The sequence below is a fragment of the Hibiscus syriacus genome, unplaced genomic scaffold (genome assembly GCF_006381635.1).
Source record: "Hibiscus syriacus cultivar Baekdansim isolate YM2019G1 unplaced genomic scaffold, ASM638163v2 tig00112127_pilon, whole genome shotgun sequence".
Lineage (NCBI taxonomy): Eukaryota > Viridiplantae > Streptophyta > Magnoliopsida > Malvales > Malvaceae > Hibiscus > Hibiscus syriacus.
The window spans coordinates 849-132393 of record NW_024063259.1 but is presented as its reverse complement, the minus strand read 5'-3'; the positions used below and the strand labels follow the sequence as shown (position 1 = coordinate 132393).

Below are 131545 nucleotides of genomic sequence, written 5' to 3'. Positions count from 1 at the left end.
AAAATAGGTGTTTAAAAATCTGAATATAACATGTCATATATTATAGTTAAAAATAAGTGATTAATATTTTTTTCGTTGTACTTATTTTTAAAATAGAAAGATGTGTATAGTTAAAAAATGGTTAAGTGTCATGTTTATTTTTAATAAAATATTAAACACTTATTTTTAATGAATTTTTTTATTTGGGTATAATTTATGTATTTATTTTTATATTAAGCCGATCAAATATAATAACAGTTGTAAGACTTGGGCCATCCTCTCCAATCGTAAGCCTGATCCGTATGGGTCAAGATTTGAATTTAGATCGGCCCAACCAAAATTTATATTAATAGTAATATTTTTTTAGGGTAAACTACTTTCTAGGTTATTAAATTATGGGTATGATTTTATTTTGAACCTTGAATCTAAAATTCTATCAATTAAACCACCCAAAGTTAATTATCAATGATATAACTCATTTTTAATCAAAAATAAATTACACAAATGGTCCCTCAATTGTAGGGTGATACTTAGTTAAATCTCTCGATTATTAAAAGTAATAAAATAATCATTTGATTATAGGCGATTGTTTTGTTGAATTCGTTGACTGTTAAAAATTATAAAATAGTTATTCGACAATTTTTATGTTTCAAACTAATCTTTTTATTAAAAATTTGACAAAAAGTTTAAGTTAGACGTTAATATAATGAGTAATATATAATAATCGTTTGAAATTTTGTGATCAAATAATATTATATCTCAACCAGCAAGTTAACGTCCAACTCAAATTGTCATCAATTTTTTAACGAAAAAGACATGTTTGAAACATATGAATAGTCATATGATCATTTTGTAACTTTTAATAGTCGAGTACTAAACAAAAAAAAATCTTATAATCGAAAACCATTTTATAAATTTTAATAGTCGAAAGACTCAACAAAATAATACAAATAGTCAGGAGACCATTTATGTACTTTACATTTAATTCTCATTATATATACATTTTATATTCTAATTAAATTTAGATAATTTTAAAATCAATGCAGATTAGACAAATTCAAACTGCTTATTGTTACATGTACATAATCAATCAAGTGCATTGGCTAAGTTTTTGGATTTGAATCCGAATTATGAGGCCAATCAGAATGCAGGCCACAATAATCACTTACACAAACAAAATAAATACACAATCCTTGAGGCATTCTATTAATAAATCAAGAAGAAATTGAACTTCCAACATGGGAAAAAGAATTAAAGACAATAGCGAAGAAGATGCCAACTTTGTGATATGAATAAAACAATGCATAACATAGCCTCTATTTCTCTTTCCCTATTTTACATAAATTGCAATCTACTGGGCACACATAAAACTCCCTAATAACATCAAACCAAAAAAGGCCCCCGAGCCTGGCCTATTTTACTCAGACGGATCCCATATGGGATATGTTTTTAATGTATTGGGAAGGTCCTTGGAAGTTCATATTCCGTATTCATGTCCGAATATGTGTTGGACTAAGATGTCAAATTCGGGTACTAAAAGAGAAATAAAAAAAATCGGGAACAACGTAGAAACCGAAGAGCTATACAACGAGTTAAAATGACAACAAGAAGACAATCACCTACCCCATCCTAAATCATCACACTATCGTCTCTTGTATGCGTCGTTGCCATAGAAATAAACAAAGAATAAATGTTTAACGATGTTACCTTAGAAAGTTCACGAGGCGTATACTACTAAACCGGAATAACATCGGTCTTTGATGTATCCTCGCATCTCACTATAATCCCCTCGAGACCGGCCGGGAAAAAGCACTTTGCACACTGGCATCCTGTTGTTATTGGCTCGGATGGGGGGACAATCATGAGCACACTGTCGTTTCTTTGAACAACTCCCATTACACTAACTGTGCTTCCTTCTTTGATGTACCTACAAATACAAGAATATGTCAATTTTGAAGTCAAAATACTTTATCAGAATTTTCCCGGAACCAGCTTACTCCAAAATCAGAACTGGAAAGATAATCCGGATGCTGGCCATAGTTTGCCTGATTTGGTCAAATAAAGATTAGATCCAACAAACGACACTCAGAGAGAACATTTACCCTTCTTTAATCCGCATTACACGGTCATCACTTGAAAGGTTCCTTTCTCCAAGCCACCTAATGAAATCCGGAGGTAATGTTTCTTGGGCAGGGTTAACATCAATGACGATAGAGTCATCCACATAAGGAGTCACCCTTGTTCCATAGCCCGTTTTTACCAAAGCTCTCAAACCCGACTGGAAATCGGAGATGTAGAAGTCAACCGCACGCCTCTATCAAAAAGATAGACACAAAACCTTTGAATGTGCATCATATCAAAATAGACTTCAACTGCTTCGACATGAGGGCAGGCCTTCTTTATTATAGATCTAAAGCCATTCAGTAAACAGAAATGTATTTATCTAATTGATAAATGAATACTCCAATAACTTACTTCTGATAATCGAAGCCCCCACGTAAACCGGCGATGTTTAGGATTGGCAGCTTTGGAATCCCATCCACGATACTCGTATAAACTAGTAGATGTATAAACACATCTAGGAACTTTCTGGAAGGATGATTCAAGAGGCACGTTTCCACATGTTACAGCCTTCAAGAAAAACAACCGAACATTCGAGGCACATAAATCTGGATTTTGATCAAATAAATTCCATTTCATGGTAATTAATTAGTTGAAATATTTGAACCAACGACATAGCAGGACTAACATTAACATTATACTTCACCTAAAAATCAACAAAACTAAAGTGCTAACTGCAGAAAGCAGCCTGCAACCTTGGAATCAGTATCCTTAATATTCTCAGAAAGATATGAGCCCAAAAGTTGGAGACTTGAGATTTGGATATTAAGAATAAAAGCTGGATGATTAACACTTGAAGGAAACAGTATCGAAGCACCAGATGTTATGTAAGTTATGCTGCCAAATTAAAACATTATCACATACCCCAGATATCTTCACGAATTGCCCATTCTTTGCATTTCGGAGCTCAGCATCAGGATAATGAGCAATGAAACCCATAATTGCTCTTCTTCCCCAACATGAGTTCCAAGCAAATAATGCAGCAACAGTACCGAAAAGGATCACCACAACTATGAGGATAATGGCATTGTGAACAGCTCCAAGAATAAAGCCACCAGCAATGAAACCCATCACAAAAAGCAGTAGCAACGACCATAAGATTGGTTTCGGGAAGTTCCTCTTAAAAGAAAACTCATCATCGTCGTGGTTAAGAATGTTCACAGCAGAGCCATGCACTTTCATTGATCCCATTGAATCCAAAGGACCAGATACTTTTCTAGGAGCCCCGGATGAATTTAATGGGCCTGATGAGATAGGGCCAGACGTGATGAGACCAGTTGCAGGAAGAACAGGGATAGGACCAGAGTTTTGGCGTCCACTAGATGTTAGTCCACCAGATTGGGGGCCAGATGTTTTCACTGGATCCCCATGTCTATTCAATGGTCCGGAATTTGACTTCTTTAACGAAGCTGAACCAGACATGACTCCTGTAGGTCCAGGACCAGAGGTGGAATAGCCTGCCCGAGGAGCTGCATTAAGCATGATGGGTCCAGAGTGTGAAGCAGCGCCTCCGAAAGATCCAGTCCTTGAAGGGGCACCACATATAGGTCCAGACTTCCGGGACTTAGAGCCATCCACAGGTATATCAAACATTTTCCCCAACTCTCCCGACTTTTTAATATCACCACCAGTATAAGGCATTGCTACTGAGCTCATGGTGGGAGTTCTTTCCTTAGGTTGCTCTGGCCTGCCTGATACGTAAAGGCCATTGCTGAGCTGATGAGATGGGAATCTCGAACCCATCAAGCTTCCTGCGTACAATGCAGAAGTTATTTCGCGAGAAACACTTCCAGTAGCCCGTTGATAAGTAAATCAAAGTCCTCCTGACAAAAAGGAAAAAAGGCACCTTGGATATAAGATGAATAGTTTAATTCTAATTATTACAGAGAGATATTCCAATGTGATCGAGAACCAAGAAGCAAAGGATACGGACCTAATTGATCAGGTACTTATAGAACACACATATAGCAGCTGTAAAGGCACGTATTTGGATTGCTCTTCTATATGATTAATACCATTCTAATGAAATTCACATACATACACTACAGCAATACCAAAAAACCAGTAACAGATAAATCAAATTTATGTCAGATCTGTGAAATAGATGCAGCATAAACTGATTACAACAATGAATCATGAATCCTAATGAAGCAAAATTCATTGACAAGAAAAACAATGAAAAAGTACAGTAAGATTGAGACCAACTTGATCATCCAGTGTACTGAAGTCGGCATATAAAAATCAAATTCCTCGGTAATAGTTTTGCAAACAAAAATCATATAATACAACCCAGAGTTCTCTGATTAAGAATGCAAATTTGCAGTAATTGTAACCCAGAGCACCCCATGCTAATAGTCGCTCTTAATTTTCCCATAACAATCTCTGGAAACGAACTAACGTACTTAAACCATATCTTCTGCTGCCTAAACTTTATCAACAATGATTTGAATGACTGGGCTACGTTGTTCACATATTCTCTTAAGAAAACTATTTAAGCATAATTGCTTTCATAAACAAGATATCCCATATCTACGCTACCCGGTCTCCAGTTTTAGCATCAGATATGGGTATGTGTCCGGCACTCGAATGGTCAAGTTTTCGTAGTTTTTCCATGTATTCGGAGAACTCTTAGAGGTCATATCTCATACCTATGTGTCAATCACGTACTTAAAGAAAGAAATGGAGAACCAGAGCATCGTAGTTCTGTACTACTATCTAGAATTCATCCACACAAGCATTTAGAACAAAAGTGAGGATCTAAAACCAAGAGAATAGAATCAGAAATTGTCAATCCATTTTCCCTAAGATACCATTGACAAATTTATTCTCCTCTTGAATTGTTAGCTAAGTCAAACAGCTCACGTGTTGCACAAGACATCGTTAAAAGCATCAAAAAGATAAATTTCCAATTACTCGCCCAAGTGGAAGAACTACACAAACTCAGATCACAAATTGAAAAAAAAATCAATGTAAACCAAATAAATTGAGAACCCAGAAGGGGGGGGGGGAACAATTAAATTTACTAAGAATAGATAAAAGGAAAAGATCCACATAAACAAGTAGATATTTTCAAGCTTAGACAGTCCAGCTAAATATTAAAAATGGCTTCTTGTCACAAAAGAACCAAATTGAGAGCCCAAATCAGAAAGCAAAACAAGTAAATTCCCACTTTTTTGGTACTGAAACTAGATTGAAAACAAAAGATCTATAACAGCAAGTAGATATTTTCAAGCTTAAACAGTCCAACTAAATGTAGGATAGAACACTCTTAACTACATTTTTCCTTCAGCCAATTCAAATACAAGGAAGTGGGGAGAGAACAGTACCCCAGAAGCAAAACAAGGAGAAAATGAAACCCTAAATCACAAAACGAAAAGAAACCAGATCTTCATTTTGAGAGGGAAGTCTAAGAAAATGGAAAAGATCGAAGATCTGATTGGAAAATAACAAGTTTTAAAGACTGTATGAGGGGCAAATGGAAGGTAGAAAGGAAAAAATACCTGAAAATGAAGGAGAGGAAAATATAATTGAAATAGTTGAGCAAATCAAGAGATTTACATACATTATACGAGGAAAACAAAGATCAAACATGAACAAATCAAAATATATTACAAAAACCTGTCTCAGTCTCTGTTTTAGTTCTAGCTGCTCACTGTTTTTATTTTTATTTTTATTTTTCGAAGTTCGTTCGTTTTTCCCCTTGTATTTTTTAAGCTAAAATTATAATCTCTCATTTTGTTGGTTATATATCCAAATCTAATACATATTATATATATATATATATAAATTATACAAATAAAGTAAATTATTTTTATATTATGAAGAAAATGAGATATTATTTAATCTCAAATTAGAATTCACTAATATTTAATAAAATATTTTATTAGTTTAATCATAATCTAATTAAATAAGGGAAATATTTATATTAATAATAAAATTCTGATTGAATTGATATTCGAATTGATTCAGTCATAAATTATTAGAAATTTATATTTTAAACATAATAAATAATTTTAAAAATGTTTTTACCTTTTCATATTTCTATAAATATTTTTAAAAAAATATTAGAACTTGTTACTTAGATTTGAAGACACCACTAAAAACTTATATACACAATTATTTTACATAAAATGTTTATTTCAAATATATATATTTAAAATATTTGTTACAATTTTGAAAAATAGTACTAAATGTCTATTGTTGAAAATTTTTATATTTTAAATACTTATATTATTTTAAAAACTAATTATTTTTAAAAAATTAATTAATTTTAATTATCTTATAAATTTAAAAAATAAAATTATAATTATTTTACAAAAAAAAATATTATTCACGTCTATCTCAAAAACTGTATATTAATATATTGCTGTATGGAGTCGGAGCATAAAAAGAGTATGAGCATAAAAACGGGGGTCAAACGTGAAAATGATGAAACCTACCCATTACCTTAGCAATTTATTATCCAACTCGAACCACAGGTTTCTTGATTTCATTTGTTACTTTCTCCCTTTTTCTTCCTTCATTTTCCCAATAACTTGGAAATATGACATCAATTAATTTACCCCACAATAAGTTTTCTGTCATCTTTATATTTTTATACATACATATATGTAATATATAATATCTAATCTATCCAAACTCTACCTTACTTATAAATTGAAATATAATATATTTTTAATAGTTTAAGAAGATTGCAAGATATTATATATTTAAATTTATCTTAATCAATTGACAATATGCACACATCATACAGACACAATTACTCGAACTTAAAACTTTAGGGAGAATAACATTTTCTTTTAATACAAAAATTACTTGATGAGTTCAAATATAATACGTAATTAAAGACATTTAAATTTATATCTTCATATGTATTACAATCGTAAGATGTCAATTAAGGTAAAACTCGGTCATTTTTTTTATTGGGAATAGTTGGTTTTATATAAAATAAAATAAAAAATAATGGCACAACTTAAATAATAACAAAAACACTACTTAAAAGCTACCCAAACCCCGAAAAACAAAAGAGAAAAACAACTAACCAACATTAAATGCAAAGATAAATCTAATCCAAAAGCTAGAATGAAAAACAGTATTGAAAAGCTACTCATTCAAACTCTAGTGCAGAAACTCAGAAATGAGACGATGAAGCGATCGGAGCAGCCAAAGAAGAAATAAAATAATGGAGCATGAGAGAACATAAAAGATCAATGAACCAGAGAGGACTAAGGTGGATAGAGAAAACGAGACTGCAACACCCTAATTTAGTCCGACCCAAAGATCATACGGTTAAAGCATTACACTAACCACCAAAGTGGCTAACTCGAAATTTCTTTCAAATCATTTGCAAAACAACGATAAATCATTTTTCATAGCATGAATAGAAGATCGTATATCAAGGTCTACAGAATATAGGAGTCTCCCAATAAGTACAAAATATAACCACCGAGTTTAAAATCGAAATAGAGTTATGACTCGAATTAATACAAGGTCCACATAAATACACGCCCTCTAACAGACTTAAGACATGCTCTGATAACGGTTGATTTGGAATGTATCTGTGCAATAGGCTCATCGTCAATCATCTACTGACTAGCACACAGAAACAAATTCCAAACGTTGGGCTTACAAGCTCAGTGCCACGGTAATAATTATGCAATACTACATCATTCATTACATGAACATGTCAGTGCGTAAAGTCGTGAGTATGCAAAATGTTGAAACATTTGATATTTCGATATAACAAATTAAGATAAATGAATTTTAAGATTTTCCAAAAATATTTTCTAAGTATATTCGATATAATTATTCGAATATCAAAATATTACTCCAAATCTTTCAAAAGTAATTTTTAATCCATACTCAAGTGTAAAAAGTTTTAATCTTAAAATTATTTCAAAATAATTTTATAAAGTGTTTCGAACCGTTTCAAAGCCAAAAATTCTAGAATGTCCAGAGGGAACCGATTCCCCCTGAATGGTTTTGCTCCGAGAAATTCCAGTATGCTCGGAGGGAATCGATTCCCCAGTGGGTACCGATTCCCCCCTGTGTAACGGTCGAAATATTTGAATTTTACACTTAAGGACCGATTCCCCCTACGCTCCAAGCTGTTTTATTAAGGCTTCACACTTAAACGGCTCCATTGACTCCACTACTCATCCCCAACGTTCAGAATCAATTGAGGAAGTATTTAAACAAGTTTGAAGTCTTTGATCAACAAGAAATTTGTGCTCATTTGTAATTATTTTTTAGTGTTCTTTTCTTGTTCTAGAATTGTGCAAACATCTTACCGTGTGAGGTTTTCCTTGTAAGTTTGCAAATTTGTGTATTTCTCTTTGAAAAAGAGTATGCTCAATAATTTAGGGTATAATTCTTGAGGGAGTTGTAAGGTTACTCTTTGTCCTCAAAAGAAAGAACAAATTAGTGAATTTGTTGGAAAATCCTTAGTGTGGATAGCTAAGGTAGTGGACGTAGACTTTGGTTGAGAAAGTCGAACCACTCTAAATCATTGTGCAAATATTTTCAATTTTCTGCAAAAGCTTCCACCAAAATTTTAATTGTCAATTCACCACCTCTTGGTCATTTCCATCAATCGATTAACTCAACAATTGGTATCAGAGCCTCACTTATTTGAAGGTTAATCACCTCTTGAGTCGATCCGGGAAGAGTTAAATATAAAGATGGCGTACTTCCTGTTCATTCTCCATGGAAGAATCCAGACCTATTGCGTGCCTCCACATTTCTATGGAACAAATTATTGTCATTGGAAGAGGTGTATGATCTTTGAAGGTTTAATCACCTCTTGAGTCGATACGGGAAGATTAAATAGATAAAGATGGCGTCTACTTCCTGTTCTCCATGGAAGAATCCAGACCTATTACGTGCTCCACATTCATGGAACAAATTATTGTCATTGGAAGAGGTGTATGATGATATTCATCAATGCATTTGATATGGAAGCTTGGATGATAATCAAGAAAGGATATTCCTCTCCTACTAAGAAGGCAAAGAAGTGGAGTTCAAGAACAAGGAAGCTCAACAAAACTCAAAGGCTATGCACATGTTGTGTTGTGCAATTGATCCTAATGTATATAAAGGAGTTTTTCTTGTTCAAGTACCAAGGAAATGTGGGATAAACTTGAGGAGATCTATAGAGACAAGGAAGAAGAAGAACCAATAAAAGTGAGTCTCTATTAGCTCTCACAGAGCCAAAGGTATCTTCTAACTCAATATATCAAAATCAAAATCTTTAATGAGTTACAAGATCTTATGAAATATTTTTGGGAGTTTGAGACCATGAACTCCAAATACATAAATTGATTTCTAAATTTATTGCTAAAAATGATTTTCTTTTGAAAGCTAAAACAGACTTGGAAATCAAAATGAATATTGAGAAAGGAGTTAGAGCTTTCAAAAATAAAATCAGAAAACTTTAAAAAATTCAAATTAAACAAACTTCTTCTAGAAATGAAAATGGATTTGAAAATCAAAATGAAATCTTGAAGAAGGATTTAGAACTCTCAAAAATGAATTTGAAAGTATTGAAAAGAAAATTTCAATTTGAAAGATAAGCTTGAATGTTTAACAAGAGAAAAAGAGATCATTCTAAATAATTCATCTAGTTCAATAATGACAATATATTCACATTGTCATTATCATGGTCATAAGGAACATACTTGTCCTTTAAAGAAAGGAAACGATTTAAAATTAGACAAGTATGGGTCCAAAAGGAACAAGAGGCATTGAAACTAAGTTCAAGGATCCAAAGCAATTTGGATACCAAAATCTACTTAAATGTCTCTTGTAGGTGTATGAGAGCAATGGTGACAAAGATGAGATATTCAAGATGCTCTAGCCACACATAAAAGAGAATGGGTAATCTCTAAACTTAATGTTTTTTTTATTTGGTTGCTCATTTAGTTTATGCATGCATGAGGTTTTAAAATGTTGAATTATGTTTTATCTCGTGTATGTTAAAAAAAATATATATTGTATGATGAACATGGTAATTTTTTGTAATGTTTATAAACTCTAGTTCATCATATTATTTTTTGGTCAAAATTGTTTTTAAATGTAATTGATATCTCTTTAACAATTGATATCGATTTTTCAAGAATTTGGTTTGCAAATTTTGACCTGAAATTTTTCTTAATGTTATGCATATTTTTGTTTAAATATAAAGTTTTAATGCATAACATTTTCAAAAACTTATGCATGTGGTCTTAATCTATAATCAACATTGCATAATGTTTTATATGTGAATGGGTTAAAAGCATAATCTTTGAAAAATAATTTTGATAAAAGATACAATGTTTTATTTTAAATGATTGCAAAGTGATTGACATTGCATCTATTTTTCGATTATGCTTGTTGGTCAAAATATAGATATATACATGATGCATTTATGACTAATTTATGCCTAGTTGCTAAGGATGAGCATGATAGTTGGTTTGGCATAGGAGACTAGGACATGCTAGCATGAGTGTTTTGTAACGGTTAGTTCAAGGAAAAATTGGTTCGAGGCCTGCCTAAACTAAAATTTGATAATGATAAAATCTTTGATGCTTGTGCTAAAGGAAAAACAAAAGCGAGTTTCTTTTAAATCCATTAATGATGTGTCAACTAGTAGAGTATTACAATTATCCATATAGATCTTTTGGGCCAACTAGGACTACTAGCTTGGGTGGAAAACAATATGCATTTGTCTTGGTAGATGACTATTCTAGATATACTTGGGTTCTATTCTTAAGTACTAAAGATGAAACATTAGAAAATTCATCACATTTTCAAAAGTATCCAAAACGAAAAAGGTTACTCTATCACTAGTGTTAGAAGTGATCATGGTACTGAATTTGAAAATCTTGGATTCAATGAGTTTTGTAATTCTATGGTATTAGCCATAATTTTTCAGCACCTAGACCCCTCAACAAAATGGAGTTGTTGAGAGAAAAAATCGAACTTTAGAAGAAATGGCTAGAACCATGCTTTGTGAAAATAATTTGCCAAATATTTTTGGGCGGAAGCCACAAATACCGCTTGTTATGTTGTAATCGAGTAATGATTAGGCCAATTTTAAAGAAAACTCCATATGAAATTTTCAAAAAAAAACCTAACATTAGCATTTTCATCCTTTGGATGTAAATGTTTTGTTTAAACAACGGTAAAGAAAACCCTGGCAAATTTGATGCTAAAAGTGATGAAGGAATTTTTTGGGTTATTACTTAAATTCTAAAGCTTATCGAGTATTTAATAAAAACTTTGGTCGTAAGAGTCTATAGATGTTGTTTCGATGATAATCTCCTTCCGAGGAAGGATTCTTGTTTGAATGATGATGTAGGTATTTATAAATACAAATGACGTTAGACATGACGTGGAGATCATCATCAAAAGAAGAAAGAAAGATGAGGAAACTCATGATCCCCTCGAGAATCCAACCATTGAAAAGGGAAGTATCTTATCCAAGAGAGTACAACTATGTCAAGGATGGTGGGATTATAGGTGATCCATCCAAAGGGGTAACAACTCGATCTTCTCTTAGAAATACTTGTAATTATGTTGCATTTATTTCATGCATAGAGCCTAAAACTATTAAAGAAGCATTAAATGATGAACATTGGATTATGGCTATGCAAGAAGAATTAAATCAATTTGAGAGAAGTAAAGTATGGACATAGTTGAAAGGCCTAGTAAAATCTACTGTAGGTACTAGATGGGTATTTAGGATAAGCTTGATGAGAGTGGTAATATGTGAAAACAAGCTAGACTTATTGCTCAAGGGTATACTCAAGAAGAGGGCATAGACTATGATGAAACATACGCTCCGTAGCTAGGATGGAAGCAATTAGAATGTTATTAGCATTTGCATGTTTTCGTGAATTTAAATTATATCAAATGGATGTTAAAAGTGCATTTTTAAATGGTTTTATAAAGGAAGAAGTGTATGTGGAACAACCTCCAGGTTTTGAAGATTCAAAATTTTCGGATCATGTTCTTAAATTGACAAAAGCGCTTTATGGTTTAAAACAAGCTCCTAGAGCTTGGTATGAAAGATTGTCAAATTTTTTAATTGAAAAAGGTTTTTTAAAATGGAAGGTTGACACTACATTGTTTTTAAAGCACAAAGGCAAGATTTATTAGTAGTTCAAATTTATGTGATGATATAATTTGGTTTACTAATAATGTTCTTTGCCAGAATTTTCTAAGCTAATGCAAAGTGAATTCGAAATGAGCATGATGGGGGAGCTCTCATTTTTCTTGGGACTCCGAATCAAGCAAAGAAAAGATGGCATCTTCATCAATCAAGCTAAATACGTCAAAGACATGCTTAAGAAGTTTGGACTGGAAAATGGCAAACCTCATAACACTCCAATGAGCTCTTCAACAAAGCTTGACTTAGATGAAGGAGGTAAATGTGTAAATGTTAAATTATATAGGTCATGATTGGATCTCTACTTTATATAACTGCAAGTAGACCGGATATTATGTTAGTGTTTACTTATGTGCTAGATTTCATCATGCCCTAAGGAATCACATTACTAGCTTTTAAGAGAATCTTTAGATACCTAAGGACACTCCTAGTTTAGAACTTTGGTATCCTAGAGACTCTAGCTTTAGCTTGCATGCCTTTTCTGATGCGATTATGGAGGATGCAAATTAGATAGGAAAAACAACCTCCGGTACTTGCCAATTCCTTGGAAATATGCTGATTTCTTAGTTTCAAAGAAACAAAATTGTGTTGCATTATCTACCACTGAAATCGAATACATTTCAGTTGGTAGTTGTTGTGCACAAGTTTTATGGATGAAACAACAACTTTTGATTATGGAATTGAAGTAGGTACCATTCCTATCAGTGTGACAGTATGCTATTTTTCTCACTAAAAATCCCATCCAACACTCTAGAACTAAGCACATTGAAATTAGACATCACTTCATTAGAGACCATGTCGCTAAGGAAGAATTTGTTGTATTTTTTGCACCAATTAGCGTATATTTTTACAAAACCCTTAGATAAGAAAGATTTTGGACACTTAGGAGAGAATTAGGTTTAACTGACCTATCTTCACTTAGTGTTAAAATAATTTTTAGCACTTTACGAATAAATGAAAAAGCTTAAAATAAATTTTGATTGCATTCTTGTTATTAGTTAGGGGGAGTTTTGATTATTAGTGAAATAATTGTTTGTTCAAATGATGTTTAATGACAAATTTGATTGTTTGAACATAGTTAATTTTCAAAATATGAGTTGCCAATACCACTAGGATTAATTAATTTAGCACTATTAGATGTTTAAAATACAGATTTTTTAAATATTTGGCAGAGGGAATCGATACCCCCATAAGGGAACCGATTCCCCCTTTGAATGGGAAACCGATTCCCTCCTTGAGGGAATCGATACCCCCCCACTGGTTCTGGATATATCACGACCAGAAAACCCACCTCTCTTCTTTCTTAACGTCGTTCATCCTCTCTTTCTCTCTAAATCTCCATTTTTGCCAAAATCATCAAATACAAGTCGGAATTAGATCGTTCTTCAACTTCTAATCCTTGCAAACAACATCACATTCTCATAAAATCCAAATTTTCAAGGTAATATTTCAAAATCCTCTATTTCATTGATTTTTGAACTTAGGACTAGTTTTGATTAGTTCTAAGATTAACATTACATCGGCCATTGGTTATATGATGATTTTACAACCAATTTCGTCAAAAACACTCAATTTTTCAAAACTTTTTTTTTCGAAATAAAAAAATCGAAAATTGTTGTTTTAATTGATGTTTTTGATTCAATTATGTTTTCATAAAAACTATACGTATTATGATTTTCAAACATTATTTTCCAAATAGTTTTTCAAAACATTGCCCTTTAGGATTCGGTTTAGAGAACCTTGAAATATTGAGAACTCATTTGAGTTTTGGGTTTGATTATATTGCATACATGTGTTTAAATTTGCAGGTTCCATATTCTATTCTGATTCTTAAACCATGTCAAATCCTAAATGACCTAGGACATTGTCTAGTAGCTCAAGTCAAAATCGACCTCTTATTCCTCCACCCAATCCAAATAACCCAAATATTACCATTATGAACTCTTGTTTCAACGTACCTGGTTGTGGACAAGATCTATACCATATGCACCATACTTGTTTTGAGTCATACAAAATCTGGGAAGAGCGTATCCCTTCGATCCAAACTATAGAAGATATTAACTTCCAATATCTTCCTACTCTTAAATCCTAGAAGTTTGATAAACTCTTTAAACTCAAACCTTTGGTTTATCATCAATTAGTCCGCATTTTTCTATTCCAATGTGGTATGTGTCCAAAACGAGCGCCGATCTAAAACTATAGGAATTCGATCTATCTTTTAGGACAATTCATTTTTATTGACTCCGGCACAATCGCTACCCATTTTGGACTAGATAACTCAGGTTTAATGAAAAAGAGACTGTGGATTCACCCTATAAGTCTAAGGATAGTGAGAGTACCCTAAGAACTCATCGTGATAGATTCCTTTCTTATTTGATCTCTTGGTGGTTTAGACCATCCGGAGATAGGTACTCCTCCCTTAGGAACATAGATATATGGTGGATATATTGTATCCAACATAAAAAGAAGATTAATCTGCCACAGATCATCTTTAGTGAGTTTCCATAAACATTGTTCCTTCCAAGAATATAAAAACCTTGGTTTATGGTTGTCTCCTTAGTAATTTGTTTATCAAACTCGGTCTTTGGGTCAATGGTCCCGAACTCAGAACTTTTAATTGTGAAACATTTTGATGTTCATGGATTGCTTTATTTTGGGTGTTTGAATTTGTTAGATAATTGGATATTTGAACTTACATGCTTATATATTTGATTTGATTTTCACTTTCATTTTGAGCTTAATTTTATTTTTGCATCATTTACATATTAGTTGCATGATGACCATTTTTTGCCATTTCACATTGTTTATGAATATTGAATTATGGAACTAATGGCTAATCTTTCTCTTGATTATGATCTTAGCAGCTTACGCTATATTTAGTTATCAATTGGCTAATTGTTTTTCAAAAACTTGTTTAAAATCTTTTAAAGGTCTTTTTGATTTAACAAAAAGGGGGAGAAATATTAAAGTGTTTTTAAAGGGGAGAAGTGTTAGAGTAAGGGGGAGTAATTTCAAAATCTTAAAATTACTAAAATGTTTTGTTATATCAAAAAGAGGGAGATTGTTGAAAACATTTGATATTTCGATATAACAAATTAAGATAAATGAATTTAAGATTTTCCAAAGATTTTCTAAGTATATTCGATATAATTATTCAAATATCAAAATATTACTCCAAATCTTTCAAAAGTCATTTTTAATCCCTACTCAAGTGTAAAATTAAGTTTTAATCTTAAATTATTTCAAAATAATTTATAAAGTATTTCGAACCGTTTCAAAGCCAAAAAGTTCAGAATGTCCATAGGGAACCGATTCCCCCCAAGGGGTACCGATTCCCCCTGAATGGTTTTGCTCCGAGAAATTCCAGTATGCTCGGAGGGAACCGATTCCCCCCTGTGTAACGGTCGAAATATTTGAATTTTACACTTAGGGAACCGATTCCCCCTACGCTCCAAGCTGTTTTATTAAGGTTTTCACACTTAAACAACTCCATTGACTCCACTAATCATCCCCAACGTTCAAAATCAATTGAGGGAGTATTTAAATAAGTTTTGAAGCCTTTGATCAACAAGAAATCATAGAGAAACAAGAAAGAAAGCATCAAACACCAAGTTTATGCAAATCAAGCCAATTTTTCTTTCAATATTCATTTTGCTTTCAAGAACACCATTTGTCCTCATTTGTAATTATTTTTTAGTGTTCTTTTCTTGTTCTAGAATTGTCCAAACATCTTACCTTGTGAGGTTTTCCTTGTAAGTTTGCAAATTTGTGTATTTCTCTTTGAAAAATAGTATGCTCAAGAATTTGGGGTATAATTCTTGAGGGAGTTGTAAGGTTACTCTTTGTCCTCAAAAGAAATAACAAATTAGTGAATTTGTTGGAAAATCCTTAGTGTGGATAGCTAAGGTAGTGGACGTAGACTTTGGTTGAGACAGTCAAACCACTCTAAATCATTGTGCAAATATTTTCAATTTTCTGCAAAAGCTTCCACCAAAATTTTAATTGCCAATTCACCCCCCTCTTGGCCATTTCCATCAATCGATTAACTCAATGCAAAAGTATAACAATAAACATGAGATAGGTCTAATGGTGTGGTCGAAGGAATTTTCTTGCATCTCGAACATTAAACTAGCCTAGTTAGGTTACTCGAGGGTCTCGGGGTAAGAACTGGAATTTTTACGTGTATCGGAAGCTACATCCCTAGCCCACATATAGGTTATCGAGTATTGGGCACGCTCTAGAATTTTTCATGCATTGGATTCGTACTCGACCAACAATATCTGGATATATAACATCAAGGAGGACGATCGTCATACTACTAAAGTAACTCGGGTGTCCTGACTGTTTCTTGAGCGTCACACAATGCTAGTCTTATATCATCTTAACTTGCTTGGTTTCTAGTTGTACTTATATCGTGTACTTAAGACTTGTAACCGTGTACTTAATACTTCTATGGTCTGACTATTTCCCGGGTGTCTTGACTGTTTTCACTTATAACTGTGTACTTAAGACTTCTATGGCCTCAACACCCCCAAATCCGAACACTTGAATCAATTGGATTAATTACCCAATTCATGAAGATCATATCGGTATTGTGCCAACAGTATTGATACTGACCATTGGGTATCAATACTCACAGTGACTATCGATATTGAAAATAACTTCGATGTTTTGAAAAATACTTCCGTATTGATAGCCCTATAGGAAGTATCAATACTCTACCCTTGGTATCAATACTCCTATGGGTATCAATACAAAAAAATAGCTATTGGAATCCTTTAATCATATTCGGTATCGATACCACACTATAAGTATCGAAACCAGACCCACAATATCAATACTCCTTGATCGAGTATCGATACTCTCTTCCCAAAATATCCTCAATTTACACTGATCGATGAATAGTATCGATATTGTTCTTCCAGTACTGATACTCATACTTAGAAATGACCTATTTTAGGTACGAAAATGTGGCCTCACTTTACCTATTCATCCTACTAAGGCTAATAAACATTATTAAAGTCTTATTTATGGTTTTAGGGGTTAAAATGAGTCACATTTCATGTTGAAAATCATCAAACATGGAATTTATCATGAACTACTCAGGCATGCTTCATGAACTTACTAACCATTTATGCATATCTAATGATCTACATGTGGTATGGACAAGTTAGAAATATGTTACCTTAGTGCTAGGTTGCTAGAAACCTCCCTAAATCACCCAAGGACTAGCTTCTCCATGCCTCTTGCCTTAGAGCTTTCTCCTTTCTTTTTCCCTAATCAAGACAAGAAAAATGAGTTGTTAACTCATTTTGGAACTTTGGGAAATGCTAGAAACAATCTATACAACTCAAATCTCTCCAAAAAATGGACTGAAGTCCTAAGGTTTCGTAAACCCCACTAAACCCCACTTTGCTAACACAACCAAAACTTGCAAAGGAGGGCTTGAATTGAAGCTTGGAGGGAGTAGATTATAGTTCTTACCTTGAGAGTTTCAGAGGATGCTTGAAATTCTTAAAGCCCTAAACTTTGCTTGTGCTTGGAGAAGATTAAAAAATGGAGAGGATGAGACAAAGATGGGGTGAAAAAAGAAGAAAGATATTCAGACGTGATATCATCCAAATTAATGGGATTTCAACCTTTGCTTTGAAAAATGATTTATTTACTGTAAATGTTTTGGATGTTCTCTCTGGTTGTAACAGTCTGGATTATATGATTGATGTACTGTAAATGTTGCAATAAAATTGAGGCACTCTTTTCCTACTTCCAATATCCGGTGAGCTATTTTGTAGCTTGCTGGTTATTAAGAGGGTTTTTTAATGAGGCCTTCATTTCTTATAAAAAAATGGATTTCTAAAATAATTAGATTTAGTAGATGTGTAATGTTTGAATCAACAAGAAGAAGAAAATGCAAAAAGAAAATAGGGTTAACAAGACAACATGATCAAGATGAGAAAATTTAAAGGAAAAAAACGCTCAATATGGATTTGGGCATTTGTTCATAAAATCTCCCTACAGACTACAAAGGGAGCCATTTTCATTGTTCCCGTTCCAGAAATTAGGTCAGCCTGTCTAAGACTCATCTATGTACATAAAGAAGCGGACCTAACTTGGATCAAAGCTATAGCTAGAACCTATGGCTGAATAATAATGAACCAGAAACACGAACCCTGAGGTGGAATTAGTAAATTAAAATATGCTAGTTATTGTTCTAAGGAATTCATCTTGAAGAAACAAAAGGAAATGGCAGCACATTATCTCTTTTTCATTTCGTACTCAAAATTCAAATAGACAAGTTCAAACATGACAGAACCGAAAGCAAAGAAAAATGGAACTCAAAACATTGGAAAGAAGACCTAAATTAAACACAGAATGTACACAATCACAGTTTATAGGGGCCAAGAACTTTTTCTCTCCAAGAGCACTACCATACATCAGTAAGATTCAAGATATTCACATACCTAGGGACGGGCAAAGGGGGCATGTCACTCCATTTCTTTGTTTCAGTATCAAGAATAAATGTGTGAGCTGTAGGCCCTCTGCATTGAGGACCATATTGTCCAGTGACTATGTAAATGTGTCTCCCATCAGTTACCATACCTAAATGTGAGCGAGCCATTTCTTTTGGCATATCAAATCTTCCTCCCCATGTATTATCCGTAAAATTGTAAATGTCAACGTGTGAATGCACCTATAGTACAAATGTTGGAAGTAAAATAGAAACAAGTTAGAACCATAACTCTATTTTAACATAAAGATATGCTTAAAAATCGCCTATAATAACTTGAAAATGCAATTTAGTTACTCAAAGGAAACGCTACCTCAATAAGATAGCAAATGTTTAAAATTCAATATGAGAATGCACCTATGGTACAAACATTGGAAGTGAAATAGAAACAAGTTAGAACTGTAACTCTATTTCAACATAAAGATATGCTTAAAAATCACCCTATAGGAACTTGAAAATGCAGATAAGTTGCTCCAAGGAAATATCATTGCAATAGTATCATGTGAACGAAATCAAAGAATTTAGTAAAATTGTCACTGTTATGATACTTGGACTCGGATGTGTGACTCAAATGGGTATGTTCAATTTTTCTAAGCTTGACATATATTTGGAGGGTCTTTGGAGGATCATAACGAGAACGGATAATTCAAGCAAAATGAAGAGTTGCAGCAACAAAGATCACAATCTACTTTCAAAAACTTAATGAAAATACTAAAATTCAAGAAATAAATAAAGTCTTGTTTTAATAGTTGCATTTGCTACTTGTGACCTCTTAAGAATGACATCACCAACAGAGCCTAAGCTCCAAATTCAGTAAATCATAAATTTTGTCACTTTGTCGTTAAATATTAACAACGTTATGATATGACAATCAAAACCAAAACGATGTAATTTTAAATCCTACATAAAATTAAATTTAAACCAAAACGAAGTCATTTTTCTATAAAAAAATATATTTTATTTTCTTTCATTTCCTTTTCCACTCTTTCCTTATTTCTTCTTCTTCCTCCTAATTTCTCTCTATGTCTCTCCTCAACATGAACAAACACATACTTCGGTCATTTTTTTTATTGTCGTTTTGACTACCGCTGGTCACCGTTTCCAGAGGTCAATGACTCTTAAATTTTCTCATCAAACACATTTCATTATTTTAAACATGAATTTAATATTCGTTTAATTGAGAAGTACTCAAAACTCTTTAAATCTAACGTTGATACCACTATCGCTGTATATCACCATACTCCTCCGATCATCATTCATATTGACATAGATACTGAATAAAGTTTTTTTTCTCTCTGTTCAGTTCTTAGTTTAGATCTTCATAAAACTAAATCAAAAGTCACAATAACAGAAATGAAAACCTTGACCAAATAAAAATGAAAACAGGAAAAGAAGAAGAAGGATATTTCTCTAATTTCAATTGTTTCTTCATCGCGGCGAATCATTTGCATTGAATTTACATAAAACTACTCTGAACATTATCGACCTTTTCTTTTTTCTAACGAGTTTCTTTTCCTTTTTATTAATTTTTAAGTATTTAATTGTATAAATTGATATTGTAAATTAGAAGGTGATGGGCTAGATGTTAATTTGGGTGTTGGATTGAGTGCACAATGGACATGGAGTGAATTTTAGGCATCATAAATACTCCTTAAATAATGTGCTTAAGAGGAAATGGAACAAGGAAGACAGGCAGCGTCAGTGGGCGCTGAAGAGTGCAAAAATATAAAAATAATATTAATAAAATATTAATTATTGCCTATATGATAGTTTAATCAGTAATTAAAATACCATTTCACCATAAAATTAGAGAGCAAGTAGTAAACTAAATAGATGAAAAAATTTAATGTTTAAAATTGAGTGATTAAATTGAATATTATGTTGGAATAATAATTTATAATAAAAAATATTTTATTAAAATTCGTCCTTTAAATACAACGAATTACAAATCATTTTAATAAATATTGTAATTCTCAAAATAATATATTAGGGGTAGTATTGGGCTAAATAATTTGCCCGCCCAACTTTCCCTTTTATTCGACCCCGTTTACGGCACTTTACATTTTTTTCCCTCGAAAGCCAAAATGGCAACAGAAATTTCAAGATCCCCATCGGAACCTCTCAATACATCCAAAGTGCTGAAAGCTGCAATTTTCTCAAGGCTTCTTCTTTTGGTCCTTACTATCCTATGGCGTTCCCTGCTCACCCCTTACGACACCTCCGCGCCCCTCAACCCAACCTGCCTACACAATCCTTCTTCCTTCCCTCCGCCTCTCCTCCTCTCCCTCGCTTCCGCCATCGAGAACGGCGTCGTTTGGGACAGCGTTTACTTCGTCCGGATCGCTCAGTGCGGATATGAATACGAGCAGTTCTACGCGTTTCTACCCTTATTGCCGGTCTGCATTTTCGCCTTTTCGCGCACAGGTTCGATTCGACTCTAGGATTAGGGTTCCATTTGTCTGCCCTTTTTTGAGTTTTTCTTCTCATGCAAAATTGCAGTTTTTGCGCCGTTGGTTCCGCTGATTGGCTATAGGGCAGTATTGGCGCTGTCCGGTTATGTTGTTTGCAATGTTGCGTTTATTTTCGCGGCGATTTACTTTTATAAGTAAGCTTTCATTTCCAGCTACTTGACATCCGAAATGTTCCGTTTCCTGTCACATTGTTGCTTTGCATTCTACACATTATATATATATATATATATTGGAACTTATGATTGTTCTTCTCGTGCTTCGTGCTCTAATAGGCTTTCAGTTATTATTTTGAAGGACCCCAATGCAGCACTACAGGCTTCCGTATTGTTTTGCTTCAATCCAGCATCCGTATTCTACTCATCAATGTAATGTTCTTCATTTATTTCTTCTGTTGTTGATTTTTCTAAAGGTGAAGGTTATTGTGGATTAGATTTTTGTGTCTTCTTGTGATTGCAGATATTCTGAGAGCTTGTATGCCTTGTTGTCATTTGGCGGATGCTACTATTTATTATCTGGTTCAAATAACATAGCTGTGCTTTGGCTTGCTCTTTCCAGTCTTGCAAGATCTAACGGAGTGCTCAATGCTGGTTATTTTGGATTTCAGACAATGCATCAGGCTTATGATGCTTTTTCCCTGAAAAAGCGTGCTTTTGTAAGTCTAGTGTTTTCTTAGATACAATGCCCCATTTGCAGGCTGTTTTTATTTTCCCACAAGGCTTCTTCATTAAGGCGAATAGGAAAGGGCTATAGTTGAGTGCTTATTGATGATTATCTTCCATTGATGTTTGTTTAATGGGATTTGCATGTGAGCCCAAGTTTGGAAGAAAAGTGCATGCTGCAGAAACATTGCACACAAAGCACCTTTCTAGGTGAAGAAATTAATGAAAATGGGGTTGACAGTTAAAAGGAATCAAACTCAAAACCTTTGTCTAATACCATGTTAGTGTGATAGTTAAGTAATCTATCATCTCCAAGGCTTAAGCTATTAGAATGAACCCAAATTTAATATTCAACGTGTATCTGTTTATTTTTTATGCTTATCTCTTCCTTTCATGCATTTGCCTTCTTCTTCATTTTAAATTGTAACTTCTAACACTGCTGGCTGATTTCTTGGTAATTAATGAATTTTCTTAATCTTAAATTCAACGTTCATGTTGACTTTTATGCAGATTAAGAAATGAATTTTGCTTTAGTGTTAAGGTTTTACTTGAGAAAAGAACAAATCAGTCTGGAAAATAGGATATAGAGAAGTAACAGCTTTTTTATGTTTAAAGAAAGTAAACATTTTTGGGACATCCTCAAAAGGAAACACGGACATTTAATTTGGTATTAGGGGTTTAGTTCTTCAATTTTATCAATGCCTAGTTGCCAATTTTATTTTTTCACCATTCAGTCTTTAAAGAAATGAAATGGTAAAACAAGATCAACCTTTTTTTCAATAAGTATCATTGGCTTCATGCTTTATTTGCGGTGCATTTTTTTTATATTGTTTAGTAAGTGAGTTCAGTGAAACTGAGGATATTTTTGTGTTTCGAATAAATTTTTTTTGGTCTTCATATATTTTTCCCACAAGGGCATTTGCAGGTATCCTTTGTGCATATCTAACATGCTTCCCTAATTGTCTTCAATGGGTGGGATAATTTTGCTTATGTCAAAGTTGTTATATTAGATAATTCATCATTTGTTAATATTGAGAAAATGAATACCATTATTATCTTTCTATATATGTTGTGTGATTTTGCATCAAATTTATCATTGATTTTTGGGAAGGAAAATTGTATTATGCACTGCAGTTGGAGTTTTTAGATTCCACCAGGGCAGTTGAGAGTTGTCATATACCCTTTTTAAGGTGTATTAAAAAAAACTAAAGAATATACATATCATTTTTTAATTTATGTTGTAGAGTTTAAATTTTTCACTTGAAGTGTATAGAGAATGAACTTTCTATGCAAATGGACGGTTTCATAAACAGCTTTCTATTTCCGTGCTAGTTGGCATTGTGGATCCTTATAAGGGGAGCACTGCGTTGTGTCTTCATTTTTGTTCCCTTTATTGCTTTTCAAGCATATGGCTACTACAATATGTGTCTATGGCGTTCTTCTGATGAAACGAGGCCTTGGTGTAAAGCAAGAATGCCTTTCCTATACAATTACATTCAAAGTCATTATTGGTATGCTCTTTTGCAGCTGGTCATGGTATAGCATTCATTTCATTTTCTTCATGCAGGAGATGTTAATAATTTCTCAAGTTTTCTAGATGCTAGTTTAAGTAATCCTATTAATGGAAAATCGTTAATGTATCTTTGGAATCTACATTTTGGCTTTCAAAATTGTGACAGATTAGATTTTGCTGGGATTTGTTACTCTGATGCATGCTTTTATACTTTCTTTTATCCTAGGGGAGTGGGATTCTTGAGATACTTCCAATTTAAACAACTGCCAAACTTTCTTCTGGCATCTCCGATACTGTCTTTGGCTGTTTGCTCAATCATCTATTATGTGAACACAAGACCTGAAATAGTTCGATCATTGGGTTTTCAAGCTTCAGTTGAGGAGAGAAGTGCCATGGCCATAATTTATTCTTTTCAGAAATCACTCGGATCAAACGACACCCAATTTTCAGAGAAACTTTCTTGTAGGAATCATGGTATTACTTCCCAAAACAAAATGACTTGTGAATTGTGAATGCTGACACTTATTTTTCTGTTGGGTTGTTGGTTGTTGGTTTTATTACTATATCGTGCCCCTGTTTCTTTCTGTTTGTTAAAGTAATTATTATCATTGTGACAGAAAATCATAATCTTAAATTGAGGAAGAAAGTTAGCCGAGGGGATCATACAAAGGGCAGAATAGTTCATGGATCATCAGAGAAGCTAGGATATACATCTGCTTTTATTCTTCCCTTTATCCTACATGTGGGCTTCATGGTAGCTACATCATTTTTTGTGATGCATGTCCAGGTTAGTTTCATCTCTTTCTCTGTACATCCTTGAAATTTGTCAAGACCACACTATATCAATATGGTTTAGAAAACTTAATGAATTATTGTTCTGCCTTTTGATTTCTTTAGGGACTAAGATTGTTGTTGACACTTCCCATATTATGTCTACTGGCCTGGTGGGGCTTATGTCTGAATTTTCATAGTGAATCAACTTGGAACAAATCACTTATTGTCTGTCATATCCATTTATGAACCATAATGTGTTCAAACAGGTCATGAGTTTACCATGTCTATGTTTTGGTTGTACCGTATAAGGTTGCTCCATTGAGACAGTTAATAGTTCACACAATGTTCGGTCATTATTAAATGGTTTCCCTTGCTTCTTGCATCATATTTTTAGCGATTGGTATTTAGTAAGTATATTGTAACGTAGCTTTGTATTTAACATTTAGCAATTGACAGGTTGCAACACGGTTCTTGTCGGCCAGCCCTTCACTATATTGGTTTGCTTCATTAGTAATGACTTCGCCCAATACGAGTAAGAAATGGGGATATATGATTTGGACATACTGTGTTGCCTATATCCTTCTCGGTAGCTTACTCTTCTCAAATTTCTACCCTTTCACTTAATTATAGCAATCCAATCCTTGTGATGAGTTATCGTTGACTTGTGTTTGGATCTAGTCGGAAGTTCCAACTTTGGATGAACTCCGAATACAGGCATGGTTAACTGTATGGACAATGAAAAGTGTTTGATAGTTGGATGTTGGCTGAGTTGGATAATTATGATCATTTGAGTTGTATTTGTATTTTTCTTTGGGGTTCAAGTTCCTATTAACTCCATTGAATTAAATTCTTGTAGTTTTATATATTTTTAATGAAATTTAACTTGTCTATTTCAATCAAAAGTTTTGCAGCACATTTTTCTCAATATTGCATGATAAAGGTTTAAATATTATACATTTTAATCCACAGTCCGATTTTAGATATTTTATGTCCAAGTTTAAAATGAGATCGGCGCCCTTTCAACCAAAAAAAAAAATGGGCGCAACTTATTGACGCTTTTTAATTGAAATGATAATAAATCGTTAAAAAAGTTATTAATGGTTGTAATTTATATATATTAGTAAAAGAAACTAATTTATGTATAGTATAAGTTCTGTTCTCATAATCAATTTATTATTATTATTTTTTGAAATAACTATGATATTCATTTATTGAAGTCGTATCAATAAACATTTTTGTCAAATACTGATTAAACAAATACAATGATGATTATCGAAGATAACATATAACAATGACCGCTAAAAGATAGTCTAAAAACAAAATCATTAACAATTGAAGCAACAACGTATAAAAATTGAACACACCAACAGCTCCGAGCATTAAATATGGAAGAGAGAAATTTGAAAAAACGCTAAAATGACCAATGGAAAAAACAATCTTCCCTTAATAACAATCTCATCCGACACTTTTATGCAATAATTAACAAATCGTCTTGAACAAACGAACAGAGAACCATGCATCAAAAAAGCAACCATGTATCTAGGTAAAATAAAAAATCGAGAAGAAAATCAAATAAAAAACTTGTTTTAATAGTCTAAAAACACCGATAGTCATGATATTTTTTACTAGAGAAAAAATTAAGAGTATTATTACAGTAAATACGAGAAAATATAACTAAAATTGACAAGACGATGGTCGGAGAAACCACCACCGCTGTCAAATTTTTTTTTTGAAAAATGTCCAATAGTTTTAGTAACTGCCGCATAGAGTTTCTGAGTGACTGATTGGAGTTTGTTTAGAATCAATATATTTTATATATTATTTCACGATTTTCTTTCCCTCCCTAAACACGAGCAGGAGGTGTGGTGGTTTGGTGGAGAAATGAGGAGTCTTATCAGGTTCATCGTGAGAAGAAATTTAGCAACAACCAGTAACCCTGTTTCACCTTCATCCTTGCGATCCTATTGCTCACACTCACCGCCTTCAACTTCCACTCCCAACTCCAAACTCTTTGTTGCAGGTCCCGTATTTTCCCTCTTTCTGACTCTCTTTCTGTTCCTCTTTCTGATTGGATGTTTCGTTTTGAAGGATTATCATGGTTGGTTGATGAGAAATCCTTGAAAGACGCCTTCTCTTTGTTTGGACACGTTTCTGAAGGTTAGCCCAGTCTTTTAGGTGTTCGATAAAATGTCTCAACGATCACAGTGCCGAGAGTCAATGTGTTTCGTTTATGCTGATGAAATGACTGAAATTTTCTTAGATCATTATCTAATACGTCTACTTTCATTTGCGTTGTTTGAATTCGCAGGATTATTCGATCAATAAGTGTCATTACCCCCGTCTTTGGACACTGTATTTACCAAACATTCTTGTTGATTCGCTTAATGCGTTGTTAATGGTTATTACCGATTCCATTTTAAAAGATAACTTATTTTCTACTCCACGCCATTTGAGGAGACAATAGTACCATTCGAAGCTTGCTCTGCCGAGTGGCTTGAACAAGTGATTGCTATCTCATCCTTTTGATGTTTCTTTTTTTCTAGTGAGGATAATGTATGATAAAGACAGTGGTAGGTCAAGAGGTTTTGGGTTTGTTCATTTTTCTAATGCAGATGAAGCCATGTCTGCGAAAGATGCAATGGATGGAAAGGTATGCAAACTGTACAGTTTAAGGTATGCTCTCATGGGAGATGGATGATTTATTGGATATTTGTTTTGGTGCAGGCATTGTTAGGTGGACCATTAAGGATAAGTTTTGCTCTTGAAAAGGTTCGCGGTGCTCCTGTTGTAGTCCCTCGTCTGCCTAACACCTGACGCCAATGCTTCAGCTCTGCAAGTGGGAATGTCTCAGGAAAGGCGGGTTAATATACGGCTAATATACAGCATTACCGGATATATTAAAATGTATTTAATAAATTCGGTTTAGCGGTACCTATTATGTTGACAACTAATAATGTTTTAGGTAGAAAATATGAAAAACTATTAAAAAATTTGGTAACCGGTAAACTTTGGTTATCGGTAAGTATCTATCCTTTTTATAAAAGTGTCCATACTTTTAACATATTAAGTAAATTTTACCGGTTTTGTCATAATGAATCTGGTTTTGTCATATTTTTATCTGTTATATTGTAAATTATCTATCCTTTTTATAAAAGTGTCCATACTTATTTCACTGTGAAAATATATTTATTATTATCTTTAGTTAATATTGTTAAATTTAAAATATAAATAATATTTTATAAAATATCAAAACAATCAAATAATTTTTTATGTAAATGAAATTATTAAATTAATATTGTAGGTGGAAAACATGAAACACTATTAAATAAATTGAAACATAAATTACATAACTTTCAAAGAAGTATATCATTTTTATAAAAGTGTCCATACTTATAAAAGTAGGTCTAAGTCATGAAGAAATATTAAAAAATTGTGCTACCGGTTCGTGTCGATCCAAATTAAAAATGTGTCGATCCAAAACGATATAACAGGTAAAACTATGACAAAACCGGTATAGAAATGATAAAACCGGTCAAGCGCTACCGGATACATTTAAAGTGTCGGTACTTTAATATAAGGATCGACACTTCGTGAATTTAAAAGAGAAGCAGTTTTAAATCCTATAAAGTGTCGATACTTTTAAAAAATGTATCGATCCAAAACGATATACCAGGTAAAAATATGATAAAACCGGTAACAAAATGATAAAACCGGTAAAACGTTACCGGATATATTAAAAGTGTCGATACTTTATATAAGGATCGACACTTTGTGAATTTAAAAGAGAAGCAGTTATAGCGCCTATAATGTGTCGATACTTTAAAAAAATATATCGATCCACAACGATATAACAGGTAAAAATATGATAAAACCGATAAAATGATACCGGATATATTGAAATTGTCGATACTTTCGTAAGTACGTGTAATAAATTATCGACACTTTCAAAGAAATAGGTAATTATCCTTTCGAAAGTATCGACACCTGACATAAAAGTATCGACACTTTTGTATTTGTATCGATTAAATATAAATAACATATCCGATGAAAATATAAAGGCCATAGCTAAATATCCTCTGAAAAAAGATAGAACGGACGAGTTTTTGAAATCGAAGCGTAATTGTTGCTGCATTTCAGAAGGCGTTTCTAAAGCGAAGTTTGTTTGTTTGTTGCTGCAGTCGAATCGAAAAGTATGTTGTCGAAACCCTAATTTTTTATTATTACAGTAATCGCGATAGGGTTTTTATGTGTTGTTTGGGGTTTTGGAGTAAGGAAGCATTTGGGACCGATTGCAGGTAGAAATAGATATTCAAGGAAAAATATAAATGTCGATACTTTTTATTAAATATTATAGGTTGTATAAATGTGCCGACACATTTTGGTGTGGCCATTCAAATTCTTTTGAAGAAAACCGTTTTACCACAAGAGTAGTTATCTATATTTGTATATTGAATAAAGTGTATGTAACAAAATAATTTGATTTGCGTAAACTGATATATGAAGGAAAAATGGAGTCAATGGGTTGGAAAATTGTTGGTGGAGCAGATGACTTTGAAATTGAGGCCGAGACTCGAAAGCAACCAAAGGGTGGATATATGTACTTCTAGTAAGTATCAATGTCCTTTTGTTATTATTGTTGAAATGGTAATTGGATTAAAGTATCGATAAACTTTAAATTGATTACAAATTTTAAATGTTAACAGTATGGCCGAATGCAAAAGGATGAAGGGAGATGGCACACAGAGCGGTTCGGTATGTAAAATGAAATTGACATTGAGTAGTATTAGTATTTAGTGTTAATGTATTGATTAAGAAACGTTTATGTTTAATATTAGGTGAAAAAAGATGTGAGGTCCAAATGGAATTCAATGAGTGATGCTGAAAATGAACCTTACATCACACAGTCAAGGAATGATAGTAAAGAATACAAAAGAACGGAGGAAAGCACATGAAAATAAGGTATTCATTAAACTTGTAAATACGTTGATACAAAATATATAAGAACTATAACATTATATATTGTTAAAAAATGTAGGAAGTGTCGACAAGATGCAGCATTAAAAGGGTGAATTTATTAATTAAACACCTTAAGGAGAAGGGTCAGTTGAATGTGCTGGGAGAAATAGGTTTTGGATCGTTGATCGGAGTAAGGGATCTACCTATTCGGAGGGAATTGTGTCGATCCTTGATGGCACAATTTGACGTCAGTCAATGTATGGCTAAGTATGGTGATTATTCATTCCCTCTGGGGGTATCGACTGCTGCAGCCGTCTTGGGGGTACAAAACAAAGGCAAAAGTGTTATAGAAGTCTGTAGGAGTAAGAACTGGAAAGCACTTGCCTCCAAATATGGTTTGAATCATAAGGTGACATATGCTGAAGTTGAAGAGGATATCAAAAGTGGATCTTACTGGGGGGATGAGCTGAAGGCCCGAGTTCTATTGTACCTTGTCGGGATATTTCTTTGTCCAACGGGTGATACGTCAACGAACAAGGAATATATGAAGCTCATTTGCGATGAAGGCTTGAAGGGTGAATTCAATTGGGCTGAATATATCCATTCGAGATTGATTGAATCAATAATCACCTTTAAAAAGGGCAGCCAGAGATACCTCAAAGGGTGCATAGCAATCTTATAGGTAAATGAGTTGAATCATTTTTTTGTGTTTTTATATAAAAATATAAATTTTATTATAAATGCAGGTTGCACTGTTCGATTTTTGGTCGGGCTGTGAGGCAGTGCCGGCTTATGAAAGAACCGGAGTGGCACGCATCCGTGCATGGGGGAAGGAAGAGGTGGTTAGAGTGATGGTGAAGTTGAAGTTGGATAGAGGGAAGAAGCAAGAAATGGTAATAAATGTAATTAAATAATATTAAGAATATAATCAATGTCTTAATATTGTAATTTAATTTTGAAGGTTATTGGCAAGGATGTAGAGGAGGCAGTGGAGGCAGAGGAGAAGAAAGGAGGGATGGTTGTATTGGGGGATGACGGTGAGTGGGACGACGGTGAGGGAAAACATAGTAACTTCGACATTTTGATGTCTGAATTGGCTGATATCAAAAAAATCCAATTTGAAATCATGCAAAGACAATCAAGAGTCGAAGAGAAACTTGATCGAGTCGTAGAGAAACTCGAGAGAGTCGAAGATACACTTGAGAGGCATAAGGGGGTAGTGGAAGGGAAAATAGATGGAGTGGTGAAAGAAGTAGAGGTGTTGAGGGTTGAAGTGGTGAAAGAAGTTGGGGTGTTAAGGGGTGATATTAAGATGGTGACGGGAGAAAAATTTGAGGGAGTGGTGAAGGAGGTTGTGGATTTGAGGAGTGAACTTACGGGGGTGAAGGGGGTGGTTGATAAATACTCGGATGAATGAGCTCAATTGAAGGGTGAAATAAAAGAGATGAAGAGCTATGTAGAAAAAAAGTACGATGAACTGAAAAAATATGAAGAAGAAAAGAGGGAGGAGGAAGAAGAAGAGATGGAAGAAATGAGGAGGAAGGAAGTCGATGTCATTTATACACCGGAGAGTGTTATAGCAGCAGTTTTGGATTCGGAATGTCCTGCACCCCAGAAGAAGAAGCAGAAGGTAAGTTTAATAAAAGAATACTTAATTTGATTTTTATTATGTTGGTGTGAAAAAAATTTGTATGCAAAATTGTAGGTTGAAAAAGCGGATATTCCAAGCGGAATTGATGACATCGAAGCTGCAATTTGTGATTATTTATGGAATAGCGAGTTAGAATTGGGGTAAGTGAAATATATTGTTTTGTGAGTGATATTTAAATATTTCATGACAACATATTAATCCTAATGATTCATATAGATATTCTGTAATCTCAATGGGAAATCAATTCGCTACTGTATACGACGTTGCAACGTTGAAGCCTACGGAATGGGTTGGCGGTGTGGTAAGTAGAAAGTAGAAAATGTTAAAACTTATTGAATATGTTCTGATTGTGTAATTAATTTTGTTAGGTTATCGATTTGCTCGCCTGGACCATATGCTACGATTCTCAAAAGTCACTCCGGAGGATTGGCTACCTTCCATACCTCTTAGTGGTGAGTTAAATTAATAAATATTGAAAAGTAGTGTTATAGACGGTAAATTAATAATGTTTGTTGCGTAATTACAGCAACAGGCATTGGATGCCAACAACAAAGAAAGTGTTGAGGGTATTTCTACCTTCTGGGGTGTCATATTGGATAACTATGTGAAATTCACCGACTGTGAGAAGGTAAGACACCATACCAATTGCAAATGATGTTTTCGGATATAGAATGTTGAATTTTGTCAAATTGGGTGTGAAATTTGTTGCAGATCATGATCACAATAACTACCATAATTCACATTGGTATCTGTTGGTGTTGGATATGGTAGATCGTGTTGTAACAATATATGATAGTATGTTTACAACTGAAGCAGCTAAACAGAGAGTGAAGGATGCTAAGAGATTGGTATGTATGTATGTATGAAAGGACATTATGTAAATTATAATGCATAATTTTTTTGGTGCATAACTTCTTCTATTTTAATGCAGATTAAAATATTATATTCTTATAATAAGAAACGCATTTGGGTTGAGTCCTGTGGATCTCTAGGAAAGTATCCCTTGAAAAATTTCAAATTTGTGGAGCATAAGAAGAATAAGCAATTGAATGGGTATGAGATGTTATCACAAATAGAAAGCTTAATTTATGCAGTATCCATCATAATTGACATGTGTGGTTTTCAAATTTTGTAACAGATATGATTGCGGCATGTATGTGATGATGTGGATGGAATCGATCGGTTCTACAGGGGCAACTGGTGATTTTGTAAGTGGATAGAAAAAATCGTTTGTGGTAAAATTGTTAAAAGTCGTAGATTGAATGCTGTAGTTGACAATACTTAACGTTCTGACAATTTGAATATAGGTTGTTGGAGACTGGGATCGATCGCGAATATTAAACGATCTCGTAAGCCACAATCAAAATGAACGAAGACAGAAGATAACAAAAGCTGCAATATTACATAAGAATAACAAAAGGATGCAATGATGTAAATGTAGGGTTAATTTTGTATAAGATTTATAATTTTGTATACGATTTATATTTTTGTATGTGAATATAATTATGAATGAGATGAGAAAAGTTAGCAGTATGTTGTTGTACATGTTTCTTATACACATTAAGGGTCATGTTGATACTTTGAAGTAAAAGGCAAATTTACCATAAAGTGTCGATCCATATATAAAAAGTGTCAATCCCAAAAACATCGAAAACCAAAAGTATAATGTAATATGTAATTTTTCAATCTAACCGGTACAAGTCTACCGGTTTTATGAGAGAATATGTCTAAATAATGTGTCGACACTAATATAGTTTGTGTCGATATTTTTTTTTCCAGAATGAATGGAAAACAGGGTGCACCCATAAAGTGTCGATCCATATATAAAAAGTGTCGATCCGAAAATCATCGAACCCAAAAGTATAATGTATATGTAATTTTTCAATCTAACCGGTACAATTATACCGGTTTTATGAGATAATATGTCTAAATAATGTGTCGACACTAATATAGTTTGTGTTGATATTTTTTTTCCAGAATGAATGGAAAACAGGGTGCACCCATAAAGTGTCGATCCATATATAAAAAGTGTCGATCCCAAAATCATCGAACCCAAAAGTATAATGTAATATGTAATTTTTCAATCTAACCGGTATAATTATACCGGTTTTATGAGATAATATGTATAAATAATGTGTCGACACTAATATAGTTTGTGTCGATATTTTTTTTCCAGAATGAATGGAAAACAGGGTGCACCCATAAAGTGTTGATCCATATATAAAAAGTGTCGATCCCAAAATCATCGAACCCAAAAGTATAATGTAATATGTAATTTTTCAATCTAACCGGTACAATTATACCGGTTTTATGAGATAATATGTATAAAAAATGTGTCGACACTAATAGTTTGTGTCGATATTTTTTTCCAGAATGAATGGAAAACAGGGTGCACCATAAAGTGTCGATCCATATATAAAAAGTGTCGATCCCAAAATCATCGAACCCAAAAGTATAATGTAATATGTAATTTTTCAATCTAACCGGTACAATTATACCGGTTTTATGAGAGAATATGTCTAAATAATGTGTCGACACTAATATAGTTTGTGTCGATATTTTTTTTCCAGAATGAATGGAAAACAGGGTGCACCCATAAAGTGTCGATCCCAAAATCATCGAACCCAAAAGTATAATGTAATATGTAATTTTTCAATCTAACCGGTACAAGTATACCGGTTTTATGAGAGAATATGTCTAAATAATGTGTCGACACTAATATAGTTTGTGTCGATACTAATTTAAATATCAAGTGTTTTTCCACCGTTTACGATATATAGTACTCTTAATCGAGAAACCCTAAACATAAAGGCAAGCAGGCAGATCTTCCTCTTTCATCTACCGTTATCATAAGTGACGATCAGATATCCAGGTAAATTTATCGATATTTTATGGGTTTGATTGATTTCTATATTGGAGTTTTTATCCTGAATGTGTTTGTGTTCCATTGTAATAGGGGTAGCATCCAACCAAAATGGCTCCAAAACGTTAGCGTCAGAAGCGAGGTCTTTCTCAAAGCTCTTCTCAACCCAGTTCTTCTCAACCACCTCCTTCTGTAACAAACAATTCTTCTGAGGAAATCAGGTCCTTCGAAACTCTGAACTTTAGATCCGACATGGAGAAACAAAGATGGCAGACGAGTTTTAAAGTAAGGAAGATCGTCCGAACGTGTCATTGACCTGGGTTTCTTGTTTGATGATAAATATGCATTTAGTTTTAAATCCACATTTACATCTTGGGGTTGGCTTGAATTCCTTGGTGTAGAACCAAGATATTATCCCAACCTAGTTAGAGTCTTCTACAACAATGCTTCCTTACAGCACGAGCCTAATAAGACTAATATAATAGGAATTAATACACATGTCATGGGGAAGGATATATATATATCTCCAGAAACTATTGCGGAGGGTTTAGGTGTAGCGAATACAGGGGATTCAGATGAAAATGGTGTAGATTGGTCTACAATTAAACGGGTTACTAGAAATAGCCCAATTCACCTCGATGTAGAGTCGAGAGTGTTTCACAAAATGCTCACATGGTATATCCGGCCTAGTGGGAGAAAACATTCAACGCTTCGAGACAGCGATTATTGGTGGATAGCAAAGTATAAATCCAAAACGGCTCCAAACATTGCAAAACTCATTTAATACAATTGTATATATGGTCACAAAGGGAGCAACAATTTCAACTACACTACCATATGGATGTGTCATCACCCATCTGTTGAAGAAGAAGGAAGTTGATTTTTCGCATGACGCCCCTGTTCGATTAACCCGCAAGATTGACATGGTATTTATTAAAAAAGTGGGATATGATTTTGTTGAAAAACTCGGTTGGAAGCGTGTCAAGGAGGTCGGATTAGATCAAGAGAGGGAGAAAATGGACCCCGTTGGCCATGAAGAAGAGCAACCAAGTGGAGACGCAATGATGGAAGAAGCTCCAGTTGCACAGGATGTCACAATTAAGACCGTGATGGAATACATGGTCAATTTTCGGGAGCATATTGATTCCCTTGGAGTGGAATGCGATCCGATATTTCATCATTGCAACGTGAAGTCTCCATGTTGCGTAACGAATTACGTCAACGACATCAAACGAGTTAGGTAATTCATTATCTATGTTTCTTAACATTTACACGTTCTGAACTTTATTTTATTTTCTTTTAACAGATGTGGACAACCAAGCGGTCGCAGAAGATGAAGCTGACGATGACGATGATGATGACGATGAAGCTGGCGATGAAGATGATGACGATGATGATGATGAAGATGATGATCCAAACAAGTATATCGTGTCTGCAACGCCGCCTTCAAGAAAACTTTAATTTTTGATCTCAATGGTGTCCTTGCCTACATCCCAAGACTGCCGGCAGGTTTTAATTCTATTCTTTTGTATCCATTATTTAACATATAAGCATAGAACTTTATGCAATTTTTCTTCATGTGTAGATGTTGTCCTCAGAAGAGGATTATTTGAATTTATGCAATTTTGTGTCGACAATTTGTTGTTGCCCTTTGGTCTTCAAAGATGAGGTTAGAACATGTTTGAGGCAATTGAATTACTGTAGTCAAAATCGTTAATATACATTTGAATGTTAACATTCAAACTTGATTACAATCTCAGGCATAACGTCGACCGTGTACTTGAGAAACTACCTGTATTTTCCGAGCATTTTCTATTCGTGTGGGTAAGATGAATGTCATTACAGTTTGCTGACTTTTCGTTGTCTATGATTCCTACATATTTATGTTCGACTGTTGTGAACAGGATCAAAAAAAATGCAAAACATACGATTCTGTTACCTACTGTAAAGATCTCAATGATGTTTGGAACGCGTGTCCAGATTTTAACGAGCTAAATACACTTTTGGTCGATGATTCAGCGGAAAAAATGATTTATAATCCGGTAAGTTGCATTTATGCAATATGTTTTTCCAGTTGAACAGGTGTTCAGACATTGATTATTTTAACAACTTATTGTTTATATAGAAATACAATTACATATGTCCACATACCTTTGACGCTGCTTCTCATTCGAACGACAAAGCTCTAGGTATGACACAAATTTATTCATGCTTATGCGAATTTAATTTATTGTTAGTAAAATTGCACCTCATTAGTTTGATAATTGAAATTATTTATGTATGTCCTCAGAAAAAGGCGGAAACATACGAGAGTATTTGAAAAATTTGTTGAAGGCCTCTAATGTTCCGGACTTCGTTAGAAACAACCCTTTTCATCGGATTAATTTTGTTTGTCGGTACATTATTTGAACATTCTTGGTATTTATATTTTGGTCTAAATATTGTGTATATTTTCATTAATTATTCCATATTTGCTTCTATGTGTACATATACATTTGAGTGTCTATACTTTTTTAATATATTGTAAAGTATCTATCCTTTTTATAAAAGTGTCTATACTTTTTCCACTGTGGAAAACATTAATTTAAGGTTATCTTTTGAGTGAGTTTTAAGATATTAATTTAGTATTATAGGCGTCTAATGATTTATTTTTTACGTTACGGTATATATTATTAAATTAAAAATTCTTAATATTATTTTATAAAATATCAAAACAATCAACTAATTTTTTGTGCAAATGAAATTATTAAATTAATATTGTAGGTGGAAAACATGAAACATACTTAAAAAAAATTGAAACATAAATTACATATCTTTAAAAAAAGTATCGATCCTTTTTATAAAAAGTATGGACACTTTCAACATATTATAAATATACCGGTTTTTTGCGCGAATAGGTCTACAACCTATATCGACACTTTTTAATCTTGTGTCGGTACTTTATGTCCAGATTGGAAGAAAAATGTGTCGATACATTGTTAAAAAGTGTCGACATTTACACATCGGAACCCATAATTATAATGTAATAGATAATTTTGTAATATAACCGGTATAAATATACCGATTTTATGCGCGAATAGGTCTACAACCTATATCGACACTTTTTAATATTGTGTCGGTACTTTATGTCCATATTGGAAGAAAAATGTGTAGATACGATTTAAAAAAGTATCGACATTTACACATCGGAACCCATATTTATAATGTAATAGATAATTTTGTAATATAACCGGTATAAATATATCGGTTTTATGAGCGAATAGGTCTACAACCTATATCGACACTTTATAATATTGTGTCGGTACTTTATGTCCAGATTGGAAGAAAAATGTGTCGATACCATTTAAAAAAGTGTCGGTAATTTTACATCGAAACCCAGATTTATAATGTAATAGATAATTTTGTAATATAACCGGTATAAATATACCGGTTTTATGAGCGAATAGGTCTACAACCTATATCGACACTTTATAATATTGTGTCGGTACTTTATGTCCAAATTGGAAGAAAAATGTGTCGATACCATTTAAAAAAGTGTCGGTAATTTTAAGTAACGCGGTTTTTCTTCCTTCATTCAAAATATTTATATGTACATACAATAGGAGTCATGTTGATACTTACGATATATTATATGGAGATCATTGTCATTCCATTCCGTCTTCGAAAAAATCAGTTGATGTAGGCTGTGTGCTTGTACTCAAACTGAGCTTGACTTGAGGACATGTTAGTTTGTTATGCCCCTCACCGTTGCAGTACCCACATCGCCTAATTTTCTTCTCGACCTTGTTCTTCGGCACTTCTTTTCGCTTGCGTTATTTTCGTTGAGGGTCACGAACATTGTTTACTATAATGCTCTGGTTGACTGAATGATTCAAACCAAACGAGTTTTCTAATTCTTCTATTAGTTTTTTCATCTCATCTCTTGCGGTTTTGAAAGACTCGTCTGTCTTTGATGCAATGTAGCAAACCTACTTGACGTTGAACGTAGAGCAGCGAACCTTGCCAGCATCACTTCTGGAGACACATTCAAATCAACATAGTGGGTGCAGAAGCCTTCGCATCATTAGTCCACCTACTTTGAATCAAAGTCCCGGGCAAATATGTGTAGTCCAATTGCTTCAAAATGTGAAGTTGATGGCGACACGAAAGTCCAACGGTCTCGAATTTTTTGCAGGAGCAAATTAGAGTTTTCGTACGAGAATCAAAACTAATTTCAAATTTCCTATTTTTTTCTGCGTACTTTGACAAAATATAATGTTGACATTCATCTGATAAGGACTTAATCTCTGCCTCAATCCGGTACAATGTCTCCCGTATAAGTTCATCTTGGAACACACGAAAAGATTCGCGGGTAAAAATCGCAGCGGTATGGCTTTCAAGGTCGACCAGTTTTGTGATCTGGAAGGGCTTCGTATGGGAACTTAAGTAATCCGCTTTCAACTCGTTCATACGCATTCTACTAATTCCATCTTCAATTGCACGAACAACATCTAAATATGTCTTCTTGTGTTTCAGTGCAATATCTAGTGAAGCATTCATAGACTCGCACCTTTGTGTTGAGCGAATATTGGCAAAGAAATGACCGGTTAGATATGCTTGTTCCCATAAGTTTCGTGTATTTCCCTTCTCAATCACCCATGGATGCTTTTGGATGTTGAATTCTAAAACAATCGAACGCTATTGAATATCAAATTCCTTGGTTGTCCACCAAGAAGCCATGCATTTTGAGAATGCTGCTGTAAACTTTGGGTCACCAATGTTAGCTTGTGCATTGCGAGAAAGATGCCAAGAACATAATATGTGCTTAGCATAAGGGATAACAGATTTGATAGCCCTCTGCATTGCCCTATCCCCATCGGTTACAACGGAAATAGGTGATTTATTCATCATGGCTTCTAAAAAATTCTGTAGCACCCACTCGAAAGATTGAGACGTCTCGTCAGCGATTATGGCAGTGGCAAACACAATTGTGTTATGGTGATGATTGACACCAACAATAGGCATAATTGGTCGACCATACAAATTATCTTTGTACGTTGTGTCGAACGCAATTACATCACCGAAACATGTGTAATCCGATCTCGATGTAGAATCCGACCAAATAATATTATACAATGCCCCCGATTCGTCTACCGAGTATGTCATAAAAAACCCGGGATTATCATGTTTCTTATAATCAAAGTAGGCAATAAGCGCATTCACATCCCCATCGACGATTTCCTTTGCTTTACCTCTTTGAAGTGCATTGCAGAGGTCTTTATGTGTAAATCCAACATTATGATAGCCCCCTGCCTGCTGCGTTAAATAGTTCATTACTTGTGACATGCCAACACCGACCTCTTTCAATGTTGTTGCCTCATCGATATCAGCCTTACTTACAGCTCTATTAGAACGCATAAATGGTGTCATAGCAGATGTGCACAATGCATGATTATGTTTCTGATCAGACTTACTTATAACCCACTGATCGTTTGTATTTGTTGCTGTAACTACGACTCTAGCCTTACATCATGTTCTTGTGACTGGCGTATGAGCACGTTGACGATCAACGGTATTGACTTTTGATACTCGAAACCCTTCTTTGGAACAACAAAATTCTTGTGTCTTCAAATTCCCTTCCACGTCAAGCCGTGTTGTTCCCTTACGTGCACTAAACCCATGTTCCCGTGCGAATCCCTTGTAAAAGTGCCAAGCTTGATCACGTGAACAGAAGAGCTGACCAACCAATCTGTCAGATTCATCAACATTATGTACTTCATGGCATTCCTCGGTTGGCTTAACATTGTCTACATCAGTATTATCCATGGAAAAAATTTTGTTGTGCAAGTTCAGTGCTCCAGGAGTTGATGGAGATGTAAGCAAAGGTTCATTTTGAACATGTTCAGTCGTGCTGCTTTCAATAGGATGTGGCATTGGTAGTGGTAGTTAAAGGGTGGGTACACCATTAAATTCGCAGTACATATTTAGGTATGTACAATAACTACAAGTATATATTATCATTAAATTTAGGTATGTACAATAACTACATATTTAGATATGTTTGTTAACTACATATTTAGGTATATACATCTTTTGAGTGAGTTTTAAGATATTAATTTAGTAATTATAGGCGTCTAATGATTTATTTTTTATGTTACGGTATATATTATTAAATTAAAACAATAAACATATATATATATATTATTATCTTGGTTAATGTTGTTAAATTTAAATTATAAATATTATTTTATAAAATATCAAAACAATCAAATAATTTTTGTGTAAATGAAATTATTAAATTAATATTGTAGGTGGAAAACATGAAACACTGTTAAAAAAATTGAAACATAAATTACATAACTTTTAAAAAAAGTATCGATCATTTTATAAAAAGTATGGACACTTTCAATATAATAGGTAAACATATGATGTAATAGGTAGCGCTTATATAATGTAATAGGTATCGTTTATATAATGTAATAGGTAGTGGTTATATTGTAAAGTATCTATCCTTTTTATAAAAGTGTCCATACTTTTTCACTGTGGAAAACATTAATTAAGGTTATCTTTTGAGTGAGTTTTAAGATATTAATTTAGTAATTATAGGTGTCTAATGATTTATTTTTTACGTTACGATATATTATTATTAAATTACAAATTCTAATATTATTTATAAAATATCAAAACAATCAAATAATTTTTTGTGCAAATAAAATTATTAAATCAAATTACTTTATTCCAACCATGTGACAAGTGTGACAACTCCATCAACTCACAACTCAGCTTTGAACTCAATCAATATTGTCTTTTAGCTTGATGGTTCATAAAGCATGTTACTTGAACAGTATGAATCAATTATGCAATTTTCATGTTCAATTTAACACTGCATTTCAAATTCATTTCATATGTAATTGGAGTTTGAATTTAAATTTCAATTTGAGTTTGAATTTCAATATATATTTCGGCTCCACTATAAATATTAGCCCAAGCCAATATGCATGTTATCATTGATTATTCCTAATTTCCATTGTTTTTTTCCAACGTTTAAACGCGAGGGAAATCCCGACCATTGTATTTTTTGGTCAACTTTAAGCGTCAGAAACGTTTCGGGCGTATGATCTGGGTGGTAAACAAATAGCAACTAAAATCATAAGTCCGAAATGCTTCTGAGTACCACCCAAATCATAAGTCTGAAATACTTCCGATGCTCATCAAAATCCAAAGCTCATATGGTGCCAAGCAAAAGGAAATCAAAATTCAAATCTCATATGATGCCAAGCAAAAGGAAATCAAAATCTACAACTTGAGTTTGAACATTGATATGATATGTTCAGTTGTTATCATGTTGGGATTTTCTCGTTTTTGATTGCTTGGATAGTTGTTCTCTTGCTTCTTCAAGTGTCCTTAGCTTGTAATTTATAGCTTGGAATGTGTTTGATGTTGTATATATTATTATTAAATTAAAAACAATAAACATATATTACATATTTATTATTATCTTTGGTTAATGTTGTTAAATTTAAATTATAAATATTATTTTATAAAATATCAAAATAATCAAATAATTTTTTGTGTAAATGAAATTATTAAATTAATATTGTAGGTGGAAAATATGAAACACTGTTAAAAAAATTGAAACATAAATTACATAACTTTTAAAAAAAGTATCGATCCTTTTATAAAAGTATGGACACTTTCAATATAATAGGTAAACATATGATGTAATAGGTAGCGCTTATATAATGTAATAGGTATCGTTTATATAATGTAATAGGTAGTGGTTATATTGTAAAGTGTCTATCCTTTTTATAAAAGTGTCCATACTTTTTTCACTGTGGAAAACATTAATTTAAGGTTATCTTTTGAGTGAGTTTTAAGATATTAATTTAGTAATTATAGGCGTCTAATGATTTATTTTTTACGTTACGATATATATTATTATTAAATTAAAAATTCTAAATAATATTTTATAAAATATCAAATAATCAAATAATTTTTTGTGCAAATGAAATTATTAAATTAATATTGTAGGTGGAAAACATGAAACACTATTAAAAAAAATTGAAACATAAATTACATAACTTTAAAAGAAGTATCGATCCTTTTTATAAAAAGTATGAACACTTTCAATATAATATAATGTAATAGGTAAATTTGTAATACTATCGGTATAAATATACCGGATTACTTATAAAATATGTAAATATAAGCGCTACCTATTACATTATATAAGCACTACCTAGTATGTTATTGTACTTTATAATATTTCCGGTTAAATAATATAACATAACCGGTATAAATTTTAACCGGTCAATTGTTTAACCGGTCACGTCGTATATTAACCGTTTTTTAGGCGCCGCACCGCAGAACTACCATCTGCAAGTTCTTTTCTACGTTCTAACGTTAAAGTGATTAGAGTCTTTGATGAACTGAACTTGATAGCAACATATGGTAGAATTCAAAGTGAACTAAATTAGGCAATCCAATAGCCTTGATGGAGTTTATTCATTTCCAATTGCATTTTATTTCGTTTGATTCTTTTAAAAGACTTAATACAAAAATAAGTATTCAAATTATGTCTCGAAAAACGTTTTAGTATCTAAAGAATTTTCGTTAAAAATATATGTTTAATGTTTCAAACGTTATACTTTTAGGTGTCCGGACCGTCGTTAAATATATTTGTTAAGTAACACGAACGTGTTACGTGTCACGCTATAGTAATTTTGAGAATTTATTTTAAAAAATAAAAATATTTTTTTGTAAAAAAAAATCAGCAGTCGATTCCTGATCAAACCCATGTTGACATTTAGTCGTAATATGCCACCATTTGTAGTGGAGAAGCATTCAAAGGTTTGTCAGATATCGTCGTCGTTCTTCGTTGATTCAAGTTGATTTCGACATCCATAAGTCACATTGCCACCACTAGGGATGACAATGGATCCTGGACTCGACCATAATCTGTAGATACGTATCCGTTTTATAGAGTATGGATCCTAAAATTTTGGACCCAACGGAACCGGACTGGATCTGGATCATCTAATTAAAGTATGGATGCGAGTCTGAATCTAACACTAAGATACCGGGGTTGGACTCGTTTACCCGTTTATAGAAAATCCCCACCTTTAATTTTAATATTAATATATATATATATATATACGACATAGTAGTTTTTAAAAAATATATATAGATATTTTATAAAGGGAGACGCTTGAGTTCTTATAGGTTTTAAACTCGGCTTACGACAATAGAATGTTTCATGATCTACTTTTTTTAATGTTTGTGTTATTCAAAAGACATTTGTGTAATTGTGTGGAGTTTTTTATGAGACTTTAGTTTATCATTTTTTATTATGTTACTAGTTGTATTGAAATTAATTTTTCCTCCATTGGAGATGTAATGTGAAATTAGTCAATGACAGTTTTATTACTTTAAAAAATAGGTCGAATGATCATTTTTTAATAAACCCGTTTTGGACCCGGATACGTGAGATCCGTTAGTTATGGATCTGGATCTTGATTTTCTAGACCCGCAGATCTAGGGCGGGTCTAGATCCAAAATGTGAAAATGGATCTGGATCTAGGTCTAGCATGATCCAGTCCAAATTCGACCTGTTGTCATCCCTTGCCACCACCATTCGAACCATCGTGTAATTCCGATCAAAACCCAACCATTCGGCGACGACAATGATGGTCGGAGATGGTCAACGATCGTTTGGGTTAGGAAGTTAAAATTAGGAATTAGGGATTTGGATATTGGAGATTTTAGATTTAAGGATTTTGAGTGACGATAAGGACGACGATCAATAAATAGGTGGGTGGCAACGGGTGGGTGATCGTTCGACGATGACGATGGTAGCTGGAGATGGACGACGACGGTTGATAATTGGGTTGAAATGATATATTTTAGTTTTTAGGATTTTTTAAAATTTCAGTAAAAATTTGTTTTTTTAATAAATAAATACATTTTTTTATTTTTTTATTAAAAATAATATTTTTTTTAAATTTTTTTAAAAATAAACGATAGACATCTTAAAGTATAACCGATAAAAATTTAGAAACCTACTTTTAGCGAAAAAAAATTAAGCATTAAAACGTTTTTCGATGTATATTTTGAACACTTATTTTTGTATTAAGCCTTTTAGATAGGGAAGAAATGCAAGCTGCCTTTTAATACATTAAATGAAGAAATCTAACATGGGTATTGAAATTATGCACAAATCAAATGATTTTAGTGACTGAGGTATTGTTGTTATTTATTGAGATCTTAGGTTTGAGCACGACATATATAGGGATATATTATTATCAAATGGCTGAGAGAATTTTGTATATTATTGTATTCATGCTAGACTGATAAAAAATGTAATTTTAAAAATATATAACTAATTACATAAAATCCATTTCATAGTTTGCATATTACTAAAATGATAAACAATTTTATTATCCAACTAAAACTATCTAAGATGCGAATAATAAAAATGGTTGTAATGTAGCTCTACTTGAATCACATTTTCTTTATTTTCACTTTCAATATTAAGATGAAATGATTTATACAAGAAACATTAAGTTTTGGTTTTAATTTATAAATAGTGACAAAAGATAAATTAATTTGTAAAAAATAACTTATAATATATTATTGGATAAAGTACATCAAAGGTCGCTAAACTATACTCAAACAATTATTTTGACTACTAAACTTTCAAAATTTATAAAATAATCATTAAATATTCAAATGATTGCAAAATGGTTATTAAACTTTTATCATATAGTCACAATGTAACCATGGTTTCGTTTGAACAAAAAAAAAAGAAGATACTATCACAAAATATTCATTAAATTTATCAAACTTTATTATTATTAGGGCAAAGTACACTAGAGGTCATTGAACTATGCTCAAATAATCATTTTGGTCACTAAACTTTTAAAAAATTTAAAATAATTAATAATTTATTGAGCTATTACAAAATGATCACTATAACTTATAATAAATGTAATGATTTGATAAATTTAATGACCATTTTGTAACTCTTAAGCTTAATTGACCAAAATAATCATTTGAGAATAGTTTAATGACCTCTAATGTACTTTACCCGTATTATTATAAAGTTCCAGTGACCATTTTATAATTGTTCAAAAGGTTTAGTGACTATGTTATATCGTTTTAAAGTTCAATGAGCAAAAAGATCATTAGAGTATAATTCAGTGACCTATAACATAATTTATGCTATCTTATTTTACACTATCCAACAGTGAATCCAAAAGTCATTAAAACCAATCTGTATATATTCACATGGTAGAGAGGTGTTTTTATTGTATAAATTGTGGTCACGCCTAGACTAAGTAAAGAGATTTATTATCAGTATGGAAGACCAACAAGACCAAAAACCAAGAGCAGAAAGCGATCAATCTAAGAGATCAAAGAGAGACGCAAAAACAAAAATGGGAGTAACAGAAGCAAAGACAGTTCATTCACCTGCACTGACGTATTTCTCGATGTTATCGCTTCTTTCACTTTGTCCTCCTTTTGTTATCTTACTGTAAGCAAACTCGAAACTTCATTTTACATTTTTTAAAAAAAAATTTCATCATTAATGCAAAGTTTTAGATTTTAATTGTCCTTATGATTGTTGGTACTATGGTTGTTGTTCTTGTAAAATCGGTGAAATTAATAGATTTAATAGATGTTTATGTTTGTATTGAAAAATTCGTGAAATTAATAGATTTAATAGATTCCTATATATATTGGGGATATTTCCTTATCCATTGAAGTTTTGAATGATTGTTGTGGATGGAATTTTTATTTTTTGATCTGTTTGGTTATCGAGAAAATGAAGGGAAAAATGCTCAAAGCCTGAATCTTTGTTTGGTTGCAAAAATAAAATTGAATACTAATCAAGTAAAGTTTCAATTTTTATTTTCATATGTTTCAATTTGCTTCCTGATTTATGCAAGTATAATTGAACATTCAGCTTTGAGTATTTGACCATAGTTATTGGCATGTAAAATCTACGTTATTATAGCTCTTAATTTATTTTGAAGTATCCATGTCTGATGCATATCCAAATATAGATACGATGATATGTTTCTCCAAATCATGGAAGTAAAAACTTGTTGATACCCATGTCTGAGTAATACAGAGTAAAATCCTTTTGTAGCTGCTTAACCGAGTTCTTGTTTACCAAACTGACAATAATTTTATTCTCGACTTCATATTAAAATTGTGCCTTTCCTACACTCAGATGGTATACAATGGTACATGCTGATGGATCCATTGTTCAAACTTGGAATTTTCTCAAGCAGCATGGTTTGCAGGGTTTTCTAGAAATATGGCCAAGACCCAGTGCCATTGCTTGGAAAATAATTTTTGTTTACGGAGCTTTTGAAGCAGCACTTCAATTGATTCTCCCTGGAAAGAGGGTTGAGGGCCCAATATCACCCACTGGGAACCGACCTGTTTACAAGGTTTGAATCTATGCTACTCTTACTCTTTGTTTTTGTACAAATATCAGTGTCCGACACTAATACAGGTATATGAGTACGAGTCCCCTCCAATATTAGCACTAGTAGTATAGGGTTGATTTACTTAATGTTACTGTGTTTATAGCTTCTAATCATAATATGTATAACTATTTTATCGTATAACTCATCAGTTTTGTTTTATCGATTTTGCAGGCGAATGGTATGGCAGCGTATTTTGTGACATTGGTTACCTATATTAGTCTTTGGTGGTAAGGACTTTACTTTTTAGCATATCAGATGCAATTGCAGAATTTCTTTTCTTTATTGAAAAAATAAATGAAAGCTCCATATACTGGTCACCTGAAGTGTGAGAGGAAAACGTGGAATGTAAATAAGGGCCTTGTATCAGTTTGGAAAAAATGTTTCCAGTTGTTGATTCAGTGTTCCGGCTTCTTTTTCGATTTAGTAAGAGTGGTTTTGAACTGAGCTCTTTTAGCAGTGGGATTCATGCACCTACTCTTTGAGCCAAATATCATGCTCCAACTTGTACTGTTACTTGGAAGTATGCTTATGATTGTCATTGTACTGAACTGTTTACACGTGCAGTGTTCTGGTCCTGAGTTCTTATTCATACCTCTGAGATATAATCAATAATATTAGCTTCATTCCTTTGATCCTTTTCCTCCTTGATTTAACTTTCAAGCAACATTAATCCCTCTGCCTATTCTTGTTTCCAGGTTCAAAATTTCAACCAACTGTTGTTTATGATCATTTGGGAGAATATATTCTGCACTCATCTTTGGAAGCTTGATCTTTTGTGTTTTCTTGTACATTAAAGTGAGGAAATAAGTTTAAGTTGATATAAGTTTTTCTATTCTTTTTTTCACCAGTTAATGGTTTGATTATAACTCCCGAAACTATGCTTTATTTTTGTAGGGTCATGTGGCTCCTTCTTCTACTGATTCCGGGTCATCTGGGAACTTAATAATTGATTTCTACTGGGTAAGAATCTGTGAACTTTTGATATTTACATTAGCTGTTTTTAATTTTTAAACTTCCTTTCTGAGCTTGAAGGGTAAGGATCAAGTAGAATATGAAATACTGCCATGGATAACACAGATTAATATTTTTAGTTGAAGTGTGTGTTGGCGTTGATTGAAGATGTCTCTATGAAATTCAAACCTTTGATCCTTTCTGTTTTAGAAGTCTATGATTTGTGCGATGAACACACATACATAGACATGCATAAGATATGCCAGTATATATGTTTCGGAGAAATATAAGATTGTGAAAAGAAGCAAGAACTTTACAAAAACAAAGCTGAAAAGTAGAATCAGCTATTAGTTTTGTCCTAAAATGAAGAAAGAGACCTAGGAAGTAATAAATAAGCTGCTGCAAATTCTTGAAAAACGCGTTCATAGGAGAATTATGCAGTGTAACTTTGAGAATGCATTCCTTTGATGCATGTGGTGAGCCTAAAAGTGTTAATGCAGTGGTCATTTTTGAACGGTCTTTTTGTTGCAGGGTATGGAGTTGTATCCGCGAATTGGCAAAAGTTTCGACATCAAAGTCTTTACGAATTGCAGATTCGGGATGATGTCTTGGGCTGTTCTCGCCGTCACTTATTGCATAAAGCAGGTAAGTCTCGCTGTTTAATTATTGCAGTGCGGGTTGCACTAACAAATTCTCTCTTAGATCTCATATTGCTAGACCTCGTTAGCCTTAGATAATCATTTTGATGCCATCTTTGACATCATTCTTTTTTTCTTTTTGGTATATCAGTACGAAGCCAATGGTAAAGTTTCGGATTCGATGCTTGTGAATACAACATTGATGCTTGTGTATGTTACAAAGTTCTTTTGGTGGGAAGCTGGTTATTGGAACACAATGGACATTGCACATGATCGAGGTATACACTTGTTCTACTATTCTTTCTAGAAGTGTTGTTTATTTTTTGTTTGTTGGTTATATTTCTAGAGAAAAGAAGCTATGATCTTCTATTTAAACCAAATATGGGCCTCTTTACAATATTTACCCTAAGCTCTTCTATTGGCAAAAGATGTCACCAGGATGATGTGGATTTTGGAATGTGGAAAAATTGGTTGATGGGGCCTTAATTTTCCATTCAATCAATTTAGTCATGTCTCGGCATCAATGTTCATGGAAGATGGGAAAACATATAAAAGTTGAACACTTCCGCTTTGGAAACAAATATATATCCGGTCCGAGTCTGAGTATAGAATATAAAAACATATATAAAAAGCTACCTGTGTATATGCATATGAATCATTTATATGTTCCACATTAGCTGATTGAAGGCTATGGTATTGATTTTTTACCCAATTAAGCATCATCTATAATCAGTAATAGATATGCCTGGTTTGATTTCTTTTGGTTTCAGCTGAACCTGACACTGAACTATAAATTCTTAGCCATTGGAGTTTCTTGTGTTCTTCAAATGTTTAGTGTTTTGAATACTGAAATATTTTTTCAATATCTATCACATCTTAATTCATTTATTGGTTTTGGCAGCTGGATTCTATATCTGTTGGGGATGCTTGGTTTGGGTTCCATCCATATATACATCACCAGGGATGTACCTTGTCAACCATCCGGTGAACCTCGGAACACAGGTATGTTACTGTTTTGCTCCAAAAATTAGGGAGAATATGTAGTTAGCCATCTCTTTCCGTTATCTGTATGTCAACAGTGTTATGTGCTCTGTTTGAAGATCAATGATCCTTATGATTTTTGGTTGCAATTGTTTGAAATAACAGAGAACTGAACTAAACTGAGAGAAGAAAAGATTCTAATTCACTCTATTAATCCAAGAACCAATGTTAACTCCTAGAAATTAGGGATTAGATTATACAAATAATTTGTTTTAGTGACAAGATTCTATTACTAAATATACACGGCATTCCAACAAGAACATTATTTGCTTTGTTACTATGACTGTTTCTTTTTCTATCCTGTGTCAAAACTTGAATACAGGGACATAATTCTCTGAAGACCCTCTATATGCATGAAAAGTTTGGAAGAAGATAATGAACATACCCTCATCCGCACAATAACATAGATCTTTTGTCTATTCAAATTTTTATAAAAATTATCTACCAGATTTAGATTTCAGTCTTCAGCTTCCAAACAGTTGAATGAAAAACGAACTCTCTAAGACTCTTGTTCATCGGAATTGAGACTTGTGCTAATTTTAACACGCTGTTGAAGTTAAAAGGGTTACACTGTCGGCTGTCGGTGTCTAAAAAAGAGCTTCTAAAAGTTTGCTTTCTATTTGCAGCTCGCACTTTATATTCTTGTCGCCGGCATTCTTTGCATATACATCAACTATGATTGTGATAGGCAAAGACAAGAATTTCGCAAAACAAATGGAAAATGCAAAATCTGGGGGAAAGCTCCATCAAAGGTGCTTGTCTCATGGCATTTTTCATCTCAATATCCTTGTTTGTAAATCCGGATCTTGGTGTTCGAAATCACTGTCTAAACTTGTCTGCTCTTTTCTACAGATTGAGGCCACCTACACGACAACATCCGGGGAAACCAAAACCAGTCTTCTTTTAACATCAGGATGGTGAGTTTTTCTGGTGTGAATTTGAAATTTTCTGTGCAAACCAGCATGTATATGACAGGCGAGGAGGTTGCATGGTTCATTTCAGCTGATTGATATCATTCCTCATAAACCTCAATTTATCAATATGAGGTTTAAAATCTAGAAAGATAATAGAATTTTATGAATTTTCAGTATCCTTCTGTCTTGAAGATATTTATAAGCCAAATCAGCATGTACAAGCTTAACTGGAATTGAGTGGCTTTTCGTAAGCAATGATGTTCTTCACCTAGTTATCAATACCGGACAATATATTTGAGCTGTGGCTTGGACCTTGTTGTAACGAATGTAATATTGATGGCTTTTGCAGGTGGGGTTTGGCTCGTCATTTCCATTATGTGCCGGAAATATTAGCTGCATTTTTCTGGACTGTTCCGGCTCTGTTCAACCATGTACTCTTGTTCATAATTGTTACTTTTATACCACTTGGTCCTACTTGTAACCATATCTGAAAATTTTATTGCTTTTGGTTTCTTATCAGTTTCTGCCGTACTTCTATGTCGTGTTTCTTACCATTCTCTTATTCGACCGAGCCAAAAGGGATGATGACCGGTGCCGATCCAAGTAAGCAACTTTAACTTGTGTGTTTTACCTAGACTTATCTGCTCTGTGGTTTTATTACTTTTTCCTCTTACTTCTACTCTTTTCTATTTTGTCATCTTGCATGAGTTCAATCTGGAAAGTGTTGCCTGTCAATTGGTTTTAGGTTGAGGATCCTAATATCAATCACGGACCATTTTTATTGAGAGAACATTTACTTTTACTGAAGAGAACTTATGTATTTTTTTTGGTCAGATATGGGAAGTACTGGAAACTATATTGCAACAAGGTTCCGTACAAGATCATCCCTGGAATCTACTGAGAGATGGATGTTTCGAATGAATTCCCTCTCTAAGTTTGGGTACAATGTGCTTGATCTTGAAAACCGTATTGTAACATCATCTCCTTTGCTTTTTGCTTTTCGGGAGGTTTATGAAATGTAGGACGCTTTGGTGCTCTATTGAATCCCTAGTTGGGTTTGGTTTGTGGACAATTGCGGAGTACAAGTGATAAAGATTTGGTAATTGGAATATCGCTCTGCCTACGAGCTCAGGCTCTTTGTCAGACTGATCCCAAAATTTAAAAATAAATTTGCTTCATAAATCCCAAAATTTTCCACCGGCAAGGAAATAGATATCATCTTTGCCATCTCCCAAAGAATCAAATCGGAGGTCTTTGATTATAAAATCTTCAAATTCACATTCAAATTAATCATCGGAAAAAAAAAATTAACTGATGCATTCGACAAGGTGAGGGATGATTTGATTTCAGGTAACTTCAGGTTTTCACACATAAATTGGGGGAGGAAAGAAACGGGAATGTCTGGTGGGAAGCTGAAGTTAAAGGGAAAACGCTAATCTTTCATTCATATTGTTTCTATGTGGACCTGGTAGTTTTAGGTGGCATTTGATGCAGATGGGAAGGCACAAGTCTCCGATGATCCAAATGAAGATGTCAACAAATCAAATGCGGCTGTGTACTCATTACGATGACCATCGAGTAGAGGGAGCAACTCGATGCCCATCGCTTGCCTAATAAATCTCACCGCTATAGAATTCAGTACTTCAATCAACATCTGGCCACCACTTTCTTAATTCAGGTCGGATCGTAGCTTATGTTTTACGTACTTAGCAAAGCTACGGCAGTGAGTTTGCATTTTTTGACAAACCATTAGTTTGTGTAATATGTACTTCGATATTTTCATATATTCATTTGTTGTTCAAGTTAGTTTGTTACATGTGCACGAATGGTTCATTGACCGTTGTTGGTATAGTGGATTATGTAATTTAATTTGTAGTTGCCACTTGCCAGACAAACCAAGTCAGATTTCATCAAAAACCCTCAAAATAAAATTTTAATTAAAAACTGACCCATCTATTTTCAGATGAAAGAAATCAGCCTCATCGGATCTGGTCGATATTACGGGCTATTTTACCACCCATAAACTACTTTTGAAGGTGATTCCCGGTAATATGCAATTTGCCAACGTTTAGGATATAAAATGAAATGAAATTAACAAGGCAACGAACTCATAATATATGGATCGTTGATATTGAATACGGAGGCAGCTTATAATGATGAAAATGTCATTTTTCCCAGCCAAATCCAATGCGAAATACACATCTTATTGCAAACATACATGACAGAAAAACGGATTCAGTTTCATGCTGCCAAAAAGCAAAGGCCATAAAATAAGGAATTTGCAGCTAATAGGGCTGTAGAATTCATGCCAACAAAAGCTACAACGCCGGCACAACATGCATCTAGCAAGATATATGTTCCGAAAGATGGAGAGAGAGAAGAGAGAAGCGATAAACCTGAACTAGGATAGAGGAAAAAGTCTACTCTTGTTCACCTAGTCTCATCCTCCAAAGTGCGGAAACCAGCTGTAAGATCCTCGTTAAGCTTTTTGAATTTTGCCACAAGAACTTCTTCTCCTTCCGCTGGGTCTTCGAATTTTTGTGACCTGTTATGTAACAAAAATGGACAAGTTGAGCAACGCCATTATCCCTTCTATTGGGCCAAAAACACGACATCCTAGAAAAACAACTTTTTTTGCATCTCATTCAGATTTGATTCATTTTTGTATTCTTCGGCAAATTTCAAGCAGAAAGCTCAAACTTACACTAATCGATAAAAGAGATCTCCCAGACGATGCTTAATAAGACTATATGTTATCTTCTGACCATCCATCCCTGCTGCTTTCTCCACTGCCTGCACATCACACCAAACTCAATCACAAACTTTGATTATAATGTATATTTTTATAACACGAAGGTACTTTTCTCAGCATACGTTTTGCATCTATAGTGAAATAGATATTTTAGAATTTAGAATACTAATTTCCATATGCAATCTCTTCCCCATGAAGAAGTTGCCATTTTCTTTCCCCTAGCATTTTCCAATATAGCTAAAACCAGGGCTAATATGCCGAAGCAGTCCCATATGATTAAAAAATACAATTTCGTCCATGTACTATGCAGAATCGAATAACTATTTCTAATCTTGGCACAAATAAATAGAATTAATAGACATCATTGAAGGAAAACTGCCAAAATACTAACACCGACTTCTAAATCTGTTCAGTTTTACTTATTGTGCATCAGAAAAAAAGTTGACACTTCCCAACACATTGTCAGATTATAAAAGTCCATGTCAGCACCAAAAACAGCTGTAATAGAAATATTGGAAAACATAATATTATCAATAAGCAGTTGTACTGGTGGAGAGCATGGTTTAATTACCTGGTTGGCCAAAGTATTGAAATGAACAATGTTGCGCATCATCCAAACAGACTTGTAAAATGGGCAGAACTTGTCATATCTGGCACAGGAAAATTAAGAAACACGTGCATAGAAGGATTACAATATGAAAACGAGAACATTTAAATAATGATAGCTACTAAGATAATTTTCTGGTATCAAATGGTAGAGGATGAATCTTACGGAGTAAAGCATTCTGAGCAAGATAACTTCCCTTAAAAGTTTAGCAGTTTCAAGTGTGATCTTATCTGTTTCAGCTAGAGCATCCTTTCCTACAAGCTGTAACAATAAAAATACCAGTGAGTGCTGAAGTGAGATGAGACAAAAAGATGGTCCTAAAAAGTTACACTAGCATACTACATGATAAAATGTGTCCAAGGCTCAGCCGCAGACTGATTTTTAACCAAGATCCTCAACCAAGCCTGGGCTAGCAATGTTTTTATTATTAAGTAGTAAACTAGTAATTTGGGTGGGAGACTAGCCAGAATTTGTCCTGTACGGGCTGGGCCTAACAGGTCAAACAATGACCCCTGCCCTTAAACAGGTCTAACATAAACAAGACCAACAATAACATTACAACCTAAACATGTAAATGAAAGCAAAATAAAGGGAAAGGAGGACAAAAACAGCATTATGTTATGTATAATGACTCAGCCTCTATTCTAATTCATCAATAAACATAGCAATAAGGAAACATACCTGGACAATTTCATTCAGATCATCTTCCCTCTGAAGCACCTCTCGGGCCTTTGTCCTAATGCTAATAAAATCAGGGTCAAATTTCTCATAGAAAGATTCCAATGCCTAGGAACACAAGAAACAATCAATCCATATGGAAAAGTTGTACCACTTGGGAAAAGGGCAGCTCAAGGAAAGAACAAAGAAACACTGTTTTTTGGGATAATTACAAACTAAGATGGATCAGATTATGAACATACCCCCGAGTACTTTGAGTACGAAATAAGCCAGTTGACAGAAGGGAAATGCTTCCTCTGAGCAAGTTTCTTGTCGAGACCCCAGAAAACCTAAAATCCAGACCAACAAGGAACATGGAGATAGTTTTCTTTTCTTGCATGGATAAATATAACAATCATACACAGCACTAACATAACCGGGGGAGTGTATAAAATCTTGATTCATACCTGCACAATACTGAGGGTTGCAGATGTCACAGGGTCAGAGAAATCTCCTCCAGGAGGAGAAACTGCACCAACAATTGTGACACTACCTGTACGTTCTGGCCCACCAAGGCATTTAACTTTACCGGCACGTTCGTAAAAAGAGGCTAATCTTGCAGCCAGATAAGCAGGATATCCACTATCAGCAGGCATTTCAGCCTGCAAGAAAAATTAACATGGTTGCCAATATGAGCTTAATAGAAAGAAAGATGTGAAGACAAAAGAGTGAATATCTGAAGTATAACAGACAGAAAGAAGAAATAACAATTTCGTTAATGAGCAAAACAAAACAAGGCTACTTTTCCACCAAATCTTATTTTTGACAGTACTTATAAGCTAAAGGACCAGACAACTGAAAAAAAAAGAAATAGCAGTTCTACCCAAATTGACTTAAACATTATTAATTTATTGTCTACCTTATGAATTGTTATTGAACAGAGACTAAACTGAAGCATTCTCCATGCACTGGGCCAACATGCCTAAACTATACGAAGCATTAGGAAAAATTATAAGAAAAGGGAAGACAGGTTTCATTATCAATGTTTGGCAGAGTTTTACCAGCCGTCCAGAAATTTCACGCAAGGCTTCTGCCCAACGAGATGTGGAGTCTGCCATCATACTAACATTGTAGCCCATATCTCTGAAGTATTCAGCTATTGTGATCCCTGCATACCCATTAAATTAAGCGTTACGGCAGCCCATGTCCTTTTCATAATACAGGAGGAAACAACAATAACAAAATAGATCCCACAAATTGTCATGTAACTAAAGAAATTAGCCAAAAACAACAATTGTACACTCTTAGTCCCAAAGGTCTTCAAGCAATAGTTCACTATCCAATTACTGAAATTAGTAGTTCAAAGTTGTACCCGTATAAATTGAGGCTTCACGAGCTGCCACAGGCATGTTAGAAGTATTTGCCACAAGTGTTGTACGCTTCATGACCGATTCTTCACGGCCATCAGGCAATGTCATTGTCAATTGAGGAAAATCCATAAGAACCTGAAATAAATAAAACATGATCAGGGCACTAAAATCTAACAGATGGATAAATTTTCAAATTGAACGATAAAAACACACACCTCAGCCATTTCATTTCCTCGCTCCCCACAACCAACATAGACAACAGCATCAGAATTTGAGTACTGCACACGGTCAGAAAAAAAATACAATGAATCTACAACTGAATCACTAAAAGAAGTTAAAGTTCAATAGAAATATGTAAAAAACTTAACCTTAGAAAGAGCTTGACTAATCACAGTTTTACCACAGCCAAATGCACCAGGAATAGCACAAGTTCCACCAAGAACTGAGGGGAATAGAGCATCAAGAACACGCTGACCACAGACAAAGTCAATACTAGATTCCTTCAAAGGAGAAGTTGATTAAAACAATCCATAACAAGAGTTACCTGCCCAGTAAGCAGTGGAGTATCTGCAGCAAGTTTCGAAGCAACAGGCCTAGGTGTACGTACAGGCCATGTCTGTAAACAGATGTAGCGTAGTTGAAATACAATAATTGCAATTGTTAAAAAGAAAAAAGAAAATTAATACAGATAGCAAAATATTGACCCAACACAAATGACCTGCCCACCATTAAATGTAAGTAACAAATAAAAGACAATGGTCCAAAGCTAATTAACAAAAATTATCTTGACCAACACCAACACCAACTTCTAGTACATGGATGTCCAGTGTCCATACAATACCTATCCCCACCTCAATAGTTTGACTAAAACTCAAAATAGTTGACTAAAAAAAAAAAGTTTGATAACTCAAGTTCCAAAACAGTATCCTGCAATGAAGTAAAAAGGTCAGATACAAAAAAAGGAAATTTTGTATCACATTAAAGCATATAGATGCCATGATAAAAGAGTTAAACAGCCAAACCTTCAATGAATATTGACCAGGGGGAGCAATGTAAGTGATCTTTCCCATTGAATCAGGAGGCAAGGCAACATGATGTTGCATCAAAGTGTTTTCGAAGACAGTCTGCATTAAACCTAAAGTATTAATTTAAAGACCTTAGAAGATTTAAAAAGAAACAAAATTAAGTGATCCAAACACCATCCAATTGCGCTATAGGAACTCATTTAGACATTTTGCCGCAAGTGATTTTTTATTACTTCTTTTAATTATTCAGGGTCTTGGTTATCTAGTCCTCAAAAAATATTGTTACATGCCGACTTTTGTAGACAAAAATCAAAGCAATTGCAATATGCAATCTCCCTCCCTTCCAGTCATTTTCTGCTTCGGCTTGCTGTAACAAATATTATAAATGAGAGCACAAGCCAAACTTACAGCATACAGATCTCCACCAGTTAGCAGGTCTCCCTCACCTGCGTAAGAATTTATGATCACCAACATCAGAAGCCAAGTAGCTAACATCTCATTAAGTTGCATTTTAATACTACATACCGATTTTTTGGGCTGAAACTCCCACAGAGTATCTTTGTCAAGAGCCGGGACAGAAACTCTCTAGGGATGTACACATCACCCGATCTTTTAGCAATAGTTTCAAGGCTCTTGTTGATATAAAATCAAAACAAAAAGGAAGATCGATATCAAGTAACAGAGACTCATAATACTATTTAACAGCACAGTAGTAAAAGATGCTGTGATTTTCATAACAAATTTACTAGAAAGATCTATGGAAGTTGAGGAATTTAAACCCCAAGTGAAATGTGGTTGAACCTGAATGCCATCAAAAATGTTTCCCATATTCCGGGTCCCAACTCAACAGACAGTGGCTGCAATAATAGCATATATAAGCTCAAAATCCTAATCGACTTGCTGTCAGAAAACTGAAGTGTAACTGATACAGTTTTAAAATCAAAGAGAAAAAAATAATACCCTTGTGTGTCCGCAGAACTGGATCATTAACCATCAGGCCAGCTGTTTCCTCATAAACTAAAATAAGAACAGAATGAAAGTTTCTTATCAATTTTGGAACTCATTTCCGCTAGGGATCCACACTTAGCCACAGGTAATTCTTCTTTTCTTTACAAACTTTCTTTCCAAGAAAGCAAATAGCATTAGCAAAAGGAAACCTTTAACTGAAAAGCCTAATGTAGTAATGATGGTATTAAGAAGACACCTTGGATTGTAGCAGTCTCCTTCTAACCGAAGATTTCACCTATCAGATATCATGTCCAACACGGACTAATTCATACATAGCAGCCCAGCCATTCCATCAGCAACAACGACTGGTCCAGACACCTTTGTGCCAGTTTAAGTGGAGAAACCAGAAAAAAAAAGTAAGAATAAAATGCATTAATCCTAGCTAATTTTGAAGGGTGTAGCCATCAGAAGGAAAAAAAAAAGCATTTCAAGTTGAGGCATGAACTTCAAAAGAAAGTCAAAATATGATATCTTGCACTTTCTTCAAATAAAAAAGTATTAGTATATCCACATGACAAGTAGAAAGGGGAAAAGAAAGTAGCCTTCTCATTACTTCTCATTATCTATCCTCATGAAATCGTAATTAACAAGTTCTTCAATCAAACCCATAATGATAAATTGTGACAGGAAAATTAATCCAGAACCAGGCTTAGCATATACATATTTTTCAGCGGACATTGAACTATGAAAGCAATTCAATGGAAAAATAAGAAAACTACAACAAGTATAATAAAATCGATAAACAAGAATGCATAAAATTAAACCTGTGAATACTCTTGTAAATTGACATCCAGGTCAATCCAAAAGTCGGTGATCATGCATTTTTTTAAAAAAGAGACAAAATCCTCAGTGATCATATCAAACATTTCAAATCACTAAACTTATACTAACCAAAGACAACGCAGATCAATAATCAAAAATAAAAATAAAACTGAGTCAAAACAATTACAGTAAGAAAATGATCAACCAATAAAAATCACCAAGCATATCAGGATAATTTCAATCCAACGTTAGAAAAACAAATCAAATTGAGGTTCGAGTTGGTACAAAATGATATAAAGAAAGAGGGCTCACCTTACGAACATAACCGAATTCGCTTTCCTTCTCAGAATCCTCGAATGTTGTCAATCTAGCTCCGTAAACTGCCGGCATTTTCTCCTCTTCTTTCTTATAAATGAAATTAAACAAAATTAAAAGGAAAATCCAATCAAATTTTTATAAAATGAAAGAATAGCTTTGCTTTTAAAGATCTGATCTATCGAAAACGATTCTAATTATGTGAAGAAAAATAAATTAATTTATCGGTCACACCCTAGTGTTTGAATTGTTAGAACAATTCAGTGAAGCAAAGGAGCTACTCAGAGAGAAGAAAGGCTAGAAATAGAGACAGAGGGGAGCTGAACGGGATAATGAGATTCATTTATTGGAATAATTTCTTGAATAGTCCGTAAAACTTATTAAATTATCAATATGAAGTTGATATCTTAAAAATAGGTGTAAGTATAAAAACCCTAAAAAATAATCGAAAATCAATTGAGCCCTTCTCAAAAAGTTGGATTAATTGGATACTTGTTCCCCGAGTTATAATCAATCAAGGCTAATTTACTTAAATAACACTCTAAAAAGTTAAATAATATAATATTTAAAAAGAAATAATTATTTAAATGACATTTTTTATTGACTAACTACAAAGACATTTCTAAAAAAGCATACAATTTAAAAATATTTGTTGTAAAAATATGTTTTTTATACTCAACAAAATAGCACTTTAACATGAACCAAACGATTTCGATAGTAAACAAATTGTTGTTAATTTTTTAGGTCTCGAATTTGAGCACAATGAATGTCAGGGGTTTGAGCCTTCAATGTCAAATGATTGAGAATTATCTTGGAACATATATTGTCTTATACTTATCCTATATTAATAAAAAAACAACACCCTATAATTAAATAATTATTTTATAACTTTTAATAATTAGAGTATTTAATAAAATAATATCCTATAGTTAAGGGACTATTTATGTACTTTACCCTTAAAAAAAAGAGTGTTTGGATCGTGGGTTACGGTGTCTTATATGCGCTTATTCCAATCCCAATCCCAATCCCAATCCCAATCCCACTACGATTCCCATGTGCGTTTTAAAATTTCCAATTCTCGTCGTCGTCGTCGTCGTCCTCTTCGTGGTTTCAAAGCCAACCAAACTATCAAAGAAATAAGAAGAGAATAAATAAATTCGAAATAAAGGTAATATAAACTGAATCCATAGGTTTGCCGGAGCTGAGTTCGCATCAGGTTCTCACATCTCACTTCTCTATTTTTTTCGATTTATAGTTTTATCTCTTCATTAAAGTTACACACAATTCCTCAAGATTGAATGCTTTCTTTGTTTAGGAATTATTGCTCGATCAAATCTTAGTATCTCATAAGTTTTTTTATTATAAATTTTAAGTTGATTAGCAGATCAATTTCTTTGAAACTTCAAAAAATTCCTTTATATTTTTTTCTTAAGTATGTCAGCATTTAAAATATAAGTTTAAGTGTATTATTTTTTAATCCTCCCATATTTGTATCATTTTTCTGTTTCTGTTTTTTCTGATTAATGGTGCTAATTCTGAGCTATTCCGCTTTTTACTTCATTTTGTTTAGCTTAAACACTGCTTGTTTGTTCCTTCTACGAGTATTTTTAGTTGAGATGTGCATTTGAATATTAAGTTGACAATGACTTTGAATACTCTAACATTGGAAAAGGTGCCCTTTACTTTATGTTGGAGTTATTGTTGTATTTTAGTTATTTAGTCATTTCAAATAAATTAATTAATGTTGAATTTTCCGATTGCTTCAGCAGAGAACAAGTTCATTACCAAATCCTTTCTATTTGCGGAGTGGCCATAGCAGCAACAATGGAATTAGCTGCATTAAACATAGTTAATGCCACTTTAAATTGGGTTACTTCTGCTTTGGATGCTCCTTCTGCAAGAGCTGTGGTATTTGGAGTCCACATAGGAGGTACACTCTTTTAACTTCTATTTACTTCATGCCATCTTTTTCCATGTTACTCAGACTCGAGTGTATCAGAATGGGTGTGTGCACACGAGTATGTTTATTTTCAGAGGATCCTTGAAAGCATATCTCAATACCCATGTCTGGGGATATGTTTCAGATATGAATACTTCAAGAAAAATAAAGAGTCGTAGCAACGTAGATCATTTCTCTCATTCATGCTTGACATGTATATTAACTTTTAATTATTTTTGAACTTTGATTATAGGACATTTATTTGTGGAAGTTCTTCTTTTGGTGGTCATTCTTTTTCTGCTTTCCCAGAAAAGTTACAAGCCTCCAAAGCGGCCTTTAACAAAGAAGGTTCTTGTTGTGATTCTACTTTTCATTAATGTTTCCTTCCCTGGATAGATATTGCTTCAGCCTTCATGTTTATGTAGGCTTGGGTTATAAATCTCAGAATTTATGAATGTACTGTATTTCCATTAAAATTTGTACCTAGATTTTGCCTCATATTGGGATCAAACTAAATTTGTAAAGGAATATTCATGACTCTAGTATGAATTCTGCTGCCATATGAGAAGAATCTCACTGCCCTTGAGAACTACAAGGCACCTTTTTCTAGTCAAATCTTTTTTTGATTCGATTTGATTAAAGACTATATTAGCCCTAATCAAATCGTTTATTGTTTCAAGTTTGACTAGGTCTTTGTTGAGTTAACTCAAGCTTGAGTTATCGAGCAAATCGAATTTGATATCCTAATGCTTGACTTATCTCACTGCCCTTGAGAACTACAAGGCACCTTTTTCTAGTCAAATCTTTTTTTGATTCGATTTGTTAAAGACTATATTAGCCCTAATCAATCGTTTATTGTTTCAAGTTTGACTAGGTCTTTGTTGAGTTTAACTCAAGCTTGAGTTATCGAGCAAATCGAATTTGATATCCTAATGCTTGACTTGAGTTACTCATGAGTCTAATCAAGCTTTTTTTTTTAATTCGCTTTGAAAAATATCAATTGAACTAGAGCTTGAGCATATATAGCGAGTTTGAAGTTTATGATGGAAATCATGCTATTTTTTACTTGGGAACAAACTTAATAAAGCCTACTTGAGGGGGTTTGAGAAGTTTGACTTTTATCTCAAAACAAGCTTGAGCTTTAAAAGTAAAACTTGATTAAGTTAACTTTAAGCCAAACTCTGTGCCTTGAATCTCATGTGAGCTTGCCTTGATGAAACCTCTACTTTGGCATGTTTAATCTGCAATTTTTTTTTCATTTTTTTACTTGATTAAATTGTTCTTACGTTGTCCAGGAAATGTAATTATTACATAAATAGTTCCAATTTTGAATACACACAACATCAAGGGATTGTCACAATGGTCAGAACTATATGTTTGAGCTTAAAACTTTATGCTAAAGTTAATGATTTATGTTGGATCAAGTCCTTTCCGTGTTTAAGTTTTAAGAATTGGTAACTTTTACTTTTATTAACTTAGATATTGTGCATTTTTGTCATATGTTAACCTTGCTTGTTGTACGATTGGTATGCTTTCTTCATACTTGTACATCACAACCTAGAATTCTGAAAATTTCCGCATTTTCTGTAGGAAATAGATGAGCTCTGTGATGAATGGGTCCCGAATCTCTTATTCCTCCTATTACGCAAGAGATGCTAAGTGAACCCCCAGTTGGAAAGGTGGGTATAACTGTTATTTTTACATGATTTTATTTGACTCTTGGTTCAACTCAATATGCTTGTCGCAGCTTTGAAGATTTCGAAGAACAAACTTTTACCAGATATATATTTTTTCACCCAAAATGGTTTTTTTCCTTCCCAAACAAATGTGTGAAATTCCCTTTTTCTGCCTTTTTACATTTCCCCAAGTTCCTTTCATTTTATTTTATTTAGAAGTTCCTTTTCATTTATAATCACAGTTATTAATTATTCCTTATGTTTTCTTTGTCGATATTAGTTGAAATACTTAAGGCAGATTCTTTTCCAATAGTGGTGTAGCTTATTAATTCATCTCAATGCAGTGCTGCAGGGCCCCATACTGTAATCAATGGAAAAGAAGTTGTGAATTTTGCTTCTGCAAATTATCTTGGATTTGTAGGGCATGAGAAGTTACTCGTAAGATTTCATTTCTATTATTAAATTATGCTACTTTTTAGCTGACAGGAAAGATAGCAAACAAAAAACTATATACCGGAATATCATGATTATAATCCTCTGAAACATGCACTTTCCTTGACATTTCCTAAGAATATGCATTTACCTTATCAACAATGTGTTTATGATGTCTGTTAAGTATTATAAAAATATGGCTTCACAAAGGAGAAACATACATTGTCTAATATTTCAGAAAGTTCGGAAGACCAGGGGATTTTTTTTTGTAATTAAGCAATGAACTAACATATTGTGTTAGTTTTTCAGGAATCATGTACTTCTGCATTGGAGAAATATGGTGTTGGTTCTTGTGGTCCTCGTGGATTCTATGGCACAATTGGTATGCATCAGTGATGACCAGCTTTGAATGATGTAGTTTTGGAAATCTCTTTCTAAATCTTCTATAAGAACGATATTCAGATTGTGACAAGTTCTGTTGATCAGATGTCCACCTTGATTGTGAGGCCAGAATAGCAAAGTTTTTGGGAACACATGATTCCATCCTCTATTCTTATGGGCTTTCGACCATGTTCAGTGCAATCCCATGTTTTTGTAAAAAGGGCGACATAATTGTTGTGTAAGTGAAAAATGACAGTGCTTTAATTGGATGCATATGGCCATTAGCCTGAATTTTACGTGGTCAACTGTGGAATGAATAGCTTGTGAATTTGTTGGTTTTTACTCTGTCTTCCTTTCTCCATATTTCTTTTATGCTTTCTTTCTCTCTCTATGATTGCATGATGAGTTGAATGATTGCATGACACACTTAGAATTCCCAAGCATGGCATGGCAATTGGATTCCCCCCCCTTGCATTCTGTTGGGGCTTCTTCTATTCAATGAAGATCTAGATCAACTTTTTAAGTTTTTAGTAGATGTTTTTCACAAGCCAGATTCTAATATATTTTGCAATGGGCCTGCTGATGTGAGGCTCCAGCTTTATAATATTTAAAATTAAACTAATCAATTTGATGCATGGTTTAGAGCTGTAAAGCAAATTCTTAAAATTATTTACTGTTTGTAGAATGCATTATTGTATGCTTGGAAAGGATGTTCGAGGAAACCATGTAAAAATGGGTTTAATGTCCTTTATAGATTTGTGCATTTTGTCACAAACAGCTAAAATTTTGAAGGTTATTTGGAAGGCCAAATTGCTTTGTTGAATTGTCTTGTTTTATAGTGCCTTCCTTAGCAAAAATTTGTGGCACTGCTTTTAGAAATTACATTTTTAGAAAATTTAAGTTCTAGATCTGTATCTTAATATTATGTTTATTACATTGTGTTTGTTTTTGGTTTCCCAGGGATGAGGGAGTTCATTGGGGAATACAAAATGGCCTCTACCTTTCTAGAAGCACCATTGTTTATTTCAAGCACAATGACATGGAATCTCTAGAAAAAACTTTAGAGAAAATTACTTCAGAGAATCGGCGGGCTAAAAAATTACGTCGCTACATTGTGGTTGAAGCTGTATATCAGGTATGTTATGTCAAGTTTACTCTTAAACTTTAACAATTTGTATCCTTAGTGTGCTCATGTTGAACATAAATAGCCGTGTATGTAGGATTTGTCTAATAGCTAGAATTGTTGCCTTGAATTATATCACGGGTCATTGGTATGAATAAGTCTATGGTAGTGCATAGCCTTCTAAAATGGTCTTTCCATGGTTTCAGCAGTGGACTATTTATAAAATTTTGTCTGACAGGAAAATGTATAGTGCAAGTTTGTAACGTTGACGTGCATGTGTTGTGGCATTGCATTTAAATGCAGTGGTCTTTGTACATTCCCATCTTTTGTTAGTGTCTCATAATTGGAACAAAATAGGATGTGTGAGTTCTATAGTAAATTAGTATTCATGTGAAGAAAATATGTTTTTTTCTTAACAAAATTGGTTTGAATTACATCCCTTGCAAAAGATGCAAATGTCATTCTTTGGGATCTTAGGGAATCATTCTTAACAAAAAAAAATATTAACTGTTTCCTGTTTGTTATACTTTCATGATATACATTCGTAAAAAAATGGTACATACTAGGAGACATGGATACAAATTTGCGGGACTCCTTTTTAGTTAGAAACTGCATCTCAAAGGGTCAATGGAAGGATACCTGGTTTTGGCTGGTTGAGGTCGTTAGATGATTATTTTCCCTAATTCTAGTCTCATCATATCTGAAATTTTTTGGTTAAATATGTAGAATTCGGGCCAAATTACTCCTTTGGACAAGATCGTCAAGTTGAAAGAGAAGTATCGCTTCCGTGTCTTATTGGATGAGACTAACTCATTTGGTGTACTTGGCCGTACTGGAAGGGGTCTCACTGAATACTGCGGTGTTCCGGTGTGTTTATAAGGTTTTTTTAAGTTACTTTATTATAGTTGCTTTTTTGGTGATTAACAGTTGAACATACTGCAGATAGAGAAGATAGACATTGTTACTGCTGCCATGGGACATGCATTGGCAACAGAAGGAGGATTCTGCACAGGAAGTGCTCGAGTCATTGATCATCAAGTATGTAGTCTGTGACCTTTTTGTATTGTTGAATAGTGGAAGTTCTAGTTAGTTTTAATCTTCATAACCATTATTTTTAATCGATAGACTCAAAGTAATCAATACCGTACTAGTGGCTGGTACGAATCAATACCAAAACAAGTTGTGGTAGTGTTTCATTTTTACCTTGAAAATACTGTATACTGGCTGGTGTGGTACCAACCGGCAAAATGTTAATGTTAGTTCTATGATCTGTGGCAGCGGTTGAGCAGTTCTGGCTATGTCTTTTCTGCATCATTACCTCCATATTTAGCTAGTGCTGCAATTACTGCTATTGATGTCCTAGAGGAAAATCCTGATCTGAAATTAAAGCTGAAGGAAAACATTGCCATTTTATGGAAAGGTTGGTTTTGAGCTTATTATTATTATTATTAAATATGACCATAAGAATATCCTTTGTTTTTGTGATGATGCTTATTTTCTCTAGTTTCAACTTATCAGTGACATTGGTGTATTTAATAGTGCAAACCTGCTTTCGATGTCTGTGGTAGAAAATAAAATAATGCAGACAAGCATCGTATCACGAAGCACACCATAAAATATATTTCTCATTAACCTTTTTTAGTTTATAATAGTTGCAAACAAAGTTTCGGTATTTTTTATGTTATTGATTGATCATTTCCGGTTCTGAACTTGCGCGGAAACACAGGACTCTCAGATATCCAGGGGATTTCAATAGCAAGTAATCCAGAGTCACCCATTGTCTTCCTTGTACTTGAAAAATCAACAGGTTCAGTGAAAAGTGACCTCCAGCTCCTCGAAGACATTGCTGGTCAAGTAAGTATTCGTTTCCGACATTTCTATTTTAATATATATTCATACATGATTATCTAAATACTTATATAAAACTTAGAAAAATATGTGGCTAACATGCGGAGCCAAGGTAGCATAGAAAACTGAGACGTAGTTGATATGGATGCCTGATTCAAAACATTTGTAAACTACAGGCGTTGAAACAAGAGTCCATATTTGTAGTGGCTTCCAAAAGATCAACTCTTGATAAATGCCCTCTGCCTGTGGGAATTAGACTGTTTGTTTCAGCTGCTCATTCAGAGTCCGACCTGCTCAAGGCCTGCGAATCACTCAAGCGAGTCGCAGCGGCTATGCTTAGGTGAGCAATCCAATCATACATACATATATTTATGTGTATGTGGATTAGTGTTATATCTACTATTGGTAGAGTTTTTAAACATCACAGACGGAGTTAAAAATTCGACATGTTCTTGTATGGCAGTATTTTTCTTGCGTCATATTTAAAATTATCAAGTCTAGAGGTGTCATGGTGATCAAAATTCCTATGAATACTTCATATTATTGTGAATTCACTCAAGAATTGTGTAATCCATATGTTTATGTTTTCACCACCCACGGACATAGGATTCATTCAAGAATTTTGTAATTTATAAATAGTGGTTAAAATTATGAATAAAAAATAATAATGGAAAGGAATTGAACCGTATTACTACATCCTCATATAGAACAACATAATATAATATTATAGAGAACTTTATGCTCCAAATAATATGTCAATCTCATATATGTATGGCGATTGGGATTTGCACTGCCACAGTTGCTTTCAGCCTCCTCCAACTGGGATCCATACCCATACCGATACCTATCATAAAGATGGTAAGGATTTGCATTTGATTTGGTTTAGGATGATTGTATTCACTTCACTGCCATAGTGCCATTTGCCTCTTCATTCATTAAAGATGATTGATGGGATACGGTTATGAATTCTTTCATATATGTTTTTTTAAGGTAATTATTATTTCACGTACGTTATGCCACTTGTCTTATATATTTTGAATATATGAACATTAAAAATAAAATAAAATCGAATATTATAATTAGCAATCATTTGGTTGGCCAACCAATCACCTCCATTTATCAGAGTATCACATGTCTCAACCGCTCACGCTGGACAATGATATGGATATTAATATTTGTTACAATATATATATATATTTTTTTATTTACATTCAGATATTATAATTTTTATTTATAACAAATTTGTATTTTTTTATTATTTAAGTCCGTTTACTTTTGACGAGTGATGAATTCAGCAACTCTAATATGTGCATAGTATTCATTTTATTTATTTAAATTAAATATGCAATATATAATGTTATTCATTTCAAATTTGCAAGACAAATATTAATATTTAAAGTGAATGGTAAACATATTTGTTTTTTTATAATACGAACCAAGCTATCTTAGTCGTTAAGTGTTAATTGTTATCTTTAGAGGTCTCAGGTTTGAGTATCAGGGTGATAAACTTTAATTGTCAAACGATTAAGAATCTTTAGAATATATATTATTTTGTAGTCATTCTATATTAATCAAAAGAACTATTTTTAACATATTCTAATTTTAATTTTATCCTGTCTAGAGGGAAGGAAAAGTTACACTTTAGAAGAAGGGAGTGTTCCGAGTTGGTTTAGAACCCCTTAACTCTAAGAAAATAAAAGAATAAATATGAGTAATATTTATCACTAATATTTATAAACTTTATTAATATTTTCCTCGGTTATCAAAATTTATTACCAAAGTGGCATCACAACAATTTTGTCAGTAATATTTATGAAATCTAAAGTGATAAATTATTTTATATTTATTTTATAATATCTTTAATTTAGTCAAATTATTGCTTTGTCAAACGAAAATAACGTATAAATGTATATACTGAAGTTCACATGGATGATCATGTGACCTTCCCAAATTAACCCCAAAAAATAATTAAAATATCACATGGGCTATACACAATTTTCAGCTACATTAGTGTTTATGTAATTGCAATTGTCAATATACGGATCTCTTCTAGAAATTAACAGAGAGTGCAATAATTTCATAATAATTTTAAATTTTAGCTGCATGATGTGTATAATTATATTATTAAATATAATAATCGAGTTTTTAAAATATAGATCATATAAAAAATATATATACAAGTGTAAAAATTAAAAAAAAAACTTAAATTTACATTAATACAATTTGATAATTGAATATATATCAATTTCATGATTAAACAAAAAATACTGTCATTATTGAGCTTATCAGTTCATGATTAACTTAAAAAATAAACTGATCAAAGTTTCTTTAATTAGAAAAAAGTACTTTGATATTGTACATAGTACATATATAAAAAAAATATTAATAATTGTTGTCAAGTTGCTTTATTAGTTAACGATGGAAGCAAAAATGGAGTGGGATTCTCACATGGAACTTCTTGAGTTTGCCTACCTCCCTTGCATCTTCCAATGCATTAATTTTAAATCACCTTAATATCAGATTTCACTTCTAATAAATAAACACTCCTTTGCATGTGAATGTCATATTGGATTAGGGATGAGCATGAGACCCCAAATCCGACCTGATCGGGTCGGATATTTTTTTTAATTCGGGTTTGGTTCGGATTCGGGTTTAGGGTGAAAATATCCAACCTTAAAAATATACTTTTACCTTATACATTTAGGAATAATTACAATAATACCTCTCTATATATTATTTTTTCAATTAAATTATTATTTTTATTGAATTAAAATAATATTTTTATTATTATTTCGGGTCGGATTCGAATTTTATCACAAAAAATTGGGTCGGGTGGAATGTATAGATTTTTCGGGTCGGATGAAGGATGTAAATTTTTGGATCGGGTGGGATTTATCAGTAAATCCAATATTTTCTAACTTAGTGATTTAGGGTAGTAAAATTTAAATCATTATATAATAGTTAAAGTTCTCATTTAAATTTAAATATAAAATCATTTAACATTGTACTAGATAATATTTTAAGCTTTCAAATCTATCATAATAAATGAAATTATTTCATATTAAGTACAAATATCATTTAGTATGATGTAATTACTACAAATAATAGAGTAGCTAATTTGAAAGAGTGTTCCAAAGTTTATCATATAAAAAACTTTAGTTTGATTAAAATAGTATTCTGTTTTAACAAAAAAACAAAAATTAAGTCTAAAGGCTTAAAAAATCATAAAATATTGAACCGTCCAAAACTAAGAGATGGGTTGACACATGCACGTCTGAGTCTAAAATTATAAAATTTCGTGCTTCTAAGTTGTTGAATTAGAGAAACCATTTTATTAAGTCCAACATTAAATGATTTACTAATAAATATAAGAGAAAATAACCTCAGTGATCAAAAATGCCTTATAATATATGATTTTAACCAACTTTTTTGGATTTGCCAAAATGACCAACTAAATCGCAATGCGATCGATAATTCGCAATGCGATATCCGGTATCACAAATCAGTTTCCAGATTCGCAACGCGATTCTGACTATCGCATTGCGATTTTCCAAATTCGCGTTGCGATTTTCCTAATTTGCAATGCGAATACGTAAATCGCAACGCGAATTTGGAAAATCGCAATGCGAATACGTAAATCGCAATGCGAATACGTAAATCGCAACGCGAATCTGACTATCGCAATGAGATTCTGACTATCGCAATACTGAATTTCAAATTCGCAACTCGATTTCTGAATTCGCAACATGTTTTAGTTTTGCAACACAAATGTTTTGGGTATATAACTACGCAGCAGCATCAACTCATAACCTAAATCCCTAAATCACAACTCATTCCATCTCCATCTATCACTCTCTCCGGTGACATCCGTTCCTATATCCAACGACATCTTTCCCCATCCGGCAACAAGTTTTAGTTTCGCACTCGTTTGTTTAGTAAATTAATTTACAATAGTAAAATCATCTAATGTTGATCATGTTTGGATAGATTTGTGTTTTGGAGGGTCATGAGAGAATGTTCATGGTGTTTTACAATATATGCCTTTACCCATGAATCTTCAACTAAAACTGTCATTAAAAAAGTTAACTTATGAAACTCTAATGTTACGTGTTACAAATAAATTGAATTTAGAGCCCCTAAGTGGATTTAGGCTATCTTATCAGAGAAATTGTAAAGTTTATTTGTTAACCGACAATGAAGATGTTGAACGATTCATTGCTTACATTAGTGTTTCAAGTGATGATGTTACATTGTATGTTGTTGAACATAGAAGTAGTGAAGTTGGGTCAGTAGCGGGTAGTAATCAACTAAGTTTTTCAACCACAGTTTATGGTGCTCAAAATTTAATGGTTCCACCACAATTTCATCACCAAACAAATATTGTTTCACCACATTTCCAATACCAAACACAATCTCAAAACCCACAACCTTTCCCTAATCCAAATCCCAATCAACTTTCAGCACCAAATTCCGGTTTTCGTATTGACCAGTTAGACGATGATGAGCCAACAGAAAAAAATTGTAAGTACTAGTCAGTATTCGAAATTTGATCTTGGTCAATACCCGGACTTTGCATCTTGGTCTATACTCGGATTTTGATGATTTTTCAAAAGAAGAAACAGACCCTGCGTGTAATGATTTTGATATTGGTCAATACCCGAATTTTGATGATGAAACAGCCGTTGCCGAGGAAGATGTTATTGATGATAATGAGGAGGAATTTACGACTGTATCTGAACATGTTGAACATCCATTTTGTAATTCATATAACACTGAAGAAGAAAAAGAAGAAGAAGAAATCCCCAAAGAAAATGCCACGGGAGTATAACTGGAATATGCCAAAATTACTTCAGATACCGGAAGAAGAGTTGGTAAAGATAGCAGTTGATTGTTACACAAAAATTATTCGTATCAAGAAAGATGATTGTTTTGATACAAAGAAAGACTTGAAGATAGCTTTGTATACGAAATGTGTGGACGATGGCTATCAACTAAAAGTTAACAAATCAAATAAAGATCGTTTCGAAACAAGGTGTATGATTGACAAAAACTGTACGTGGCGTATGATTGCAAAGAGGATAAAAGATTGCGAAATGTTTCAAGTTAGGACTTTTATTGATAAACATATATGTTCAAGAACCCAAGTTTTTCCTCACCATAGACAGGCAAACAAAAAGGTGTTGGGTGATTTTCTAGCTGAGTTAATGTTTTTGAATGGCAGGGGTATATCGGGGACATGAAATTATGACTAACATGAATGCTCGGTTCAAGATTAGTATCTCATATTCTCAAGCTTGGAGAGCCAATGTTATGCCTTGGAATTGTTGAGGGGGTCGCCAGAAGCACCGTTTGCCCAACTGCCGGCTTATTGTCACAATTTAAAGCTGAAAAATCCTGGGTCGGTAACTCATATCAAAACAGATAGAGATGGACGCTTTGAGTTGCTGTTTATCACCATTGGTGCTGCGGTTAGTAAATCAATATAATTTTGTTGACTCATTTTTGTTAGTTACATGCATTTCACATTTAAATGATTATATTTCTTGTGTATATGATTTTGTAGATTCGTTCGTTTATTAATTGCATGCGCCCAGTTATTATAGTTGAAGGAGCACATTTAAAAGGTCGATACCTTGGAGTAAACTTATTAGCAGTAGCCATGGATGCTAACAATGGGATACTGCCAATAACTTACGGGGTTGGCAAATCTAAAACCTTTGATTCATGGACATAGTTTATGGGGCATCTTAGGGATTGCATAGGTCCTATTAGCAATCTGAAAATCATATCCGATAGGGCAAACTCAATTGACAACGCTGTTAGAAGGTGTTTCCCAGATGCTTTTCATGGACTTTGTGGTGTTCATTTGTATAGAAATCTAAAATCAAGGTCTGCTGGTATAAAAAATCACAAATGGACATACTGGAAGGCTGTAAAAGCTTATCGGGAAGTGGATTTTAATAAGCATATAAACTGTTTAAGATGTGTTTTGCCTCAGTGTGCTCAAACACTAGAAGATGTCGGGTTTGAAAGATGGTCAAGAGTACATCAACTTGGAGCAAGATATGGTTTCATGACGTCTAATAGTGCAGAATCAATCAACACTCTAAGTCGTCATTCCTGGAAATTACCCATTACTATGTTAATGGAGTTTTTTCGAGCCTCTATTCAACAGTGGTACTACAAGAAAAGAAACCATGCATGTATTATTTCTTTAAATTCGTAACTTATCATATATATTTTACTAAGTATTATTTATTTAAATTTACAGGAACATTAGAACATCGTGTTACACCATGGACTGAAAAAAAGATAACGAAACGTGTTGTGAAGTCAACGTCATGGAGAGTTGAACCATGTTCAAACACTTTGTTTGAAGTACTGGATAATAACTTAAATGGGCTTGTCGATCTAAATGCAAAGACGTGTAGTTGTATGAAATGGCAAACATCTGGTTATCCGTGTGGCCATGTTATATAAGTTGCTCTTCATCTAAACCAAGATGATTCAAGCACATACGCTATGGATTGCTACACTACAGAAGTATATCGACAGACTTATGTCGAGATTGTCTACCCTATTTCACATCCTTCTGAGTGAGACATACCAGATGACTTACAAACAGTTTTGCCACCAGCCATGGACAGAAGGCTACCTGGCCGACCAAAAAGTCACGATCGTATACCGTCTAAGGGTGAAGAGAAGAAGAGATCGACATGTAGTCGGTGCAAGGACAGTGGTCATACAAGGTTGACATGTGGATCACCAGTGCCATCACAATCATATTTTCATCTACCAAAATATGAATCCTCATCAAAATCCCAATCACAACCGGCTTCACCTTTTGGGACTGTTAACTTAGGTGATTTTTAAATGCAAACGTTGTATTATGTGTATATTATGTGTGAACTTTTAACATTTTCAATTAGGCATGTATTAGTAACTTGAGTTTGAACATTGCTATGATATGTTCAGTTGTTATCACTTATTAGACATTCATTTGACTATCGCAACGCGGAAATCGCAACGCAAATATGACTATCGCAACACGGAAATGACTATCGCAACGCGGAATTGACTATCGCAACGCGAAAATGACTATCGCAACGAGTGAATCACAATGCGAAAATGAAAATCGCAACGCGAAATTAGTTTCGCATTGTGATTTTCATTTTCGCATTGCGATTCACTCGTTGCGATTTTCATTTCGCATTGCGATTCTCTCGTTGCGATAGTCATTTCCGCGTTGCGATAGTCTGTTTTGCATTCAACATAATGCAGATTGAAATCAACAAATCAACTATTACATTTCAATCAATTAAACAAGCACAAATAATAATTATGTACACATCAATTAAACAAATCAACATTTACAAATCATCTTTTACAAATCAATTAAACAATCAAAAAATAATAATAAGAATTATTTCCTCATCAATTATTGAATCAACTTTTTCACCCATACATCCATTTCACGCAGCTCACTTCAGGATTAACCTGCAGAAACCAAACATTGAATCAACAACACTTTCTACACATCTAAAACCTACAAACAACAAATTATTGAATTCTAGCTACTTAACCAAACATTTTCAAACCAAAAAGAGTATATATGTTTAACAACACTTGCGTTTGACTTACAAATTGTTTATGGACACTTTCATAACGCGGATGCAGGTAGGCAACGTCTCGCATATATCGCTCTAGCCATAAAATACCGAAACCACAAGCCTACTGCACCTCTATCTCTATCGGTGGGAGGTAGAAAATATGTAGTTCCTGTCGTCAAACGCTCCAAGCACATGCATACGAGAGGACCACAATCCCCTCTGGCTTCCTTCGTTTGTTGTGGCGCGGTCTCGTCTCTGATAACTGTAACATTGAACTTCTTTGGCTTGTTGTTTCCAGAATTAGTCCAATAATTAATTGCATCCAAGAATTTAGCCAAATGAGAGCTCCATCCCTTAATAATATCTCTCAAATCAGACAATGATATGTAATTTATCATGATGTCATATACTATTGTCTTTAAGGATGGGACCTGAAGCTCGACGAGAAGCCAATGAGTACGTTCCAAAACATGGATAAACACCTGCATCGAAATGTAATAATTCAAATTGTGCACTTATTTATGAACACCTTTAAAATATTTAAACAAATATACTAACCTTATCGACCTCCAACCATACAAGATAAAGTTTAGCTTGTCCATTAGCCAACACATATGATTCATGTCGTTGATTCTTCAAGTGAACTACGTGAAAAGACGTCGGCATAATTGTATATCGCATTTTTTTTTATATTTTTCTTCAATTTCCTTACAATTAGAAGACGTGTCACCCATGCATCAATATGCTGTTTTACAAAAAAAGACATATATTAGTGAATTACATAAATTTAAAAAAAATTAATCAAACTGAAATATAAGAAGAAATATAAGACTTACCCCCCATCGAAATAGCCGTTGTCTTCAACCCCTAATAATACACCCCACCAAGACAATTTAATCAACAAATGCATATCATCGTTGAGTTTGTATATGTCAGCGTAACACCCTTGGCTCCACTCATGTAGATAAAAATCAACTGCGATCTTAGCCCAAAGGGTATTATCCAGAATTGTTTCCGGTAGTTGTTTCCTCTCCACTTCATCTGCCGGAATGGTACTGGCCGGTAACTTATACGAAAGCCAACAGTCATCCATCATGTCCGGCACGTGAGGGGGCTTCTCAATAATTCGATATATTACGCCGTGTGAATCGGGCTCTAGAATGTTGGGAGGGACCTCTTCAACGATGCCAGTGGCCTCTTGAACGGTGGGAGGGGACTCTTGAGGAATGATAGGGGCCTCTTGAACGATAGGGGAGGCCTCTTGAACGATGACAGGTGAGTCGGGCTTTTTCTTACGGATTCTTCGCACTATTAGGGTGAACGGAGACGTAATGGCACGTGCACACCGTCTGATGCGTGAACTCCGTCTTGCAAGAAAAACCCGACGTAGAGCATCCACCTTAGCGGGCCGCTAAAAATAAATTAATACATAAATCAGTAAATAAACAGACATGATATTAAACAGTGAAAACAAAGACAAATATATTTCAAACTTGCACGGTATTCACCCAAGTCATTATTATATCATTGTTCACAAAATGCATCAGATAACATTCCAGAAGTAAGCACTTATATAAACATTTAAAAGGACAACATATAGGTTTAGTGCAGGTTCAATGACAACATAAAGAGTAGTAGTTTATTCTTGAAACTTAAATTTTCAACACTGTGAAGTTAGTATTTGTCTTTTGGTTGAAGTAATGCAATTCATTCAAGTTTCAATTTGCAGAAGAAGAATAGAATCTGAAACTTAAAATCGCAACGCGAAAATGACTATCGCAATGCGAAAATGACTATCGCAATGCGAAAATGACTATCGCAATGCGAAAATGACTATCGCAATGCGAATTTGACTATCGCAATGCAAATTTGACTATCGCAACGAGAGAATTGCAATGCGATTTTCATTTCGCATTGCAATTCTTTCGTTGCGATAGTCAAATTTGCATTGCATAGTCATTTTCGCATTGCGATAGTCATTTTCGCATTGCGATAGTCATTTTCGCGTTGCGATTTTCATTTCGCATTGCGATTCTCTCGTTGCGATAGTCATTTTCGCGTCGCGATAGTTATTTTCGCATTGCGATAGTAAACTATTCTTCTTCTGCAAATTGAAACTTGAATGAATTGCATTACTTCAACCAAAAGACAACAAAAACAAATACTAACTTCACAGGGTTAAAGAATAAACAGTTAAACAGTATTGGCAGCAACCGAATGAATTTACTAAGCAATCTAAGTGAAATTACGAGTAAATTTATCATCAAGTTAAATATGAAAAATATTAAACTTACCTCGTTGCGTAGAGTATGAACCTCGTTCTGCAACGATGCTACAATCTCACGTAGAGCTGCTACCTCACCACGTAAAGTAGACACCTTAACACGCCATGCACCATTGTCATCGCGTAAAGTACCGACCTCTTCATGCAAGGCATTGACCTTATTACGTAACTCCCCTAACTCATCCCGTGGAGGTGGAGGTGGAGAACAGGGAGATAAACGTCGTGGCATCTTTGCCGGTCGCCTATCATGAGGTGATGGTGGAGAAGAGGCTCGATGATGTGACAGAATAGGTGATGACTCTCGTTGTGGAGGTGTATATTCGAGTCGATCAGGTGATGGGTCTGGGTGAGGTGATGGCTCTCGAAGTAGTGGCTGGTCATCATCCGTGCCATCAAAAAAAAGCTTACTAGTTTGCCACCAATCAGTGGCAAGCTCAGCTTCCGTGGGTGTCAGCCTCTGTAATGGAGTGTTGGCCTCCTAACAATATAAAAGCTCAAACAAAGTTAAACGTGTACTATTAATAACTTGTTTATAAACATATGGTAGTATTTGTGTTAACTTACATTATTTATTGTAGTATACGGTAGTAAATCTTCCCATTGCTGCAAGGATCATTTCCTCTTCCAGGAAATAACCTTAGGAATATCATTAGAAGTTTTTAATGCATATGTCAGCATGGCGGGAAAGGCCGCAAATATTCAAATCTACAAACAATATAATAAAAAACATTAGTAATTGTTAAAGAATTAATTATAATTTTGGAAACATTATATAAAAATTATTACCTTAAAGGCCCAAATAAAGCCTGACAAAGTGTATTTGGAACCATCGCCACGCAAACTTTTCCGATCATCAAAGGCAGACGACAACTTATTCCATGTAGCTCTCCATAGATACGAACCCCACGGAAACAGGTTCCATGCATTTAGGTCTTATACCAATTTAATTAGATCATTAGGAATAGGTTGTCGGGCCTCTCTGCCTAAAAAGCCAGCTTGCAAAAGTATTAGAAGGCATACTCGGACAACATCGACGTCATCCATCCGAGTAAAACCATCTTTCTTATTCAATAATCTCGTCAAGTCTTCCACGTGTAAATTCGACAGCTCAGGAAAAACCCAGGAAAACCATGATAGGCGGGTAATATGTCTAGTGTACCGATCTAAATCATCGTGTCCGAAGCGTAGACCGGTGATTAAGCAAAACTCCTCCCGCCCAAAACACGTATACGCCGGTGGAAAATCAAACCATATCTCTTCATCACGACGTTGTATAGTCTCTGGTAGATCGCTAGTCATGGTTTGAAGAAACAGATGGGTCAACATAGCATCTCCACCCGGATGTTGTACTTTCAGCCATGGCCCGAAGCAACTATCCTCAAATATTTTTCTTTGTGCAGGTGAAAGCTTCGACGCAATTGTTTTGGCCAGGCTTACTTTATTTCTTAAGGTCAATTGAGCCGAATAAAAGTTATGCAAAAACAATAAACATACCAAGTTAGATATACCAAAAACTACACTGTGAAGTTATAACAAGAACAATAAACATAAAGAGTAATAGTTTATTCTTCAAACTTAAATTTGCAACACTGTGAATTTAGTATTTGTCTTTGTTTTTTGGTTGAAGTAATGCAATTCATTCAAATTTCAATTTGCAGAAGAAGAATAGTTTCTGAAACTTAAAATCGCAACACCAAAATGAAAATCGCAACACGAAAATGACTATCGCAACGCGAATTTGACTATCGCAACGCGAAATGAAAATTGCAACGACAGAATCGTATTGCGATAGTCTTTCTCAGTTTCAAATACTAAAATTGAAAGAAACTTGAATGGATTGCATTACTTCAACCAAAAGACAAAACAAAGACAAATACTAACTTCACATGGTTAAAGACTAAACAGTTTAGCAGTACTGGCAGCAATCGAATGAATATAATAAGCAATCTAAGTGAAATGGTTAATCTATTATTGAAAACACCAGTAAACTTATCATCAATTTCAATATGAAAAACCTAATAATAATGCAAAAATTTCAAAATAAAAATAATTAAAAAAACTAACCCTCGGTGGTTGATTTGGTTGATTTTCCATTTCTGACCGTGAATGATTTCACCGGAGATGGAGACTGATATCGTCGGAGATGGGGACTGATTTCGTCGGAGATGAGGACGGATGTCGCCTTAGAGAGTGAGAGATGGAGATGAGATTGAGTTGTGATTTAGGGTTTTAGGTTATGAGTTACGATTACGGGATATACTGTGGACGGTTCAGTGTTCTGATATATTAATATATTCGTGTTTGGAATTTGAAAAAAAAATACGCGTTGGATACGAATGGCGCTATGTAAATCGCATTGCGATAGTCAGATTCGCGTTGCGATTTATGTATTCGCATTGCGATTTACGTATTCGCATTGCGATTTACGTATTCGCATTGCGATTTACGTATTCGCATTGCGATTTACGTATTCGCATTGCGATTTACGTATGCGCATTGCGATTTACGTATTCGCATTGCGATTTATATATTCGTATTGCGATTTACGTATTCGCATTGCGATTTACGTATTCGCATTGCGATTTACGTATTCGCATTGCGATTTACGTATTCGCATTGCGATTTACGTATTCGCATTGCGATTTTCCAAATTCGCGTTGCGATTTACGTATTCGCATTGCGAATTAGGAAAATCACAACGCGAATTTGGAAAATCGCAATGCGATAGTCAGAATCGCGTTGCGAATCTGGAAACTGATTTGCGATACCGGAGATCGCGTTGCGAATTATCGATCGCATTGCGATTTAGTTGGTCATTTTGGCAAATCCAAAAAAAGTTGGTTAAAATCGTATATTATAAGGCATTTTTGGTCACTGAGGTTATTTTCTCTAAATATAAGGGTGAAATAATTTTTGTGATCCAAGTCAATCATGAATGACCCACTTCAATTTTTATTCAAATAATTTCGTAATTATATTTAGTTATTTAAAAGGGTAAAGTATAAGAATGGTCCATGATTGTAGGTGGTTGCTTTATTTAGTCTCCGACTATTAAAAGTTACAGAATAACGTTTCGACTACAGGGTGTTTCTTTCTTGAGTCTCTCGATTATTAAAAGTTACAAAATAGTCACTTGACTATTCATATGCTCCAAACTTGTCATTTTCCATTAAAAAATTGTCGACAATATGAGTTGAACGTTAACATGCTAAATGAGATATGATAGTCATTTGAGATTTTGGGATCATATTTTATCATATCTCAGTCAACAAGTTAACATTCAAATTTAAAACATATGAATAGTTAAGTGCTCATTTTGTAACTTTTAATAGTTGGGGATTCAACAAAATAATGCCATATAGTTTGGAGATCATTTTATAATAGTGAAGGAAATCCATAAAGCAACACAATATAGTTGAGAGACCATTTGTGTACTTTACCCTATTTAAAATGGTTGCTAAGCACCTTCCATGGGGCATTGGAGCTTGTTTATATACACATGAGTGTAGAGGTATAGATGAGTAAAAAAAAGAAGAAGAAGAAGAAGAGTGGAGGTGTCAAATCAAGGCTTTCTTCAAAAGTAGCTTGAACCCGTTTACTTGGGCAGCAAGTTCAAAGTGCGTTTGATGGATTCAAGTAGAAGAAAGTCCAACCAGATCCGAGAGGTGGTCAGGCTTCAACAGATCCTCAAGAAGTGGAAAAAGCTAGCAAATGCATCCAACGACAACAACAACGGCGCCAGAAGCAGCGGCGACGGAGGAAGTGGAAGTCGAAGCATAAAGTTCCTGAAGAGGACGCTGTCGTTCACAGAGGTTTCACCGTCGTCGTCGACGCTAAAGGGGTTCGTGGCAGTGACGGTGGGGGAAGAGAGGAAGCGGTTCGTGATACCGACGGAGTATCTGGGATACGAGGCGTTTAGGGTATTGCTAAGGAAAGCAGAAGAAGAGTTTGGGTTTCAACAGGAAGGGGTTTTGAGCATCCCCTGTGAGGTTTCGGTGTTCGAGAAGATCCTGAAAATGGTGGAAATCAAAAAGGATGTCGTGTTCTTGCATGACTTTGGATTCACCACCCTTGATGCTTCTTCTTCTTCTTCTTGCTGTGCTTCACCAGACGCCGCCGAGTTACCGTCGCCGCCTCATCATCCCCAAATGTATAGATGACAAGGATCATACTTCTAAATCCCATTGTCTTCAACAAAAGCGCTTTTTCTTTTTTGCAGAAAAAATATTATTAAAAATAAAAAATAACTTTTGAAATTTATTGTGATATCATCTTATTATAATAATAGTTTATTTTATCAAAATAGTTAAAATATTATTTTATATAACTTGTTAAAAGTATTTATCGATTTCTGTTTAATCAGATAATAGTACTCATAAAAGGGATAGTCTAAATGTACCAAGTGTTTTACTAAACATACCAATTCTTTTAATAAAATAATAAAAAAGGAATGCTTTGTCAGCATTTGGACAGCAACCCACCTTTTTTTATGTTTCACGTGCGCTGAACTTAACGTACCCAACCGCCTCCCATTCATTCCAACCGGATCTTGCACAATATATATTTTCATAAATTAAATATTATAAAACATTATTACAGATAATTTTTAGCTCTATTTTTTATTCATTATATCGGATTTCAATCTTTAATTCCAATTAAAGAAATCAATATTATTTATAACATTGATAATTTAAATTAGGATAAGTCTACAACGTATGTTGTATACTACTATATATTATTAAAGCGACATATTAAAATATATTATTAACTAAAATGTTCTTATTAAGTAAATAATAAATTATATGTGTAATATTTACGCTATTATTTAATTATACATACATGTATAAAAAAATAAATATTAAAACATTCATTGATAAATATCAAATTATTTTAAAAGTTTCGATGTTTGAATAGTTTTATATTTATATTGCAAATTATTTACGTAATTGCCCACGACTCCCTTGGTAGGTCGTAAGCAGACTTCTTTGTCGGCTACGATTTGTCGAGCGGTTGATATCAGCGGTAGGGATGGACATGGGTCGGATAGGGTGGTCCAACCAAACCTGAACTTTGTCCTTAAAAAAATCTGATACGATCCGAACCCAATTTTTTTTAAAAAAAGCCCGACCCGATAGTTTGAATTAAATTTGTCCAAATATGATTTGAATCAAACATCAATCTAGTTTTAATCTGGTAATTAAATTAAATCAATGAATATTTGATTTTTATTATTATTATATTTTTTTAGTAAAATGATAGTAAAATGATAAACAAAGTCAGCAACAAAACGCCACGTGTAGTCTAGTAGGGCCTGGGAAAATAAAACTGAAAAAGGGTTAGTCCACTAATTGTTGTTTTCAACATGACTAAATTTTTTATTATTTTTTCGGTAGGTTTAGTAGTACCCCTCATAAAATAATAAGTTCTCTTCATTTAAATTCTTTACGACATAATAAGCTTTAATCAGATAATGTATTAATTATTTGAGATGTAATTTTATAAAATATTTTAATTTTACATTAATGTAATATTTAAATGATATTATGTATATTGAAGTAGTGCTTTAATAATTAATACATTTTCATTAATATTGTGCTTATGATATTTTTAACACATTATTTATATTTAGCTCATAATATAAATTCAACTCAAAATATGTGATTGATATAATGTAAATTTGATTCAATATTAAATTTCTTTTTTTTAATAATCAATTTTAAATTTTATTCGTTATACGTGTGTTCGTTTTGCAAGCTACGACAATGAAGCTTCCCATAAGTTAATCAAATTTATTGGATAATAAAAATATTAAAATTCGAAAAACTAAAACCATATTACTTTTCAATTCATCATAAGTTAAAACCAACACTTTGTTTGGTTAAATATTAAAAAGTTATGGTGTTTGAATAAGGCCTGCCATGAAGACACTAGTCCCAGACCTATATCCACATGATTCTTTAACTCACCTGGAACATGAATGACTCGTAAAATAATACTCACTCGCTACACTGTTGTTCAGTTTTGAGGTTTGCTATAACTAAAATTCAGTTCCTTGTGTAATATTAAGAAATATGATTAACTAAAATCTGATAAAAATAGCATGTCCTCACTTCAAGAAAAGCATTTGATTCTTTAGACTGCAAGTGGTAAAAGTGGTAGGGTTCACCGAGCAACACTGTTTTCATTGTGCTTAATGCCTGTGGTGGTAAAGGTATTAAACAAGGAGATCCGTTGTGTTTCATAGTCTTTTTGAACGTCTTTTAGATACGACAGGAGAACATGAAATCACCCAAAATGCAGCTCACACATTTGGGCTTTACTGATGTTCTGGGTGTATTGAATCGAATCTGTTATTGATTTTGGGGTTGCTTAAAGTCTTAAAGAAGTTGATTGCGAAGTGTTGAGAACTTGCCTTGAAAAGCCAATGCTTACTTGTGGAAGTTGGAGTTATGTTTGTCATCCAAAACCAGAGGGTTCGTTGTGTTGAGTTCATTCAGATGTTGTGCCACCGATGCCCCTTCTGTCATCCGCAAATTGAATAATCGTCTCATCAAATGAACTTTGTTTGAGGCTGAAGGCTTCTCATACATACTGGAGAGAGCCGCCATAAGACCCGCCGTGGTCTTTTCCTTTGCTATGTTGAAAGCAACATTGCGGGATAACGTCAGTCGGATAACTCCGAGGGCTTGTCTGTCGAGAAGAGTCCAGTCTTCATTCTTCATGCCCTCTGGTTGCTTTCCTGAGAGGGGTTGATATAGATTTTTCTGGTACAAAAAATCTTCAATCTGCATCTTCCAAAAGCCAAAGTCTACACCATCGAACTTTTCAATTTTCACCTTCCCTTCGTCTGCAGCCATCGTATTCTCACTAATCTGGCTATAGGGAAATTACTTGTACTCGGTTTATTTCCTAACAACTGGCATCAGAGCTTTTGGTTGTGAATTCTGTCATTTTTTTGCGAGGTTACTATTCGGGTTACTATTCATGTGAATAGTGAATTTCATGAATAGTAAAATTCGTTCGGCAATACGAGTTTGTCGACGGAGGTGTTCTAATACACGACGGTTCGTAGAAATTGTCAGAAACGATCCAAACAAAGCCAGATTCGAGTGGGAGCGATGGCTGCAGACGAAGGGAAAGTGAAAATTAAAAAGTTCAATGGTGCAGACTTTGGCTTTTGGAAGATGCAGATTGATGAATTTTTGTACCAGAAAAATCTATATCAACCCCTCTCAGGAAAGCAACCAGAGGGCATAAAGAATGAAGATTGGGCTCTTCTCAACAGACAAGCCATCGGAGTTATCCGATTGACGTTATCCCGCAATGTTGCTTTCAACATAGCAAAGGAAAAGACCACGGCGGGTCTTATGGCGGCTCTCTCTAGTATTTATGAGAAGCCTTCAGCCTCAAACAAAGTTCATTTGATGAGATGATTATTCAATTTGCGGATGACGGAAGGGGCATCGGTGGCACAACATCTGAATGAACTCAACACAATCATAACCCAGTTGAGTTCAGTGGAAATTGAATTTGATGATGAAGTTCGAGCTTTAATTCTCTTATCATATTTACCAGACAGTTGGAATGCTACTGTTACAGCAGTCAGCAGTTCGTTGGGAAACAACAAATTAAAATTCGACGATGTTCGGGATCTGGTACTAAGCGAAGAAATTCGACGGAGAGAATCAGGTGAAGCATCAACCTCCTCAGTCTTGCACACGGAGTCTAGAGGGAGAACTTCAGAAAGAAATTCAAATCGTGGCAGATCCAAATCCAGACGGGGGAAATCAAGAACAGGAAATAAAGATTTTACATGTTATAATTGCGGCAAGAAGGGTCACTTCAAAAGAGATTGCCGAGCACCAAAGAAAAATACCGGAGCACAGGAATCTGCCAACATGACGGAGGAGACAGGTGATGCCATGATTCTAAGCGTCAACAGTCCGATTGAATCATGGATCTTGGATTCAGGGGCATCTTTCCACTCCACCCCATGCCAAGAAATCATGGAGAACTATGTTAGTGGTGATTTTGGGAAGGTTCATCTAGCTGATGATGAAACCTTGAAGATCGTCGGAAAAGGAGACATCCGATTAAAGCTGCCAAACCAGACCACCTGGACGCTGAAAGGTGTGAGACATATTCCTAGTCTCAAAAGAAATTTGATTTCTGTTGGACAGCTTGATGGAGAAGGATATAGTACAACCTTTTCAGGCTGTAAATGGAAGATTACCAAAGGAGCACTCGTCATTTCTCATGGTAAGAAGACTGGTACTCTTTATGTAACCCCAAACTTAGAGAATATCATTGCTACAACAGATGTTGATGGAAAATCAAACCTATGGCACCAAAGGCTTGGTCACATGAGCGACAAAAGGATGAAGACACTTTTCTCAAAAGGGAAGCTGTCGGATCTAAAGAATGTAGATGTCGGACTATACGAGGATTGTATCTTTGGCAAACAAAAGAAAGTCAGTTTTTTAAGGATTGACAAGACTCCCAAGGCAGAAAGGTTAGAATTGGTTCATACTGATGTATGGGGACCATCCCCGGTTCTATCTCTTGCAGGCTCACTATATTATGTCACCTTCATCGATGATTCAACAAGGAAGGTGTGGGTTTATTTTTTGAAGAAGAAATCAGAAGTCTTTAATACCTTCAGAAAATGGAAGGCCATGGTGGAAAATGAGACTGGTTTGAAAGTCAAGCGGTTGAGGTCTGATAATGGAGGAGAGTACAAAGACAGTAGATTCAGAGATTTATGCGCAAACAATGGGATCAAGATGGAGACAACAGTTCCCATAACACCGCAACAGAATGGCGTAGTAGAGCGCATGAACAGAACTCTGAATGAACGTGCCAGAAGTATGAGAATACATGCAGGATTGCCCAAATTTATATGGGCTGAAGCTATCAACACTGCAGCTTACCTGATCAACCGTGGGTCTTCAGTTCCTTTGGATGGCAGAATACCAGAGGAAGTTTGGAGCAAGAAAGAAATAAACCTTTCACACTTAAGAGTGTTTGGTTGTATTTCTTATGTACACATAGATTCTGCTGAAAGAAGTAAACTTGATGCAAAGTCCAACAAATGTGCCTTTTTTGGTTATGGCGGTGATAAGTTTGGTTACCAGTTTTGGGACTACGAAAATCGAAAGATCATCAGAAGTAGAGTCGTCATTTTCAATGAAAATGTGATGTACAAAGACAGGTCAACCGCAGAATCAAGTAATACCGAGGCTGAAACAAAGAAATTTGCTGAGTTCGAGGAAATTTCTGGAAATGATGTTCAGATCACTCCTGAAGCAGTTCAAGAAGAACCAGGCACACCAGAACTGAGACGCTCCTCCAGAATTCCTAAACCAACCCAACAGTATTCTCCTTCTTTGCACTACTTGTTGCTGACTGAAAATGGTGAACCAGAGTGCTATGATAAAGCAATGCAAGTGGAGGATTCAGTCAAGTGGGAGTCTTCCATGAAAGATGAGATGGACTCGCTTATGTCAAATCAGACGTGGGAATTAGCTGAATTACTACCAGGCAAGAAAGCGCTCCACAACAAGTGGATTTACAGGATCAAAGAAGAGCACGATGGGAGAAAACACTACAAAGCAAGATTGGTAGTCAAAGGTTTTCAGCAAAAAGAAGGTATTGACTACAATGAAATTTTCTCTCCAGTCGTGAATCTGTCTATAATCAGACTGGTGTTGAAAATTATAGCTGCAGAAAATTTACATCTTGAGCAGTTAGATGTAAAGACAGCTTTCCTTCACGGTGATTTGGAGGAAGAAATCTATATGAGCCAACCAGAAGGCTTCATAGAGGCAGACAAGAAAAACCTGGTATGCAGGTTGAAGAAAAGCTTGTATGGTTTAAAACAAGCTCCAAGACAGTGGTACAAGAAGTTCGATAGTTTCATGAGTAGCAGTGGTTTTACCAGATGCCAAGCAGATCATTGTTGCTACATCAAGAGGTTCGATAATAGCTTCATTATTTTATTGTTGTATGTTGATGATATGCTCGTTGCAGGCTCAAACATGTAAGAGATCATAAACTTGAAGCAAAAATTGTCGAAGCAGTTTGCTATGAAGGATTTGGGCGCTGCAAAGCAGATACTTGGGATGAGGATCAAGAGAAACATAAAGTCGGAGACTTTGATGTTATCACAGGCTGAGTACATCAACAAAGTACTCTCCAGGTTCAACATGCAAGATGCTAAACCAGTAAGTACACCTTTAGGTGTTCATTTCAGACTCTCCAAAGACCAATCACCAAAGACGGAGGAAGAACGTGCACACATGGTGAAGGTGTCGTATGCCTCAGTAATTGGAAGTCTGATGTATGCCATGGTTTGTACCAGACCAGATATTGCTCATGCAGTGGGAGCTGTTAGCAGGTACATTAATAATCCGGGCAAGGTACACTGGGAAGCAGTCAAATGGATCCACAGATATCTGCGGGGTACCACAAACAAAGAACTTTGTTTCAAAGGTGGAGATACGATACTGAAAGGCTATGTAGATGCTGACTTAGCCGGAAATGTCGACATCAGAAGGAGCACTACAGGGTATGTCTATACTCTAGGAGGTACTGCAGTGAGTTGGGTTCCTCAACTACAGAAGATAGTTGCTCTCTCCATAACTGAAGCAGAATATGTCGCTGTTACAGAAGCCAACAAGGAGATGGTTTGGCTCCAAAGTTTCTTGGAAGAGTTAGGCAAGAAACAAGAAAACAATGTCTTGTATTGCGACAGTCAAAGTGCTATCCATCTAGCAAAGAATCCGTCTTTTCATTCCAGGACGAAGCACATACAATTGAGATATCATTTTATTCGGTCTCTTCTAGAAGATGGGATTTTGAAACTTGAAAAGATTAGTGGAGCTCAAAATCCGGCAGACATGTTGACAAAGACGGTGACCACGGAAAAACTGAAGTTGTGTTCAACTTCAGTTGGCATGCTAGAATAACAAGACTAGAAATGATGCTGCATTGATCGAGGTGTGAAGACAGATTAAAATCAGTCTTCAAATGGGAGATTGTTAAAGTCAAAGAAAGAGGCTGAAATTTCAACAAAGGAGGGGCTGTATTTTCAACAATGTTTGGCTTGATTTTTAAAGTTGGAAAGTAAACAACATGGGCGGCTGAAGGAATTCAAAGGGTGGGCTGCCTAACTTTGGTTGAAAATTAGTATAGGGTTAATTATTTTTTAGTCACTAGACTTTAGGGTATTTTCAAAGATTAGTCCCTAAGTTTCAACTATAAATACTCTAGCTCATTTAGCTTCAAAATCATCCCAAAAATCATTTCCTTCTCCCAATACTAGAGAGCTTTCTTGTGAGTAGTGAGTGTTTTGTAAACACCTGTAAATTTTCTCTCTTAGTAAAAGATCTGCAGCAGTCCGGAGACGTAGGCACAATTGACTGAACTCCGTTATCAATTTCGGGTATTATTTTTCCGCTTTTATTTCGCATTCGCACTAATCTGGTTATAAGGAAAATACTTGTACTCGGTTTATTTCCCAACACGTTGGGTGTTAAAAGGTTTGGAATAAGGCTTTGTCCTAAGGAGCTTATCAGCTTATGGCTGGGATGTGAAGAAAGATTCTTTATGACTATATACTAAAAGGTGTTCATATTAGCCACCATGGAAGAAACTTAGAAATCCTTTTATACACCATATTCAGGGGATGGAGATGGATTTAAGACTTGCCATGGCATAAGCAGGAGAAAGTTAATTGTGTGGTGTAATGTCATGAATATGGGGGGTCAACAGATGTAATAGTGGACTTAAGCCACATGAGAAGTTTACGAGGATAAATGAACAAAAATACAGATCCAAGAGTTATTGTAGTGAACCCAAAAAAGGTGGAGATTATTACAATTAGTTATCAAGAATGATCAGCTGTCAGATCTAACAAGAAAATAATACAATGTAATCAAATAAAACATGTAGTGAATATGTAAATTTATCTGATGATGGAATGAAATTTTCTGTTTTACAAATTTTCTTCTAAGTTCTTTTTTTCTCTTTGATTCTATTCTAAATTATTGACAAGTTCATGACATGTAATACTCATCATATTTGGTTGGTAGAATACCAACTAAAGATAGAATGGTGTATTGCAGTGTGCTATGGGTATTTTAATACCCAAAATTTGACTAGTCACTAAAATGTAATTTTTGAAAGTTTAATTATCAAAGTAAAAATTTTAAAAAATTTAGAGATACAAAATATAATTTTTAAAAGTTATATATTTTGACTCCGTAAATGAAAAGCTCACCCTTAAAAATGATATTTATGTTTCTTTTAGATTTTGATAAGGAAATTATATTAAAAGCAATTAAGCGATAAAGTTCGGTAAAACATTTGAATAACTAGATCGAATCAAAAAAAATTAAGAAAATTTGAAGGATAATGGAAAGAGTTTAAAAATATTATTTTTATATTTTTATAATGTTAAAATTTAACATGAATCTTTAGAATTTAGATGAATTTTTCATATTAAATCGAAATTATTAATTTTAGTGACTAGTTTATAATTTGTAAAAATTATAAAGGTAAATTGAAAAGTTATGAAATAGTTTGTTCATTTTTTTACTTTTAAAATGAAGGAAAATGATATGTACAAGTAACATGATAATTTGGTGATTATCATCTTTTTAAAAGATAAAGTTATAATTATGTATTAAATGAATATTATATTCATTTAATTAATGGCTGTCCCTTTTTTTCCCATATGTATGGGGTAAGGGGGAGGTAAGATAGTAGGCTGCCCCCAACACCAGGTTGAGAGCAGCTTCCGTAGGAGACCTCCAAATTATGAAATGCCCTCCGTGGGACTTGATCCCACGACCTCAAGGTTTAGAACCTTGTGCTTTACCAACTGAGCTGGATGGTCATTTCATATTCATTTAATTAATATTTTAACAAATGTACACACGTGAGATAATTCATAAGAATTATCTAGAACGTTTCTTTATATACATGCCGTGAGCTTTGAATAAAGGTGAGGTATGTTTTTTTATTTTTGGGAGAGCGCAAGGCTCTTAATCTTGTGATCGTAGGATCGAGTTTTACGGTAGGTAATTCATAATTCTGACTGTGGAGGTCTTCTACGGAAGCTGTTCTCAACCTGGCGTTGGGGGCAACTTACTATCTTACCTCTCTCTCACCCCATTACATATGAGAATAGGGCCAGCTAATTTCATATTTTTTCCTTTTTCTTTATTTTTATGATTAAAATAAAAATAAAAAATTATCTTCCTTTGATCAAAAATCAAAAGAAAAAGATAATGTATTTTTTGATTTCATATTTTAATCAAAAATCAAAAGAAAATGATTAAAATGAAGGGGGGAAAACATACCTAACCTTGTATTATATCCATTCACCAGAACGTTGTCGTTTTCCATGATCAAGAGAAAACAATGAATCATATTTGAAAAGCGAAGTTTCTAGCCATTCGGATCTAACTGATTTTTGTTATAACAAAAAACGAACGAGAAGAGATGCTATGATAACTGATTCTGACCATATGGGTAGTATAAATATTAAGTAAATGAAAGCAAAGGGGATTTTTCTTCATTCACACAGAGAATTCATGAAAATCATTATCCACCATTAACACAAAGAGAATCCTAATCGAGACATCAGTCACAAGATCGAAAGCAAGGAGGGGAAGCTTACATTAACGGTTGCCGTTGCTGGAGGCGTTATTCTCGGTCAAATCATCGTTTGAAGGTGAGACTAAAAATAGTAGTATCTTATTTCATTTAAACAAAATTTTAAAATCATGTAACACCCTTCACTCGAACATTCCATATGCAGTCATCAAAACTGTATCCATAAGGACTTATCCTAAGCATACACCAAAGGAGACACTCTAAGGGAGTACCATAGGGCTTATGGTTCATACCATAAACAATAAATTTCATGATCCATAAATCAAACATAATCATATTTTCCGGTGGAAACAGGTAACCAAAGAGCATCTATCATGTAGTCGTAGTTTACAAACAGTATATCAATAAATCAGTAATTCAGAATTTCGAACAGTTAAACGACTCAGTAAATCAATAACTTCGGTAAATCACGTTCTAGGACAGATAAAACAATCATATAGTACATAGGGAACACATTAGAAAATTCAGTTATTTTTCGGAGGCACATAATAATTATCAGGAAGGGGAACATGAGCTTCTATAAGTTGACTGGATTTCAGAAACGAGATCCTTAATAAAAAGGGATTTAATTGCCAATAGATCTAAACAGACATTCAGAGATTAATGCTTCAAGACCATTTAGGATTTTAGGTGTATCAGAAAGGTATTTAGGAACCTTTACATCAGAATAAATTAAGATTTCAGATATAACCAGAGCGACTCCATTATTTAGACCATCAGGGGTATTTCAGACACTTTGATTTCTAATGGATTCTAAGTAACTCAATCTAATTAAGGTGAAACGATGATTTACGGTATTCAAGATTCATGTTGATTTATCAGGACATCGTCCCAACACTGTGATGCCTATCAACCACTCAAATCGATGCTCTTCAAGAATATTCACACTTTAATACTGACAATACTAGTCGAACTGATCATCTTCATAACCATCGTTGAACGGAACTTGAAGAACTGTATGTATTTTGATGTTATTTGTTTTATTTATGTATTGCAACAGTCTCTAACATGACCGACATACTTGAGTCGTACTCCACAACCTTTAGGGACGATATAATACTTAGGTTTTCTTGGTGTTTCCAGAATTATCAAATAACATTCCATTTATTTATAGGTCATGAGGGTAGTCCAGTCATTTTTGTACTGAAGATTGCTTCGGTCATCTTAGAGTTCAAGGTATTCCAATCATTTTCTTTGATTCAAACATATATATATATCATTTCCAGTAATTTAATCATCGGGTGATTATTTTAAAATTAAAAATTCTAAATCTTTTATCACCTTAGGAATTAAAATCGATAAATAGAATGTTTCTGAACAAACCAAATACTTATCAAGCGAATAAGTAGTCTATTAGATCAAGAATGACTTTTTAGAGTTATTTTAGTTATTACTGATCTTGAGGATTAGGAACCGATTTTCAGGTCTTCCAACCGATTTATATAGATCTTCCAAACAAGTCAGGTGTTCAGTCGGTGAATCTGGAGTTCTATCAGGTCAAGAATAAATTATTAGGTTAATTTCACTATTCGGGTCAATTCCGTTCTCCTTTTACTTCATAAGGGTATTTTTGTAATTTCTTTTCTAAACATTTTCAACATCAAAACATTTAACGATAATATTTAAAGTTTAAGGATTTTAAGATTAATTCCTTTGTCTATTATCACTGACCTTAAATTTATTTCTTATTAATCTACCAATTCGTTTGTGCAATTCAATCGAGTCTTAACCAATTTATCACTTAAACCATATTCAGTTCGAGTCTATCCATAACCAAACATGCATAATAGACCAATTATATACATCCATGCATTTATCCAGCATTAACATGTTCCATAAAGTATGCAAAGAGATAGTAAAGTATTACCTCGATTTTTGAACCACATTGATTGATCATTTTAACTCATTCGATTACTCTCGAACTTTAATTCTACGTCCAATAATGTCTCGGATGCATGATAAAATAAATTACAACAAAATTTGATCTTAACCGAGAAAAACATATCGAATCGTAAGTTAAAACTCTGAAAAATAGCTTACCGGTTCGAATTTGGTGAAACAGATCTAAAAACAGACTAAGGACATAAAAAAACATCAGGATAAGTGTTCCTGAAAAAAGTCAACGACCAGTCAATGCTAGTCAACGTCCGGTCTACACCTGGTCAACAGTCAAGGCATGGTCAATTACTCGGATTGGCTCGGTGGATCGTTCATTGGCTCGGCTCGATGGATTGGTCCAAATTGGCCGAACCGGTCAACAGACCCCCTGGTTGACAGACGAAGCCCAAGCGTAGGAGCGGCGCGTGCGTCGGCTCTGGTCGTCGGTTCGGCGTGAAATTTTCCAGAACTGTAAATCTTTGACTCGGGATTCTCGTGCAAGCATCCTTTCGCAACGGAGAGCGGCATAGAGCGACTAAAATCAACCTTTAGGAATGGTCGAACTTCTCTTTTCTCACCCCTTTCAATGACGACAACAACCACAACACCATAACCATCGACCGACTACTCTCAATGCCGGGAACATAATGGTGTCGGCGGTATAGCAACCTGAAGCTTGGTCAGCGACAAAACAACGATGGAAGCTTTCTTGAGGAGAGCGGAAAAGAAAAAAAAATTAAAGAGTGAGAAAATTTGAATAAATGAGAAATGTAACTTGATTGGTTCAAACTTAGAGGGTGGGGTTTTATCCCATTAAAAATGGTAAAATTACACCTTAAGTCCTCCAACTACTCTCTTATTATGGATTTAATCATATACTTTAAATTAAGAAAATTTAACCCCCTAAATTAGGGTGTGACATGATCGCTTAAAATAAAATTAGGGCCGTTAATTTTTGAATAAATACAAACTCATCCTTCCTCAATAAACCGACTAATTGTTTAATTCATAATTTTTTAGGTCTTTATTATTTGTTTTTTTACTTTTAAATAACATTCTTTAAAACATATTTTTAATTAAGACATAAGAAATGTTTCTCTTAACATAACTAGGGAGTTACTTTCTTCGTTAATAAAAATAAATAAATTATGTCATATTTTTTCTTATTTTTTAAAATATAGAAAATGTCAATATTATCTCAATTAAAACATAAAAAATAATTCTCTTAACACAACTGGGAAGTTACTTTTTCATTAATTAGAAATAATAAGGGACATTTTTTTAGTTATTTTAATTTTTTTTAAAAGGGATGTTTTATAGCTTTTTAATGATCGGAAAACTACAAAATAAAAAAATCGATAGAAACCTCGTTTAGAAAAAACCTTCTTAAATCTAGATGGAGGAAAAAGTGCACCTCTACCGTGAATCAACCTACAGTCTACATACAACGCACCCAGAATTCACACTAGCAACAAACACGGAAATTCCTTCTACGCCAACACCTCCAAACACCTATTTACACTCAAAATCCTTGCATACCATGTAATTCCAGGATAGTCGCAGCGATAAGTTTTCAAACTCACGCCATCGAACTTCCACGCCACCAGACCAGGACTCGCACGCATCAAAGGGGCTACTAACAATACAACCAGAACAACTAAAACAAGTCCAGATCGTGAGCCAAACTACAAGCATACATAGCACCAATGATTTGAAACACCCCCACATCAACCCATAATAACACAACATTATAATAATATAATTGAACATAGCCATCTCAATATAAAAGGTTGTACCACATCAAACATGACACCCTTTATGCATCATGTGAATCTTGGAAATTGCACAGCAATAAGCTTTTCAACTAATCGATCAAGCAGAAACTTCAATGGCACTGCTGCAATTCACTTGACAATGGCGGTCGCTACACGCCCCCATTCATAATTTTGAGTCATCTTTGCTTTACGCCCCCACGTACACGAACAAAACACGACCATCACTACACGAACAAAACACGACCATCACAGCAGAGGGAGCCTTACACATCTAGGCCCCAACATCTCTCTCGCAAGATCGCTTCACAACCCTTCAAGACCAGGCTACCAGGCTTAGCACCAAAACTTCACTGCAATACTTATGTTAACGGCAACACCGCTTAAGACAATCACGCCGACAAATCATTCCATTCGGACCCCCCTTCTCCTAATGGCTACTGGAATAAACTACACCAGAAAAACAGAACAAGCTAATCCATGCGATTTCCATTCTCCATGCCTTTATTCGCCCCTTAATTTCAATCTTACGAATTCATTACTTGCTCCTCAAAACACTATGCACCTTGAGGCTCTTTCCTTCTTCTTCCCTTTGATCTACACTTATTGTAACCCCAAAAATGAAACTTCCAAACCCATTGTGCGAACCTATAGAAAATACAAACCAGAGAAATATCTCACGATTCTAGAATTAACTCCTAATAGAAATCATTATGTCTGGCTCTCTTCTAATATCACCGATGGATTGATAGTACTCTGGCCATTTCTATTTACACCAGCAGCTGAATCTTAGCACTGCTGATTCAAACAATTTCTCATCGCTCCAACTGCTTTGATTAAATTGAGCGTCGTTCCTGCAGCACCATACAGACCAGAAAAATGCAAAGAAGGCTAGACTCCACATAGGTTTACACTGTTTAGATACAGGGTTACCAGACCACGCTAATAGGAAAGATCGGACATCGCCTGGACAATTAACGTTCAGCTTCCAAAGTGAGAACCACCTTTGCCAACACCTCCAAGCCATATCACATTGGCAAAATAAGTGACCAACAGTTTCATTCTCCTTGTGGCATAGCACACATAAATATGACTCCAAATTTGGGACGCCTCGTTTTTCTAGTTCAGTTAGAACAGGTAATCTATCAAGAACGGCTCTCCAAATTAGAAACTCAACTTTTGGAGGGGCAAGATTCGACCACACCAATTTCCAGAAGCTGTCTCCTTCTTCCTCAACAGTCACTGTATTAGAGCAGAAACTGCGGGGGTGATATTCCCCATCCAAGGAACCCAACCACCTCAACCTGCCCTTATTCAAGTTGCCATTGGTTGCTTCATTGAGGGTATTAATGAAATCTTCCCAAATATTGATTTCCCATGTAAACGGAGTCCTACGAATCTCAATATTCCACTCCCATTTACTGTCAATTTTCGATCCAAACTCGGTAAGCTTACCCTTTTTTTTCACCGCTAAACTGAACATTCTGGGGAATGCATCCTTTGACGAGGGGAATCGGGTCCAATACCCAATCCAGAATTCAATCGCTTTTCCATCACCTAAGGTTCTTAGCTCCTTTCTAAACATATCATCAGCCTTCCCCAGTGGACTCAGTATGTTTCTCCACACCCAAGACGAGTTATTATAAGTGGTTTGAGATGGAATCAGGGATTCGGCATCATAATCGTGTTTGGCAACGATAACTCTTCGCCACATTCTGTCTGGTTCTTGACCAAATCTCCATACCCATTTGTTTAAGAGGGATCGGTTTTTCACCAGAAGATCAACGATGCGTCGATGCCTAACCCACCCTGGATTCTTGGTTTGCACAACTTCTCCCAGCTCACCCTGTGAATTGGTCTGGCACTATTAGGTCCCCAAATGAATTTGGCTATGACACTGCTCAACTTCGATGCAACCGCCTCCGGCATCTTAAACAAAGAGAGATAATGTACGGGCAAATTAACAAGGACAGCTTTCACTAAGGTTATTCTTCCACCAAAGGATAGCAACTTTCCTTTCCAATTATCAAGCCGCTTCAAAAATTTATCAATTACTGGCTTCCAAAGCTCAATCGAGTTTCTCACTTTACCGAGCTGGAGGCCAAGATAGGTGGTCGGAAGAATCTCCCAGCCGCACAACCAGTTCCGCCCAAGTTGAAACCGATCGACTACCATATTTATCCCATACAATTTGGTTTTACTGAGCTTCAATCGGAGTCCAGAACAACCTCGAAAACTCTGAGAACTCTCTACAATTAATATGCAGTCCAAATTGCTATTGACGAATAAAATTAGATCATCTGCAAACTGAATATGTCATCATAGTTATCACTTTCACTCCCTTGACTAATTCTTTTTCAGCCGCTTTGTCAATGAGACCGCTAAGAGCTTCGCCAACTATGTTAAACAATAATGGCGACAGCGGACAAAATTACAATAAAAATCTGCAAACTGAATATATTATCATAGCTATCACTTTCTTTTTTTTTTATAGAAAGTGATTAGTTTTTTTTAAATAGAAAACATTTATAATTACAATAAAGATTTACAAACATAATTATAAATATAAATCAAATTATATCTAATACATTTTACTATAATCATTTACACAAAAATTAACCACCTATATCACACAAAGATCAAAATTAAAAAATATTAAAAAAACTAATCAAAATGCTCAAACAAAATAAAGATACGAACAAATCTGACTGCATCGATAAATAAACCACAAAGAGAATGAAACAACTGAAAGACCACCGACAAATCGCAAATCAGAGTCAAAGCAACGTGAAAAATGCAAAACACATATCCAAATCAATTCGAGAGTCCAAAGCAGGAAATATCAGCATGATAACAAATAAGCGTTATCTTGATCAGTCTGGTGATGTCAAATCCAATCCAAAAAAAAATATAAAAGAAAATAACGAAAAAAACAGTGATAAACGTATCACAAAGATATGATTATTCTTATCAAAAACTAAAAAAAGTAAAGAAAAAATACAATCGACGATCGACAACAACATCAAAATCGATGCCCAGCTAGCTAAATAAAACAAAGAAAAAAATTGATTTTATCTATAAAAAATGGCATAAATTATAAGGAAAAAAGAAAAGGAAAAGGGAGAGAACGGCTAGGGTTTAGAGAGCACTATAATTCAAACATAGTTAATCCATATATTGACTCACTATATGCATAAAAACATTAAAATAGAAATAGAAATAAATAAAGAAGCTTAGCTTAGACAGAATTGTCATATTATGGATTTAATACAATAAAAGTTGGGTGAAAGTACTAAACTAAACAAAAGAAACAAATGGTTTATATAATTAACCTCTCTGATTTCGGATTAATTACTTCTTTGATCCCCCTTATTTAGTCTTAATTTAAAACTCCCTTTTAAGTCTATTCCGGCTCAATTAAAACTTACATCAAGCCCAACCATAGCCCAAAGATTTATAATGTCTTAACTACTAGTCTAAGACTCACTCGGATTAACGTTGACGCAAAATTCGAGACATTACAAAATTTTATAAAATAAATAAAAATAAAAAGGTTATTATTTATTTGATATTTGTGTTGTTTATTCATATGATCCCCATAATTATTTGATAGAATACTCAATTTTACTAATAGTTAAAATTAATAAATTACTTTTTATGATTACAATTTATAATTCACTTGTGTTTTATAATATAATAAATAAAATACGAATTTTGAAACCTAAATGGTATTTATGTTTCTTTCTTCTTCGATCAGGTTATCCAAATATTTTACTGAATTTTATCGCTTAATTGTTTTTAATATAATGTAAAGTATACAAAGCCGTAGAGATGTATTTGGTTCGATTCGGTTCGATTTTTATTAGAATATAGATCGAACCGCATTTTAAGGGTTTTGAAAAATGAAAACGAAATCAAAATCGAATGACATAAAATTAACGTTTCTGATTCGGTTCGGCGGTTTTTTACTCTTCACTATTTTTCAAATTCAACCTAAAAAAAATAAATTTAAAGCTTAAATCGAGTGTAAATATATAAATTTAAATTTATAAAAATATTATTGATTTTAATATTTAATTTATTTAATTTTTTATTATAATAAATTCAATATGAAGGTGTTTTGGGTACTTTTTTTTTTAATTTGGTTTAATTCGATTCAAATGGTTTTCACTTGGAAAAACCGATTATCAAACCAAATTGTATATTTATGTTTTTAAATAGAGCCGAAACCAAACTTCAAATTAAAAAATAGAACTAAACAGTTTGGTTCGGATCGATTTTTTAGTTTTCTCGATTTCATTGTTTAACCCTACATAGTCGGCTATAAGGGAGCACCCTATTTTTTTAAGGCCCATATTTTTTTAGTTTTATAAAATTGTCTTTATTTTCTAATTTAATTATTAAAGACCCTTATTGTTTTTCAATTTTGTAAAAGTGTTCCCACTTTCTATCTTAATTATTAAGGGTCTGTAGTTTTTTTACTATTATAAAATAAACCCCACTTTCTACTTTTATAATTATTAAGGGTCCCTAATCTTTTAAGTTTATAAAATGACCCCACTTTCTACCTTTATAATTGAGAGCTCATATTTTTTGCAATTATATAAAATTATCAATTTTACATCCCTTTCTCTATGTCTCTCATTAATTCATTCAATTTTAAATTAAGTCTAAATATATTTTTTTTCCAAATCTCATTGTTCAATTTATCAAATATCCTTTAACTCTTAGTTTTCTTCGATCTTAATCTAACGGTAAACAATATTTTATTTTTTTATTTATTGTTCAAAATCAAACTCCATATTATACTCCCATTTAATTTTTTTATTCTCTCTTAATTGTATTTAAGGTGTTTCCTTGAACAAACAATAAAAATAATGTGTTTGAAAAAAATAATTATTTTTTATAATTTATTAATATAAGATTAAATTAATTATTCAAAGTAATAAAATATACGTTTATCTTTTAGGGCGTATTTTTAAATTTTGGTCGGTGGCCGAAAATTGGCTCTGAAAGTAGAACAACTTTGCTTAAGCTTGTATTATTGAGTAGTTTAAACAACCCTAACTGCGTATAGAGTTGGAATTCAAAGGCTGTCCTTAGATCTATCCTAAGCAACACGCATACAGTTGAGCTTCTACGAGACGACCTATATTTGCTCAAATTCAAAACCCTTGGATTCATTTAACTGAAAAAATAGTTCCTTGGCAACTTGTTATCTTCTATTCTCGCCATTTCACTCCCAACATACAAAACGACCTAACGTAAAAGAAAACAGTTGATGCATTGATCTAAATTCATTGTTGATGAGGCTTTAATCTCCATATTATCACCTTTACCTATCATCGTCGTTTACGTTGTTGAGATTTGAGGTAAGATGATGATGTACTGGAAACTGCTTGCTGCAATTTTTCCTCTTCTGTCATTGGCCATGGTCTCGTCCGGTGATAAGGATAGTGAAATTCTTCTGGAAATTAGGGATTCGTTAGCAAATCATTCGTCTCTTAGCAATTGGAATGCTTCCACTAGTCCATGCAACGGGGACAAGGCGAACTGGATCGGCGTGATTTGCTCTAGGGGTAAAATATGGGGTTTGCAGTTTGAGAACATGGGCTTACAAGGGGATGTGAATGTTGAAATCCTCGAAGCATTGCCTACGTTGCGCACTCTAAGCCTTATGAACAATGATTTTGAAGGTGCAATGTTTGACGTGAGGAAACTGGGTGCATTGAAGGCTTTGTATCTGTCGAATAATCGTTTTACCGGAGAGATACCTGATGATGCGTTCAAAGGGATGAGATGGTTGAAGAAAGTGGTGCTGGCTAATAATGATTTCACTGGTAAAATTCCATCCTCGATAACCATGTTGCCCAGGCTTTTGATGCTGAGACTGGAAGGGAATCAATTTGGTGGTCGGATACCTGATTTTAAGCAGAGTCCAAAGGTGGCTAGCTTTGCAAACAATCGATTGGAAGGTCCCATCCCCGCAAGCTTAAGCCATTTGGGTGCAACCATGTTCTCAGGTACTATCAACCATTCATTTACGTTTACTCAACAATATCCATATATCTCTGCTGCCATAAGCATTTCTGGCATGCCATGTTCATAACCATGAAACCATGAAAACTAAGTAGAATGAGATTTGAATTTCTAACCTCTACAACATATATAGAGATATCAATCCCGTATTGTGCAAATTCTTCTTTCAACGGTTACTGATGACAATACTTGCCACGTTTAATATGATGCAGGCAACAAGAATTTATGTGGGAAACCATTACAAGAATGCAGGTGGAGTGGTCCAATGGAGAGTCCCATTTTCACTTCCACCCCGGACCCGGAAGACAAGGCACCACCACATGCCTTCACACTAGCGCTAATTCTGACATGTCTAGTACTAGTACTGCTCATCATCCCAGCACTCGTATTAATATATCTGTCTAGAAGGACCCAAAATCCTCAAGCATCACAGGGGACAAATGCTGTCGAGTCAAAGGGAAAAAAGGCGGTGAGGAGTCTTGAGCATGGGAAACTCACTTTCTTGAAAGATACGTCCCAAAGGTTTGATCTGCAAGATTTGTTAAGAGCCTCGGCCGAGGTTCTTGGGAGTGGGAATTTTGCAGCTTCGTACAAGGTGGTGATGCACGATGGACCCGTGGCGGTGAAGAGGCATAAGCAAATGAACAATGAGGGGAAGGAAGTTTTTGATGAGCACATGAGGAGGTTAGGGAGGTTGAACCATCAAAACTTGTTGCCTCTGGCCGCCTATCACTACATGAAAGATGAAAAATTGTTGGTCTCTAACTACATGCAAAATGGCAGCTTGGCTACTCACCTTCATGGTAATTTTTTTCAATGCCTCTTAATTATTCTTTTAAATGCCACATAATTTTCTAGGTTAGATTATGATTTTGGTTCTCTTATTATATTCAAATTTTAAATTTAATATTTATGCTCTAATTTGAATACAGTAAAGGGACCAAAACAATATTTTGACCAAAAATTTCCAGCAGCTAACTCAACTCCTTGGTTTTGTCCAGGCAACAATAAACCTAGTCTTGATTGGGAAAGTCGAGTGAAGATCATAAAAGGCGTGGCAAGGGGCTTGAGTTACCTATACAAAGAGCTCCCAACCCTAATGCTACCCCATGGCAATTTGAAATCTTCCAACGTGCTTCTCGACGACATCTTTAACCCATTGTTATGTGATTACGGATTAGCACCGATGGTCAACCAAGAGCAAATCCACTTGTTCATGGCAGCTTACAAATCACCCGAGTTTTCTCTTAAAGGTCGCATAAGCAAGAAAACCGATGTGTGGTGCTTTGGGATATTGATATTGGAGCTCGTAACGGGTAAGTTCCCAGAGAACTATCTAAACCCTAACTACGATACTCAAACGAGTTTAGTCACTTGGGTCACCGACATGGTTATGGAGAAGAAGATGGATCAAGTGTTTGATAAAGGGATCAAGGGAACCAAGGACAAAAGGATTGGATTGATCAACCTTTTGAACATCGGACTGAGTTGTTGTCATGAGGATTTGAGTGTTCGACCCGAGTTAAAGCAAGTGGTGCAAGAAATTGAACAACTGGATGATCATCATGATTTCCCTTCATCCATACCTGAACTGAATTTCGAAATGTCACAATTGTCTCCATAAATCATGACTTAACGGTGCAATAAAATTTTCAACACTTTCAAATTTACTTTAAAATCTTAAGAATTTATTTCAGATTTGTTTTCACTTATCGATTTGAGATTAAAATTACATGTGTGATGATTATACAAGAATAAAACTAATCATTAGTTAATCTAGCGAGATTATATATTAGATTTATTAATAAAATGTTAAGAGTTTAAATTATGATATTGTGAATAGAAAATTGTAGACCGATAGGATTGTCTCTTACAATAAATTTCTACAAGACTTAATTCGAATTAGTCGATTAAAAAAAGATAATATGTTGTACGTAAATTCTGTTCTAAATGATAAAAATTGAGGACAGAAAAAAATTTACAATAGAAGTTTTTAACAGCAAAATAACATATTATAAAACAAAGACCGGTCATGTTATTTGGTTTTGTGACAGTTTTCTTAATTTATTTATTTTGTATAAATCTAGGGTGTGACAGTTTTGTTAATTGTCAAATGGTTGTTATCCCTGAGTTTGAATGTCTTCCCAGGATTAATATTGGTAATGCAGGGGATACTCCCACCTGTGTAACCCTGATTTGTGCACTGTGTATATAATTAACAAAGGAAACCATCTTCTTCTCCACTTGTCCATCAAATTAAGAAACAAAATTCTTTCTGGTATGCTTGTTTAATTACCCCCCATGTCAATTAGCTTTGCCGTAACAAAATTATTTTCTGATTTTTTTTCATCCACAAACAATTAGGATGAGGTTGAAGCTGAAATGAAGAGATTGAGACAAGAACTTGAGCAAACAATGGATTTGTACAGTAATGCATGTAGAGAAGCCTTGACAGCAAAACAACAGGTACTTGGGTGCTTCTATTTGTCTTTAACTATTTACATCCGACACCCGTGCCCCCAAGTAACCTAGTCTAGAACTCGGAGTTTGTGAATATTTCAAATTTGTACACAAAAGTTCACTGAAATATTTAAGTTAGGCAATGGATATGAATCGATACAAGTACAAAGAAGAAGAAAGACAAGCTGAGGAAGCAGCAATGTCTGCGGTAGAAGCAACCAAAGCGGCAGAGAGACTTGCGGTATCACAAAAATCTCCTAGTTTTGAAGGGGAGACTATAAGAGAAGCAATGGGAATGAAGAAAATGCTTGAGGCTTTATCCAATATCGAAGATATACAATAGAGGAAATCGAACAAGCGACCGACAACTTTGCTCCATCTCGAAAGATCGGAGAAGGGGGTTATGGACCTGTTTGCAAGTGTTATCTTGATCATACACAGGTTGCAGTCAAGATTTTACGTCCAGATGCTGCTCAAGGGAGATTACAGTTTCTGCAAGAGGTAAGCAGCAACTAATATGTAGTTTATATACTACAACGTTTGTCACCATGCATACAATGCGAAGCATTTTTAGCAACATGTTTATGTTTGATTTGTTGCGCAAGCTCCAAGTACTGAGCCGCATACGCCATCCAAACATGGTGCTTCTTCTAGGTGCCTGCCTAGGTACGACATTCTAGTCTACAAATACATGAGAAATGGAAGCTTAGAAGATTGCATATTTCGGAAAGGGAATACTCCGGCACTGTCTTGGCAAATTCGATTCAGAACACAGACCTGCTTTTTCTCCATTCAGACAAAGCCGGAGATTTTGCATGGCGACCTCAAGCCTGCCAACAGATCACAACTAAGCAAGATTGGTGATGTGCCCAACTTAGGCGTAAAGACAGATAGGATCTTGGCAAACAAATCTACCATTGCTTTCTAAACTCACCGATATGGCTGACCTGAGGAGAAAATTTTCTTTGCAGGCAGTCCTGTATCCTCCCCAGGTCACTTCCCATATCCATCTATTTTCTCCTCTCTTTTTCAAATATTCTGTTTTATTTTACGTTTACAAATGATCCATCTCTTTTCTCTCTTTTCTTATAGAGTGAATGAGGTTGCAAATTCTGGCAGCCCAAGTAGCCAAGATAAAGGAATAAAATGATTGGGTTAAATTTCTGCCTGCCTAATTCTTTTTTACTATAGAAAACCGATGTAAATATGTTGGTAATTGTGCATGTAACACCAATGTAATTTAACTGCATAATTTTGTTGATTTCTCTGTTTTCATGTTTCAATAAAAAAAATAGTATTATTTTGCTTAAGATTATGACCTTTTGCAGATTGAATGGCAGCACAGTTCTGAACGACACCAACTCTAATTTTTAAGTATTCATGTTCGATGCCTGTATTATTTCGTGCACGATCCATATAAGAACACCACTTCAAAATTCTTCCTACATTTATTTAAAAAAAAAAGAATTAAACCATTCGACATTTATATGTGATAATATACTGTTATACCAAAATTATTTAAATGAATAATTCAAAATTCATTAGTTATTTATTTTAATGAAATTTGTAGTCGTAAAGTCGTTTCAATGAAGAGAAAAGAGTATCTAGTTTTGACAAGAGATGAAGATATATTAAGCTAATTTGGCCTTTCAAGCAATTATACGATTGTATGATTCGGATGCGTTGTTATTTACTTCTCCATGCACGAATTGTACATCCCATGATAAACCTACAAATTTGAAACGTGGATTCATGAAAAAAAAAAGAAACAGTTATATGATGATGAAAAACATACTGTAACATCCCAAAATACGGGTTAGTGACCAAAAGTGTAAAATTTCAGAATATGGTGATTAAAGTATAATAGTTTAATAGTTTAATGATTTGTTCGGAAATATTTCCTAAAAGTTTATAGTAATTATCAAAAGAATTAAAGGGCAAAATGGTCATTAGACTTGAAAAATTATAATTAAATGATATATATAAATATGGATAAGGATGGGAGATTTTCCAGAAAAATCTCTTCTCTCTTTTCTTCTTCATTTTCTCTTCTCCACGTGTGAAGCCAAGCAAAGGTGAGTTTTCTCTTGAGCTGATTATGTGCTGAAATTTAAGTTTAGTTTTGATTATTAGATGCTAAGTAAGGTTAAGGAAGGATTAATTTGCTTTAAAACAACAAAATGAAGAGTTTATGAGGATTTAAAGATTTGAAGTTTTTGAATGAAATATCGAAATAAAGTTTATATTGAGAATTGGAAGTTGAATTTGACTTGTCATCAAGTCAATTAAGGGATAGGAAGTGTTAGAATAGGAATTTGAACATGTTGCAAAACTAGTATAATTTTTGCAATTACATAGGAATGACTAGATTTGAAGTTAAAGAAGTGATTAGGGAATAAGAATAAGTTTAAGTATGTGTATTAAAGTTAGGAGTATTAAAGGAAGTGAAATAGGAAGGTTTGAGCTGAAATAAGGTGATTTTCGAGCTCAAAATGAGATTTCTGGGCTAGGGGAATCGGTACCCATTCAAGGGGAATCGATTCCCCCTCAAACGAGTAAGAATTCCAGAATGCTAGAGGGGAATCGATACCCCCAGGGGGGGAACCGATTCCCCCATAATGAAAAAAAAAGAAGAAAGAAGAGAGACTAAACTATTAATCCCTTAAATTGGTAGGATATTAGAGGTTAATTTCAAGACTTGGGCATCTGATAATCATCTTGAAAATTATGCTTATGTAGATATTGAACGTGACTTTGTTTCAAAGTAAACGAAGGGTTAGAATTGATTCAATTCAAACAAGGCTAAGGTGAGTGCATGTGCATAACATGATTATGTTAGTATATTCAGTTTTAGAACTGCGATAAGTCTAGATTTAATATCTTGATACATGATTCATTCAAGATTATTAAATATGATATGAATTCATACCATATACATTATGGGATATACTATGCAGATTGTGGTAAGTCTATGTTCCAGATTAGAGCTTATATATGAATGAGTTACGAGATATCTATATTAGGTATATGAAGTGTGTGTGCTGTGTTTGTTATGGTTTATATGTATGAATGAGCATATGTATTGACATGTTACAATATATATATATATATATATATATATATATATATATATATATTATATGAGTTGTGTAAATATGTAGATAAATGTGTTAAATATGTGAAATAGTTAAAATGATCAATATGATTTCATAAGAATATGAAATAAGAAGTATGAAAAGGACATAAGAAAGAATATGAAATATACAGAATATGAATATGAAATCATATGAGGGATGATCATATGAACATGTGATAAAGAGCTATAGAAAAAGAAAAATGTGATATGATGTATGAATATGTAATAAGGTAAAAGACAATGCCATGATATGAGTTATGAGAACTGTAAGTATAGTTGGTATGCCAAGAGTCAAAGAACTACCTATGTCTTTCGAGACATATGGACAGTATACCTATGTTCTAAGGAACATATGGATAGTTTACCTAGGTTCTTCGGGACCTCTGGATAGTTACCGAGGATCTTTATGACCTCTGGATAGTTACCGAGGATCTTTATGACCTCTGGATAGTTACCGAGGATCTTTATGACCTCTGGATAGTTACCGAGGATCTTTATGACCTCTGGATAGTTACCGAGGATCTTTATGACCTCTGGATAGTTACCGAGGATCTTTATGACCTCTGGATAGTTACCGAGGATCTTTATGACCTCTGGATAGTTACCGAGGATCTTTATGACCTCTGGATAGTTACCGAGGATCTTTATGACCTCTGGATAGGTCATTCGGAAAATTCATGGAGCTGTGGGGACAGCATACGTGTGCACAATCTCATAATACTCGTATACCTTGGGTTCTCAATAGTGTATATGGACTTAAATAAGACATAACGAGGATGTATATAGTTGTATCTTAATATGGTATTATTACGATTTGTATTGGCTCATATGTGGTATAATAAATGATGGTATGATAGTATAATTGTGTTTGGATAGTAGACGACATGTTTATATTTTAATAATTCTTTATGATGTAATTATGCCTCACTAAGTCTATGACTTAGCGTGTAAATGTTTTTACACGTAGGTTTCGAAGAGCAGGAGAATCAAGAATAGGAATTTGCAGATCAACCTATCTTTACTCAGCGATCAGATCAGAAGTAAAGTCACAGTAGGTATTTTGTTGTATGTAGTGTGTTGGCATGTAAGAACAGTGTTAGTTCAAATGCTCTGATTAGTTTTGTCTTATTTTGGTTAACTCGTGTGCAGTGACAATGTTATTTTAATCAAAGTTTTAAATTTCATTGGTTTTTGTTAAAAGATTAAAGTTTGAAAAGTCAATGTGACACCTCAGACTTGTATCCGGGTCGGATACGGGTTGAGGGTGTTACATTTAATGGTATCAGAGCTACGGTTTAGTCGATTCTCGGCATAAACCGAAGTCCATAGTGTCTTAAAAAGTGTTCATGCCAACACAGTAGTAAGAACTTCTGATCTGATACGAATAATGAGTATGTTGTTTAGCTAATAGAAATATTTGGTTATCTCTTATTAGATGTCCGGACAAGATAGCTCTCGGGGTGAAGCGAGAGATGATAGATTAGCTGAAAGTAGTAATTCACCTGCCCTGGCCAGGCAAGGTGAAGGACATGCACCCTCTGGAGTGCCTGTACAAGATCAAAATGTATTTTTCAGGACGTTGGGCACTATTTTGACACGTTTCCAAACTCCTGCATCCTCAACGCAGAGGATTAATATAGCCAAAGAGTTAAAAGGATTAGGAGCTCCAGAGTTCAAAGGTGAAGCCGAAGAAGGTCCTGTTGTTGCGGACCTTTGGCTTAATGATGTAAAGATCATGTTAGAGGGACTCCACTGCTCTGATATGGAGAAACTAGATGGGATGGTCTCTTTGCTCCGTGGGCAAGCAAGAATCTGGTGGACGAATGTTATTCATAGGATGCCAAATGATCAGAAAACATGGTATTTATTTTTAGAAGAGTTTAAGCACAAGTATATAGGAGATCAGTTCATCAGGGAAATGAAGCAAGAATTCTTGAATTTGAAACAGCTGAATCGCACAGTGTATGAATATGAGTGTGAATTCAACAAGTTAAGTCGATTTGCGGCCGAATTGATTCGGACAGAGAAAGAAGCATGTGAGTGGTTTATTGAAGGACTACGACCAAGGCTAAAAGAGATGTTGATTGTTTTGAACTTGTCCTCATTTCAAGAAGTAGTAAATCGTGCTAAAGCTCTAGAAAGAGCTCAGAACGAGCAGTTTGGGGATCAGAAAGCTCAATCTTCCAAAAGAACGGGGGCTTCGTCGAGCTCTGTACCACCCAAGAGAGGTAGAGATTCTGGGTTCCAATACCAAGTAAGGCCTGAATCAGTGGTATCCTCTGCTAGAGGATCAAATCAGATGAGAGCTAGACAGACTCAATTAGGAAAGTCTGGTGATGGAAGAGCACAACAGAGACACTGTCAGATTTGTGAGAGATATCATGGTGGGGCATGTAGAGTTGAATCTGGAGCCTGTTTTCGATGTGGGGAAATAGGACATTTCATGAGTGATTGTCCACTGGGGACAGGAAAGCCTGTGCAGTCGGAGCGATCTGCTTCGATATCCCAGAGAGGACGGGGTAGAGGTAGAGGAAGAAGTCAGACAGAATTTTCTACTCAACAGGAAATGCGCTCTACGGCTAGAGTATATAATCTCAATATCAGTGAAGACAATGAGGATCCAGAGATAATAGCAGGTATCTTCTATTGTACAGTAAATGCTTTATGATATTAGTTGATATAAGCTTGTATAACCATATAAGAGTAGAGAATGGGTGAAAGAATTGAGAATTCAATTAGAAATTATTCATAGTAATATGACAGTGACAAATTTATTAGAGTACAGTGTGTGGATAAGTAAGATATATTGAAAGTGTCCCATTATAATGTTAGAGGATTTATATCGTTCTGAAATAGAATAGTTTCTTTGCTGCATTGATAAGATAAGGTATAGGGGATGATTCTTATAAGGAGAATATTAAAAGATCTAATGATGCAGAATATTGTTATAGAAAAGTTTAAGAATATGTACATCAGTGATCAGTTTATAAGACAAAGGAAAATGGAATGGTTGAATCTGAACCATAAAAAAATAATAATAATAAATATAGATGGATTATTGGTATGGAGTGATGAAAATAGAGGTTACTGTCTATATAATGAGTTACATTATATGGATTTTAGAAAGGTTAAAGTAAAATGCATTGGAGATGTGTAGACAATATCTTATCTCCTGGTGCAATGAAAATTCGAGGACGAATTTTCTTAAGGGGGAGATTTGTAACATCCCAAAATACGGGTTAGTGACCAAAAGTGTAAAATTTCAGAATATGGTGATTAAAGTATAATAGTTTAATAGTTTAATGATTTGTTCGGAAATATTTCCTAAAAGTTTATAGTAATTATCCAAAGAATTAAAGGGCAAAATGGTCATTAGACTTGAAAAATTATAATTAAATGATATATATAAATATGGATAAGGATGGGAGATTTTCCAGAAAAATCTCTTTCTCTTTTCTTCTTCATTTTCTCTTCTCCACGTGTGAAGCCAAGCAAAGGTGAGTTTTCTCTTGAGCTGATTATGTGCTGAAATTTAAGTTTAGTTTTGATTATTAGATGCTAAGTAAGGTTAAGGAAGGATTAATTTGCTTTAAAACAACAAAATGAAGAGTTTATGAGGATTTAAAGATTTGAAGTTTTTGAATGAAATATCGAAATAAAGTTTATATTGAGAATTGGAAGTTGAATTTGACTTGTCATCAAGTCAATTAAGGGATAGGAAGTGTTAGAATAGGAATTTGAACATGTTGCAAAACTAGTATAATTTTTGCAATTACATAGGAATGACTAGATTTGAAGTTAAAGAAGTGATTAGGGAATAAGAATAAGTTTAAGTATGTGTATTAAAGTTAGGAGTATTAAAGGAAGTGAAATAGGAAGGTTTGAGCTGAAATAAGGTGATTTTCGAGCTCAAAATGAGATTTCTGGGCTAGGGGAATCGGTACCCATTCAAGGGGAATCGATTCCCCCTCAAACGAGTAAGAATTCCAGAATGCTAGAGGGGAATCGATACCCCCAGGGGGGGGAACCGATTCCCCCATAATGAAAAAAAAGAAGAAAGAAGAGAGACTAAACTATTAATCCCTTAAATTGGTAGGATATTAGAGGTTAATTTCAAGACTTGGGCATCTGATAATCATCTTGAAAATTATGCTTATGTAGATATTGAACGTGACTTTGTTTCAAAGTAAACGAAGGGTTAGAATTGATTCAATTCAAACAAGGCTAAGGTGAGTGCATGTGCATAACATGATTATGTTAGTATATTCAGTTTTAGAACTGCGATAAGTCTAGATTTAATATCTTGATACATGATTCATTCAAGATTATTAAATATGATATGAATTCATACCATATACATTATGGGATATACTATGCAGATTGTGGTAAGTCTATGTTCCAGATTAGAGCTTATATATGAATGAGTTACGAGATATCTATATTAGGTATATGAAGTGTGTGTGCTGTGTTTGTTATGGTTTATATGTATGAATGAGCATATGTATTGACATGTTACAATATATATATATTATATGAGTTGTGTAAATATGTAGATAAATGTGTTAAATATGTGAAATAGTTAAAATGATCAATATGATTTCATAAGAATATGAAATAAGAAGTATGAAAAGGACATAAGAAAGAATATGAAATATACAGAATATGAATATGAAATCATATGAGGGATGATCATATGAACATGTGATAAAGAGCTATAGAAAAAGAAAAATGTGATATGATGTATGAATATGTAATAAGGTAAAAGACAATGCCATGATATGAGTTATGAGAACTGTAAGTATAGTTGGTATGCCAAGAGTCAAAGAACTACCTATGTCTTTCGAGACATATGGACAGTATACCTATGTTCTAAGGAACATATGGATAGTTTACCTAGGTTCTTCGGGACCTATGGATAGTTACCGAGGATCTTTATGACCTCTGGATAGTTACCGAGGATCTTTATGACCTTTGGATAGTTACTGAGGATCTTTATGACCTCTGGATAGTTACCGAGGATCTTTATGACCTCTGGATAGTTACCGAGGATCTTTATGACCTCTGGATAGTTACCGAGGATCTTTATGACCTCTGGATAGGTCCTTCGGAAAATTCATGGAGCTGTGGGGACAGCATACGTGTGCACAATCTCATAATACTCGTATACCTTGGGTTCTCAATAGTGTATATGGACTTAAATAAGACATAACGAGGATGTATATAGTTGTATCTTAATATGGTATTATTACGATTTGTATTGGCTCATATGTGGTATAATAAATGATGGTATGATAGTATAATTGTGTTTGGATAGTAGACGACATGTTTATATTTTAATAATTCTTTATGATGTAATTATGCCTCACTAAGTCTATGACTTAGCGTGTAAGTGTTTTTACACGTAGGTTTCGAAGAGTAGGAGAATCAAGAATAGGAATTTGCAGATCAACCTATCTTTACTCAGCGATCAGATCAGAAGTAAAGTCACAGTAGGTATTTTGTTGTATGTAGTGTGTTGGCATGTAAGAACAGTGTTAGTTCAAATGCTCTGATTAGTTTTGTCTTATTTTGGTTAACTCGTGTGCAGTGACAATGTTATTTTAATCAAAGTTTTAAATTTCATTGGTTTTCGTTAAAAGATTAAAGTTTGAAAAGTCAATGTGACACCTCAGACTTGTATCCGGGTCGGATACGGGTTGAGGGTGTTACACATACGGCAACCGAAATTCAAATATTTCTTTACTAGACACCTCTGTAGTTCCAACTCTTTTAATTATCTTCAATTATCCGTATCTGATGACCTTCAAAACAAGAGTACTAGAATACTAACCTTCTAATTTTTTTCTATATATTTGAAGAATCTTTAAAGAGTCATATGGAACAGATAAAACGAAGAATATCAAGAGGGAAAAGGAAAGAAGACCCATTGTAGTATTTTTTTTATTAGACTGCCTGCAAGGATGGGGAACTTTACAAAAGGAAGATATCAGCCATTATGCAAAGCAATGGTAGAACCCAAAGAAAGACGAACGGGAAAGAAACTAATGACTACAGTTAAAGAAACAAAGAAAGAGAAAACTTACGACTACGGGCAAATATTACACATGAAGCAAATCAGCCCCATAAAACTTGACAGACCTTGTTCCAACTACGAATGCACTCCATAGGAATTTCACCAAATGAGAGATGTAGCATCTCACAAAATAAAATGATAAACAAAAGGCGAAAAAGGAAGTTTGTGTCATACGGTTAAGCAAGGCTGCCTGGAATGCTCATTCCTTACTTGCTTGGGCAGATGGGACGGCTGCCGTGACAGCATCTTCAAGTTTAACCCTTTCAGTTTTCAAACCGTCAGAAGCAGAGCTTGTTCTCTCAATAGCAGAGCCATCTTTATTACCATCATCCAAGCAGACAACTTGAGCAAAGCTCTTTGACATCTGTTTTATAAAGTTGTCGGATAATGCAACAGTATTTCTATGCTCAGTTTCTCCAACAACCCCAGCAGACATAAGGCTAGCTTGTTGTCTGGACTTATGCTCCTGCATGGCTTTCTGCCTCTCCTCATAGAAGTCGAAATCATCCAGGATTGATGTATCAGTTTCATAACTTTTAAAGATGTTCAGCATCTCAATTCCTTGCTCCAATTTCACCTGCAAATTAATGTTCAACACAAAAGAAAAATAAATATTATTATAAATAAGAACTATCTAATTTAAATCCTCAAAACCAAGAAGGCTAAAAACAAAAAGTACCTCAACCTTACCAATTTTTATAGTTATTCCCCTAAATTTTTATTAGAGTCAAGCCTTTAACCTTTAATTTGTACCTGGGGGTTAATACAACTGGCTTTGACTATAAGAGAAGTCAACCACTCTTTGGGACTAGGGGCTTTACTAGGGTACAATAAATTATAAGCATATGGGTTTACCAAGAAAAAGTGAAAAGGTTCAAGGCTCATTTGGTATTTTAGGCTTTAGCCCTAAATAGAATTACCCATGAATATTTAGCTGTCTTAACTAAAAGCAGTTCACCAATTTGAAAACCAGAACACTTTGAAATGAATGGTCATTTTTAATAGATGACCATCTAAATATGTACCTCCTGAGTATCTCTACTGTTGGTTACTGGCTTATTATCATTATTTTCCAGTATAATGTGACGGAACTGACTGTTGGAAACATCTTTGATAAAATGCCATTTAACAGGGAACTGCCCGCTCCATTTATCTTGCTGCCAGTAATCCACACTCTTATCAAAATCAACAGGTCCAACCATTTCGGCAGCACCACAGAACTGAGCACTAGCATTCACCTGCAACAGTTGTGACATACAAATCCATGGAGATGAATGGGGTGAAAAGGAACATACCATTCCTAAGAACAAAAAGAAAAAAAGCATATGAACAAATGCAACCAAAATAAATGGGTTAAATGGCTGGATTCAAAGAAAATGACACCTTAGAACTAGACCTGACACTTCATGCATACATGTCATGTTCCTGTGTTTTACCATGTCATTATCATGTTTAAGTTATTTTATATTTATACAAATTTTGATACACTAATAATTTATATTGCTTAGATCTTGAGATATTCATGTTCGTGTTCTCTTACATGTCGCGATTCTGTTATTTATTCCCATTTCATGTTTCTGCCGTGCAATCATGTTTCGTCCAATACTGCTAGGTCTACTTAGAGCTTGATATGTTAAATAGCATATATTAAAATTGCATAAATCAAGTAAATAGAAAATTTCTGTCTAAAACATATTTACCGAAAATAAGAGAAACACCGGGCAAGGGTCCTGGTTCTCCTTGGCCTCACTATAAGCAGCATCCAATTTTTTGTTCCCATTAGGAGTGCTAGCCCAGACACCATATTTGATACTCTTGTGCACGTTGTCTTCACTGTATGACTTGATTATAAAGAACTTGGCATTCTTGTAATCAGCTGAGAAGTCTTGTCTGTTGAATGAATCATCATGAATCTTGGATGGAGATGTTGTTTTTATTATCATCAATGGAAGAACTATGTTCAGTTGTAATTTGATTCTTAGGTTTTGAGGCCCTGGGTCCTCGGTTTTGCTCGCTAAGGATATCAAGAGCACCATTACAACCACATAGAGGGACACCACTGCCCCTTCCACGCCGTCTGTCGCTATCGAGTGATAGCCAGTCCCTGTTGCTTGCACCCGGACTGGGAAATGACCCACTTCCAAAACGATGGTCTTGGTTGAGATCACTTTGCAAGTAGCCTCTGTTATAGGAGTTTAAGCCGGATCCCAATTGATAAAATAACCTTTGTTGCTGAGATGCCTGACCAAGAAAAAAAATCAAAATTAAGACAGTATACTAATTTAAAATGTATCAAATTCAAATACTAGCTTCACCAAATATGTTGATATTACAATGAATGTTGTACCACTCCACAGACCTTATTCCTATATAAATTTAACAGCTAATGAATGATATTAAATGGGAATAAATAACCATGAACATCTATCATGGAAATTAAGAATGTTAGAAGAAATAAAAATTTGGAAACCTTCCAAACTCAAAACATGCAGCTTAGTTATAAAAGAAATATGAATGATATATAATAAAATCTCCAAAATTCAAAATACCACTGGAACATTCTGCCCAATTGGTCCAAATGGCTGGGGAGATACTGCCGGAGATATGGGAGCAAAAGATCTCTGTCGGTCAGAAGGCTTGGACCAATCTGACCAAAGTCCTCCAGACCTCAATCCATCAAAACCTTGATGTGAATCACTAAATCCTAGGGTACCAGGATTTCCAGGGAAACTGCCTCTACCAAAAGATCCCAATGGAGTGCTATAATTGGACCTTGGTCCAAAACGCATGTCATCACCTTGTTGGTCAACACTAACTAAGGTGGTTAGCTCCGGTTGTGAAATTGTAGTAGGTGAACTAATATAAGGCATACTTGGAGGAACCAACTGCTGATAATATGGTGGCCCTGAGAATGGAAATTGCTGTGCAGAGTACAACTGTGCATCACCGCCGACAGAAGGCAAAGGGGTAGTGACTGGGGAATATGGTCCATATGGCATTTGCGGATTGTAGCCATATCCAGGGTGGAAGACAAGAGATGGATTGTCATTGTAGATGCCCTAATTAATATAAAAATGTCACAACAAAAGGCATAAAGCTTAATCATTGAAAGAAAGTTTACATTTAATTGAAGGAGAGGTTCTCACCATAGATCCAAGTTCTAGTCCATCATCATTTACATAAGGTGGATATTCAGCCCATTCACCAGCAGTATTGTTGTAACCTGCTGTTCAATTAGGAAGAAGTCCCCCAGGTTAATTTCTACTTCAAATGTCAAGTAATGACAAACAGAGAAACAAAATGTATTTGAAAATCAAAAGGTTTCTGCTACTCGTTGCACAAATAAATTACTCTTTTCCACATTTTTCAAAATACAGAAAGTATTCAAAAAGTAACATGCACTATCACCTATACCATTACTGATATAAACAGGATATATATAACATAGAATAAAGAAAAGAATTGAGCATCTTAAAATGTTTACATTTACAACTATGACTAGTTTCAGCTCTCAAATTAAAAACCTATATCTTTCTAACATAAATCCAAAAGAGAAAGACAAACTGAAATATGGGTTTCCTATTTCAAGTAGTAAACCCAATTAAGAACAAAACCAGACAAACAAAAAAGATAGGTATATGGTAGCTGAGGAGTTCTTTGTTTCACATATATCATACAGTATATACTATTTCATATAAACTCCTTGCCCAAACTAGGTTTACATGGATCACTGAATGATATATCAAGGAGCTACCACAATAATAGCTACTATGAATTGAAAGATAAAAGGAGTACTCTTTTTACCAATCTCCAATGCACAAGGAAATTAGATTTTCAAAGACTCAGCCAGACTGGCCCAGCTTTAAAATAGACCCAAGACAACAGAAGATTAACCTCTGTAATAGAAAGATTGTGCTTGAGGGGCATATATTGTTGGTGTGTAGACGTTATGATCTCCAACTGAACTGAAGGATCTAGATTGACCAGTGCTATCCCTTGGATGAGCTACTGGGGCAGTATCATGGGAGGAATTAGGAGAAACCGTCGCCTCATTTTTTGTTGAAATCGTCTGTGTAAGAGAAGGATAAATTAAGGTCATTAATAAGAATGTTCTTCTTCAAATGGTCAAACAGAAATAAACAGGTTAAAAGGAGCAATGCCATTAACTCAAAATTACCTGCTCCTTCATGTTTTCTGGATCAGCATGTTGCTCTTCTGCATCCATGATCAGTATGCTCAGTGACAAAGCAGTCTTAGAAACACAGGCACTATAAATTATTGACCAACCAAAGCTAAATTTGAGGATAGGTAGTCTTGAAGCTAAGCATGTGCCATCAAGATCCTCAAATCATCTAGTATCTATATCATGTTCAAGCTAGAAAGAAACTGATGGCATACAAGGAAATAGGTTAAAGGGATTTCCGGAAACAGCCTAAGATTTTCTGCAATTTGTTCAAGGAAGTTCACGTTGACACCAATGTCTACATATTTTTTTCTCAATTTCGATTCACCTTCTTTTTCTAACTCGGAATCAACTGTTTAATTCCAAGTTTTTAAAGGGAAAAAATGAATATAACAAAAGAAGAGCAGAATTTATCACTAATTCCTTCCAATTAACAAGACCCAGACCTAGATCTTAATAATAAGATCAAATTCCATATAGATCAAATCAAACCAAACACAGTAAATCAATCAAAGATCCACAAAATTCAAACACAGTAAATAAGTAAAAGAAATTGACCGATCAAATTCCAAATGACCTGGAATAAGAAATAAACCCAATGAAATCAAAAGAGCCGGAAAAAAAAAGGAAAAGGAAGCCAGAAATAACAAAAGATCAACAATAAAGAGAAAGAGATAGAATACCAGGGGTACGATCTGACGTTGCCGCCATGAATCTTCTGTAAGACAAACAAAAAAGTAAAAAAGAAAGATTGCCTTGAGAATCTAAAGCTAACCTACGGATGCAGGCAGTATCTTTCTATTTCTATTTCTATTTCTATTTCTATTTCTATTTCATACCTTCGCGTATTAGCATCTCCCATGCTCCATTGAATTACTTACTAAATTAATTAACTAATTTATTAATATCATATATTTCATCCCAAATCAAAGTGGATTGTATTCTAAATTATAAATATTAACAGTAAAGAGAATAAATTTTTTAAATTTTATGATTCAAAATGTCTTATTAAAAAGCCAACAAATAATAATATTTATATGTTTTTATTTTTATATGTTTTAGGCCCGTTTGATTTGGTTTTCTAAAAGTATTTTTAATTAAAAAGACGGTTTTGATCGTAAAATCAATACATAAATTTTTTTTAAAAATACAGTAGAAATAGTAGTTTAAAACCAACTGCAGAAGCTAAGATTTCTAATTTTTCATTTTTGATTTTGTATTTGAAAGAAAATTATAATATTACTCTTACTAATGCATGAGCTCCACTCAATTATATATTATATTTTATTTTAATAAATTCAGTTTAATTTACAAGCAATAATGTATTTTTATAATATTTTTTAATCAAAACAAATATTAAAATTATTATTTCATAATAATTTTATTTTTAGTATTGATAATATATATTTTTTCTTAATAAAAATTTTATTTGTAAAAATATTATTAATGAACTATCTTAAAATATTTTGTTATATTGTCATTGTAGTTTAAGTTGATATATTTTATATATCATAGTATTAATAAGTGTAAATATAATTTAAATTTTATATTTGTAATTTACAATATAATATCTGTAATTGACATTCACTTTTTAATAACAATCACAAACAACTAAATTTTAAACTACACTTATAAACAGTACTTTAAAAATTACGAGACGCTTTTAAAAGTCACATTTTAAAAGCTTTGTCAAACTGGCCCTCACTCTTTTACACCTATCAAAATAAACATGTAAAATCTATCAATCACTTTTTAATGATAATTTTATCATTTCTCTTGATCAAATATATCTCCTAAAACTATGTAAATAGTTAATATAACAAATAAATTATAGGATAGATGAGTATAATTTATTAAAATATAATTTTTTTGAATTTTTATCTTATTATTTTAAAGATAAACTACATAATTGATCATTTTCATTTAAATTTTATATATTCTTCCTCATTAAATTTAAAAAATATAATATGTAATCCCATTTAAAAAAACAAAATATTTCTCAATTAAATCCTCCACAAGTTATTTCACATTTTATTCTCTTTCTCGCCACAACAAATCCAGTAGCTTCAAGCAACAAAACCTCACATGCATTATTTGATAAAAATGCAGCACCAAATGGCATGCAATACCTATTGTTGTATAGACAGAGAAGTGAAAGTGCAGCGACCTCATGTTTCCTTTCCTCTTGCTGAACCCAATTCAACAACCTCAAGCAGCACAGGAGTGATCCCACCCTCTTCCAAAAATTGTAGCAAGTTTTGGCAAAATAAATACTGCCTTATCAATCAATATTTCAAAAAAAATATATATATTATTTAATGAAAATTCCCTACAAAAAGATGGAGATGGTGGTTCGTGAAGGATTGGTGCGATCAACAAGCCGTTTTGAGTTGATGTTGCGTGAAGGGTGGTTCACGTGAATATAGTAGAGGAGGTGGGGTGTTTGGGAAAGAAGTAGAAATTAGAAAGCTTATGATGTTTTAGTGATCAATTTGTAATTTTTAAAACTTTAGTTGGAAAAAAAAACATACTCAAACATTAATGATTATTTGCACAATTTATCTTTTTTAATTTTATACATTCATTGTGTAAGATCAATAATCTTATAAAGGTATAATGACAGTTAATCATCGGTGATTATATCTTAATCAATAAAAAAGATATACAAAACTTAAACAAAATTGATTAATCCAATAATTTATCTTATTTTAAAAAGTCATATAAATTTAGTCGTGAAATTGATGAAAAATTTGAGTTTTACAAATTATAAATATAAAAGTAATTTTTTATTCTTTCAAGGTACAATAAATATTTATTGTTTGTAGGTGAATGGTGTAGCGAAGTCGGGTAGATTAAGGCTTTTATTGATTTTTGTTTTTCTAACTGTCTTTAATGATTATAAAGAGTAGTTGTTTATAATTTTTAAATTATTGATAATATATATATCAATTGCTTAAATTTATAACTTTTAAAAAAATAATATTATCTTTAATCACTAAAGTCGAAGGATACATTTTTATTAACAATTGTTTAGTATAAGTGATTTTAAGGTTAAAAGGTATTTTTTTATGTTGTAAATAATAATAAAAAAGTCAAACTAAATTATATAAATAAACTTTTGTTCTTATAGATATGAAGATAAACATTTTTAGCTCTCAAGTATATCATAAAAGTTTTTAGCTCTCTCTCTCTTTTTGAATATGGTTCAAAAATGGTATCCTCTCTTTTAAAAATGGTGATCTTCGGTTCTTTCTCTCTTTTTAAAAATCTCCTTCGAAAATGGTCTCTTCCCCCGTTTTATGGTGTTGCACATTGTATTTTGATGCTATGCTCTTGTGTTATCGAGAAGATAGGATATGATTACCCTATTTTTAGTGATTGATAATCCTATATTTGATCTTCCTTGTTTTATCTAAGTAATATATATATATATATATGTATTAATGATTTTGGCTTCTTTGTTGACTGATTGATGTGTTGAGGGTCGGCTAAAACGGCGTCGATGACATTAGGAGTAGATGGAAAAAGCGGTGACGGGACATATTTATCCTAGATGACGGCAGCAACGAGAATAGACATTGGCGGCGACGGCTACCCAACAAGTCTAGGGTTAGGGTGAAACCCTAGTCTACTATCATCTGGGTCGTTGGATCAAACACAGATCCAACTGTCGAAAGCAAGAGAGGGCTGGAGAGAAAAAGTGAAAATCCTAATTTTTTTTTGGTTTGTCAAGTTGGGCATGGTGTCTTGAATTTGATTGGGTTTACTGTTTGGGCCATTGGCTGGGTCTTGGTCTATTTGTAATTTGGGCCTGAATATTATAATAGTGGGTCTGGCAATAAAATATAAAATATATGTTAGTATTTATTTTCATTATAATATATTACTCCTAACCAAATTCCAGGAATTTCCCCCATGGGCCATAACATCCATCAAATAAGATAACAATGTAAGCAATGTAGCGGTTTAATTAGTTACCTAGATACCGAAGCAGGCTTCTTCCTTCACAAAACATCTTCCATAAAACATCTAGAAATGATATTTGTTGCAAATACTTGTACTCAACAGCACCATCCATTAGTGAAACAAGGGTAGGTGTTATAAGCCCTGCTCTTTCACCAGATTTATGATCCAACTTAAAAACATGACCCTCAACCTGCATTATCAATCACAGCTGCAGATATGGGAGTAAATCACACTTGAACTGATTTGAGATTTGTAATTGTAAATCCTGCAGGTAGGTAACTTTCTTTCTTTTAACAGATAGAGTACTAATTTACCTATCTGACAAAAGGTTACAGTTGCAACCATGCAACCATGCTCTCTACTTGATTGTGATTTCTCCTATTTGTACAGCTGAAGTAGTATGGTTGGATAAATTTATTTACATGGTTAAAAATAAAAGGTGAAAGTATGTATACAGACATTTTGTGCAAGTATATGTATATATTTCGTATGAAACGATGAAGGGCACTTTTCACGAATCCTTATTTTGGTTTCTTGTGATTGTTCCAACACTCTTGAGCCAGTCGACAACTTCCTGGATAGTTGGCCTCTTGAAAGGATTGTGGTTGATGCACAGGCAGGCCACATCAAGCACTTGCAGCATTTCTTCATCTGAACCTTTTCCTTTTAGGAGTGGATCGAACACTTCATTTTGCTTGCCCTCACTCCTCAATCTCTGCACCCAGTAAACCAATTCTCTTGATGTTTTTGGCCTAGACATATCCACGGGCCTTTTACCGGTGAGCAGCTCAAGCATGACAACCCCGAAACTGTACACATCCCCTCTCAAAGTGGCTACCCATGCTTGCCCATATTCTGGAGGAATATAACCCAAAGTACCCACAAGCTCAGTTGTAACATGAGTGTGATAAGGAAGAATCAGTCGTGACAATCCAAAATCTGCAACATGTGCCTCAAACTTGTCATTAAGAAGAATATTGCTTGACTTGATGTCTCGGTGAACAATGTGTGGCTCACATATCTGATGCATGTAAGCCAGTCCATTACTTGCTCCCCTAGCAATCTGCAGTCGAGTTTGCCAATCTAACTGGGATGGACCATCTTCTTTCTCATGTAACCAGTAGTCTAAGCTTCCATTCTCCATATAGGAATATATTAACAGCCGAAATCCTTTGTGTACACAATAACCTTTCAGAGACACCAGGTTTTCATGTTGAGCTGTGGATAGAGCTTCTACTTCAGCTTTGAATTCCCTCTCCATCAGGCCAAAATCTCCTGAGAGCTTCTTAACTGCCAATTTGGTCCCATCTGCTAATATTGCTTTGTAAACCAAACCAAAACCCCCGCAGCCAATGATGTTTTCTTGATTAAAATTGTCGGTTGCTTTTAAGAGTTCAAATATGGTGAGATCCTTGACTTCATTGGTCTTGTTCGGGAACAGCATAACAAGGCTAGCATCCTTGTCGGTCTGTGGATGAACTCCAGAATAAGAGTTGCAGGAAAGTGAATCTAGTTCAATCTTATCGGTGTTCCCTCCTGGAATAATCCTTCTCTTGGACAATATCCACAATGCTAGAACAGTAATAACCAAACCAGTACCAGCACAGATTCCAAGTACAAGACCAATGATAAGTTTAGTGTTTAAGCGTTTTGGTACAGTGGGAGAATGAACAGTACCCGGTGCATTGGGGCAAATGCGATGCACAATTGAACCACACAGATCTGGGTTCCCTTCAAAACTAGAGCTGGTAAAAGTATCAAACTGACCTCCAGACGGTATCGGTCCTTGAAGATTGTTGTATGCCACACTGAATGAAGACAAAAAGTGAAGGCCTCTTAATGATTCAGGAATTTGGCCAGAGAGCCGGTTGCCTGAAAAATCCAACTTTTCCAAGTTTGTGAGATTTGATATTTGCTCTGGAATGCTGCCAGAAAAGTCATTCTGGCTGAGATCTAGCACATGAAGAAATTGCAATTGACCAATCTCCCCAGGGATGTTTCCAGAGAGGTTGTTTTTTCTCAGATAAATAGCAGGTGGAAGGCTGGAGAGCTGGTTATACAGCTGCTGACTGGTGGCATTATTGGGCATAACAAACACCGGGAGTTCCAGGTAACTTCTATCTACTTGATCATTAGACTCTTGTGTTGCCAATGCATACAGGCTTGCGAGTTCCTTGGGAAACTCTCCTGATATTAAGTTTGAAGACAAATCTATGTAAAAAAGGTTTGGCAGGACACCCAACCAACTGGGAATTAAACCACTGATTCTATTTTGGGACAGGTCTAGTACCTCTAGATTCTTCAGCTTAGCTAGCCAGTTGGGGACTTGACCAGTGAAGTTGCATCCTCCTAGACCCAAAATCTGGAGATTTTGAAAACCTTCCTCTCCCACTATATTTTCATCATTGGGTATTGCTTCATTCATAAAGTTATTAGTAAGGATGAGCGTTGTAAGGTTCTTGAATCCCATCAAAATCCTTATTGCACCGGTAAAATTGGTTAATTTATTAGTAGAAATCGAGAGGAATGATAAGGATTGCAATGCAAGTATGGCTGGTGATATCTGCCCCTCTAGCTGGTTACTAGCCAGTCTTACTGCAGTTAATGACTTGCAAGAATAAAGGCTTAAAGGCAAGGTACCTGTAAAGTTATTGTTGCCAAGGTCAAAAGTGTTAAGGCGTTGCAGGGCGGAGAAATTGAAGGTGGAGAGATCTCCTTCCAGATGGTTAACCCGCAAATTCAAAATGATGAGATTGGTGCAGTTCATGAGAGATGGTGGGAGAAAACCAGTGAAGTTGTTGATGTGAAGCAGCAGTTGTTCCAACTTGGAAAGCTGGCCTATGTCTTCAGGGACGGGGCCTTCAAATTCATTGGAAAAGATCTCAAGGACGGTGAGCTGGGAGAGTTGGACAATGGCATCTTGGATTCCCCGGAGAGGTGATTAAGCGGTAAGGACAGCTGCTCAAGTGAGGTAATTCTGTAAATATCAAGAGGAAGTGTCCCGGACAGATTGTTAAAACCCGCGCGGAAGATCTGCAGCTTGGAACACTTGTCGAGTCCAGTAGGAATTTCTCCATTGAATTTGTTGTAAGACAAATCCAAGATGGTGACGGAAGTATTGATGCAGATCCAGGATGGAAGCCGGCCTGTTAAAGTGTTGTTGCTCACATTGAAAACACTCATATTCAGGGCTGCTGCTTGAACAAGAGAATCGGATCGAATGGTCCCTGAGAAGCGGTTGCTGGATAAATTCAGTGTCCGGATAGGGCTGAGATTGTTGGTGGTATCATCTGAAATGAAATCCAGAGGCAGTTCACCATAGAGACTGTTGTAGCTTAGATCAACAACTTGGAGGTGACTGAGCGAAGATAGGAAAGATTAAGATGGGTTAAAAGTGTGAGGTTTACAAGAGACGTTGACAGATGACCTGTGAGGCCTCGAGAGGGCAGCCATAGCTGAGTGACTCGATCCATATCTGGATCATCACAAACTACTCCTTCCCAAAGGCAACAATCTATAGAAGCTGACCAATTCAAGGGGGATGAAGTTGGCACTGTTATGTTGGAACGAAACCCCAAGAGAAAAACCCTGTCGTTTTGATGACAAGTAGCTTCACAAGGGGAGGCAAAGAAGAAAATCTGTGAAAGTAGTAGAAGAAGAAGAAGAAGATTCAAGAGCATGGAAAAAGTTGTGGGTCTTGAAGTGGAAGCACCAAGAGAGGCCTCTTTGTCATCAATCATCGTAGGAAACAAGTAAGAAGAAGAAGAATGAAGAAGAGAGAAGGATGGACAAGTACATCATTATCTGGTCTCGGTTAAGCTTGTACAAGATACAAGATTGCAGTAAACATCCCATTGACCTCAGCAAAAGAGAGAGAAAGAGTACATTCGTGAGTGACATTTTAGTTTATTATAATTAAGTATTATATATTGTTATAATGGTCAGTTTTTTTTTATAAAAAAGAAGGCAAAAGGGGCTTTGTTGGGGGTGTTATTATTGTTTATGATGAAAAATAAGAATTCCCATTGAAGCGTTTACTTTTGGGGCGGCTGCCACTGGATTGTGCCATTGTGGTGGTGGTGGACTTTTTCCAAGATGATATTGATTGATGACTACAGGCTCAAAGTGTGTGGGTAAACTTTTTATCTTCTCGTGTTCTATAAACGTATCCAATCTATAAATTATAAATTGCTGCAAAGACTCCTTTCTGAAGCATAAACAGCTTCACTTCTTTGCCTTTTTACCTTTCAAGCATATAAAATTTAGGATAAATTACACCTTCAGTGTTTAAATTATTATTATTATTATTTTATTTTGAAATTTTAACTTTATTTTTTTTTAAATCATACTTGACGTTCTTGTTTAGGTATGATTTTGGTAATCCCGTTAAAATGTATTTTTATGGGTAATTTACATCATTGATAATTCAATTATCTTTTCACTCCTATTTTAATCATTATAATTTACATAATTTTCAATTTTAATACTCAACGTTCAAATTAATCATGTTTTAATCACTTTAAGTTATGTTATTAATATTTTTGTGACATCACAGTTTTTATTGTTATTTTATTAATATATAATTAAAATCAAATAAATAAATTTGAAATCTAGAGTGATTAAATCAAAAGTGATTTGAAAGTTAAATAATTAAATTAAAAAAATAAACTCCAATAATTAAAACAGAAGTGAGAGGTTGAGTGATTAATGATGTAATTTACCCATAAAAATGTGCCAAGTACAACAATTCAATTAAGTTTTTAAGTGTGACGTTCCAAAACGAAACAAAAGGTAAACGTCGAGAATGATTATGAAAAAAATAAAAAATAAAGTATCGAAACTGGACAAAAGTAATAGTTTAGGTACTATATCTATAGTTTACTCTATAATTGGTGGGATTTCTGTTTCGTAGATTTAGTGCCTTTTGTGCTGCTTCATTTCTATATACTGTCGACAGATGTTAGAGGCGTCCATCATTTTTAGTACTGTTTTTGTAGAAATATAATGTTTGAGTTGGTTCGATGATCAAAACAGTATTAAAAGTAAAAATATTTTTATTTATAATTAATTTTAAGTACAAATATTTTTATTATATTTATGGAAAATCATAATTTGACTTATAAAAATTAAATAAATAATTTAATTTTTTTGGAGACTTTCAGAAATAGTATTGTGCCATGCCAACTAAGTTCCTCACACTCTTAAATTCGAATGGTTAAAATTATTATCTTTCAATAAGCATCTTTATATTATAGTTTATTCAAATGGCATCATCATAGTATTATATTTAAAAATTAAAAGAAAAGAAAGGCAAGAATCATCAGAAACCTTTGTTTTCGTATTATTATTATTATTTTTATTATCACCTACTTTTTTATTTATAATCGATCAATTATATTGATTTAATTAAATATATGTATATATATGCTTTATCAGTATATATTTTTATTACCTCCGATAAAAATAAAATTATAAAAATTATATATTTTAATTGAATCGATATAAATAACCGAATCAAGTAATTAGGTTAACTTTTACTATCTTGTTTTTAACGAAATTATCTATTTTTGAAATTCTATAACTAATTTAATATATAAAATTAAATTCAAATCTGAACAATATATATATATATATATATGAAAATGAAGAACGCAACAAAATAATAATAATATTAATAATAATAATAAGACATATAAGTGACTAGTTTTATTAAAATACATGGTGGCAGACAGGGTATCTAGGTGTGATGCATCGGTGGATTTTCTTTTAGAGCAACAATGTTTTATTTATTTGTTTAATACTAGTGGGGTGGGGTACCAATTAAAAAGGAGGATTTTTGCTTCTTAATTGCAGTCTTTAATCCCTGCAATTATGATGAATTACCCATGATGCTTCTACTGCAATGCTACTAACTTTGATAAATCATATGTTGGAGGGTTCATTTAGATATATGTTTGTTTCACGTATAATTTTTTTAGAAAATAAATTAGTCAATATAACTTATTTTTTCGTCAACAAATATTTTTAATATTTTTTTTTTGAAAAATATCTTACGGTATGATTTTTCTCCTAAATTTTTCGCTTCAAAAATATAAATACTCAAAATAATTGAAAATATTTTAATGAAAATATTAATTATTAAAATATTAATTAATAATTTTAATAAAATATAATATTATATTTTTAAATATTATAATAATATACTCAATTATATTATAATTATATATGATATTGTATTCTTATTTACCAACTAATACAAATTATTACTTACCTCTGTCTTGCTCGAGATAGCCGGCGACTTGTTTCACTCAGGTAAAGAAGTTAATAATCAGGAAGCTGAAAGCTTCACATGACCACGGTAAAAAATAAAGCAAATATCCATTTCAAAATATATTAGGGGGAGAAAGATAGTGTGCAAGAGAAAGGTTACAAACTTTTTTTTTTTATTAATATAGAGTAAGTATAAGATAATATTTGTTCAAAGATAACTCTCAACCATTTGATATTGAACGTTCAAATTCGGGATTTCCGAGAATAATAACAATTTATTTACTACCTAGGTCGCTTGGTTCGTGCTACTTACCTAAAAGGTTTGAGTAAATGCTATATGAGTTGCAAGTAAAAAATGAAGCCGGTTATAATTACATCAAACCCCTCAAGAAAGAAATATGAACAAATGCATAGGAAGAGATATCAGTTCGCTCATATGATCACTAATTTGGCTGAGACTATCAATTCAACATTAAAGTAGGCTTGTTATTTACCTGTAATTACGGTGGTTAAAATGACATATTTTTGTTTGATTAAATTTTTATAATACGTAATTTTATAAAAGAAAATATATTATATACATAATTTTATAAAAGAAAATATATTATATACATAATTACTTGAACACAAAATTTTTTATAATATATTTTATCACTTAAGTCGCTTTAGATTCAGATTACAAATTATATTAAATTAATACAAACCGATAAATACATAATAAATTGATAAATTCTGCACAAGTTAACCGTCATTTGTCGAAAATGTTTTGGTGTGGGAGTTTTAAGTTTGTGGTTTATTTTGTAAGTTTTAAGGTTTCTAACCCGAAAGACACATAACAAGGTGGGAAGTGGTTCTAATGGATTGTTATCTTCCCATATTGTCACTGACTGGTACATGACCACTTCCCTGGTCTCAGAGGAGCAATTACATCTCAATTATTTTAGATAAATTATTAAATTAAATTTAGTGTATATAAAAAATAAAAAATTATATACTCATTTTGTTAAAAATATTAAATTTTTAGACATTAAATTTAGTGGTTCTAAACCTTTGCCCTTGTAGTAAATCTGATTTATCATTTTCGTCTCTATCGTATTTTCACACCAATTTAACCCTCGAAGTTGCTCAATTGCATCATTTCATACCTTACCCCTAACTTAAAACCCTAAATTATAAATGATTTAGTGTTTAGAGTTTATGATTTAGAGTTTATGGTTTAGAGGTTATGAAGATATGGTTTAGAGTTTAAGGTTTATAATTCATAGTTTTAAGTTAGGTGTAAGGTATACAATGATGCAATTGAGTAACTTGGAGGGCTAAATTGATGCGAAAATATGATAGGAACGAAAGTGATAAATTGAGTCTACTATAGGGACAAAAATTTCTCTTTTACCTTGTTTTTTTTTTTAAAGTTTTGTTATATTTTGTTTGACTTATATTGTCATGGTCTCATATATTTGGATTGAATTTTCATTTAATTAAACGAATCAAAACAAATGAAAAATAAATCTCAACACTTATATTTAGTAAAATAATAATTAAAAACCAACAATTAGATCTAATAGGATGAGACATTAGATCTTTAAACAATGTTAGATGTTCGAATCTTGACGATTACAGATGAAGTAAATTATGTTGGGATGATCGCCTCTACCTCTACAAAATCTGATCTGAATTAATTGATAAATAAATCGGATACCGGTGATTATAAAAAAAATTACATAATTTTTTAATCATCAAACTTAAAAAAAATCTTATTAAAAAATCTGAAGATATTAAAAAATTTATTGACGTGTAATATATATATCATTAATTTGCAAAACTTTATATAAATTTATAGTATTTTGAACATGTATACAAAGAATAAGTTGAATATGTTTTAAATATTTTATATTTTTCTCTGATTTGATTCATTGTCACAAACTATGCTAAAGGTTTTTATTAATTGAGATACGACTAGGGCTGTAAATGAGACGAGACAGATCGCGAGTTACTCGAGATCGATTCGGTCAAGGCTCGATAAATACTTGGATTGAATGGACTCGACTCGAGCTCTTAACGAGCCGAAACGAGCTACTTGATGTTCGACTGAAAAAGCTCGTGAGCAGCTCGAAAATATAATATATTAAGATTTTATTTTTTAAAAAATAAATTATTAATAATATTAACATTTATGTGTTATTTTTTTTAAAATACATTAATGTTTTCATGTATTTAAGGTTCATGTTCGAGTTCGAGGCTTCAATCTAGTTAAGTTTAAGAATTTTTTTTCTTCTTTTCGAGCCTTTTCGAGTTGCTCACGAGCTTCGGTTCAGGATTTCGAGTTCGAGTCAAGCTTAAAAATTTTAAGCTCGCGAGTTTTTAAGTCAAGTCGAGCTCCATTTCATAGTTTTTGAGTCGACTCGGCTCGTTTACACCCCTAGATACGACACAATAGAGTGCTCTTTTTCTAATCTAATTAAGACTATAAACTACGTACTATAAGCTTACCTCAGATTGTATATGTTAGTTTACCAATAATCCTCAATTAACAAAAATAGTGTGTATTGTCTAATCTATATTGATTGGATTGGTATCACGAATTAATTGGAAATCAAATTAATTAAAAATTAACTAAATGTATCAATTTTTAATAATGTTGATATATTAAAAGAGTGTTTTTATCTTTTTTATATAATATTTAAATAAAAATAATAAAAATTCAAACACGAAACTAATGAATTTATATACAAATCTTTCACATGTTGAACAATTCTTAAAAGTATATTATATATATATATATATATATATATATATATATATATATATATAGTTCCAGTGCTATTAGGTTACAAATATGAAAAGAATATACTAGCGATTCAAATTTACATTAAAATAATCATTATATCAAAATTCATACAACATAAACACCCACAATATAATAAACGGCGAATTGTATAACAATATTTATTTTTTAAATTAATGGTTGTATGTTAAAGAAAAGGAAGGGTTTTTTTTTAAAGAGTAATGTTCTTTTAATATAAATTTTAAAAAACTTTAATTCGATTAACTCATAATATTAATTTAATCAACAATTTTGTGCAAATATGGATATATATAATATCATAGACTTAGTATAAAAGAAAATGTCTAAATTATACTTATTTTCTCATTTAAGTGCTTAAACGTTTTTGGTTAATATAGGATTGTAACATTATAAACATTATAACTTTAAGTGTCTAATGCGTTGCAACCGTTTAAAAGAATCTATTATCTGACACGTGTTCCGTTTATAAAATTTTAAAATTTTGATTTAAAAAAAAGAGTAAAATATTATATTTTTAAAAAGCTATAATTTTTTCCTTCTAAAATACTAAAACCATAATCGGACTCCTTAAAACTCTAATTTCACCCCATATTGATATCAAGGGGCTTATTGATTGACCGGAGTCAATCACGATGAGTGTGATAGCGACAAGCAGTGGTAAAGAGTTCTTCAATCAATGGATTTTTCAAGATTCATACATGATTTTATCGATAATCGTCGACAATTTTTTGAGGAGACACATGAGACGAACGACAACGTTATATCATGGGAAACCCATCGTCGCATCATTTAACCAATTGCCATTGTTATTGTCGCCATCAAAACTGTAACACCCTAATTTAGGGGTTAAATTTAAGAAATTATAAAGTGGTGAATTTAATTGAATTTTGGAAGGAAATTGAGGATTAAATTGACAATTTTCAAAGTTGATAGACCGTTTTATAAAATACAAGAAATTCAGTGACTAAACTCATGATTTGACCATTTTTCTTCTGGGATGAATTATAACACCTATTTTTCGTGTATTCTGCAGATTAATTTTTCAGTTTCCCTCCCCCTTCAACCCTCCTTTCAACTCCGATCTACTCGCCGTCCGACCTCCGATCGACGAATCGAAACCACCATCGTGTGCGTTGTCGACCGAGGAACAAAACCCATCAAACTTTTCATCGTGAATCGTCGCCGTCATCGTTAATTTCAGTCGGAAGTATCGTCGGTAATAACTCGATTTCAATTGGGTTTTTTCATCGATTCACGACGATTCGATCATCCATTTACGGCACCTCCCGCATCATCGTGTTCCTTGCACCGTTCCGAGTCCACCGGTATTCTCCATTTCTCTGTCGTCGCCTGCGCGTGGAGGGGTGTGACCGTCAAAGTTTCCGACGTTTCGAAATTGAGCTCTCCGCTGTTCAAAATTGTGAACCGAGCTTTGTAAGTGCCTCAAAATCACTTAAAATAATTTTTAAGAATTTTTCCAGAATTTTCCGACACCATAGCACTGTTCACGCGCCCCACGCGCCACCCCCAAGAGTGGGCATCGTCTGGTTATAATTAATTTCTGTTTGGGTGCTATTTGTGTAAAATCCGGGTGTTAGTTTCGTAAATATTTGCAGAAAGTGGCTAATTTTGTAATTAATTTCTGTTAGGGTGATATTTGTGTAAAATGGTCGAATGTTGACTGTTGACCTGCGTTGATCATTGACCGGCGTTGACCACAGTTGACCAGAACTTGATTGGCTTTGATCGGGCGTTAAACGACCTTTGATTTTGACAGAGTATACCTATCCTGATGTTTTTCGACGTTCCGAATTCGATTCTGTAGTCCGTTTTTCGAAATTCGGACCTGAAGGCCTTAAAATTGCCAGTCAAACCCGTTGACTTTGACCGAAAATTCAAAATTTTTGAAAGATCATATTTTATGTTTTCGACGTCCTGAATCCGAATCTGAAGTCTGTTTCGCCAATTCGAACCCGGTAAGCTATTTTTCACTGATTTATCATCCTTCGATCCGTTTTTTTCAGAATTAAGCTTCGTTTTTTATGTAATTTCTGTTGATATGGATCCGAGGAAATATTGGAAGTTGAATTAAAGATCAAAGGCGTTCAAATGGAATTTATATGGTCGATCAGTATGACACATAAATTGGGGTAATACTTTACTACCTCTTTATGCTTTATGAAACATGTTGATATTGATAAATGCATGAATAAGATAACGTTGACCACTTTTGTGGACTTGAATAATTTATACACTCGATATGAATGTGGTAGAAATTCTGTAACTGAATACGAATCGAATGACTAATATAAGAGATTGATGAATTGTTAGAATTAAATTACAAGTTTGTGATTGATGATAAAGAAATCAACCCTGGATTTGTAACTTATATTTTATTTCATCAAAGGTTAAATGTTAAAGGTACTTGGATGGAAAATTATGAGAATACTCTGGTAGGGTAAAATTACAAAAATACCCTTATATTGTAGGATGACAAGAATTATCCTTGGAAGTAGGTTAATAACTCTGAAAAGATAAATTGATCAGATATAATTACAGATGTGCATAAGAAATGTTAGTTTTGCTTGGAAAATTTGGATAACTGGTTTTTTAATGCCAAAAAAGGGTTTGCGCAAGAGGCTAGAAGTTTGTTAAGGAATAATTTCAAGATCAGAGAATGTTCGGCAAGCAATTGACCATAGGATCTTTAATTATAATCATTTTCGTTAAGAGCTAATATCGAAATTATCTGGTTAGGAAATTACGAAATGCCCTTGAGAGGTAAAATAGTCCGAGTTAACCCTGAATGAGAAAGTACTTTGAGGATTTGTACTTAACTCGATTAAGTACGAATTTGATTGTTAAGATCCTGACTTAGTGCAGAAAATTCTTGATATTCCGTTGGTAAAAATCTGAGAAGGCAATTGACCCGAAAATATCTGAGTTACGAGTAAATACCTGAAGAACAATTTATCGGGGTGCTCTTTTATCAGAATTGTTCGAAGGGACTGAAATAGATGATAAATTGGAATTAAATAATAAGACAAGATGAAAAAAATGATTGAAATAAATTGATCTGTAGAATGACCAGAATATCCCTGTAATGGAAATGACCCAAGAATATCACCAAGCTCAGGAATAATTGGATCCTCGAGCTCAGATGATTGGATATCCTCGAGCTCTGAAATGAATGGAATAAAACTGAACACCAAAATTACCAAAATAACCTTATGGCCTAAATTAAGTAAATATCTTGGATTAATTAAGGAATCCAATAAGCATAGGTGTTGGAATATCTTTAAAAGTTATGGAACACATCTAAGTGAGCCGTCAACCTTAATGATATGTTAGTACCTGAACGGCATAAATATTACTTGAATGCGTGTTTGTCTTCTCAAGTTTGTCTTGTTGATAATTTTGGAAGTATTTAGCTCAACTCAACTCTAGATCACATTCAGTACTAAGAATTGGACGTTTGTTCGACAAATCAACCACGAAGACCAATAAATGGAACGAAGTACAACATGTATCTAAAATTCAGGAACGTTGAATTACTCTGGAAAATCCCGAAGTAACTAGAATGAACATGATTGCTAAATGAACTAGGTAACCTCAATGATTGAGGATTTAGTAAGTGATTTGGATAAGTCTGAAAACTCTGATGAGTTTACATAGTGTACAATTACTATGGGTATGAACAAAATAACCAAATATTCAGCATTACATGATATTGTGGAAGCGTGGAAATAAAATAAGACATTGGAAGATCTATTCAGGCATGATTTCAAAAAAAATGATATTTGGACAAAAATTTATGGTATTAAAGAGTAA

At 33.9% G+C, this 131545-nt stretch overlaps 6 protein-coding genes and 4 pseudogenes across 8 annotated transcripts; 6 read left to right on the top strand and 4 right to left on the bottom strand.

Annotated features, from left to right (window-relative positions):
• Positions 1-1242: 1242 nt before the first annotated feature.
• Positions 1243-5799, bottom strand: LOC120174897 (uncharacterized membrane protein At1g16860-like). Of its 3 annotated transcripts, none has more exons than XM_039181619.1 (5): positions 5601-5799; positions 2965-3920; positions 2455-2610; positions 2082-2293; positions 1243-1906 (listed from the first exon to the last, which is right to left on the bottom strand). In XM_039181619.1, exons 2-5 carry the CDS (start codon positions 3841-3843, stop codon positions 1714-1716), a joined length of 1440 nt encoding a protein of 479 aa, XP_039037550.1. In that variant the 5' UTR covers positions 3844-3920; positions 5601-5799; the 3' UTR covers positions 1243-1713. The 3 variants fall into 3 exon arrangements, with proteins under 3 accessions (XP_039037550.1, XP_039037551.1, XP_039037552.1); XM_039181620.1 differs by having other exon boundaries at positions 2965-3928; positions 5612-5799; XM_039181621.1 differs by lacking the exon at positions 2455-2610.
• Positions 5800-20812: 15013 nt separating this feature from the next.
• LOC120174840 (GPI mannosyltransferase 2-like) lies at positions 20813-25074 on the top strand. Its single transcript, XM_039181579.1, has 8 exons — positions 20813-21179; positions 21255-21360; positions 21499-21591; positions 21683-21878; positions 23218-23396; positions 23625-23872; positions 24016-24185; positions 24629-25074. Exons 1-8 carry the CDS (start codon positions 20840-20842, stop codon positions 24794-24796), a joined length of 1500 nt encoding a protein of 499 aa, XP_039037510.1. The 5' UTR covers positions 20813-20839; the 3' UTR covers positions 24797-25074.
• Positions 25075-25997: 923 nt separating this feature from the next.
• LOC120174876 (glycine-rich RNA-binding protein 4, mitochondrial-like) lies at positions 25998-27038 on the top strand. The gene is made up of 4 exons (XM_039181602.1): positions 25998-26192; positions 26261-26329; positions 26716-26822; positions 26897-27038. The coding sequence occupies exons 1-4, from the start codon at positions 26054-26056 to the stop codon at positions 26984-26986; spliced, it is 405 nt and encodes a 134-aa protein (XP_039037533.1). The 5' UTR covers positions 25998-26053; the 3' UTR covers positions 26987-27038.
• Positions 27039-44963: 17925 nt separating this feature from the next.
• On the top strand, positions 44964-50681 carry LOC120174843 (annotated as a pseudogene).
• A 1148-nt stretch (positions 50682-51829) lies between these two features.
• Positions 51830-58311, bottom strand: LOC120174835 (annotated as a pseudogene).
• Positions 58312-59190: 879 nt separating this feature from the next.
• On the top strand, positions 59191-66107 carry LOC120174839 (annotated as a pseudogene).
• Positions 66108-79077: 12970 nt separating this feature from the next.
• LOC120174852 (auxin-responsive protein SAUR72-like) lies at positions 79078-79611 on the top strand. The gene has a single exon (XM_039181587.1). The coding sequence runs from the start codon at positions 79078-79080 to the stop codon at positions 79609-79611; it is 534 nt and encodes a 177-aa protein (XP_039037518.1).
• Positions 79612-98158: 18547 nt separating this feature from the next.
• On the top strand, positions 98159-100444 carry LOC120174900 (pollen receptor-like kinase 4). The gene is made up of 3 exons (XM_039181622.1): positions 98159-98804; positions 99033-99623; positions 99822-100444. Exons 1-3 carry the CDS (start codon positions 98159-98161, stop codon positions 100442-100444), a joined length of 1860 nt encoding a protein of 619 aa, XP_039037553.1.
• A 10077-nt stretch (positions 100445-110521) lies between these two features.
• On the bottom strand, positions 110522-115559 carry LOC120174899 (annotated as a pseudogene).
• A 3463-nt stretch (positions 115560-119022) lies between these two features.
• LOC120174891 (tyrosine-sulfated glycopeptide receptor 1-like) lies at positions 119023-122559 on the bottom strand. Its single transcript, XM_039181615.1, is given in 3 exon segments — positions 119023-121569; positions 121572-122015; positions 122018-122559. Coding segments are annotated over 3 exon segments (3225 nt in total). The 5' UTR covers positions 122379-122559; the 3' UTR covers positions 119023-119149.
• Between the last annotated feature and the right edge of the window lie 8986 nt (positions 122560-131545).

Bases quoted from the DNA above. Each gene is read 5' to 3' on its own strand.
- LOC120174840 (XM_039181579.1), top strand. From the start codon at position 20,840: ATGGCAACAGAAATTTCAAGATCCCCATCGGAACCTCTCAATACATCC. The intron at 21,592-21,682 runs GTAATGTTCTTC...TTGTGATTGCAG, and splicing joins TCCGTATTCTACTCATCAAT to ATATTCTGAGAGCTTGTATG. The intron at 24,186-24,628 runs GTTAGTTTCATC...AGCAATTGACAG, and splicing joins TTTTTGTGATGCATGTCCAG to GTTGCAACACGGTTCTTGTC.
- LOC120174897 (XM_039181619.1), bottom strand. From the start codon at position 3,843: ATGGGTTCGAGATTCCCATCTCATCAGCTCAGCAATGGCCTTTACGTA. The intron at 2,611-2,964 runs GTATGTGATAAT...TTTTTCTTGAAG, and splicing joins AATTCGTGAAGATATCTGGG to GCTGTAACATGTGGAAACGT. The intron at 2,294-2,454 runs GTAAGTTATTGG...TCTTTTTGATAG, and splicing joins GGGGGCTTCGATTATCAGAA to AGGCGTGCGGTTGACTTCTA.
- LOC120174900 (XM_039181622.1), top strand. From the start codon at position 98,159: ATGATGATGTACTGGAAACTGCTTGCTGCAATTTTTCCTCTTCTGTCA. The intron at 98,805-99,032 runs GTACTATCAACC...AATATGATGCAG, and splicing joins GGGTGCAACCATGTTCTCAG to GCAACAAGAATTTATGTGGG. The intron at 99,624-99,821 runs GTAATTTTTTTC...GGTTTTGTCCAG, and splicing joins CTTGGCTACTCACCTTCATG to GCAACAATAAACCTAGTCTT.
- LOC120174876 (XM_039181602.1), top strand. From the start codon at position 26,054: ATGAGGAGTCTTATCAGGTTCATCGTGAGAAGAAATTTAGCAACAACC. The intron at 26,193-26,260 runs GTCCCGTATTTT...TTCGTTTTGAAG, and splicing joins CTCCAAACTCTTTGTTGCAG to GATTATCATGGTTGGTTGAT. The intron at 26,330-26,715 runs GTTAGCCCAGTC...CTTTTTTTCTAG, and splicing joins GTTTGGACACGTTTCTGAAG to TGAGGATAATGTATGATAAA.
- LOC120174852 (XM_039181587.1), top strand. From the start codon at position 79,078: ATGGATTCAAGTAGAAGAAAGTCCAACCAGATCCGAGAGGTGGTCAGG.